The 132,516-nt window shown below is 41.6% G+C and overlaps 5 protein-coding genes and 1 long non-coding RNA gene across 17 annotated transcripts; 2 read left to right on the top strand and 4 right to left on the bottom strand.

The window, feature by feature from the left end:
- The first annotated feature begins 3,042 nt into the window (after window positions 1-3,042).
- Window positions 3,043-25,857, top strand: TGS1 (trimethylguanosine synthase 1). 2 transcript variants are annotated; one of them, XM_083517893.1, is made up of 13 exons: window positions 3,043-3,525; window positions 5,766-5,830; window positions 7,409-7,590; window positions 8,070-8,904; window positions 10,635-10,761; window positions 12,475-12,561; window positions 13,869-14,043; window positions 15,283-15,625; window positions 16,517-16,687; window positions 16,910-17,053; window positions 17,652-17,870; window positions 20,646-20,722; window positions 25,556-25,857. In XM_083517893.1, exons 1-13 carry the CDS (start codon window positions 3,407-3,409, stop codon window positions 25,670-25,672), a joined length of 2,661 nt encoding a protein of 886 aa, XP_083374019.1. In that variant the 5' UTR covers window positions 3,043-3,406; the 3' UTR covers window positions 25,673-25,857. The 2 variants fall into 2 exon arrangements, with proteins under 2 accessions (XP_083374019.1, XP_083374018.1); XM_083517892.1 differs by lacking the exon at window positions 3,043-3,525 and having other exon boundaries at window positions 5,536-5,830.
- A 14,771-nt stretch (window positions 25,858-40,628) lies between these two features.
- Window positions 40,629-83,325, top strand: LYN (LYN proto-oncogene, Src family tyrosine kinase). 7 transcript variants are annotated; one of them, XM_083517933.1, is made up of 13 exons: window positions 40,629-41,054; window positions 57,303-57,431; window positions 61,053-61,095; window positions 61,192-61,300; window positions 61,863-61,961; window positions 62,060-62,163; window positions 64,141-64,290; window positions 65,741-65,893; window positions 70,292-70,474; window positions 73,370-73,446; window positions 79,201-79,354; window positions 80,065-80,196; window positions 81,541-83,325. In XM_083517933.1, exons 2-13 carry the CDS (start codon window positions 57,309-57,311, stop codon window positions 81,741-81,743), a joined length of 1,530 nt encoding a protein of 509 aa, XP_083374059.1. In that variant the 5' UTR covers window positions 40,629-41,054; window positions 57,303-57,308; the 3' UTR covers window positions 81,744-83,325. The 7 variants fall into 7 exon arrangements, with proteins under 7 accessions (XP_083374059.1, XP_083374064.1, XP_083374061.1 ...); XM_083517938.1 differs by having other exon boundaries at window positions 40,772-41,054; window positions 57,303-57,368; window positions 61,195-61,300; XM_083517935.1 differs by having other exon boundaries at window positions 40,772-41,054; window positions 61,195-61,300.
- LOC310713631 lies at window positions 62,481-68,384 on the bottom strand. The gene is made up of 3 exons (XR_014529364.1): window positions 66,189-68,384; window positions 65,132-66,125; window positions 62,481-62,909 (listed from the first exon to the last, which is right to left on the bottom strand). It is a non-coding gene; the product is annotated as an uncharacterized lncRNA (long non-coding RNA).
- Window positions 80,282-109,057, bottom strand: LOC310713570 (kinesin-like protein KIF20A). 5 transcript variants are annotated; one of them, XM_083517896.1, is made up of 19 exons: window positions 106,252-106,556; window positions 105,549-105,626; window positions 103,369-103,488; window positions 102,075-102,213; window positions 101,809-101,993; window positions 99,854-99,950; window positions 99,002-99,175; window positions 97,079-97,190; window positions 94,798-94,869; window positions 91,592-91,738; window positions 90,190-90,355; window positions 88,242-88,412; window positions 87,351-87,490; window positions 85,904-86,069; window positions 85,242-85,347; window positions 85,105-85,160; window positions 84,644-84,763; window positions 83,920-84,179; window positions 80,282-80,367 (listed from the first exon to the last, which is right to left on the bottom strand). In XM_083517896.1, exons 1-18 carry the CDS (start codon window positions 106,360-106,362, stop codon window positions 83,937-83,939), a joined length of 2,403 nt encoding a protein of 800 aa, XP_083374022.1. In that variant the 5' UTR covers window positions 106,363-106,556; the 3' UTR covers window positions 80,282-80,367; window positions 83,920-83,936. The 5 variants fall into 5 exon arrangements, 4 of the variants coding, with proteins under 4 accessions (XP_083374022.1, XP_083374020.1, XP_083374021.1 ...); XM_083517894.1 differs by lacking the exon at window positions 80,282-80,367 and adding an exon at window positions 108,983-109,057 and having other exon boundaries at window positions 83,272-84,179; window positions 106,252-106,369; XM_083517895.1 differs by lacking the exon at window positions 80,282-80,367 and adding an exon at window positions 107,507-107,591 and having other exon boundaries at window positions 83,272-84,179; window positions 106,252-106,363.
- A 4,224-nt stretch (window positions 109,058-113,281) lies between these two features.
- Window positions 113,282-117,417, bottom strand: RPS20 (ribosomal protein S20). Its single transcript, XM_083518084.1, has 4 exons — window positions 117,258-117,417; window positions 115,751-115,850; window positions 114,437-114,510; window positions 113,282-113,506 (listed from the first exon to the last, which is right to left on the bottom strand). The coding sequence occupies exons 1-4, from the start codon at window positions 117,258-117,260 to the stop codon at window positions 113,324-113,326; spliced, it is 360 nt and encodes a 119-aa protein (XP_083374210.1). The 5' UTR covers window positions 117,261-117,417; the 3' UTR covers window positions 113,282-113,323.
- A 6,975-nt stretch (window positions 117,418-124,392) lies between these two features.
- On the bottom strand, window positions 124,393-125,873 carry MOS (MOS proto-oncogene, serine/threonine kinase). Its single transcript, XM_083518016.1, has one exon. It carries the CDS (start codon window positions 125,460-125,462, stop codon window positions 124,443-124,445), a length of 1,020 nt encoding a protein of 339 aa, XP_083374142.1. The 5' UTR covers window positions 125,463-125,873; the 3' UTR covers window positions 124,393-124,442.
- Between the last annotated feature and the right edge of the window lie 6,643 nt (window positions 125,874-132,516).

The following is a 132,516-nucleotide window of genomic DNA, read 5'->3' as shown; positions in this document are numbered from 1 at the left end:
CTGGACATGGATTTAACCTGTGCCTCCATGGACAGCTGTGAGTCCAAAATGACTCCCAGGCTGCGCACCTGGTCCTTCAGGGGCACGGTTACCCCATTCAGGACCAGGGAATCCCCCACACCTGCCTGCCTCCTGTCCCCCAGAAACAGTACTTCTGTCTTGTCAGGATTCAATCTCAATCTGTTTGCCGCCATCCATCCTCCAACCGCCTCCAGACAACCGCCTCCAAATGAAAAATTAAAAAAAAACTAGAGAAATTACTCAAGTGGAGTTAAAATTCTGCAGTTCAGATTTTGTATGTAAGGTATATGCATTTTATATGCATGCCCATTTTTGTACGCTTTCCAGTGATTTTTTTTTGTTTTTTTTGTGTGGTTTTTTTGTGGTGGTTTTTTTAAAAAAATAATAATAATACGTTACATACAGTATATTCATTTTGATCCAAAACTTCACTGTTGAATTTGGAGAAGGATGCAATACAATTGATAGCTGTGTTCAGCTCTGCAATTCAGTCTGGGACTGGCAAGTTGTTTTAAAATGCTGACCATTTAAAATGCTGACCAGATAAGGAGAGTTTGTTTAGCATAAAGAAACTAGGGGTCTGAGGGGAAGGGAAGGATTTGGGGCTTGCAGTTCCAGTGGTGAGCTAGGAGAGGTGCAGAAGAGGAAAGAGGCCACTATATTGTTATGTGTTGGGGAAGTAGGCTGTATGTCTGAACCGCCTTCTGATTCCTGGGATCAGCATAGGTTCAATTCCTGGAACAGCCTGACTAGCTTCCTGATGAAATAATGGCTCTCTAAGTAGGTGAGGTAACAAAGGGAGTGCCTCTGTGCCATAAGACAAATAGGATGGTGACAAAGTCCAAAGTTGCGCAGTTGTGTGAGCTTAAAGGTAGAAGCTGGCAGGCTGTAGGTTGGGCAGCCGGGAGACTGAGCAATAAAAAGGGCCTGTTGAAATAGGAGAAGCAGAAGTGCTCTGGTCCATAGGGTCAGGAAGAGTCAGACACGACTAAACGACTAAACAATAAGGAGAAGCAAAGCCCTCTTCGGGTCTTAATGATGTGAACCCCTTCATCATAGGTTCGGGTTGTGTGTGTGTGTGAATAAACCATATATCATAAAGACCCCACAGTCTCGACTGTCCCTCATTCTAAAGGAAACACATACACTGGATAAGCACTCATGGAATCTCAGATATTGGAGTTGTGTGCAACAGAATTATAAAAAGAGCCTATCAAACACAGTATTGAAAAGAGTACCCAACTTTTCAGAGTAATGGACTCTGCAGGAGGTAAGACACACTCTGATGATCCAGGAGACCTTGGGCGGGTACAGGTTCTCATATGTCATGAGTGTCTTTACAATTCTGAGATTCTGCTTTCTCTGTGTCTATCATAGAATCATAGAGTTGAAAGGTATTCTGAAGGTCATCTAGCCCAACCCCCTGCAATGCCAGCAATCTCAACATTCAGTCCCCCATCCAGTTTGAAAGCATACCAGATCCTGTTAGCTTTGTACATGTGCTAGCAGTTTTATTGCTGTATCACTAGGAGGTTGTTAACATCCATGTGTATGGGAGAGTGGAGCCCTATTCTCACATTCATTAAACAGAGGGTGAGGAATTGAACTGATTGGTCCCACTCAATTTCAGTGTGTTCAACAGAAGGTGTGAGCAGGGCATTAAATTCATACAGCTGTATGCGTCTTTCACTTGAACTTGTGGAGGTCAATGATGAGGTCACTTGGCACAACCCCACTCCTGTTTTCCATGCCTTCTGTGAATGCCATTCGAAGCTGAGAGCAGGGCTCAGCACATCTCTCGAAATATCCTCCTGAGCAGGCTCTCTATAAGTGCAAACTTAAATTTTTCAGATATATGTTCTAAGAATCGGAAATATTAACAGTGTTATTAGAGCAAGCGACAAACTGCGGTACTGTATAAGGATCACACTAGACATGATAGGAAACAAAGACCACTATCACTCTTTGCTTCTTTGTAACGGCCACATTCCCTTGGTGTAATCAGGTGGATGTACATGGGTGGGACTGAAGTCAGTGGTAGACAAAACTACATTTTCTCTTTTTGACACCCCAGTTCCCTCACTCAATTCCTCCCCCTCCCCACATTCTCTCTGGGCTGCTAGCGGATAGACAAGATTGGACAGATTGTTCTTCCAGAGATCTGGCCTGTTTAGACTTACTATTTCCTCCCCCAATTCCCCCCTCCTGCCCACTTTCTGTTTCACTGGGCTCCTCCAATCCGTATGAATTTGAGCCATGGGCTCCATGAAATTTGGACCCTCGTGTTCCCCATCCCTGGTCTAAAAAGAACAATGGGTAACAACTGTGCATTGCACATTCTTTCTTGACTGATCAATGTGACACAGTGTGGAGAAGAAGGGTAGTTATGTGTCTTTGCTCATGCATTAGTTTTATTAGACATGATGACAAGGATGCCCAAGTAGAGAGACAGGGGGCAACTGTGGTTCTGTCTTGGTTTTAAAGAGACCAAATGAGAGCCAACGTGTGTCTGGTATGGTAAAGAGTTATGGGGTATTTGTAAGGGGAAAATAATTTCTGATAATGCTCTTAAGCACAACAACAACAAAACCCAGAAGACACTACGACATGAAACATGTTTTACTGCACAGGGGTTAATTTGATCTTTTCTGGAGATTAGCTTTGGGACATGTGAAATAATAGCAGCGCTTTTGAGCACCAGTACAATCTCCACGAACGCCTATTTTGCATCATGGCGAAGCGCTTCCGTAACCGAGGATGTGGCTTCTAGGAAAACTAGTAGCCTGTGTGGCAGCTCACATTTTAAAAATAGAGCACTGTGGCTTTTGGAAACGGAGGGCGTGGATTTACACAGAGAGAGAGAGGGAGGGAGGGAGAGGGAAAGAGAGAGTTCCTTGTAACATGGACAACATTAGAAAATGGGAGACGGGCTGTCGTTAAGGATTGATGTTGCGCCACCCAGCGGGATAAAGTTGCATTTCTTATGACACAGCCCTTTTTTTGCCTCTGCCTTCCTGTGCCGGAGGCGGAGAGGGAGGGGTAAACCGGCCTCGAGAACACCTGGCAACAGCACAAAACAACTGCACGGTTGAAACAGCACAAAATATTTTATTGTAATTGTAGTTCAAATGTCCGCAGAACAGGGAGGGGTCCCCCCCCTCCTTCCAGCCTCGCCAAGCAAATTCGCTCTGCTCCTCAGGGGCACAAAGCCGCCCCGCGCGCCATCGCCTTCCCCCCCCCGCCGGACTCTTACAGGGTGCAACACTCGAGAAGGCGCACTTCCGCCGGAAATACCCGTCCGCGTGTGGGTCCGCCACGCTGTTTCTCCCGCGGGGTTCGGAGCCCTTGCTTGCCTCGAGTCCTTTCGAGGGGCAGAAGTGGCGGCATGTTGCGCGAGGTGCCGCAGACCCTGGTGGTGGCCGAGCTGCTGCTCACGCTGCGGGGCGAAGGAGAGGCGGAGGCAGGAAGCGACATCCTCTGCCTGTGCACGCGAGCCTTCGTGGAGTGAGTCGGGGGGGGTCGTGGAGTCGGGGGGGGGGGAGCCGGTGTGAGCGGCCACCCAGAAGGTCTCACTCGCTTTTTTTGCTTGCTTGTTTATTTCCCGCCTAGTTCTCTGACAGGGATCCGAGGCGGCTTAATTGCGGGAGAAGTGGCGCCGAGGAGTGTCCTTTTGAATTCCCGCGGCTTCTGAGTAGTAGCAACCTGGTGGTGATGATGATGATGATGACAATGGGTTAGATCCACCAGTTCACTGTTTCCCACCAAACTTAGAACGATAACATGCCGCTTTGGAGAGCGTAATCTTTACTGCTGCAAAGATCTTCACAAGTGGAGATATATAGAGGGGCAGGGGTTAATAATACTGTTTTATCCTTGAATTGTTTTCTGCAGCCCAAAAAACATCACAGTGAAGTGGGTGAGGGGGGAGTCATGCACCCATTGATACCCCCAGGGGTATGTGTACCACAACTTTGGGAAATCCTGTTCCTATGTTAGTTGAACTTCAAGTACCACTGAAATAGATGGGACATGTTAGTCACAACTAAGTCTCATGTACTTTAGTGGGGTTCGAAGTTCAGCTAATTTAGCCTGGATTTTAGTAATTATGAGGTTCTGCCACACTTTTGCTAGCTAACAGTGGGGTGAAATGCAAGGGGTGCCCCCCCCCAAGTAAAGTAAGGTAAAGCTGCTATGTGTTAGACTTCTCATGTTGTTGGCATTTGTCTGTCTCAGGATACAATGGAAGTGTGTGTCTTTGGGGGTAAAGTCAAACTTTTGGAGAGTTGCAGCACCTGCTTTGGCTGTAGAGACTGATATGGAACAGGCATGTTTTGTTGCAGATTAGGCCGTCTGGTTTTGTTGTTCCAAGTGCACCATGGTGTTTCTTCTCTCTGTGTTCTTCCCAGTGGACATTCCTCCATTGGTCACTGGTGTGGATGCACCTGACTGTCCGTCTCCAGGCACCGTGATTGTCTGGAAAGGATTCCCATACTACGGGGTTAATGTTGCCAGCCTTCATGTCACGTTTGCAGCATCTTTGTAATTTAGAGTTGGTCTGTCAACAGGCCTGTTGCCTCTCCGTAGAGCACATCCTTGGGGATTCTGCCATCTTCCATTCTGTGTACATGAGCAAGCCAGCATAGATGCCGCAGAGACAGAAGTGCAAACATGTTGGGAATGTGAGCTTGGGAGAAAACATCTTTGTTTGAGACTCTGCCCTGCCATGTGGTGCCCCAAACCTTCCTGACGCAGCACATATGGAAGGCATTGAGGTGTCACTCCTGGCGGGTGTAAGCTACCCATGATTCACTTCCATAAAACAGGATGTTGGTCTTTGTCAGGCTGATGGTGAGGCCAAACTCCATGTAGGCTTGGGGTTGATGAGTAGGCTGGGGGTTGATGAGTCTCTGCAGTTTCCTTGTGCTGTCAAGGTTGCATTATCTACAAACCACTTCTTGTGGATAAGAACCTGTTGCATTTTTTGTCTTGGCATGGAGACGTGCCAGGTTGAACAGACCCCTGCCACTTCTTGAATGGTAAAAGGTAAAGGTAAAGGTACCCCTGCCCGTATGGGCCAGTCTTGACAGACTCTAGGGTTGTGCGCTCATCTCACTCTAGAGGCCGGGAGCCAGCACTGTCCGCAGACACTTCCAGGTCACGTGGCCAGCGTGACAAAGCTGCTCTGGTGAGCCAGCGCAGCACACACGGAAACACCGTTTACCTTCCCGCTAGTAAGCGGTCCCTATTTATCTACTTGCACCCGGGGGTGCTTTCGAACTGCTAGGTTGGCAGGCGCTGGGACCGAGCAGCGGGAGCTCACCCTGTCGCGGGGATTCGAACTGCCGACCATGCGATCGGCAAGTCCTAGGCGCTGAGGTTTTACCCACAGCGCCACCCGCGTCCCTCCCTTCTTGAATGGAAATACACACTATTTTCAGTCAAGCTGAAGGCATATGAGAGTAACAGAAAGAAGAATATGCCAAAGAGAGTTGGGCTGTCTACACCTTGGGACAACATTTCATACATTTGATGAAATGGAATGTAGCCCAAGAAATAAATTCGTTAGTCTTTAAGGTGCCTCAAAACTCTTTGTTGTACATGATGACTAGTTTCAGGAAAACTAAAATTATAGCATGTTGTGTAAAGATGGCCTTTTTTGCATGCTTTCTTTGTCATCTGCTATTTTACTTCCATATTTCATTGATGGCCTTAACAGTGACATGTATTTTTATTTTATTCCCTAGGGATCGAAAACTTTACAAACTAGGCTTGAAGGGCTTTTATGTCAAAGATGAAGGTGACAGTATAGGTAAGATATGTTCACAATGTTGAATTAACATTGTGTGCATTGCAAAATAAGTTGTTTGCACACCTCTAAGGTAGAGAAACTTGAATTAACAAATTATAGTTGTATTCCTGCTATTAATTTATCAACCCAACGCTAAGATACAGATTTTTCCATATAAGAAAATGTAGGTGAAGACTTTTGGAAAAGTAAAGAGAATGTATATATGGAAAGTGTTACAACAGTAGTTTTGCTTGAGTAAATATATTGTTCCAAACCACATATGAAATCTGCTTGAGAATCGGCAAGATAGGGTGTCTTTAGGTAAGTGAACCAATGTAGTATTACTTATGAACTACATACACATCAACCTGGGAGTGAGCCTAGATTAACTTACTTCTGAGTGAACATGCACAAAATTCCACTCTTAGTGTTACACATATATGTGAATAAACATGGATTCAAATCACTGCTAAGCACTTCTACCCAAGGCTATCCAATATCTCATAGCCTGATTCTAGTGATTTTTATTAGATGGTTACATCAGTACCTGAAAACAATTTAATCTCAGAACTCCAACGTAAAAGCCCTCGGCCATAAAACAGTAGGAGACTGATCAACAACCAGTTGGTAGGGCATCTCAGCAGTGCCCCTTCCCTGCTTTCACCCCATCCCAAGAAACTGCTGTACAAACTGCTGCATGTGAATTCTGTTTAGGTTTCTTGACTGGTTCCACAAATAATTATTCATTTTAGTTAGCTTACTATACAATTCATACTCCACCCGTCAATGATTTTTTGTAGTGATTGTAGTGCTGCCCTGATAGTATTCAGGGCAGCATTGCAACCCCTACAAAAGTTAAATGATAAAAACAGCAAGTTGGTAACAAGAGCAAAGCAGCAGAAGAGAACATAGCAGCAATAAGAACAGGCTAAAAATAATTTAGCTGATATTTGTAAAAGGCATGGGAGAATAAGGAGGACATGAGAATAGGTGCCTGAGAACCTCACATGGAAATAACATTTCACAAACAGGGACATGGACTAGGGAAACATGGTATGGCTGCCAGCTGCCTGCTTTGTTACATAGTTTTGCATTAAATAGAATTTCAGGCTTGAAATGTTTTGCAGCTGGGTTCTCATATAGACAGTTGTGTGCCTTTGGTATCTAGTCTTCGTGACTGTGAGATCCTCTGGTTCTCCCCCCCCCCCCTTGTATTTGTGCCTGTAGGAAGAAAAAGTGTCTGCAGTAGGAAATCGTGCTTTTAATATTTTATTTAAATTCAAGCATTTTGGGAACTTTAGCTTTGGACTAACAGAGTTTATCTAAGCATGGAATCAATCACTGAATATACATTTGAGTCAATTGTTCACTTACATTTGGTATTTTCAAAAGAGCATCTTCTCAAACTTCAATAAACATCTAACGCAATTCGCTTTAAGGGAAATTAATCATTTTTCCTAAGGAACTTGGTGTACTCTTTTGAAATGATGCTTGTTGGAAAAAATAATTTGGTATTGTAATTCTTCTGCATCAGAAATCTACGACTGACAAAAGTAAGAATGAAAATACAACTTTGTAACTTGGTGTTGTGGTTTACAGGGGAAGATCAAGTAACCACCGAGGATGAAGAAAAAGACAAGCATAATTCCATTGGGACTGCTGATTTATCTAACAGTCATGCTTCTGGAGTGGAAGACGTTGAACTCGATTCAGAGGCTGAACTCATGAAACGCATGGGCTTACCTGTTCAATTTGGCAATGCAGCAGCCCATAAGACATTGGTAATAAAACCCAATGCACTTTCTGTTCCTTTGTGCTATTTAAAGTTATTGGAATGTAAAGTAAATTTAGTACTTTGCATTAACAAACCCCACAAAAGAATTTTCAGGAATACATTTCTTTTTCTTCCTGGCTCTAAAATTAAAAACCAAAGTTAAATGAGAGAAGGAATAGGGAAAATGGGCTTTTAAGAAGTGTGACAAAAGAAAAGTTGAGTTGGAAATAAAAGATTGGAAAGCAAATGCATTCTTGGCTGTTAATCTAAGAGCACACCAAATAAGACAGCAGTTGAAGATTATGGCGTAGAATCATAGAATTGTAGAGCTGGGTAGATGTGTCATTTGTGATTTTCTGGCTGGGTTACAACCAAGCTATACCATGAAAATTTGTGAAATAAATTAACTAGGTAACCATGTTGAATCAGAATCTGTTGAACAAAGTACATAAAATTGCATTTATGCTTTTTCATGCTGAATTTCAGGCACTTGAGAATATTAGTAAGAAAAGTAAGAAAGTGAAGAAGAAGAAGAAGATGAAGAAAAAGAAAACGCTGCAAAGAGATATTTTCACAGAAATGCAGGAATCATTGAAAGAAGATCATGATGAAGATGACCTCTCTCTTTCCGATGATCACTCTTCAATTAAAAAGGGATCCGAGAATGACAAGAGCTGTGAAAATGGAGAGCTTTTACTTGATGAGTTTCATATGAAAGAAAAATGGGAAAAGTATTGGAGTGAGTATGGAGAAGGACTTCTGTGGCAAAGTTGGCAAGAGAAAAATTTTGAACTTTTGTCTATTACTGAGCCTTGGAATAATCCTGAAGTAAAGGAAAAGTGGGAGCAGCACTATAATGAACTATACTGGTATTACTGGCAACAGTTTCACTACTGGGCAAGTCAAGGTTGGACTGTTGACACCACACATAATAGTGACCTGCAAAATAGTGCAGGGGATCTGGAAACCAAGCAGCCAGCAGAAATGCAGAACATTGGTGTAGACAGTGTTTGTGTAGAAGTGCTATGCTCCAGCTTACATTCTCAACTCGCGTCCAGTGCCAGCTGCAAGGAAAATCCTTCTCCAAATGATAATCACTGTAATAGTGACATTCTTCCTGAAATTAGTAAAATAAATCTAAACTCTGAAGAAACAGAACGGATCAAATTGGAAAATGCGGATGATTGTAATGGTCAGAGAGGACTGAGCATAACAAGCATTGAGAGGTGTTGTCCTTGTGATACTGCTCAGACTGTGAAATGTGATGAGGGAACAAGAGAAAGTAATGCGTCTTCTGAAAATGGATGTTCAGACAAGCCAGGTTGGTATACTAAGTTCACTTTCCCAGGAGGCATAAGACCCTGTGTTTGCAAAAGCTAGGAAAGAAATTCCCTTGCAGCCATCCCATATTCCGTACTGTGCATTTCTCCATTGAGTGGCACATATAAAAGCTGTATTATTTTGGATGTTTTATTCCCCATTCTTTGTAATCCTGTTTCCCTTTCCCTCCCCTTTCCCCCAATCCTTCAACTTACATTCTCAGCTGAAGGAGTGTAGATGACACATCGAAGACTTTGTGTCTAGAGCTGAACACTTTGTCTTTCAAGCATCCTAGACTGCTTTGGAACACAGGTATAAAAAGACCCTCTCCCTGTGCTCTCAGTTGACACCACACATAATAGTGACCTGGAAAATAGTGCAGGGGAGCTGGAAACAAAGCAGCCAGCAGAAATGCAGAACATTGGTGTAGACAGTGTTTGTGTAGAAGTGCTCCGCTCCAGCTTACATTCTCAACTCGCTTCCAGTGCCAGCTCAGAGATATTGTCTGTCTACTACATTCCTGCACTGAATCCAGTAGAGAATAAATAAGTGTGCATAAGCAGCTACTTCTGCAGCCTGGAATTCTACCTATCATTTCCAGGGCAGGTAGGGATTAGGCATTTCTTCTCAAAAGGGATATGTTTTGGGCCCAGAAGAGTCATTTGCAAAATGTGAATGGTCTTTAGAATATTGTTTACAAAGTGAGCCTCACATCCATATTGTGGTCTTGGGTTTCAAAGGTTATTTAGCACCCAGATGTCTCACTTTGAAAATATTAATCTAATAGAGTGATTGGTTCCATTTTGCAAGATGTACAGGTAATGGTCTGTGAGGTGGTAAAGGGGCAAAGGGTGTGTGTGTTCCATCCACATGCATTTGTCATTCTAAAGGGAAACTATTGTTCAATCTTCACTTAAGACAAAGCCCAACCTTGCTTCTCTGAAACACCCCTAATATTCTATCCACAATTCCTCTGATCTTTCCACAGAAATGTTTGGTTTTCTTGCTAGGCATTTCTACCAATTTGAGGTGCTATCAGAACATACTGCAGTGCCCAGGCACCTCCCAGCCCTGTCAGTATTTCAGAAATCCGAACATTCCTGAGATGCTGATGTTTTCAATTCAGAGCTGGCTACTTGGACTTTGTTATACTGTTGTTTGGAAAGAGGCTCTGAAAGAATGGCTTTCTGATAGTTTTGAATTTTAAATGCCTAGATCAGATACTCAATGAAGCAGAGGCTTTCAGATTGATGGTAGATTGATTTGTTTCGCCAAATGCACAGCCAACAGTTTTGTCTCAACACCAGATAGATTGATGAGTGCAGTTGGGTTCCTAATGAAAAGCAACTGGAAAATAGTATTTCCACTGTGAATTTGGTGAAAATGTAAAATTTTTGATTGAAGTTGCTTTCCTCATACAGGAAATGAATGACTGCTTGAAGATTGCTGTTTTATTGTATTTTATTATATTTTGCTGTGTTTTGTATTATTGTTGGCCATCTTGAGCACCATTGGTGGGATACAAATTAAGCAAACAAACAAATAAAATTCATTAACGCAGGGATGAGGAACTTTTGGCCTTCCAGATGTTGTTAGATTTCAAGTCCCATCATCCCTGACTATTGTCCATGAACGATGGAGCTGATGGAGTCTTCAAAACCTAGCGGCAAACAAATTCCCCACCAGTGTATCAAAGCAATGCTTTCTCTCCCCCCCCCTTTTCCTTCTTAGTTTCACAGGGGTCATCTAGATCTTGTTCAGATGCCACAGGAGGTAGGGGATCGCACAGTAACAGTGACGGTGATGATGGTGATGATGATGAGCCACCTGAACGCAAACAAGTCAGATTAAAGAGGAGGCAGGTTATCTATCATATCTTTCACTTCTCCCATTCACATTTGGGTGCCTATATGATTTAGTGTACAGTCGTACCTTGGAAGTCGAACAGAATCTGTTCCAGAAGTCCGTTCGGCTTCCAAAACATTTAGAAACCAAAGTGCAGCTTCTGATTGGCTGCAGGAAGATCCTACAGCCAATCAGAAGCTGCAGAAGCCCCTTCGGATGTTCAGCTTCCAAAAATAGTTTGCAAACCGGAACAGTCACTTCTGGGTTTGTGGCATTCGGGAACCAAAATGTTCGAGAACTAAGCTGTTCGAAAACTAAGGTATGACTGTACTTATTAACCCTTACTGGCTGCTGCCATATTGCCTTTTTTAAAATGTTGCTGCTTTCATGTTATTACTAGTGATTTGAATATTCTGTGAAATATAAGGCTGTTCTCTTGGGTCTATTTCTATTGAAGAATAACTCACTATAGTTTAGAACAGGGGTCTGCAGCCTTTTTCTGTCGGGAATCACATGTCAGTGTTGGAAGGTGCCAAAGCCAGCATGGCCAGGCATTTCCTTCTCTTCTCCGTTTTTGCTCTCACTTCTCTGTCTTTTCCCTGCCCTTCCTTGCTACTCAGCAGGCTGCTGATAGACAGACGCGTTGCTCTTGCCAGAGGTTTGAACAGATTACTTGTATGTTTGAAAATGGGCCAAAGGCCACGGACAGTGGCCTTTGGAGCAGCAAAAAAAGCTAGCGCTATTCTAGGCTGCATCAACAGAAGTATAGTGTCCAGATCCAGGGAAGTAATAGTACCACTCTATTCTGCCTTGGTCAGACCACACCTGGAATACTTGTGTCCAGTTCTGGGCACCACAATTTAAGAATGATGTTGACAAGCTGGAACGTGTATAGAGGAGGGCAACCAAGATGATCAAGGGTCTGGAAACGAAGCCTTATGAGGAGCACTTGAAGGAGCTGGGCTTGTTTAGCCTGGAAAAGAAGAGACTGAGAGGAGATATGCTAGCCATCTCCAGATATCTTAAGGGTTGTCACATGGAAGAGGGAGCATACTTGTTTTCTCCTGCACTGGAGAGTAGGACTCGAACCAATGGCTTCAAGTTACAAGAAAGGAGATTCCGACTAAACATTCAGAAAAGCTTTCTGACAGTAAGAGCTGTTCGGCAGTGGAACAGACTCCCACAAGAGGTGGTGGACTCTCCTTCCTTGGAGGTTTTTAAGCAGAGGTTGGGTGGCCATCTGTCATGGATGCTTTAGCTGAGATTCCTGCATTGCAAGGGGTTGGACTAGGTGACCCTTGGGTCCCTTCCAACTCTAAGATTCTATGAGTTCTCTGAGTCCAAGGTTGTCCCCTCCCTTCCTGGTAGAGATAGCCAGACTAATGGTTTTGTACAGTTACTTTTTACCTTTCAAGCCAAAAGCCTTTATGGCAGTCTCACTGAAGACCCTAAGTCTCAGTTTGAAACAATATTGGGCGCAAAACTTCGGGTAATGCTGAGAAGGCATTTATTAGGCATCATTGGGGAACCCGGCTTTGCGAATTTCTGACCTTGTAAACAAGTGATAAAAGTCATTATTTGAATTCAGTGAACACTTGTTTCTTTTGCTCAGTTGCTTTATAATCATTTAGAAATCAACTTACCCTTCATTTGAAGTCAAAATAGGCAGCTGTTTTGTCTCAAGTTACTGTGAACTGTAGTGACAAATATTTTTGTTTCTTTCTAGCCATGAATTGGATGCTGAAGAACATTCCCAGGCTGATTCAGAAAAGATTTGCTGTCTTTTGGGACTCAAACATGGCAGAGGACAAAAGTAATAAGTGTTCTAATGGTTTCCTTAAAGCAGGGGTGAGGAACCATTTCAGCCTGAGGACCACCTTGCCTCTTAGGCAACCTGCCAGGGGCTGCATGCCAGTGGTTGGCAAAAAGTGGGTGGAGCAAGAGGTGTGGCTCTTGCCTTTGTACAGTAGGCTACATTCAACCCATGCAAAATCTAGAGGTTTCTACACACCTGTATCCATTCAAGCAAGTAAGATGCAAAAGCACTTCAGGAGCAGGCAGAGCAGGGTCAGTGAGAGGTGTGACTTGGAAACTCCAGATAGAGAATTCTGGAGGTCCACATTTGGCCATCAGGCCAAAGGTTCCCCATCCCTTCCTAAAAGTGACGCTGCTGATGGTTGCTGGTTTTATGCGTAGAATATGTCCTTTTCCTAGGTTGCTGTTGAAATACTATGGGTGTTCACTTCCTGCATCTTCTTGATATACTAAAGTTGTCACAAATGACGGATACTTAGACTTGTTCATAATTACAAAAAACCCCACAACCTAAGACCATTTAGATCAAAGGTAGAAAACTGGATCTGGCCAGTGGGCCAGATCATGATCTCCCTTGCCCTGGGCAGGCAATGTTTGGTAGCTTACTTGTCAATCACTTGGCTTCACATTGATGTTGGGTGACATTTATGCCCTCCATATGTCTTGCAGAGTGCTTTGCAAAGTGCTACTCAGTACCCTCTGGAGAAACCCCTTTCAAAGTACTGCACAAGATAGCACTTTGGTCACTGTTGCTAAGTCCCTTTCAGTCATCTGATCAAGGTCTTCTGGAGTGATTTGAAAAGGACTCTAAGCTCCTTTCAAAGCACTTATACTTGCAGTACTTTGCATAAACTTTGCCTGCAAATCACCTTTCAGCTGAGCCGGATTTAAACCTGTCCCACCCCCAACATTATATATGACATCAGGTATAGGGCATGTGGGCATGGCTTGGCTGAAATGTCATTGCAGACCAAATGGGGAGACTTGATGGGCCGAATTAGCTAGGAGGCTTGAAGGTTCCCCAGGCCTTATTTAAATACTTGCGTGATTCAACACAAGATATATTCGTACAAAATGCATTAAAGCCTTTTAGTAAGCTATAAATGTATCACAGTATGTATAAAAGCAAAGTTTACTGCTGTGACTCCATTAATTTTTTAGGCCTATTTATGTGGCAATGTTGGCATGCTTAAAGGGGGCCTTCAGTTGAAGAAGGCACAGCTAATAAACATACTATGAAGCTGAGCAAAACTTCTCCCCCCTCACTGAAAAGGTTGTTTTTAACTTTTATTCTGTTTTCTCCAGATACGGAGACATTCCTGACTTCAGTGAAAGAAGAGTGAGTCATCTCAATAAAAATATGAAGTTTAAATCAAAATTCTTGGACATGCACAGAACAGTCAAGACCAAAAGGAAACATATATTTTTTACAGAAGAACCTGAGACAGGGGCAGTTAAAAAGAGCAGCATTTTGATTAAGGTCAGTATTGTATATGGTATATTAATAGTCTTGAACTTGGGATTCTGATGTTAAAACCTGTGTGTCTGTTGGCTCTTAAAAATAGTGCAAGATTGTGTTCATAATTTAGAATGCTCTTAGTTGCTAGTGAGAGAAAGAAAGTAGGTTTCTTACTGTATACTAGATTATATAAGTAATTAAATTCATATTAGTCTAGTAAGGACTGTATCTTAAGAAGAGACTTCAATGTTTAGGAAGGACGCAGCCCCATTATACCATCTGGGATTGTTCCCGGGGCATATACAGGAACTGAGATTTTACCATATCAGAAGCTCCCTACATATACAGTGGTACCTCGCAAGACGAATGCCTCGCAAGACAAAAAACTCGCTAGACGAAAGGTTTTTCCGTTTTCGATTTGCCTCGCAAGACGAATTTCCCCTATGGGCTTGCTTCGCAAGACGAAAACGTCTCGCGACTTTTTTTTCTTCGACTAAAAACAAAGACATGTTTTGTTTATAAAGTTAATTTATTTTCCCTTAAATTTTTGAACTGCTCTTTACAGTATGTGTGACTTTAAAGAGCAGTTAATAAACTGTTGTTGTACCAAATTTGGCTTTGTTTGGACTTTTTTTGACCATAGAAACGCATTAATTGATTTTCAATGCATTCCTATGGGATTTCGTGATTCGCAAGACGAAAAATTCGCTAGACGACAAAAATTGCGGAACGAATTAATTTCGTCTTGCGGGGCACCACTGTAGATACCCTGCAGCTGCCAAGGTCATCTGATGTGGTGGTGCGTCATGTGATGACTGCACTGCATGTCCATCCTAATATTTTCGTTGGTTTGCATATGTGCAGTGAAAGAAACTGCAACACAATGTACCCAAGGACCAGTTTACACAGATAAAACAGCTTGTTTCTCTCTGCAATGGCATTGTCCGCTTACATCAAGGTTCATTGTAGACATAACAAGAAACTATCAGGATTAAGGCTGAGCCATATTTTTTAAGCAACTTGGATATCACAGTAAGCAGTGGTGGAGTGGAGGAAGAGCCCTTCCTGGGGGTGGGGGGAGTCTACAAGCCTGTGAGGTGAATGCTCCCAAATGCCAAAACGTAGTGTTCCTTTGTAGGATTCTGTTGACGACTTTCTCCTTTTACTTAGACTGCTGAAGTAGTGATAATCTCCCTTCAGTAGCAAGTCACATTTCTGCAATTGTTTGAAATGTGGTTCTGTAATACATGGTCTTCCTAGGTAGAAAGCTTCTTGAAACAAGTGAATGAGCCTGCGGAAGAGATGTCTCAAGACAGAGTTCACCCTCCTTCTTCCAGTAGTGATTCAGAGGAACAGGAAAACATTGCTGGCTCACAAAATAATTTGGATTCTCCCAAAAGTGACCTGCCGTTCTCCAGTTCAGATTCTGGTAAGCGTGGAGGAAACAGCGCTGAGGGAAAAGGCAAAGAAAATCTGGTAGTAGCAACAAGTGACTGGAAGTTCCAGGAGCCTAAGGAAGAGGCAGGAAGAGAAGATGCACATCCTTCAGGAAGAGAGTTAGTTCCTGTGGATATTCCGGACTACTTGCAGGTGGAAGCAGAAGGTATGTGATAATTCTGAGTAAAAGCTTTAAAAAGTGTGTGTGTGTGTCTGTGTGTATGAATGGGAAACTGTTGATAAGCCCCCAAAGCCTTAAAAAACCAAAATTAATCCCCTTTTTATTTGCAAGAGGGATTGTTTGGCGATGAACAGAGTGCTACTTCACCAGCTACTCCTTTGAATAAAAATCCAGCTAGCAACAACTTCTGCTGGAAATAAATGTAGCAGGCTGATGGGGGAGCATGGAACTCTGCCTGCTTCTGTGAGTTTGCTTTACAAGAGAGCAGTTCCAACCTATAGTAGAGATCTTCTTGGTCCAATGAACAGTTTCTTTCTCAATAAATGTTATAGGATAAGCAACATAGGTGTTAGGGGGAGTTTTGCGTAAAAGGTTTTGTTGGTTGGTTTAAGAGAATTTCTGTGTTCTCTTAAATTTCTGAAATCTCTGTGGGAGAAAAGAATGTTTTGGTTTTCATTGTACTAATTTTTGTTGGAATGTGTTTGTATGTTTTCAGATGCTTCTTTTGCTACTTTATTTTTTATTTTTTTATTTCTTATTCCCAGTGAATAAATTTGTAGGGAATTTCACATTTGATTACTACAGTAGATGCAGCAATAAAGCAGATCTCTGTGGCTTTTTTGTTTCCCTGTTGCAATATCAGCAGCTGAAGTGAACAATTACACTAATATTTATTTCAGTTTAATGGATTTTATTGTATGTTATATTTTGCATGCTGTTGTCCCTGTAATCACTTTGGGACTCCTCCTGGCTCTCTGAAGCAATGCATAAATTGAACTGAAATGAGTAATAAAAGTAGTTTAGATTTTTCTTTGTGTTCCTAAATCCATTTAAGAGAAATGAGCTAATTGCACAGTATGGTTTTCTTTGGTTTAGGTGAAGTAAAAACTACAAACAAGAGGAAAATCAAGATAATACCGAAGATGACAAACAGGTGTGGGCAACCCCTGCCTCCTGAAATAGTTGCTGATCCCGAGTTGGCTAAATACTGGGCACAGCGGTATAGACTGTTCTCTCGATTTGATGAAGGAATTCAGTTAGACAGAGGTAAATAGTAATGATAGAGCTGAATATAGTGATTGGAAGCTACTTTGTTTTGAAGTGATTGGCAAGTTCTGTAATAGACCATTCTACACATGTAGATCATCACTTGATACTTCGGTTGCTAAATGATGATTGTGCATGTGTGAGCTATATACTTCACTGATTTTTATGTTCAAGCTTGTCCTTTATAAGTACAGAAATATGACTACTGCTTTCTTCCATTAGAGGGATGGTTTTCTGTTACGCCTGAGAAGATTGCAGAGCATATTGCGGATCGTGTAAGCCAGTCCTTCAACTCTGACTTAATAGCAGATGCATTCTGTGGCGTAGGAGGAAACGCTATTCAGTTTGCCTTGGCAGGGAAAAAAGGTAAACATTTCTGTTTGCTTCTTTTCTCTTCTCCACTGTGTGCGCATTAATAATGCTAGCGTTGTGGTAGGTATATAGAGAGAGAGATTGTGTATGTGTGTGTTCTAGTTAAAGCTAAAGATTCTTACTAGGGGACAGATCTAGTCTTTGCAATTGGCTAAATTCTTCCCTCCAGTTCCCAGTGTCACTTTCCACGTTGTCTTGGAAGTGTTGGATACTGCCTCCACCCTCTACTGTGTGGATGTAAGAGGAGGGAGGAATCTGCAGAAGTGCCTTTCCTGCTTTCACTAGTGAGATCCTCCAAGAGATGGAGTCTTTTTTTCCATGACGATCTGAGTTCAGCCTTACGCTTTGCTTGCTTAGAAAAATTAAACCATTATCAGATTAGTTTAGAGTTACACAATATACACCGGCCAAAAAAATTATACAAATGCAGAGAAAATATAGTGGTGTTATTCCAGCTTAGGCAATTGGTTGTTTATGTGGCACAAATACTAATTCCCACTGCTTCCTTGCTTTTCAACATACTGTACATGACTGATTGAATTTTTTTAGAAAAACCTGTGTTTTAAAAAAATACCTTGTTCGTTCTTTTTAGTAATCGCAATCGATATCGATCCTGTGAAGATCAGTCTTGCTCTCAACAACGCAGAAGTCTATGGAGTAGCAGATAAAATAGAGTTCATCTGTGGAGACTTCATGAAGCTAGCATCCAGTTTAAAAGCAGATGTTGTGTTTCTGAGCCCTCCGTGGGGTGGCCCTGAATATGCTGCTGCAGAAATCTTTGATGTTCAGAGTATGATTTCTCCCGATGGATATCCTTTTTCAAGTCACTTGTTCCACAAAAGTAAAACAAATGCTGTTTTTTCTTACAGGGCGACCGCATATCACATATTATGCTTTCTGCCATATATCATTTCATCTTATACATTAAATTAATACCCCACCCTTCCTCCCAAAGAATTATTTCCAGAGAACAGGGTCCTTCCCCCTTACTTTGTAGTTGCAAGGGGCTCAGATGATCTGAAAATTGTAGTCTTAGTTTCAAGTTGCTTATATTAAGCTTAAGTTCTATTGTGGGGGTTTTCTTTTTCATGACACAACTTGGATAGGAATTCCAGTGTCATGAGTTAAGATTTTTGTACTGTTGAATGATTGGTGATGTCCTTCTTCAAAGCAGCTGATGACAGTGTTGCAAACTGATTCTTGTAAATCAAATGTTCATTGCTGTTTCTCTCAGGAGAGATTTGGGTACTCTTGACTAACAAGAGATGTGGACAATTACATCATAAATAAGCTTCCAGACAAGCTGGGTTTTTTCACACACCCCTATGTTTATTATATGAATACTATTTATTTATTTTAAAAAGTAACTTTCTTTTCAGAATTGGTCCTAATTAGGATGTTGCCTTTATAATGCTGACAACCAGATTTCTTTTGTTGAAGAGGTTTTGTTTGAGTTGGCATAAATTCTTGCGTAATCTGGGGAATTTCTGTAGTTGCTTTAAAAAAAAAACACCACCACATTTTGACAGTTCCTTGTTCTTAGTTTTGACTGTCTGTTAGACAAAAGGTGTTAAATTGGTTCATAGACTCCTAGGGCTGTAAAGAATCAGATACTTATCAAATCTCACTCTTGGTCCTGTGGCGAGATCACCTACTAAATCTAGTAATTCCTTCCGGGTTAACATTTCTGAGTTCTTATAGGATGACATTACATGTGTCCTAGATGATTCAGTAACTAATTCCCACATTGAGGACCTAGTGTAAAGGGCAGTTTCAGGTTCCCAAATTCATCGTGATCATCCTTTCAGATCTGTTGTCCATATGGTATGAGTGAGGGTTAGAAACAGTTCTGTCTCTGGAGAAAAACCTTCTTTTTTCTTGGCAATCACTCGTAGCCGAAAATGGTCTTAGCAGTTTGTCTGTAAGTGACTGTGGAGATTGATTCTGGATTTGCACATCTTTCCACAGTGAGGACATAGGTTTCTGGGTGAGAGTTAAATCACTGTGAAGATGATTTGCCAAACGTTTCTCCCTTTCGGCCTGAGTTCATGCTTCTTCAAAGTCCATGTTGCCTTTGGTAGAGGCTATTCTCCAGTTGAACAGGGACGCGGGTGGCACTGTGGGTAAAACCTCAGCGCCTAGGGCTTGCCGATCGCATGGTCGGCGGTTTGAATCCCCGCGGCGGGGTGAGCTCCCGTCTTTCGGTCCCAGCTCCTGACCACCTAGCAGTTCGAAAGCACTCCTAAGTGCAAGTAGATAAATAGGTACCGCTTTATAGCGGGAAGGTAAACGGCGTTTCCGTGTGCTGTGCTGGTGCTGGCTCGCCAGAGCAGCTTCGTCACGCTGGCCACGTAACCCGGAAGTGTCTCCGGACAGCGCTGGCCCCCGGCCTCTTAAGTGAGATGGGCGCACAACCCTAGAGTCGAACACGACTGGCCCGTACGGGCAGGGGTACCTTTACCTTTACTCTCCAGTTGGCGGGCTCGTTGTCACCAGTTGTTGGTGTTTATACTACATTTTTAAGGATTTACCTTGAGATAATCTTTAAACCTCTTTTGCTGTCCACCAGCATTATCATTCTTAAGTTGGGAATAGAGTAGTTGCTTTGGAAGACGATCATCAGGCATCTGAACAACATCAGACAACATTAGACAAGTAGTTTGGGTATGGTCAGTACATGCAGCAGAGAAGCTGGGAATTAGGTTGGAGAGACCTAAAGTGGTTGCATGGAATATACCACTTAAACTGCAAGAGGTAGGGGGAGACACGTTTTTGAAAGTGAATAACAGCTCTAAATTGAAAATTAGCATAGCAAGAAGAAGGCTAATCTGAACAATACTTCTTGCTGATTTGTTAATGCTTTGTTTTCATTTTTATACTTGCAAATAGTTGTGTTTTGCTTTTTACTAGATATTTAAAAACTATACAGTGGTACCTCGGGTTACATACGCTTCAGGTTACAGACTCCGCTAACCCAGAAATAGTGCTTCAGGTTGAGAACTTTGCTTCAGGATGAGAACAGAAATCGTGCTCCGGCGGCGCAGCAGCAGCAGGAGGCCCCATTAGCTAAAGTGTTGCTTCAGGTTAAGAACAGTTTCAGGTTAAGAACGGACCTCCGGAACAAATAAAGTAGCGTAGATTCCGGTGTATAAGACGACTTTTTAACCCCGGAAAAGGGGTTAAAGAGTCGGGGGTCGTTTCATACGCCGGGTATGGGCGGAGCGGAGTCCGCTCCACGCCAGGCGGCTTTCTCCCAACACGGAGCTGCCCAGTGTATTAGGCGACTAGGCTTATAAGACGAACCCCCAAATTGCAGCTGCCAATTTGGGGGGTCGTCTAATACGCCAGAACCTACGGTACTTAACCCGAGGTACCACTGTACCTATCTTGCATTCTGAAGTGGTACAATCCACTCTGCTACCTCATCCTGCTGCTTGTGTAGACTAGGGCCCTGATCAGAATATCACTCATGGTCTTCTGTATATACCTGTGGAAGAATGTGTGTTACCTATGGGGACTGTCTTACTAAAAGAGCCATCCCCATTGAAAGCGTATTTGCTTTTTCTTCCTTAACACATCTGTACATTTGAAATTTTCAAGCTGTCGCAAAAGATTACCAGCAAGATTGTGTACTTTCTTCCTCGTAATGCTAACATAGATCAGGTAAGTTTTAATTTGCAGGTTCAGGGGTAGCGCTGGTACAGTTGCTATTCTAGAGACGTAGGGTGCAATTCAGTGTTGCGCATTTGCAGCTTGCCAAAAGGAATGATCCCCCCCCCACACACACACTGTTTTGAGGACTCTCCCCACACCTACTCAAGCCATTTTGGGGGGCAGAGGTGGGGAAAGCCCTGTTGCACAAGTGAAAGTCCTTATGCAAGGCTTCTGCTGACTGACTTCTGCCCCTGAGCTGCGAACAGACATTTCACCTCTGCCCAATAGGCTTAAGTCAAGTCTCTGTCTTTCACCTTCCATTTCTTCCCACCTCCATCTACAATATGGCAATAACACTGACCTACCTTACACGTTTGTTGTAAGGAGGACTGAGAGCCTATGTAGAATGTGTAAGATTGAATATTATTGTTGTCAAGCTTTCTCCCTGTATAACAAGGATGGGGAATCAGGTGGCCTCTACATCTCCAATCATTCCCGACCTTGCCCATTACAGAGTGGAGCTGACGGGAGTTGGAGTCCAACACCTAGAGGGCTACGGGTCCTAGAATGCTAAATATGTATTTTTGTTGTAAAAAAAAGTAGGCTCTTTGACATTCAATAACCTTAGAAGTTTGGGCGGAAAGGACCAAAGGGAAACATGGTAGAGGTTGAACAGCAGAGACAGTATGGATAGTGTTATCATTCTGTGCTAGAAACTGAGGTCACTCTGTGAGATTGAGTGGCAGAGCAGACAGAAAGAAAAACATAATTTAAATCAGTGAGTACACAAAAAGTTAGCAAGGACCGCTAGCTTAGATAGCATTTTTAAAGGGTTAGGCCAGTCCATAGGGGCTAGGTCTGTTAATGACTATAAAAATAGAATCTCTTTGTTCTGAGGCAATGTAACCCTAGATACTAGTTGATGCCGAGCAAAAAACTCAGAAAGCTGGACCAGGTGTATTTTTTTGGGCAAAGACCATCACTAAATGTTTTGCTGTACTGGGCTGGTGCAGCTGCAACTTTTCCAATTCTAGTAATTATTTAAAAGTTGGAAATTGGATTTTTGACATCTAAGCATTCTAATAATGGTTAAGGGTGTTCCCAAGCCCTGGTCGTTTAGCATTAAAACCTTGTTTTAGGAATGTCTACAAGCATGGCTAGCAACGAAAGGCTTGCAGGCTGCACATCAGAGATCCTGAACCATACCTGTTACACTACCTTGTACTGGGGTCTGCCATCACACTTCAAAAGTTTGGGCACCATTACTTTGCATTTTCAGTTTTCTTACAACATTTACATTGCTGTAGATGTAGCAATGTACAAACCCCCACAAAGTTTAATATAAGCAGTTAATAACCAAATCCAGCCTTAAAACGTTGAAGATATATATAAACACGGCCTGAAGGGGCAGAGGTGATCAAACTTGAATTATTGTCAGTTTCTTTCTACTTCCTCTAGAGGGAGCAGTCATACCAAAAAGATACAGATAGCATAAGTAAATTATGCATGCTGTGCTTTTAAACTGAGCAAAGAATGAACTGTTTGGTGTTTGCTGCTGGCTTTCTTTATACACTTTTCAGGACAGAGTTTTCAGGTTGTGGGATACTTGCTTGGCATGAAAGTATTTTTGTTTAAAAAGCTCAGAACCACAAAAGCAAAGTGAAGGTAAACTAGGTCAACAAATGTTGTTTTTGTGGTGTTTGTTAATTAGACATTATTATGTTTGCTCATGATGGGGACTTAATAGCAACTTGCAGTAAAAAGTACAACTTCAAAGGCAATTTATATGGATGTACACACCTACCCTGGAATAGGACAGACTTTTGTTAAAAGTTCATTGTATGTATGTTTGCACACACACATCCAGACCACTATTCCCAGTGTGCTGTCATTTCTGGAACTGATCTTTCTAGAAGCTGATCGTTTGGGCTTACAATCTAAGCCATTGTCTGTTCTTCAGTTGCAGTTCTAGGTTTGTTGCAATAACAAAGTACGTAGAGAAAAGCAGATACTTATTCTCTCAGGATCATGAGCCTTTTCCCAAGTTTACATAAAGGTCTGCTGAGATATTGCAGATTCCAAAATTTCAAAAGGTTCCAAAAATGTCAGATCTTGCTAATGTTAACAGAGATAAAAACTGGTAGCACATGAAAAAGCAAAACTTAAAAATGTCAGTAATAGCTTGTACAATCAAATAGGAAGATGGTCCCAAATGGGCAGGTGTGTCAAGTTAGCGGGATGTAATCACAGGTAAATGTGCATAGGATGGCATCTTTGTGGTGAGGGACCTGTCAAGTTTGGGATGCTCAGATATGCTTTTCCTAAGTAATCTTTGCTGCAGAGACTACACAGATCTCATCACTGATAGCATTATTTGCACAAGCATAACGGATATCCCTTTCAAATATCCACACAGCTTCCACATCCAATTCTATCCTAGGAAGCAGGAAGATTTGTGTGTGTTTGTTTTTCCTTTTTCAGATATGTTAACTCAAATTCAAACCATTGGAGATAATCGCAAACAAGTTTGACTGGGTTCAGTAGTCTATAGGCAGGCACTCTGGAACTGTACATCTCCATGTGCTGCAGATAGAGAACATGTACACTGAGAACAGAAAGAGTTGTGAAATTTATTCCATTAGGCACAGCCCAGGCCGTGCAGCAAATATGGGCATTTCACATACAGATGCTCAAATTTGTGAGAAGGTCCCATTGAGCTTTACAGGACACACATTGTCCATCTGAGGCTTTGAGATGAGGGTCTCCTCCAGACCATTTTGAAAATTGCCATGTAGCACCTAGCCATAAGCAGCTGGCAACTGGAAGCGACATATATTTGAATGACGATCCCTCCTTCTTTTAATTGATGGGGTGAACAGAAATTCATTTTCTCTAAGAATGTTTATTTTTATTTTTGAGAGTTGCATCTCTTAAATATAATCCAATCTGTTTCTCCCTAAAAGCCTGCTGTGCTGCCTACATGCACATGTGTTTTAACAAACAAGTGCGCATAGGACAGGAACTGAGTAAATGCAGTTTCCAGAAGCAGTTAAATTGTATTGAGGATCTTGTGTAATCCAGTTTTTCCCCTTAACTCTCAGGGTTCAATGAACTTTAGAGAAATCCACTTGCAGTAATATAACTAGTCCACACAAGTAGATCATGACTCCAGTCATTTGTACATAAGCAAAAATGGAAACTGCTGAGATATTTTGGGGAGTCAAGATAAGTTAGTAATTCCTTAATGAATCACTGTACCACAGACAAGATTCTCCCTTACCTAGCAAGGAGCTCAGGAAGTAGCACTGGGAAATGAGAGGATTTTAGTAAACGTAGGTTTGTCACTGGGAGGGTTTATATTCAATCAGATATGCTTCCTTCCAGTTTATTCTTTTACTACTTAACTGCTTATGCTGGCATGTCATGAATTGATATTCTATCCAAATACAGCCATGGGAGGAGGCATTACCCACATTCACATGTCACGTGGTTTGCAATGCACAAATGAATCACAGCTGCTTTCCTTCTCCCTCTGAGTGTTGGGAGAAAACAAACCATCATTCTGGTTTGTGTTTCGTTTGAAACAGTTTTTGTAGGTTTGTTTCACTCCCAAATGATCTGGTTTGTCCCTGATTTGGATGTAGCACTAGGCGAAGAATGTGATTTGCTTTCACCTAACCATACCAGGGAGCAGGGTAGTAGGCGTGATCTTTGTATGCATGATAAGCTATGGTTTGTGCTTCACAGTGACATGTGAATGTGGCCAATTGGTGATGGAATTGGCATTAATACAGGTACCACATAATACAGGTAGTCGGTTTAAAGATGCCAGTTTAAAAGACTTATCACCCTCTTTTTGCTACTAAAGGGGGCTATAGGTCACTGGTAAAGCATCTGCTTTGCATTCAGAAGCTCCCAGGCCCCATCCACAGCATCTACAGGCAGGGCTGGGAGAGAACACTCTCTGAAACCCTGAACAGCCGCTGCCAGTCAGTGTAGACAATGCTGAGCTAGATGGATCTATAGACTGACACAGTATAAGCCTGAGCTTCCTGTATTCCCAAGTGTCAGCAGACTGGGTGCATTCTAGTTTGAATGGAACATAACCTCTTTGTACAGGCCTTGCTTGCCCCAAAGTGTCCCCCACTTTTGAACAAAAAGAAACCTGTTTCCCCACACACCAAGGCCTTATCAATGAATAGAGCTCCTTAGCTATGCCTTCCTAGCTGTCCCTATGTATGGAACAGGTAGCATTTATTTCAACTTCTTATAGGCTTGATTATTTCCCCAGCAGAGGCTCATAGTCACCTATCAAGGATCCTGTGGTAGTGGGTTTTCTGAAACAGGTTGGGCTAGATAAGCCTTCCCGCTTATACTACTACTTCTACTAACAATGATAATGATAACTTGTTATTTGTATGCCACCCATCTGACTGGGTTCCCCCAGCCACTCTGGGCTGCTTCTAGCAAATTCAAACATGAAACACAGTAAGATATCAGGCATTAAAAACTTCCCTGAACAGGGATGCTTTCAGTTGTCTTCTAAAAGTCAGATAGATGTTTATCTCCTTAACATCTGATGGGAGGGTATTCTGCAGGGTGGGGGTGACTACTGAGAAGGCCCTCTGCCCAGTTCCCTGTAACCTCGCAGTGAAGGAACTGCCAGAAGACTCTCAGAGCTGGACCTCAGTGTCCAGGATAAATGATGGGGATAGAGACACCCCTTCAGGTATACAAGGCTGAGGATGTTTAGGGCTTTTAAGGTTCTGAATCTATTACCATCTTGGTGTCACATTTTGAGTTATTTAACAGTTGTTGTTTTTCTTTCTTTTTACTTTTTAGGTAGCTTCCTTAGCTGGGCCAGGAGGAAAAGTTGAAATAGAACAAAACTTTCTGAACAACAAATTGAAAACCATAACTGCATACTTTGGTGATCTAATAAAAAAACATGCACCCTGACTTATTTATGTGAGTGAACCTGCTTGTCAAGGCAAAATGTATTATCCCAAAGCTTTGAAGAATACTCCCTTTGCCTGTTATATATTTTACAATCAGTGGCTCCTCTAAAATATTGTCATTTTGTTAATTAATGAAAAATGGTTTAGAATGCCTGCTGCAGTTATCAATAAAATATTTTACAATAAGTCTGAAGGATTTTCTAAGTGATTATCAAAATAAAGTGTGAGATGGATTAATAATTAGACTTCCATTTACATACACAGAGCAGTGAGGCCATTTCCCAAACATATTAGCTAGATTAGCCTCCAAGGATAGATAGACCATCTGAACTTCCTGCCCTCTTGCAGATGGGAATAGTTGCTGCAAATACAAACTTCACCAGGAAGTAGTCAGACTATAACAGAGGGGCAATCTCTGCCCATATTTCTAGACCACCACACCTCCCTATTTGGAGCAAAGGCCAAATCAAGGGTGTATCCCACTCTTCCATGTGTCAGGCAGATAACCACTTGAGACAGCCCATGATGAAATCCTAAACTGGGCCCAGAGCATGGATTTTGGCATGGATGCCAAAATTCTCCAGCACTATGCTGGAGACCACCTCAGTTTGGGAAGCTGTTGGGAAGCAGGGTCCTTAACCTGTCTGACCCAACACCAGATACAAGCCTTCTACTCCTGCTCCAAAGGGTTTCCTGGTGATGGAAAATGAACTCTGGTGGTCCACAGCAACTCCCCCTGCCAAATCTGACTAGGTTAGCAGGCAGAGCTGCATCTGGCCCACCCAGGTCTTGATAAAATGCAGTAGGTCAGCCTGCTCATCCACAATTAAGGGATCAGCATGATCCTATGGCAAACAGACCCAGTCTTTTAACAGCACCACCCCCAGACTGTTGGTCACAGTGGTGGAGCATCCAGAGATACCAAGAACTGAGAGGACCCACCATGCAAGGACCTGTAATCCCTCCTCTGGTGCACCCTACCCTGGCCATGCTTGCCCCTCCCCCTGAACACTGAGTGTCAGGGACTGGAAGGGCTCTGTAGAGTGTGGGGGAGGTAGGGGACAAGGGCAGTGACCCAGAAGAGGGGGCCAGTGATTTATGCAAGGTGGGGTGATGCTGCCTGCAATGCAGGAGCTGGGGAGGAGGGAAAGTCGGGGCAGAGGAAGTTGTGCCAGATGTGGAGGTGGTTCAGCTGACAGTAGACTCCCACTTTTCCCCACCCCACTGTCCCCTAGAACCAGGGGGGTCTTGAAGTGGGAAGAGCAGTGGCACCTTCTGTGCAGGAGAAGCCTCAGGTTGCAGGCACGCAACCCATCAGGGTTGCAATGTAAGCTGGAGGAGAGGAGGGCCCCCACTGTTGCTGCGAGTACTCCATAGGGTCCAGACCTCTGGACAGCTGCTTAGAGGCTACAAATGTGTGGTATCTGGAGCACCCGGAAGCTGCTGTGTTTCTCTTGCCAATAAACAGTTAATTATCAGGCATGTTCCTTCTCTGGGACAGGCCTGACACTGAGATAGACTGCCCTAAGATTTACTCCCTGCAGGCACATTCCTCCTACAATCCACCTCAGAAGTAGTCACAGACAGCTATATATACACTACCCACAGATGACAACCCAACCACAGACGCACTGCAGCCAGTTCACATTAAAAGGGCATAGCATAATAATTTATAGCACCCATAATATAAATCCTGTTCACAGGCTTTCCTACTCTTTTAACCTGTAGTATTGCAAACATGCATCATCCCCTGGCTCATGCCCAGTGGGTGCTAACTTGTAAATCACAACTGTCTTCCACACTGGGTAGCCCAAGGATCACACTTAATCCTAGGGATGGTCAAACAACCCACATACTGTACATTTCTCCAATTTCCCCATCCCATACAAGAATATTGTTGTTGTTGTTCAGTCGTGTCTGACTCTTCGTGACCCCATGGACCAGAGCACACCAGGCACTCCTGTCTTCCACTGCCTCCCGCAGTTTGGTCAGACTCATGTTGGTAGCTTCGAGAACACCGTCCAACCATCTCATCCTCTGTCGTCCCCTTCTCCTTGTGCCCTCCATCTTTCCCAACATCAGGGTCTTTTCCAGGGAGTCTTCTCTTCTCATGAAGTGGCCAAAGTATTGGAGCCTCAGCTTCAGGATCTGTCCTTCCAGTGAGCACTCAGGGCTGATTTCCTTCAGAATTGAGAGGTTTGATCTTCTTGCAGTCCATGGGATTCTCAAGAGTCTCCTCCAGCAACATAATTCAAAAGCATCAATTATTTGGCGATCGGCCTTCTTTATATACTACCAGCAATATTACAGCAAAAAGAAAAGAGAACAAGGGATGAAATGAAGGACCCCCAGCCTTATTCCACACTCAAATGTAACAACCCCAAAGGAGCATCATGCTTTGGATTTGTCCTTTCCTGTTAAACGCCATACTAGCAACAATAACTTTCTAATTGCTGCCAAATTCCTTTAGATTGCTGCACTGGGGCAAAGGAGTGACCAAGCTGATCAGTACAAGATGCTCTGTTTCCAGAGAATTAATGAAAACTGACAGGGGGCAAATTGAAACTGAACCATCATTAACATGGAAAGATTCCTGGGAGTGTTGTTTGTTAATAAATCAACAAAAATTGTTGGTCCCTAATAGAGATCTCTGGTGGCAAGTGCTGCTAGGATTGTAGCCAAAACAGGGCCACTGAGAAATGAGAGAGGTAGGTACCCAAGTGTTCATGGGGATCACGTGACCTGCTACTAAAAGAGCAAGACAAACTCCGAAACAATTAAAACTGCATGCTCAGTAGCCTGGGAAAGTAGCTGGAAAAGGGAAAATCCAGTAGGGGGAGGGGAAGAAAGAAGAGTAGAACTCTTATTGGGGGGAATGACTGACCAGATTCCTAAACTTTTAGGAGGGAGGACATTCTGCAAAATTTTGTTGCAGTCCTTGTTACAGAGTTTTGAACTGAACAGAATGAGCAGCCAATTGTCATATTCCGCTGTCATTTAATTCAGGGTGGATCTATGAAAGCTGCCTACATGTCTCATGCTCTCTTGTAGTCTAAGAACCAATAGCACTTAGAAACAGCTGCTCTCCTCACACAGCCCTGTGTAAGACAGTATTTATGGTAGCTGCTCCTGCCGCTCTTCTCTCTGTGGCAGTGAAAAGAGAATTGTTACAAGTAACCAGCCGAGTGCTAAATTACTGAGCTGCATTAGATGATTATGATTTGCAGTTGAACTTAGAACCATAGAATGCATTGAGTCAGGCATCCAGCTGCTTTTTATTGCTCTATTGAAAACATTCAATCATTTGTCATGATTAGCAGCAATAAAACTAGGCTAGGCTGGCATCTTATTTGTAGAGCAGCTGAAAGCGTAAGACTATTAATGGCTCCTAGTCACAGTGTCTTACGTTCTACCTCCACCGTCAGAGGCAGTATGCTGGGGATCACAAGTGGGGAGGGTGCTGTTGTGCCCAGATCCTGCTTTTAGGCTTTCCATAGGTTGGCCACTGTGAGAAATGGGATGCTGGACTAGATGGACCATTGGCCGGAGCCAGCAGGCTCTTCTCAAGCTGCTATGTGCTCACACACGTGATCCTAGAAAAACTCACTTAAACTAAAGCAGCCAAAGCACAAGTGATCATCACAATCTGTTGTGAATTCTCCAGGCTTAATGGAAAGCGTACCTAAATGCAGTAGAATCTGCAGCACTTCCGACAGCTTCTTATGGTTATCTAGCACTGCAAGAAATAAAGATAACTATATTTGAGATATATTTGAGATGGGAAGCAGAGCCTCTATCTGCTCTGCTAGAAGACCAGCTCCAGGCCATCAGCTTCCTCCTTTCCTCCCTCAATTGTCATGTGGCAGCAGCCATTCCACCTGGCTGCAGCTGGAAGAGATGCCCCTTCTGGCTCCTCCTTCCCATGACTTGCTTCTGTTCCAGAAGGTTGTATTAAACACACACACAGAGAGGGGGGGGGAGAGGGAGAGGGAGAAATTTTAAATGAGCAGAAAGCTACCCAGTAGGGTCTGGTTATCAAACAGTTTGATGAGTCATGTATCTGACTTCGCTAGATAAACAGAGCAGGATATCCTGATATTGCTGCCCAGTTTTTTCTTTCACTTCTTTGCTCTCCCATCTGATGAGCATGGATGGAAAACAAGCAGGGGAAGGAAGGAGAGAACCTTTCATAGTTCAGACTCTCAGCACATCCCTGGAAGAAAGGAGAATATGTTCACATTTATGTCTGCATTTGGACAGCTCCCCCCCCCCAAAGAAACGTTTTAGTATAGTTTTAAAAATGAGCCGGTCCAGAATATTGCACTTTAATCTTCTACCCTCTAAGCAAAGTGTTTAGTATTGTCAAAGCTGATTGTGCTGACAATTTGTCATGATATGCCCACTCTCCCAGATTCAGAAAGGAAAGCAAATAGGACTGGGCATGACACCTGGGTCTCCATCAAAGGAGGCTTCATGTGTATGCTCTGTGTGTATGAGTCCTATACATTGGGAGGTTCCACAAACGGAACTTAGCCCAAACGCCAGCCTTGCTAAGTCATGACAACAGAAAGTGGTCTAATTTGTTTGCTTGATTCTGAGTTTTATGGTATTGCATTTAAATATTTTGAATATAGGTGGAGAGGGGGTTTCATTAGTGTGAAAGCATCATATGCCTTATACTGAGTCAGAGAATAGATCCACTGAGCGCAGTATTGTCAACACTGACTGTGTCTTTCCCCAGCCCTGCCTGGAGAGATCATGGATTGAACCTGGGACTTTTTGTATGTGAAATGTGGACTCTCCCACTGAGCTGCAGTGTAGTGTAGTGGCTAAGAGCAGTAGACTTGTAATGTGGTGAACCGGGTTTGCTTCCCCACTCCTCCACATGCAGCTGCTGGGTGACCTTGGGTTAGTCACACTTCTTTGAAGTCTCTCAGCCCCACTCACCTCACAGAGTGTTTGTTGTGGGGGAGGAAGGGAAAGGAGAATGTTAGCCGCTTTGAGACTCCTTCGGGTAGTGATAAAGCGGGATATCAAATCCAAACTCTACTTCTTCCACATACATCTCTCTTACTGTGAGAACTCAACCTATTAAAGTGCATTTTCCTCCTTGGCCCTTCTCATTTTTCTGTACATGCTGTGTGAATTGTGTCTAGAAGTTCTATATTTTTGTACAAGACGGGTATTTGAAAGGGCAGTGCTTTGCTGATGGTGCTGTTGGCAGCCTTTGAGCTCCATCCTGCGGTACTAGGTTCACAGGATCTGGCTCATTCCTCTTCTGTTAATGGCCAGGATGTGGTCGAAAACAACTATTTCACACCAAAAGCTGTGGGGTCATTTGCAAGATTACTTTGCACCATCGAATTAGAATTACAGATGAAATGATATCTAGCAACTTTTCAGCATTACAACTGTTATACAGTTTTGTCTTTAACGTTCAATTTATCAAAGAAAAATTCAAGATGATCAGATGGGGAGTAGGAGGAGGGAGAGGGCACATAGGTTTTGAAGGGTGGTATCTTTATAATTTTATTTGTTAGGGGAAACACAGACACAAAATGAGTTTTTTCAGTTTTTCTATGCTGAAACACATTGGTCATATTTAACAATCAAACACGCCATCATTTGTGGTATCTTTGAGACCTGTTTATCCTTTTGTCCTATGGCGGGGGTGGGGGGGCTGAAAGCAAAACCTAAGTGGTTTTCCAGCTGCTTTTGCTATGTGGAAGCAACTCTTCCCACTAGAGGGGGTAGTTTATGGAAGAGTGCATTGTAACTACAGTGGTACCTCGGGTTACAGACGCTTCAGGTTACAGACTCCGCTAACGGAGAAATAGTACCTCGGGTTAAGAACTTTGCTTCAGGATGAGAACAGAAATTGCGCTCTGGCGGTTTGGCGGCAGCGGGAGGCCCCATTAGCTAAAGTGGTACCTCAGGTTAAGAACAGTTTCAGGTTAAGAACGGACCTCCAGAACTAATTAAGTTCTTAACCTGAGGTACCACTTATGGGCTACGAGAGCTTCTTGGGAGATTGCCCACACATTGTACCACACATTGTAATTGGAGTGCTGTTTTGTATCATGCAGCTTTTCAGACTGATGAAGTGTGTAGCGAAACCTGTAATATATTCGGAGAACAGGTCTCCTTTTGCCAATTTGTGTTATTCTCACCAGGGTGGTGGCTTTGATTTGCCTTCCCGTGATTGATCCATGCATACGGCTTTGTGTTTCCAACTCAAGACCTATTGACGAACATCTCATCCAGTCCAGTCTTTGAAAAACAGCTTTGAAAAACTTTTTCACATTCTCCAGTGTGCTACCCTTGCCATTGTGGCGGCACGGGGTTGCCGTTCTCTGACTGGACTTATGCTACTTGTTGAACGATTAATTTATCCAGTCTGTATAACGTTTACTGCACATGTAACTTGTTAAGATACAGTTGTACATCTATCCACTCCATGTTTACATTATCTCCAGGCTTTGTCTTGCACATGGCACCTTAGTATGTTTGTTGTTTGAATGGTTACAAGTCTATCTCTTTTCTAGCTATTATTCTAGTAAATTTGGTTTTATACTTATAAGCCAGTTTGTGGTGGTGGTGTTGTTTTGTTGTATTATTATTACTGACACCACATTTGATACTTTATGTATATACTGTGCATGCAACCTCACCAGAAGAGTTGTGGTGACATTTGAAGCAGGAAAAATATGAACGGTGAGCAGTTATAATGTGTTCAATGAATCAAAGAGGAAGTTCCCTTATGAACATGTTTTAAAATACAAAATACTAGCGTAAGGTTATGATTCCTCCAAAATTAAGCACAATAAAGTCCAATTTATTTGTATTTCTTTTTTTCACACACTCACTTATTTTGGGTGTGAGTTGGTTAAGCACAGAATTTTCCTATTACAGTAAAAGTGCTGGGACTCACAAATACTTAACTTTGCCTGAGTCATTCCTTAACCACATTAGCTCATACCAAGAACTAACTTAGTTGGTCTTTAAGGTGCTACTGGAAGGAATTTTTTTATTTTCACATTAGTTCTGTAAAGGATTCTGAACAACACTACTGCTCCTTCAAAATACTGTAATCAGTATGAGCTGGTTGTGGGGGTTTTTATTAGAGGCTTTAAAAAGCTGTTTGGTTACTTAGTGAGTTGGCTTCAAATGTTTGCTTTTGCTTCCTGTGATAGTAATCTTCTATTATGCTTTCATCACTTACCGTTGTCTACTTAACTGTAACAGTCCTTTGCTTCTTTCCTTATAATAGAATTCACCTCAAGTAACCGGTTCAGGAATGTGTGATTATGAACAAAAGACTCTTGATAGCAACGCAGCTCACAAAAACAAAGTGCACTTCCTTCTTCCGTAGGAGAAAAGTATTTAAGGTTGACTTCATGGAGTATAGTTTGATTCTATAAGCTGAAAATAACCTGATTTTTAAAATGTTTTAAAACCGTAACCATCATATTATCTCTCTCTTTCAGAAAAAAATGTGTTTAGAATGTTGTAGTTCAAGAAATTGGAAGTGCTTTGTTTAAATCTCAGGTCAGCTATGCACTCACTGTAAGTTCAGGTCTATAGTCTCCTAGCTTTACCCTTCTGACCTTCTACAATATGGAGACTACACTAGTCTAGTCTCTACAACCTGCCTGCCTTACCTGGCTGTATTACTGAGATAATACATGTGAAGCCTTCTGAACATTTAGGAAAGCTCCTGTGTAAATTTGCATTACATACTACATGTACAAAGTGATGTCATACATTCCAGTCTGCGATCCAATCTACAGGATATAATGCCTGCAGGACAGAGCATGGTTTTCTAGGTCAAAGAGAGGGCATTTGTGTATACAACTGGAATATTTCAAGGCTGCCTTTTACCCTTCTTGTTCTAGGATGGTGAAGGGGAAAAGAATGAACTGATGCTCCAGCCCACAATTTGTTGCTTGCATACATTACTTTGGATCCCATCTTTCCTTCCCTGAACAAAACATATTCACAGAATGGGGCTCTCTCACCTCTCCCTTCCAATTGCATTCCCCTGAAAATCTGTTCCAGGGGCCTCTGAATGCTTTGAATATGGAATGGGGTGCAGGCTGCAGATGGAACTAAAGCTGGCAGAAATAGGGCCTCCTTATAGAAACGAAGGGCTAGCAGCCTCAAATCCAAACAATTAGCAACATGCTGGACAGAGACAGACTATATGGAGAGCATTTTTTCCAGCATCAACTACATCACTAAAGCACCCAGATTCATGCATCTTTGGCTGTGCAAATACTGCAACTGGTTAAACCTGCATTTGTTGCGTCCACCTTTATGGACAGGGGTACTTTACAGAGTTTCACTGTTGAAAGATTGCTGTCTGCCACATTATATCCTGGATTATACTCCTTTATTCTGCATTAATGAATTCAGAATTACTATTGGAGTGAGCCTGTAGCTTGATGGTAAAGCAGCTGAGGGTCCGAGGTTCAGTTCCTGATATCTCACAGGCTGGGAAAGTTCCTTGTACGAATCCCTTGGAGAACTGTTGCCGAGAAGAGAAGACATCATCAAGCTAAAATGACATATGCACTGCCCTGGTGTTAGGCAGCTTCATGCCCAGTTCCACAGTAGCATGGATTACGACATACATTCCACCAACGTGACTGAACAATGAACAGCCATAACAGAAGGAGACTCTCTTTGGATTCACCTGAACTCTAAGCAGTGCATCCATCTGCTATTCAGCTTCACAAATAAGAGCTTGGTGATAGTCAATGGGCTGCTCCATCCTAGGAGTTTGTCAGGCTCAGTGCCTAAGAGTAGCAGGTTTCCTGCCCAATCATTCGCTGGATCTGATGGGCAACACTACAAAGCACAGTGACTTTGTAGTTTCTGATCCAGCTATCTGGTCCAACAGCCAGAATGGGCACCCCAACCTTACAGGCAGCAGTGACTCCTTCTGTTCACCAGTCATATAAGAGGGAAAAGGTGTAATAATAATAATAATAATAATAATAATAATAATAATAATAATCCTATAGTAATCCTTGTGTAATCAAAGCCTGATCTGAGGCATTCCAAAGCTGAATAGCTATTTTGTTTGTCAGTTAGAGAGTTGGCTATGTAATTAGATGTTTGCCATGGCATCCTTCACAAGCAGTACAGAACTGTTTTGAACAAATGTTTGGAGTTTGTGTTTGGAAGGCAGGAGGGAGGAGGGAGGAAATGACAGCCTGGGCAGTGTGGGGATTCTGTCAGTTGATAGTTGGAGGGAGAGGGAACAGGGTGGGGAGCAAGAGGGGATTAGCCGAGTGGGAAAGGGCTTAGGAGATGGTTAGTTATAATCACATTATTTCCAGACTTCAGTTTACTGTGCATTTGTTTTCATTTTTCCTCAAATGAATGCTCTGCCCATTGATCACCCTGGGCAATTGTCAGTGGCACCCAGCCTTAAAGAATTTGAACATCTACCGGTACTCTGATCCATGCATTTTGCTCTTAGCACAGTAAATCTATGACATGTTTTTATTATTTTTCTTTACAAGGTTAGCCCACAGCAAACATTTTAACTCTGTCATTGAAAGGCATTCTTATCAGAAATCATACCTAAATTATGTATTTGAATATAAACATTTCACAGGACAGCTATATCCAAAGCTTTTTTTGTATTTCCCACCAAATTCTTACAGCTGATGTCTATAGTAGGGCATATTAGTCAAGGAGTCAAATGTTATACTAACTGAAGTGCCATATTTTGCGATATTTAAAAATTGTTGTTGTTCGTTTCTTTTTTCCTGTTGCTACTCTTTTTATCCCCCTCCCCAGTCACCTGTAGTGGGAACCCCTGATGCGGGACATTAATGAAGCACAAGTGCATTGACAAACATTCAGTAAGATGTACTCATAAATCATTGCTGGCTCTGTTATTATATATACAGATATATGTATATACATGTGATATATACATGAATAGCTGGAGGATATTTGCATTTTCAAGTCAAGCAGAAAAAAGATAATGTGTGAAATTAGCTCAGCCGAAGACAACCGCTCAAACACACAATGGCTAGTAAGGCAAATAGGCTCCAATTACTGGTACCTGCAAGCTCCTGTAACTCACAGGGGTTTTGGACAGCTGAGAAACATCTTCACCTTTTCATCTGAAAGCCTAACCATTAAGTTGTGACTTACTGTACACAGCACAACCCTAAGCATGCATACTCAGAAGCAAGTTGTTTCTCTATGTGAAATTATTATTTTTTTGTATTGCTGATGTTTTTACAGTCAAATCAATTTGAGATATCTTATGGGATGAGATTCATAAATAGAATCTAATATAAATAAATAAGCAAGTTCCATTGAATTCAGTGGAATTTATTTTTATTTGAATTCATTGGGACTTACTCTCAAGTAATGTGCACAGGTTTGCCTTTTTAGACTGCAATATTATGCAACATTACTTAAGAACAAGCACCATGGGACACAATGTGAATTATTTCAGAGTAAATATGCATGGGAGTGCCCTGTAAGGCTTACAATCTATAACCACTTATCAGAGAGAAAATCCCACAGGTCAGCAGAACTTACTTCTAAATAGGCATAGAATTCCATTGTAAATAGGCATAAATGAAAACTCTCTTATTTAGCTGTTTCCTATTGAAGTCATATCACAGAGGGAAGCATTCACCACCCCGCAGAGCCCATCGCCCAGCCCTTCCCGGCTCGCTTTTATCAGCCAGGATGGGTAAGGATCAAGGTGGTCGATTTCACTTGTACAAGCAGCCTGTCCATATCCTCGGAGGTAACAGATTGGAATTGATCCCATGTAACAGGACTAGACAGAACTCTAGCACTCTCCCGCCCTGGCCCTGCTCCCACGGTGGAGTCTACCTCCTTCTGAATCTGAGCGACTTTATCTGCAAAAAACTTTGCAAAAGCATTGCAGGAGATCTTGGGGTCCCTACCAGACCCCGGTGGTGCAGGTGGTTCCGATAGATTGTGAACCACCTGAAAAAGTCTCCTGCTGCTGTTTCCTGCAGATGCAATGGAGGCTGCAAAGAAGGCCCTCTTCGCCATCACCATTGCCACTTGGTAGGCTCGACGTTGAGCTCTAGCCCGTGTCCAGTCTGATTCAGAATGAGTTTTCCACCATCGGCGCTCTAGCCGTCTCAACGATTGTTTCATCACCCTCAGCTCCGGGCTCCATGCAATCGGAGAGGGCGCTTCAGAGCCAGATAGTCAATAGCCCTGGTTAACTCCGCATTCCAGCAGGCCACCAGGGAATCAGCTGAAAGGCCATCAGCTTGGGATAAAACATCCCCTACCACTCTCTGGAAGCCAATTGGATCCATTAAGTGGCGGGGGCGGACCATCCGAATCGGTCCCACCTCCCTGCAGAGGGGAAGGGTCGCGGAGAAGTCCAGTTGCACCAGGAAGTGATCTGACCATGGCACTTCTTTTGTTTCACTTTTAGTTAATGTCAGATCACCAACATCCGTAGAGGCTATGAGTTGGGCCAAACTTATTCAGGGACAGCCCCATGGAGGCCATGCTTTCCACGAAGTCCCGAGCGGCCCCTTGTAAGGTCGTGTCGGCATGGATGTTAAAATCCCCCAGGACAACCAAGCTAGGTGTCTCCAGGAGCATATCCACCACGACCTGAAGCAGCTCGGGCAGGGAATCCTTGGTGCAGCGGGGAGGTCGGTACACCAATAGGAATCCTGTACTGCCCCTATTGCCCAACTTCCAGAACATGCACTCAGAGAACTTGGTCTTCCCAATAGGACGCCTGGTGCAGACTAATGACTTCCTAAAAATCACTGCAACACCCCCCCCCCGCCCACATGACCTGGGTTGCTGTGCGTAAGAGGAACCTGATGGGCAAGCAGCGGCAAGGACAGGCCCATCTGCCTCATCCAACCAGGTCTCTTGTCACACATGCCAGGTCAAATCCTCCATCCACAATCAAGTCGTGTATGGCAGTGGTTTTATTCATCATTGACCTGGCATTGCACAGCAACACTTTCAGGTCATGTGGGCTTTCCTTGCTGATTCCAGTATCCTTCCGGTCAGGACCAGACCTGGGGACAGGGAAAGTCCTCAAACAACGACTAAACCTGCCTCCTTGGTAATGATATGGTCTGGTCTTAGCGTAACTCCTCCTCCAGCCCATGATCACTGAGATCGGGTGTCCCAATACATTCCCTCCTGTGGAACCTGCCCCAGCCATTCTATTGGCTGAGGCCCACTCCCAGGCAGCCCTGAGTATATATTATTGTTGAAACAAAATAATAATAAAATTATTCAGATACAGTGTATCTGAAGAAGTGTGCATGCACACGAAAGCTCATACCAATAACAAACTTAGTTGGTCTACTAAGTCTACTAAACTTAGTTGGTGCTACTGGAAGGAATTTTTTTGTTTGTTTGTTTTGACTACAGCAGACCAACACGGCTATCTACCTGTAACATTTATTTATTTATTTATTTATGGCTTATTTATCCCTCTCGATCAACAGTGTCCTCTGGGTAGTTCAAAATGAAAACTCACACACAATCAATCAAATACAATGACAATCCAAAACCCTTGTTAATGATTCCTGGCTTTTCATACAGCAAAAAACTGGGAACAAATGGGATACCAGGAGGGAAAATATTCCTGCTGGTGCTGGATGCATGACAAGCTGACACTTGTTGGTGCATTGTTTCCATAAAGGTATTTGCATGGCATGTTTAATATGGAAAGGAAAGAAGAACATGAACAGCTTTTGCAGGATCAGAAGAGCAGGCCAAAGTTCTGTTTCACGTATACAGCCTCCAATACTTGGAAAACAGATGCTTCTGTGATGCTCACAAGCAGCAGCAAAACTGAGAGAGCTTGTTCCTGACAAGTGATTATCAGGGGTACACTGTTCCTGGACATGGAGGCTCCATTTTTATCATAACGAAAGGTTTTCAGTAGACTCTGCTTCTTGTCTAATCCATTTGAAATGCCATCCCACCTAGTGACCATTTTTGCCATACATGAGCTAGATGTTGCATGAAGCAGTTTCTCTATCTTGAAATGACGGCCACTCAGCTGTATCTACACAGCGGTTAATGCCTTCAGATTAGCAAGACTTCCATTAGCAGAAGTCATGCCAATTCATCCACAGAAAGGCTCCCCCACCAGAGGTTTCACAACTCTTAACTTTACAATCTTATTGTGCTTGCCTTTCTTGTAAGGTAAGCCTTGGTTTCCCTCATTTTATAGATAGAGGGTTTACAAGCTGAAACGCTGAGAGCTATCCAAGGCCGTGCAGTGCGCACAACTGAATCAGGCTATGTACGCATTAGTGGCTTAAAACGTAGTGAAGGTATTTCCCCTCCTGCTGTGATTCAAGCCACATTTGCCCCTTGCTGTACACATCAGAGACGGGTAAGAGGGTGTCTTTACCCAATGCGTATTATCCTGTTTGATTCCCTCCCATGTACACACCCCCGAACACCTCTCCACAAAGCTGACATTTGCACATGTGCAACAGATGCCTCAAATGTACACAACTGGCTGACCCCTGCAAAGTGAATGTGGCTTGTTTTCCGGCTGAAGCAAAGCTGCTTTGATGAAAAATGCAATAGACAGCACTTCTCAAGAACTTACAGAACCGATATAGATTATGGCTAAACTGGGGTGGCGCATCCCGTTTTGCCACTTGAGGCAAAATGGGAAGCGCTGCCTTGCCCTGCTATTGCCACTTCTCTGCCTACCTTGTCACCTCTGCTGCTGGTTTTAATCTTGAGTAAGATCTTGCTGAAATCACACACAATCTGTCTTGCTGATATTGGCTCTGCTTCTGTGGCGGGGGAAAGGCACCCATAGGGCTGCTGCTTTGGGGGCTTCTGCTGCCTGAGGTACCTGCCTCAGTAAGCCTAAGGGCAGAGCCGGCTCTGGGTTAACCTCATGTGTATGTGGCTTCAAAAACTAGCAATGGGAGTGCACTGGATGCAAAATAAATGGTGATGTGTATACAGCCACAGAGCTGATTCTGTGTAGTAACTGTTATGTGTTTGGAAGGTGTCAGTCTGGATGGTACCCTGGGTCCCTTTCCAGTTCTCCGGATTCTGTATCTGTGGGGGTAGAATGTTTAAGAGCAAGCTTGCCAAACTAGTTCCTTTGTCAAGGCAATGGCTTAAATACCACAATTTAGCATAACCAAAGTTGCTCTGTGCCACAGAAGGGACAGAAGGGTCTTACCCCCACTGCCTCACCTAGCTGCTATGTAGAACAATAGGCTAGTGTGTGTGACAGTCAGTTGGGTCCAGAATGCTAGAAGCTGCTAGCATAACATGCGCTGGACTTTGGGAGCTCCCCTGGAAACCTAAAGGAGAAGCAAGATCTGTTGGGGTGTCAATGCTGCCAGCCTCTCATTTCTCCATATGCTCAGGTTGTATATGTGTGTAAATAAAACCATATCTCCAAAAGACACCACCATCTCCATTGGCCCTAAGGAAGCGGAACCCTGGGGAAGCACCAGAACCCCTTGCATTTCTCCTGGCTCCGAGACTGGGGTGGTGTAACGCAGCACTGGAGCAGGTGGCTAGAGTATGGATCTTCAGAGGCCTTCCTTATGCAACCAGGGTTTCTTTTCCCCATTTCACTAGAGGGGGCTAAAGGCCGGAAGGCCCTGATTTGCCCAGGACCAGGCGAGCCAGACTTGGGCAGGCTTCTTGGGGGCTGACTAGTCCCCGATGGAGGCTCGTGAAGGGGCAGAGCTGGGACCAGAGTCCACTTGGCTTAGCTATTTTTATCCCCTCACGCACCGGGTTGCTTCGGTCAGGATAATTACTCCCCACCCACAAGGAAGGCGCGCAGCTGCTTTCCTTGGGATGACCGAGCTCGGAGCCGCGGACCGAGTCCCCTCCCCTCCGCCCCCTCCGCGCCCTCAAGAGCCCCGGCTGCGAGAGCAAGAGCGAGCGAGTTCTCCCGCTCTCGGAGCGGGTGTGTCCGCACTGCCCCTGCCCTTGGATCGCCGCGTCGCCGTCCTGCCGGGACCCGCCTTTCGGTTTCCAAGAAAGCTTCCCCCCCCCCCCGCCATCCCGGCTCCCTCCCCCTCGCCGGCCGGCCACCTTCCCGACCTGCTATGCAAATTTCCCGGGACCAGGAAGTGAGCGGCGAAGCCTCAGCCCCCGACAGGCTGCGAAAGCCGCCCAAGTTCCTCTCTGCGAGGGAGCAGGACAGGCGCTGGGCAGGAGGAGGCGGCGGCGGCGGCTGGCTGGTTCCCCTCGGGCGCGCTCTCAGTTCCCCTGTGGCCGAGAAAACGGAGCGGCTGCCGGCGAGGCGCTCCCGCCGGGCTCGGGCTCTATCCGGGCCATTGGGCTGAAGCAGCGAGCGTGGACTTCCCAAGCTCGGGACCCCGGGGAAAGTAAGTGGGCTCCCCTGACTCTCTCGGCAAAGCCCCGGTTGGGTGGCGGGAAGGAGCGGCTGGAAGGTGGCTTGGCTTCCGAAGGACGAAGCCTGGCAATTTGAACTTATCCCGCCGCTTCCGAAGCATTTATCCTGCTTCCCCGCCGCGCTTCGGGCTAATAGCGTCGGTGCTGCTGCTGCTGCTTTTAGCCACGTAGCAAAGTCCTGCTGCCCTGCAGAGAGAAAGCTGAATCTTCGCTGGTTGGTTCCTCCGAATTTCCTCCGTGAGGTAGATGCCCCCGGTCTAAAAATCTGTGGCTTGCTTTAGTGCAAGGCTGCGGCGTGCCTACTCAAGAGTAAGCCCCATTGAGTTCAGTGGAACTTACTCGCAGGTAAGCGTGCATAGGGTTGCAGCGACACTGATGTCGCCCAGGGTAGGAGCACCTGGGCTCGTGCTTGGCCAAACCTGCGCGAACAGTGGTGCAGCTCTTCGCCTTGCATTTTGCCAGCCAAACAAAACTTTCGCACATGCAAAGACGGTCCTTTCTTTCGAGGGGGGAGAAAGGCTGCGCGAGGTATGTCCCGAACAAGGGGAAAGAAGGCGTGGCCATAGATTTTTAGTTCGATTACAGGAGTATTTCTCTATTGTGAAGTGGCGCGGGGGGTGGAGATCAGTGAGTAGAGAGCATTGCTGGAGATTGGGATTCCTATCAACCGTGAAGTTTCCTGGGAGGAGGGCTTTGATAAATCCCTTTCTCTCAGCTGCAGCCTTTCGGGCTTTTGTATCATTTTTAGATAACCACCTTGCATAATTCAGCTGCGGTAATATACCAAGGGAGCTTTTATTTTTCTCAAATAAGCCCTGAAATCTGATAAATGCTCCTTCCCTCTGTGCGCTCTCTTTTATTAAAATGAAAATTATTAAAGTTCTGCATTGTGAACCATATGCGGAGCACATTTTTTAAAAAGAGGAAGTGTGGTACTAATTGGACAGTGCGCGCGCCTGACCCCTAGAGGAGCTTCTATCTGGACCCCAGATTAAAACATGTTACAGTAGTTTAGTTAAAAGGAAGTAGCGTTATTTTCGCAGTGGCTCGCTTTTCCTTTAGCCTGCGGGAAGGGGCGTTTATCCGGCCTATTCTCTCATGTGGTGCTGATGAATTCTTAAGGTCATCTGACTGGTTGTTTTAGTCCTTTGTAAGTACCGCTCACATTTTCCTGCCTTCTTGTTACGATCGGAGTTTGTTTGCTTAAGGGAAAAAAACTTTGGGAACTCATCTGATATTGATGCATTATAATCTATTGTTCCCCACAGGCACTCTGATGACTTTTCTTTTTTGTTAAGCTCTGTTAAGTAATCAAAAGGTTTAGTAAAAGTAAAGCTTGCAATGAATCACCACAAGTGCTAGTGTTTTGTTTTGTTACCATTCATGATTAATTTGTCAGATTTAGAAATCTGGGTGGAACTAAAGTTAACAATTACATAAAAAGGAATCCTAAAGCAAACAGATATAATGCTGGGTAAATTAAAGTTTTCATTTGTTTTATTCTAAGCTTCCCCAATTGGTATTTCACAAAGTTGGTATTTTCTCCAAAACCGGAACAGCTGCAAAAATGGCTTCCTGTCTTCGTAGCCATGCAAAAGGGAACCAACCAAATATATATATATGTATTAAGCACTGGTGCCTTGGGAAGCAAAGGCAGGAAACTAAAGTGTTTGCTTTGTTTGTTTACCCCAGAGTAGAGAGCATTGTGATATTAAAGTCAATCAGTGATCAGGTCTACACATACTTAGCTGCAACAATGCTACATCATAGGTATCCACAAACTGTTCTCTGAATAGTAAGTAGTTTAGTCCTTGTCTATATAAATGCAATGACTATTGTACAATTTGGGAGTCACATCTAGTAAATGTATTTGCAGAATGATCTGAAATAAACGTTGAAGGCTGGTCTATTAGCGCAAATGTGACTCTGTCTTACCAACCACCCTCAGCCAGGCTTTACCTACCTACTTATAATCAGCTTCTTCCTCCTTAGTCTTAGTTTTCCTCCTATAAAACTCAGCTGGGAAGGAAGCAGGATGGTGAGAAAACTAGAATGAGTTGCCTCTGCCTACCATTCTCCTGCCTCACCAGTCACAGGAGGCATCAAGCCACTACTGGTTGAAGGAGAGTCATGACAAGATGGGGACTCTGTACACACACTCCATAGAAGACAAAATGATAAAGTGGACACAAAGATTGTGCCAAAAGCCCAAGCAGCATCTTGTGCTGTAGCTCCCCACGGGGTGCCCTCCATGCTACAGTGGCTGCTGTAGTACAGTGGTACCTCAGGTTACATACGCTTGAGGTTACATATGCTTCAGGTTACAGACTCCGCTAACCCAAAAATAGTGCTTCAGGTTAAGAACTTTGCTTCAGGATGAGAACAGAAATCAGGCTCTGGTGGCGCGGCAGCAACAGGAGGCCCTAGTAGCTAAAGTGGTGCTTCAGGTTAAGAACAGTTTCAGGTTAAGAACGGACCTCCAGAATGAATTAAGTACTTAACCTGAGGTACCACTGTATGCTGGTTTGAAGTAAAGTACTGAAGAAGAAATAGATCATTGCTTTTGATAAAGTTTTGAATCATGCAGAGTTAATTTAAGGAGGGGATGGCAAACGTGTGTTGCTTTTGTTGGACACAGAGTGAAAAGTTAGTTTTATTCACATTTTAATAAAGAAAGGCTTTGCATATTCATAGCTGGTAGTGACCACACACTTCACCAGAAGAACAGACATTGTCAAAAGATTTTCCACTCCAGAAGGGACAACGTACTTAAAATGACATACTCTTTTGTGGCATCGTAGAAATGTAGCAAAATATTCATAGATCTGATTATTTTTCACCTATGTCAAAATTAATTGCTTTCTTTTTCCATGGCAGTTTTTGTGGGATAAATAATGACTAGCAGCACACTGTGCTTTAGAAGAGCGATTCTTTCAGTCAGCAAAGAGTTAAGACGTTATGCATAATGGACTTCTAAATAGAAAGTGAGTGTGCTTCCTCAAAATAAAAGTCGATGCTTGTTTAAAGGGTTGCATGTAGAACTAGAGGAATGAACATGGGTTCTAGTTACCTTTGCAAGTGAAATAAGTCCTCAGGGGCTTCTGCCAGTGAACTTTTGGCTTCAAATTACTCAGCTGTACTGCAGTGACTTCCCTTTTTTTGGTATTTCTGTGGACATTTTTCGTTTCCAAATTTCAAATGATTGACACTTGAGAGGTTTCCGTGCAGCCGTGGTTTGTACAGTCACAGCTAAGGTGATTTCATCATGCTTGGAAAGAAACCCCAAGACAAGACAAGGCATCTTACAGTACTTTAAACCAGGAATTGAGAGCCTGTGGTCCTTGGGACCTGATTGAACTACAGTTCCCATAATCCCTGATCATGGAATTGCCATGCTGGCTGGGACTAACAACATCAGACTACAGTGGTACCTTGGGTTAAGTACTTAATTCGTTCCGGAGGTCCGTTCTTAACCTAAAACTGTTCTTAACCTGAAGCACCACTTTAGCTAATGGGGCCTCCTGCTGCTGCTGCTGCTGCTGTGCCGCTGGAGCACGATTTCTGTTCTCATCCTGAAGCAAAGTTCTTAACCTGAAGCACTATTTCTGGGTTAGCGGAGTCTGTAACCTGAAGCATATGTAACCTGAGGTACCACTGTATCTACTATTTAATGCATGGCAGCACTGTTGAGTCAACTTATTTTGTCAAAAGAACCTTAAGCTATCATACATTAGGGCTACCGTTGGCTCATGGGACTTGATACAAAATAAGTTTCCATGCTTTTAATAGCTGTGTAGCAGCTTTTAACAATATTTATATATAACACAGGTATAGCCAACATGGTGACCTCCATTTACCCAGGCAGCTGTTTACCATTGGTGTACCATTTGTGTACTTGCCATGCTCTAGTACTTTGAGACTGCAATCTTACACCTACTGAAGTGGAAGTAAACCCCACTGAACTCAATGTGTCTTACTTCTGAGTAGACATGTAGCAGATGACACTTCTAATCCCATTCCACAGAGTGGCTGAGGCAACCCAGCCAGATGCCTATTATTATTAAAGTCTTCTTATAAAGTCTTCTTATTATTAGATTATTATTATTATTTTATTCTACTGCTTCAAACATCTGGTCAGTTGTATCATCATCTGGTAGAGTGCATGTTCTGTTGAAGGGACCATTCCGCTACCCGGTTGCTAAAGATGGTGCCACAGTTCCTTTTGTTGAGGTTTCATTATTTCATGCAGGAAGTCTGTTTTTTTAAAAGAATTTCTTTCAACTACGTTGGCATTAGAAGGCTGAAGAATTTTGAGGGAGTGCTATGAGCTCCCTGTTCTCCAGTGGTTTCTCTTCCTCCTCCGCAGGGGATCGTTTCCCCAAAAAAAAGACAAATTGAAAGAGAAAACACAAAACACTGCTCTGCTTTTCCAAGGCAGGGGTGAGGTGGGGAGAGTCTAAATCAGAATCAATAGAATTAATAATGAAATTTATTGAATTTGCAACACGCAGTTCCAAAAATATTTATAAATGCCATTTAATTAAAGCTTACAGTGGCAGACTGTACAGGTGCTTTTTAAAATATATATATATATAAAATCACAGATCCAGTTCTTGCCAGAACTGTAGGAATGTTGATGCAAGGCATCAGTTGTCATGGGTCTTCATTTTTATTTTTATTTTTATTTTACATAGGATGATGACAGAACACTTAAGAAATGTGCTTTTCATGATAATGCACCAGGGGATGTCCTCTAGGGAACCGTTCTGCATACAGTCACTGTGTTGGTGACTGCAGCACTATAATGACTCCTCTTCCTCTCCTTACTCTCTTTCTTCACTTTTCAGTGGTGATTGTTTCAGTTTGGGAATGGAAACTAGCTAGAGCTGCATGCATGCTTACGAGCTGATCCTAACTCTGATGAGAACATGATATTATGCATGCACTTCTATTTTTATTCAGAGGATGTCTGTCCTGCCTTTCTCCAGATAGTCTCAAAACAGCTTACATTGCAAAGCACTAAAATACAATGACCAACACACATGAAACAGCACATAAAAATAGATAAAATGTAGTTGGCAATTAAAAGCCCTAATAGAGACAGCACTAAAGGCAATTAAAAGGATCTCTGATCCATAGAAATCTATTAAATGTACAAGGGAACAGAATGTGCTTTGCTTGGTGCCTAAAAGCTAGCAAGCAAGAGATGTTGTAGCTTAAACCTTCCCACTGGAGTCGATGGAGATCCCGAAATGAAAGCTTCCCTGCACATCACCTTTTATATCTCTCCATCCCCCTTTCCCCTGGGATTTCATGTCAGCTAAACATTTTCTATTAAGCTACCACTTCACATAGTGGTAGTAGTACCACCCCATCCTGGCCGATGTGACTAGAATCCCTATATTTGACCACTAGTGGATAAAGTGTGTGGGGGGGGGGAGATGCTATGTTGTAGGCCTGGCCCCCCAGAGAGGCTCTATGAGAGTTCATTCTCTGGTCTGCTCCTGTGACTGTGATTATGGTATTGTTCTCTAGTGTGGGAGGCCTGGTTTCAACTCCAAGCTTGTTTCCAGTAGGTTCCCCAAAAAGTAGGTTTTGCATTGTGGAGGCCACAAGTTTATCTCCATAGGGTACATATTGAGCCCAAACCTCTTATTACCCATTGCTTACCTTTCTCTCCTGTCTCCAGCAACCATGTTGGTGAAGACTTCATTCTTGTACAAATGGCTTCCTTCCCTTTACTTTGCAAAAAGCTAGTTCTCCTCCCACAGGCACCCAGCATGTTCCATTTAGTATTGTTAGTGTTTACTGTGTGGAATCACTGGCACCAAAACAGGAATCGAACCCTTTTCCTGAGAAGCTTCTGGGTTCTACCTGTATATGCCTTCTGCCTGCTGGGGCCTCTGGTGGAGGAAGCTGAGTTTTCTGTTCCTGGTTGGGTGGCAACTTAGAAATACTAGCTAACAGAAATAGATCTCAACACAGCGGAGACGGCTATAACCAGGCGACCTTTGTGCCTGCTCAGTCCAGGTGCTGTTGGAGGTCAACTTTGAGAATTCTGAGACAGAGAACCTATCCAGTTGACGCCAACACAAAACCCTACACGCACACTGTAAAGAAATATAAATTTCACCACCACCCCTCCCCCCATTCTTCTTGACCTTATACTTGACCTTATACTGTACTCTACACTAATGTCTCATAACAAATGTAACTGACCTTTAGAAAACCTGAACTGTACAACCTGAAAAATGAGACAAGACATGTACTTTTGTAAACCAAGAAAATCTTTAATAAAAAAAAATATTATTATTATTAAGGATTCTGCTTTCCCTTCTTAATGTTCTTTATTCTTAAACTGGACTTGGTCCTTCGCATAGAGGGCTGTGTTTTTTGCCCGCCCTTCAGATAAAGGGTTGTCACTTGTAAAGAAGGACACACGCTCACCTTTATTTCTGGGAGCATAGTTGTGCGCTGTGTGAGAGATGGGTGTGCTGCTATGGTGCTGTTGACTGGTGGCATGCATGCATAGCTAATGTGCAGACGTCCTCAGCATGCAACGTTTTTAACAAGCTGCTGTCTTGCGGGGGTGTTGTTAGTTTTTGTTTCCACAGGTTTTGAGTTGTTTGTTCTGCTGCTCAAAGTTTGTACAACACTCTTCCCCACTCCCCACCACCCCCACGTCATGTATTGATATGATAGCTTGCACACTGGAAAAAGCAAATTGGTGGTCATCAACTGCCAGTGTGCAATATTCATGGAAAGTGGGGAGAGGGAAGGCAGGCATCATCATACTGGGGACCCCAGTAGCTTCCTAAAGATGCTGTGTGCTACTGCCAGACCTGTGTTTCCTTACCAACAATTACATGCAAGGGTGGGGGACCTGTGGTTCTCCTGATGTTCCTGGATTATCACTTGCATCATTCCTGACCATTGACTTTTGTGTCTGGGGCTTATGGAATTGGAGTCCAAACGTCCAGTGGGACACCAGATTAGGTAGGGAAGGCTGATGTAGAGCAATGGAACGGACTTTCTTGAAAGATGGTGGGCTTTCCTTCATTGGAAATCTTAAAGCAGAAGTTGGTTGGTCATCTGCCATGGATGCTTTAGTTGAGATTCTTTCATTGCAGGGGATTGAACTTGATGACCCTTGGGGTCCCTTCCAACTCTATGCTTCTGTGAATGGTGTTCTGAACAACTTCAGCTTTGTCAATGTATGCTAGCTATTACAGATTATTCTTTAAAATAGCCTGCGGCCATTCTGGACTCCATCCTCCAGTAGTAGTTCAAAACATTTGGAGGGCACCAGGTTGAACATAGGAATGCCTGCTGGATCAGGCCAATGGTCCATCTAGTCCAGCAACCTGTTCTCAGTGGCCAACCAGATGCCTGTGGGGACTTGCAAGGAGGAGACCTGGGCACTGAACACTCTCCCTTTCTGTGGTATCCAGAAGCTGGTCTTCAGAAGCATCTGACAGTGGTGGTAGAACATACCTGATATAGCTAGTAGTCATTGAAAAAGACTGCTCTCTAAAACTTGAGTCTAAAATAGGGTTGGGAAATTGGGTATTACCAAATTCTTATTTCCCCAGTGCTATTTTTCTAGAAAACGCCGTGCCGGGACTCACCTTGTTCTCTTATAATGGCAATGGCCCCCACCTGAGAGATGCTGGAACGGAGTTCTGGCTTTAAAAAGCCCTGCCCCTAACCATTGTGGCTCAAATTTGAGGTGCGGGTGGGGCAGGGCTTGTAAGCTACCACATATCAGCTCAAGGGAGGTGACTTCAATCCTGTTTTATTCAGGGATTGGCTGCTTGACGAAATTACCCAAGAGGGATTCAGTTGTGCAGCTGATCCAGCACTAGCTCATAGCCAGTGACTCAAGCCTGCTTTCTGCAGGGATCAACTGTGGGGAACTCATTGGTGCAGCTGAGTCACCCATGTCCAAACTGGGACCCATGCTGGGCTAAATTTGGTCTGCAGACTGGAGTTTCCCACCCCTTTAGAATATTCTAAAAGAAAAGTGAAAGATACTATGATACATAGGGTGCTAAGGTGTGTGTGTGTGTGTGTGTTCACACAGTAGCTCTGTTACTCTAGTAAAGCTTTGATAGCTTTCATAATGTACATCTCTGGTGATCTGAAGATTTAATGTATTAGTATGTTACGTTTTTGTAAATGTCAAATCTGTGACAGTAGTTAAAGATGCTATTTCATGGGTGTAGCATCCCCCCCATCAAATAAATAAATAAAAATACTTAACTAATTGAATTGCAGACAACTTGGTGCTGCCCCTCCAAATACAAAAAGCCTGCCCCCCTAAAATAATCTTTATGTTTTAGGCTGTGTATCGTATACACTTCACATCCATCAATCCTGCTCTTATGCAGATATCCAATTCAGAATTCTCTGCTACCAGGCAAATATCTTGGCTCCCCCCACCTCCAATGACAGGCCTCAAAGCGTGACTCCAAACCACCTGACTCCACTACCTGTTTCAGAGATGGGGAATCTGTGGCTTCCACATGGGAACTGAAGTTTGTTAAGCATTCTGGTTTTGCCTGCAGAGTCTGGATTCAGAAAATCTCTCCCAGACTACCACTACACCTAAGTCCCTCTGGTTCTATGCAACTTAGACAACATTTTAAAAGAGAGTAAATGTTGAGCTTGGAAAGCTCTCTGAGTTAAATAAGAGGTGTGTAGACTTCTAGTCTGTGTACAATAAAACATATGGAAGGTGTGCATTGATTGGATCTTCTGAATGGAATCTACGTTCACATGTAACTTTTGGGCACGCAGCTTCTCATACTTATGAACCTATAGCTTTGTAGATATACAGAAGGTAGCACATCAATGTTTTCTTAGCACATAAGAATCTTATACTGGGTAGGAGCTTCAGTCGAACACAAGTCTCCTCTGCCTTGGGCTTACTTTACCTCTATTATGTTATTCTATTTTCCCCCAGGCTTGGTACCCAATATATGTATTTTTAAATTGAGATATTGGCAACTGAACCTAAACGCTTCTAGTGCTGAGCTATAGTCCCTCCTGTGTGACTATTAATCCCATAAGAATTTAAGAAGAGTTCTACAGGATCACACCCAAAGCCCATCTGTTCCATCATCCTGTGCCTCATAGAGACTTACCACATTTTATCCATACCATCCATAATTATGTTCACCTGTACCACGTCCCTTTTTACTCTGCCCCCCCCAAAAAAATTAAAAAGCCCAAAACAATGAGGATGAACCTGTAGGATGACTTGCCCCAGCCCCCTGATCATTTGGGTTGCCTTTTTATTCACGTTTTCTAGTTCTACATTATCCAGAGTTGTCATTCGTATTCCACGTGTAGTCACACTACATGTTTATGGAAAGGCCTTGGGCAGTTTTGTTTTTCATCCTTTTTATAACATGGAATTAGCCTCCCCCCCCCCATGAATCTCAGTCTGCCTTTGAGAAGTTTCTTGATCAATCTATATCAGCCCTTGACAAGATTGTACTTTTTTCTTCCTGCCTTCTCTTAGTCGCTGAGATTTATTACTGTGTGCAGACATTCGGATGTCATGTCATGTTTCCCATAACAACGTTATGTTGTTGCATTTCGCTAAAACATTTGTTTTAGAGAAATGCAACAATAAATTGTTGCCATTGAATAGAGTTTAGCAATATATAGAGCCTAGACGAATACATTTTCATCTCTGATAACTGCAGGTTACAAGAGATGCCTTTTTGCTAAGTCTCTTCCACCTCAGACTTTCTGTTTAAATGATTTATTTGCAAAACGAAGGTGGGAAGCATAGGTTGAGAGATGCTGGAGATTCAGATGAGGAGTGAAAGTTCTTTCCATGAACGGGAAGGAGGAAGTGAAAAAATCTATATTTTGAGCTCAACCAAGCTAATGGATGCAGAATTGGTAAAGCAGTAACTGCAGTTGTGACCAATTTAAATTGGTTTAAAAAGTATGCAGGCTTTAAGTAATAGAGAACATGAAGTCAGCCTTACATTACTCTATTTCATACCAAACTAAGGCCTGGGGGCCAGATCCAGTCCAATCGCCTTCTAAATCCGGCCTGCGGATGATCCGGTAATCAGCATGTTTTTACATGAGTGGAATGTGTCCTTTTATTTAAAATGTATCTCTCGGTTATTTGTGAGGCGTAGGAATTCGTTCTTTTTTCTTCTTCCCCAAAATATAGTCCACCCCTCCAAGGTCTGAGGGACAGTGGACCGGCCCCCTGCTGAAAAGGTTTGCTGACCCCTGCTCTATTTCATTGTTGAATGTCCCAGGAAGTTGTCCCCATGGACATTGACAGTTTATTGCAACGCTCAAAAGTCATCCAACTATAGATAGACAGGAAGTAGCTAACAGTTTCCACAGGCGTATCTGGTATTGCCCCAGACAGACATGTGAATCTCCTATGATGCTACTTACTTGCGTACCTCCAATGTACATTGGTTGCCTACAGTTGAACTTAGAAGCACGTAAACCTCTTTGGCTCTCATCTGGCTTGATGTGTGATGCTAGTGAGCAAAGGGTTTAGAAAACGGTAGAAACTGAATGAACAATATTTATTAAAATATTTGTATACCACTGTGTGAGGGCAGCCACATGCTCTTCAGCCAAGCAGGTTAAAGAAAAGGAGGGAGGAACAAGCTGTATTGGCGCCTGGCCCCCTCCATCATTTGATTAATGCACTTTTATCTACATCTGACTCCGGTCCAGTGTTGAAGGCAGGACGAAAGAGAAGTGTGGGGAGCAACCAACTGCTGGGATGTAATGGGTGGGACAGACATGTGAATGACAGACTCCATCATGTCTAGTTGTGACTTCCATTTAATGAATAATGAACAGTCTCATGAGCAGCCTCTTGCCCCATTGCCTGCTGCCTCTTTCTCTTTCTTCCTGTTGCTCCCATGCACACACCCAGCACATGCAGTTGTTTCTCATCTGTTTCTTTTGCTGCATTTGCAGATTCCAGTCTTTAGCAACTTTCACTTCACTCCTGTACAAGTACAAGAACAGAAAGTACACTATGATATTCAAAGGCCTCCCCCTTTCTTTGCAATAAGCAGCTCACAAGAAATATTTCTGGGAAGAGTGGGAAAGCATTTACAAAAACATGAACAACTAAGTGAGCAGGCACCTCTTTTAACCCAGGCTTCCCACCTATAAGGCTACCTGAGAAGAATTAAACAAGGAGCACCAGAGAGTGGCACTTCTCACAGTTGACCACAGGGCTGGCCCAAAACATTTTGGTACCCGAGGCAAACCACAAAATGGTGTCCCCCCTCCCCACCAAGGAATAAGGGGTGAGTGAAGATCTACATCAGGAACAAGGACAGGCTGCATTGTGATCTGTGGCCCCTATGGATTCTGCCACCTGAGGCGCTTGCCTCACCTGATGTGTGGACCGGCCCTGGTTGACCAAGTCTATCACTTTTACTCAACTGTCATGCATGCAACACTTGCAAGCCCTTCCCCTCCAAGTGATGGTTTTAAATAGGAAAGCACTAAGAAGAAAAACAAGTTGCCTTATTATTATTATTAGCATATTACTCAGATACATAGTTTGTTTCACACACTAACTTCCTGACAAAATAAATAACCTGAATGAGAGTGGGTTCTTTCATCAGGCCTGCCTTAGCCTGAATCCTCCAGACAGAAGGTGTCAGTTTCTTGTCCACCAATAGTTTTCTTCTTAAGCCTTATTTTATTTCCCTTCCCTGAACTACATTGTATAGCACCTATTTGTTGAGCTTTGCTGAGTGTTCTGCGAGGATAGGGCCCATTCAGGTGTCTTCTTTATTGTGCATTCATGATGATTTGTGCTCATGATCGTAATGTGGTGATTAGATGTTCCTGCTTTCAATACTGTTTGCCTCTTCCAGTGTTAGAAACTGAGGTATGAAAGCTAGGAGCTAAATGGCACATTAAACCTAGGTTATGGGCGCAACAATGGAATGTCTAGGCATGCTTTTTTATAACAAGAATACAAAGCTGAAAGTATATGAACTGTGGTTAAAATATTATGTTCATTTTTTACATGGTCTAGTCCTTCCCCTCCCCCCCATATTCTTAAGAAGGTCTCTTCTTCAGTCTTCAGAGAGTAGATGGAAGTGGGGGCAGAATAAGGTCCTCCTTTCCTTCCACTCTGCAGTTTAAATCTGAAATCTTTGGTGCAGTGCTGTGCCCAGAGTTCATAAATTGCTTGTGCTAATTAAAATGCGCCTAGAACAATGGGAGTTTTGAACACTGGCCCCTGCAACCACTTTGAGAAGTCACACTTCTTCATCTCCAAACAGTGCATGCCTCATAGCTTCCTGCCGAAATCCAGTTGCTTTTCTATACCACAAATGTTTCGGGGGGTTGTTTTTGTCCATATTTTGTTGTGGTATAGCACTAAGGTGCCCCTCCAGACAGCTGTTATGTAGTATTGAGAAAGCACCTTAGAACACTTAATAAAGCAGAATTATGTGTGGAGCATCTGGTATAAATTCACCCCTAGTGCACTACTGTATTATTACTTCAATGACATATTACAGAATACACTCACAAAAAACCCACCAGGCTGGAGGGGCCCATATGTGCAAAGATAGCTTCATACCCCCACCCCCACTTGAACACAGAGTACACCGTACTGTATTCCTCCACTGGAAAAAAGAAGCAGAGTGATGACAGATCTGTTGGCTTTAAGAAACAGGGGCAAATTACTCCCCTTGCCCTGGGCTAGGAGATCAGATAAGCTGAAGTGTATTGCTGAGAGGGTCAATTGGTTACGCAGGCAGTTAAGTGGTGCATGCAAGTACACCATGCATTTGTTGCAATCTTTGCTATTGCAACAGGATAATTAGTGCTCGCTAACTATGCCTTTAGGGAAGGGAGTCAGTCATAAAGGGAAATGACACAAAAAATGTTAGTTCTTGAAATAGGGAAGTATACAGCTTTTAGGAGCCTCAGGCCTTTAGAGCCTATTCCCCCACCATCTTCCATCCAGACAAAAAACGTCAGATGCCTTTTCAAGTTGTGAAACTCAAACTACAGTAGTATTAATGGGCTACAGTATTAATGGGCTGGTAAAGGACTCCTGTCTGAAATCCTGGAGAACCGTGGCTAGTCACCAGTGGTCTCAGTACCTGGTCCTACAGCTTGACTTGCTATAAGGCAGCTTCTTGTCTTCTTATGAAATGCATGATCAACTTTGGTGATAACATAACCTACAGCATAAGCCTGTTCAGTATCTGATGAGAGAACACTTGCCGTGTTGACCTACCACTTTGTGGCTTAGCACAGGAATTATATCATTTAATTACGCATATAGACGTGACAGACTCCTGAAACATCTATTTCTGGATCATGGTTGAAATATTTTTCCTATTCCACTTTCTGTTTCACTTAAAAAAACCCCCAACAGATTCCCCTTTTCACAGAATTGTTCAGTCCAATGATCTGTTAAAAATGAACAGTAAATGACGACCCTTCCTTATTAGTGCAAACTCCAATGTGAAATCATCACACTTATATACTGAGTATTTTTCCATCCTCCACACTTCATTAAGTTGTATTTAATGGCTTCCACCCCCTAAGAAACTACAAGAGAAGAGGAACAGAAATTATTGATGTTACAAATTCACACTTGTCTCTGAAACTGAGGATTAGGAAGTGGTCATTTTTACAGCTGCATACAGATCAGTGAAAGATTCAGTGGGATTCTTGTGATTTTGACAGGATATCTGAAAGACTACTTACTCCCTTTATGGGTTGCTTGTAGGCTATATTAATATTCAGAGACCTGCTTTTTAGCTAAATATGTTTGGTTGGTGGGAACATGAGGCAGGTCCTTCTCTGCAGCAGTCCCTGGTTACTGATTTCATTAGCCCCATCCCTACTGGTTTTTAGGTGAGCAGTAAAAAAAAAAATGTATTGTAAGCCCCAAAAGTAATATAAATATATTCTCATTATTAAATAAAAATGTCACTGCCCAGGGTAAGTGAAATTAATGAGAATATATTTATATTACTTTTGGGGCTTACAATACATTTTTCTGTACATTGCAAGAAAAAGGGGGATAATTCAACATGGGAATGCCATTGAAAGCATCGTTCTCTCAGACGTCTGTAGTCTTGGTTCTGACACATTGGCTCCTACCCATTGACAAAAGGGGAGTACTTTTTAGTGCAACCAACTAAAATTTCACAAATTAGTGTGTGAGCTTTTTAGTTTATAGAACTCTTCTTCATACGAAAAGGGAGACAAAGCACTCCATGATGTAGATGCCTCAAAGTCTTCCAGTTGTAAAAGTCTTGAGGGGTGAGTGAAAATGGAAATACAGCTTTGAGCTTAATTTGGGGTGGATAATTAATTTTGGTTACTCCATGTGTAGCCTCCTGCTTACAACTTCCAAGTCTTCAGCTTTCTCCTACAGCTGCTTCAGATTTGAAGTACCGTATTTTTTGCTCTATAAGACTCACATTTTCCCTCCTAAAAAGTAAGGGGAAATGTGTGTGCGTCTTATGGAGTGAATGCAGGCTGCGCAGCTATCCCAGAAGCCAGAACAGCAAGAAGGATGGCTGCTTTCACTGCGCAGTGATCCCTCTTGCTGTTCTGGCTTCTGAGATTCAGAATATTTTTTTTTATTGTTTTCCTCTTCCAAAAACTAGGTGCGTCTTGTGGTCTGGTGCGTCTTACAAAGTGAAAAATACGGTATTTCCTCCTTGAATTTCATTGGTGGGGCTCATTTATGTAAGAATAAGCAAATTTTGTGAGCAAATAAACTCTGTGCTGGAAACTGGTGCACTGTCACCACAGCCAATCACAAACAAACAACCACACCCTAGGGCAACCCCAACCTCTCTCACTCCCGCACAAAGAGAACCCGCACAAGCGATGCTGACACAAAACCCCACACAAACATTAAGTAGAATAGAAACATCCCCACCCGACCCCACCCCCAATCACCATGCCCCCCTCCACCTCTTTCGCCCTTTTCTTCCTAAGGCAACACTAATGTCTCAACAAATGAAACTGATCTGTAGAAAATGTAACCTGAAAAAAGAGACATTGCACATACTTTTGTAGACCAATAAATCTTTAATGAAAAATATGGGTTTTTAAAAAAAGAAACTGGTGTACTGTTGCTTACCACCAAGTTTTGCCAACTTGGTTCATTCCAGATCAGCATTGGAATATAATTTCTCTGGCAAACTTTGTACCTGGCAGAAATAAATGTTACACAGCAGAAATAACCCTAGCTGTATCATGTCCTCATTTGAGAATTTTAATAGACTTTACTGCAAAATGGCCTAGAAAAATTGTCAGCCAGTGCATAGGAAGGTTCCCCCCCTGTAATTTGTAGATAAACCAGCATGTCAGAGGAAATAGGAAACACTTATTGTGTTAGAGATAAGGCCATTAATAGCTCAGTTTGTATTTATGTCTGAACTGTCCAAGATGAGTCAGCATTTTAGCCTTTTTTAAAAAAAATAAAATAAAGCGAAATCCTTGCAGAAGTCTTTCTTTCTAAAATCATTTCTTTGCTTTAAAAACAACATTAAAATATATTGCTTTTCTTTTTCTTGTGAAGGAATACAATCCTATCTTAGGTAAATATGCACTTATCTATATACATCCATACACACACAGAGAGAAACTTGGCTCATGGTAAGAATTGTTTAAGTTCAGTCCTTTATCCTCCTCTTTAAATCCAGTTGGTCAAAATCAACAATCTGAAGATATGTACGCCCAATTTCTAGAAGTTGTGCAATATATCTTAGTGTGGGAACAATTTTATGTATTCATCCTATCTTGTGCTGCCCTCAAATCTGATATGATGAAGACGACATAGAACATAAGACCAATACAACGAAAAACAAAATGGCATAATATACTGCATCAAGGTTTTTAAACACTGCTGGTTTAAGAAATGCTTTTAAACAAAGAAACAAAGTGGCAGATAAACTCATTAAACAAATGTAAGATTTGTTCATACCAGATCAGTTTAAATGGTCCAGCAAATGAAAGCGTTCCTTGCCCGCCACTACAACATAGTGAACTTGTTTGGGGAGCAGATTCCGGAACCAAGGAACAGAAGAAATCCCCATCCTTTCTAGATAATCGCTGCAGCCCTGATAGAAGAGAGATTGAGAGAAAGGCCTTGGAAGATTTTTGCTACATAACCTAGACAACATAGATTTTTGCTTAATTCTTATTTATTCCAACAGGAAAATATGGGATGTATAAAATCCAAACGAAAAGACAATCTGCAGGGAGATGTGAAGACTGAACCAGTACGTAAATCTGAACGAACTATTTATGTGAGAGATCCAACGTCCAATAAACAGCAAAGGCCAGTAAGTAGATTAGTTTCAGGGAAGAATTCCCAAGAGTGAGATCACAGCACGACTGGCATAATTTAAATTTTTATTTAAAACTAGGGACTGCCTCACTGCTCGCACCATTCGCCAGCCTCCTGCCGTTTTCCCCCACATTAACCCCACAGAGCTTCCCCTTCCCACCCTATGCAAGCTTGCTTTCCACCTTCGCAACCTCATTTCTGAAGCCACTTCCATTGTACAACTCCCTATTTTCATCTTCATGCTCATGTAAATCCCTCTCCACTTCTTTTAGGCATCTCCTGTTGTACACAAAGCACCCCCATGGTAACCTCCTATGTCTTCCTCCTCCCACATATTACATCTACATACTGCACCATCTAACCACCTTTCTGCAAACCCTTTCATGCCCCTGCTTTCATCTTTAACCCCATTCCCATGCCTCATATGCCCTTTTTTGCAACTGCCTTTTTTCCTCTCCCCTTTCCTTTTCTCAACTCTCCCTTGTACACAAATCATGCCCCACATTTTCTCCTTTCTATCATATTCTTCAGCCAACTTTGTACACAAACACCATTCTCGCCTACACTCCCCTTTTCCTTGCCTCCTCCTCCTCCCTCTCTTTCTTCAACTGTCCCTTGCACACAAACCACCATTTCCACATTTCATCCTCTCTCCTATTCTACAACCCCCTTTGCGCACACACTCCATGATGGTATAAGTTACTGTATCTGTAAGATAACGAGAATCTTAAGAACAAGCCTGTCAGTTAGCTTGTTCAGTTATAGAAAGTTCAGTTCAGTTGATGGATGTTTAAAATATATAGATGTTTGCTTGTTAATAAGATACATATTCTAAATTACTGCAGTTTAATCTGAAAGTTAAGGCAACACAGAGTACCAGAAGTATTATACATTGTGTACTATGGAGTATTTGAGGGTTCATCACCCTTTATCTCTCTCAGATGAGGAATGGAAGATAGAGACATTGAGTACAGTGAGAAGGGAATAACACTGAAAGGAAAAAATATATGTTTTAAACAATGGCATAGGTGTGAACAAAGCAGAGATGGAGATGCACTGAGGGGTTGTTCTTTAAACAAACAAACAAACAAACAAACAAACAAACAAGTTTTAATAAAGAAGAATAGCAGAGATGGCTGCAGCACAGAAACTAACACCCAAAACTGCTTTGAGACCCTCTTCCCCTTGATGTATGCCATAGGGAGCCAGTGTGGTCCCTTCCAGTTGTTTTGGAATTTAACTGCCATCAATCGCAGCTAGCATGATGAATGGACAGGGATGATGGGAGCTGTAACCCAGCAGCATCACTTGAGTGCCATGCTGCCTACTCCTTTTTAAAGAAAGTCGCAAAAATGATTGAACAACATATCTTAAATGCTTCCAAGGCATCACTGTTTCAAAGGCACATTGTGCTTTATGAGCCCAGAGAACTTGTGTCTATAAAAGAGGCTCTGTGTCTGTTAAGAAGATTTTGTGCACACCCATAATCACATGGAGAAATACTAAAACATACAAGTATGAGCGCCTGGTACATTTTTCTGAAATAGCAGGAACATTTTTTTTCCAGTTGCCAGAGGCACAGGATTCTATGTGACTGGATCTATATGCATCTTGCTTCACAGTTACATCTCTGTGAGCAAGCTGTGCTCCAAGGACATGCTATAGCTGCTCATATACATCTGACTATAAACTGAATCTTGAGTGATGGAGTTACAACCATAGATCCACTGACATTAACAGAGGATTTTTCTTCCTGACAGGCCTGGAGTCAGTGCATGGTATCTTTAGGCAGCTATTGGAGCCCCACTTCCATGGCTGGACTCACTGTTGACACCTGCCCTGGTCTCTTCCTTAAAAAAATAATTAAATAAAAGTAGGTAGCTGTGTTGGTCTGACGCAGTCAAAATAAAAATATAAAAATAACAAATTGTCTAGTAGCACCTTATAGACCAACTAAGTTTGTTCTGGTATAAGCTTTTGTGTGCATGCACACTGTGTATCTGAAGAAGTGTGCATGCACACGAAAGCTTATACCAGAACAAACTTAGTTGGTCTATAAGCTGCTACTGGACAATTTTATTATTATTATTTAAATAAAAGTGTTAGTGCTTTCCAGTGAACACTGGGCAGCTTATCTGAGGACCTTGTCCCTTTTAATTTCCCACTGTTCTCCAGAATGATGGTACATCAGGGTCATTTTAGGAAATTTAAACAGTGGTTCCCCCTGACCCAGTGCCAAGTTCTTATTGGAGCACTACTGCAGCCCTCTGCTAGGTAAGCCCACAGCATCACTGACCTAGCAGAAGGCCCATCAGAAATTTATCCACCACTTTTTGTAGACCATTGGAAAATTAACTAGCAATTTTCTATCTTAAATTTATGAAGAGGGTTGTTTTAAAAGTAAAAGCAGTTTTGTGTAGCTGTTTTTTTTTTAAAGCCTCTCAAGCATTTATTAAGCATCAGCATACTTTCAAAATACAGTGTTACCTTGAGTTACAAACGCCTCAGGTTACAAACTCCGCTAACCTGGAAGAGTTACCTCGAGTTGAGAACTTTGCCCCAGGATGAGAACGGAAATTGTGTGCCGGTTGCGCAACAGCAGCAAGTGGCCCCATTAGCGAAAGCACACCTCTAGTTAAGAACAGTTTCAGGTTAAGAACAGACCTCTGAAACGAATTAAGTTCGTAACTAGAGGTACCACTGTACAGTGGTGCCTCGCAAGACGAAAAGAATCCATTCCGCGAGTCTCTTCGTCTTGCGGTTTTTTCCGTCTTGCGAAGCAAGTCCCTTAGCGGATTAGCGCTATTAGCGGCTTAGCGGGTTTAGCGGATCAGCTGATAAGCGGCTTAGCGGATCAGCTGTTAAGCGGCTTAGCGGCTTAGGATCAGCTGATATAAGCGGCTTAGCGGCTTGGGAAAAGGGGGGGAGGGGAAAAAACCCGCAGGAACTCGCAAGACATTTTTGTCTTGCGAAGCAAGCCCATAGGAAATTTGTTTTGCGAAGCACCTCCAAAACGGAAAACCCTTTCATCTAGCGGGTTTTCCGTCTTGCGAGGCATTTGTCTTGCGGGGCAACACTGTATTCAGTTTTTGTTCCATGCTTGCAAAAAGTCTTTTTCAACAGTTAATGGTCTAACTGCTGCTAGGTTGCCCAAAGGCTGGTTTCAGACAATCTAGAATCCTGTGAGCAGCTGTCTGCAAGGGAGTCCCATTCAGCACAGTGGAACTTGATTCTAAGCACAAATAGGATCAGGCTGCAAGTCACCCCTTTCAAGAAGCAACTCTGGATTAGGCATATTAATAAAGCACTTGTCCCTCGATAAACATAGAGCAGTTTCCCAATTAGCTGTATTTCAGAACATGTGCTGCTTCTCCTGTAAGCTGCAAAGGTGTTGACTGCTAAAGGCGTGTAAACCATTATACTTTGTCTTCTAAGAATCTCAGTGTAGATGCTATAAATTATATCTAAAAGCTGCCAGAGATAACAGAGTGAGTCATCATTAAAAAAATAGTATAGTTATGTTTTAAACATGTTCTAATTTTATAAGTGTGCATTTATATAAATATGATAGTGTTATAAAACAATTTTTAAACTCTTCTTCTTGTTGTTTTTCAAGGTAACTGATGAGATCCTTCTGCCAGGTCAGAGGTTTATAAAAGGTATGTTTCTAAAAGGCAGTTGGTTATTACTACAAGTTGCTGTTTTGATAGACTTGAAAAATGAGTAAGAATATCTTGCTTGAATTTCTGTAGTAGCAGAGGAAAAGGAACATCAGGACCTTGTGGTAGCCTTGTATCCTTATGATGGCATTCATGAAGATGACCTGTCCTTCAAAAAAGGAGAAAAAATGAAAATTCTGGAGGAGTAAGTATCGAAATAGTCACCGCTCTGTTTGTTGCTCCTAGATTACGTTTATGTGTGTGTTGCCACCTAATAACTAGCATTATGCTAGTTACTTATACATATGTACACAAGCTTTCTATTTTGAAGTTCCATGTTTGTCCCAAACCCCAAATGCATGCCTGGATAAAAATGTCAAACTACTTACTGGGGTTAGTCTGACTAGCAGCGGAGAGTTTTGTGGCACCCTATCTTAAGACTTGTGTTAGTTTTTGCTCCAATAGACTAATATAACTGCCTCTCCAGAAAATACTAATTGAAATGCGGACAAGTTGATGCACAGCAGAATGGGCTGAGTCTCCTTGTATTTCTCTGCTCTGAATCATCGGAAATTTATTTTTATAATTGCATGATCTAGAATTCAACTTGCAGCCTTCAGCAATATGGGCATGTTCTTGGAGGAGTTGATTCCAGAAATGTCTGGTGGAAAGCAACATATTTCTCCCTCCGGTGAAGTCTAAGCCTTTTTGGATGGCACTGAAGATGATCAGTACCTCTTTACAAAAGATTCTTTTCTTTTTCTTAGACATGGAGAATGGTGGAGAGCCAAGTCCCTTTTGACCAAGAGAGAAGGCTTTATCCCAAGCAACTATGTCGCAAAAGTTAACACCTTAGAAACAGAAGAGTAGGTTCATATATTATAAATACTTGATTTTCTACTTTGCGCTGTGCACTTGAGAAAGACAAAGAAGGTGTAACCTTTCCCCCCATGATACTTTACAGATGGTTCTTTAAAGACATAACCAGGAAAGATGCAGAAAGGCAGCTTCTAGCACCTGGGAATGCTCCTGGGTCATTCCTTATCAGAGAGAGTGAAACATTGAAAGGTGAGCTTTCTGTATTTCATTTGAATTAAAAGGAAACTCAGCCTTCTGCCTTGATGAGCTCAGATTTTTCCAGTAAGTTCTCTTTTCTGTTTATGTATGAGTGAATTTACTAATTATCTGTCACCAAAGAATAATGATAGCATTTTCAATTTACATTTAGCTTCGCCCCCATTAGTAAAAAAAATCTATTAGCCTGATAAATGTGGCTAATAGCACCAAATTATTACAGAGAAATGGACAGACAAAGAGGGAAGATAACTATAGACCAAGTATTTGCCTTAAGCCGTGTTATTCTTTTATATATATATAAATTTTATTGGTTTTTACACATATTTTCCAGCATATCATCCTTTTAAACATCATTTCAAAATCTTTGGCTATCACAGCCTAAGACTTCCTTCAACCTCAACTTATGGTTTTCTAAAATCCTTTCTAATTATGCATTTTGTTACTACATTTATTGCTATAAATTCAAATCTTAATACCTATTCTTAATTCTTTTCACAATAATTTATATATTTCTCCTTACAAAAGTTCTTTTAACCCTACAAGCGATGTCAATTGGTTACAGTTGCTTTCCAAATACGTCGAAATCTTCTTCCATTCCTTTAGGAAAGTCTGGTCCTCCTGGTTCCAAATTTTCCCGATTAATCTCGCCATCTCAGCATAGTTCATCAATTTCTCTTGCCACTCTTCTTTAGTTGGCATTTCTTCTTGCTTCCATCTTTGGGCTAACAATATCCTTGCTGCAGTTACCGCATATAAAAACATTTTTTTATCATTCATATGAATTTCTGTACCCACAATACCCAGTAGAAGGGCTTCTGGTTATTTAACAAATGTATATTTCAACATTTCCCCCCCCCCCAATTCATTATAAATCATTTCCCAGAAGTCCTTCACTTTCTTACATTCCCACAACATATGGTAAAAAGTACCCTCATTTTCTTTACATTTCCAACATTTGTTATCTGTTTTGTACATTTTAGCTAACTTCACTGGTGTTATATACTACCTGTATATCATTTTCATAATTTTTTCTTTCAATGCACTGCAAGCAGTAAATTTTATTCCCACTTTCCATAATTTTTCACAATGCTCTATTTGTATATTATGACCAATATCTTTGGCCCAATGAATCATAACCTATTTAACTTCCTCATCTTTCAAATGCCATCCCAATAGTAATTTATACATTTTAGATAATATTTTAACTTTGTTATTTAATAACTCCAATTCAAATCTTGATTTTGTATATCCAAATCCATTTTGGTTTTTGTGTTATTCTTAGATATATGCAGAAACTGGGATATGATGCCTGTGTAGCCTTTGGAAATAGAGAATAGCTATGGGAGAAACTCTTGTACAAATATTGATGAGACATTGGGCACTGGTGAAGGGATTATATACTAACATGGATCTATGTGTTTGCACGGGGGGGAATTTAGACTTTATAGCATAGTATAAAAAAGTACAAACACGGTCAAAGAGACTTGTTCTGGTCTTATCTAGACCTTGTTTTCACATCAAAACCTTGTTGAATCATTTATGGAGTGCCCAATTCAATACTCATACAGCCAGATATATTACAATGTTAATGTGACCAGTACCTGCAATATTGCAATATGGAGCAATCTGGCACTGACACAGTGACTGCATCCAGATGCCATGGTAAACAATGGTTTGTCATAACCAGTGGTTTATTGTGATGAGAATGAGGCTATCCACCCCTGTGCTTCCCCTTTCCCCTCTCCTCCAAGACATCCGCAAGGAGAAGGTCAGAATATTTCACTTTCAACTTCACTTCAACCAGTTTGAATCAGGCTTGTTTCATACAAACCATAGTTATGATTAACCACATTTTGTTGGATTCTGATAATACAGCAACATGAGAGCAAAACGCAGATTTGATGCGGCTAGTTCTAACTCCGATTTAACCTGTGGTTATGATTATTATTTTTCTTTTTTTGTATACAGGTAGCTACTCTCTGTCCATGAGGGACTATGACAGACAACATGGTGATGTCGTCAAGCACTACAAAATCAGAAGTCTAGACAATGGAGGATATTACATCTCTCCAAGAATTACTTTCCCCTGTATCAGTGACATGATCAAACATTACCAAAGTAAGCCAGTACCTTTACTGGACTATTATTAAAATGCAAGTTGTTATCAAATAATTATATAAGAAAAACTACTGCTGTATTTCAGATCACTCAAGTCAAATGCATTCTAACTTATAGTGCAGATTGTGTAAAGGTGGACATTGATGAAAGTTCTACACAACTCTCTCAAGGGTGGGAACTAAAAGTATGTCAGCTTTGATCACAGGATTTTACATCAGCCTGAAACTGAGTTGATTGTATGAGAAATATCAGCTCAGTGTAAATGGGAACACTTTGCTTGCTGAGTATAAGCAATATTTAAACACTAGTATGGACATAGTGATAAGCTGAGAAGTTATCGGCATTGTAATTATTGTGTGCCAACACTGTGGCAATCTTGTGAACATATTTGATGTGGGAAAGTAAAACCACCAGTGATATTTAAAAAGAACATGTAACTCATGCATAGTAATGCATTATACAGAAGTTTGCTGAAAAACAACAACAACCCATGAAGCTGTTTTCATCAGCTGGGAAAACCATACTCAATCTGATTGCAGATCTTAAATACTTCAGGGCAAGACTTTTAATATATGGCATTTGGCAAAATAATGATCCTTGGTTTAAAACGATGAGCCTTCACTTCATATGAGTGTATTTTCTGAGGTTAAAACAGGTGACAGCTATACTTAAGAAATTCCTTTTAATTTAGATCCCACCATTTGTCCTAAGAGTTCTGGGTGGGTTACAACAGCACATATATAAAGCAAACTCATTAAAACAAAAAGAATGACACTTAATCTATGAATTCCTGGGATCTTGGCATGCTCTATATTCAGAAGCCTAAACAATATTTACTTACCCCAGTGACCAAAATAGGTTATCATAGGACACATATCTGACTAAAATCTATCAACTGTTGATAGTTGTCAGCAATCCATGTAAGATGCAAACTGCAGCATCTACTGGTGTAGTTAAAGTTATCCTTCTGTTCATGGCAAAAGGAGGCAAATAGGCATTTAAAACTGAGAATCATGAAGGGTATGCCTCCCACCAGTTGCCATATACCAGCCTTCCTCAACATGGTGCCCTCCAGACTGCAACTCAGACCACTAGCCATGCTTTCTGTGGTTGATTGGAATTCTAGTCCAAAACATCTGGAGGACACCAGGTTGTGGAAGGCTGCCACATACCAAAGTGAGAGAATATTTTGTCCCAATTGCATGTATCTGAACTACTACACCATGTTGCGTCAAGGTCAGAGGGAAAAATCCAGTGCAGCAGAACCTATGGCACATGTTGTGTTGTTTACCAGCAACGAAGAAAATAGTTTTGTTCCTGTCGGGTTTTCAAAAAAAATTTGCAAGCAGGATTTAAAAGAAAAACTAAATCCCTGCATGTATGTTGTCCTTTGTTATGCACTTTGGTGTTGCTTAAGGTACAAATGTAAGGATGTTTGTCTCTTAAACAGAGCAGCCAGATGGATTATGCAGAAAGTTGGAGAAGGCATGCCTCAGTCCCAAACCACAGAAACCGTGGGATAAAGATGCCTGGGAGATTCCGCGGGACTCAATCAAATTAGTAAAAAAGCTTGGAGCTGGTCAATTTGGAGAAGTCTGGATGGGTATGATATTTGAATATGTGGATAATTCAGATATTTAGCAACATGTGTGACACCACAGTACTGACATGCTAGGTTGTTAACTATGTTCATGTTCAGTGATGCAACATAAGAAATGAACTAGGCTCATTCATTTGTAAAAATGCCCCATTTTGTTTGAACTCCTAGAATGGTGAAGCGCCATATGTGTGCATGCTCGTAAAGATTTACTCCCCTTCCCCACTCTGAGGAAATTCTGTGCTGAATTCAACTAAACTGCATGAGTCCCACTAGTGCATCAGGCTTTCCCCCCATGTACCCCCACAGATTGGCTCTGGGAGGTGTCAGTAGAACCCCAGAACAGCACACAAGGGAAAGGGAAATAATTCCTTCTGTCAAGCAGAAATGCTTGCCCTGGCAGAATGATGTAATCAAGGACCAGACCCTGAAGTTAGCTTATTTGTCAGAGGCAAGAGTAATACTACTTAGTGTATATATAGTGTTGCAATCAGCATTGATTTTTCAGTTTTAGCTTTAGCTGGCTGTGTTGGAGCCTACAAATGCTACAGAAGGTGATCCACATTGTGCCTTAGTTTGAAGCTCAATTCTAATGTCAAACTAACTCACTGCAACTTTCATCATCCCTGACTGTTGACCATGCAGACTTGAGTGATGGGAGTTGGAGTCCAACAACATTTGGTGTGCCATAATTTAGCCATTTCTGGTTTAAAATGTGCATTAAATTATTGTTGTTAAATGTTTTGTGAATCCCACACTGTGGGACAGAAAAAGTGGGATATCATCAGATAAACTGTGGGTAGGGATAATATCCAAATGGTCAAACATGCTTTCGATTTTGCTGTAAACCAAAATGTGAATTGACCATTTGAAGAGCAAATAATTATTTGCATGAACAATGGCATCTGCTGTTGCTCTTTCTCCAGGCTCCTGTCCACCATAGTGATGGGAGTGCTAAATGGACAGAAGCTGGAAGCAGAAAAGTAGCCTTTTCATCTGTTGTTCCCTAGGCACATATCCGATTTTGTGGGGACAGATAGAGTTGCACCAGCGAGTGCACGAATAGTAACTGCATCCCTAGCTTGATTCCCATTTGACAGCATGAAGCTGGGCTCCATGTTGTACTTGGTGGATACTGTTGGGACAGGGGCAAAATCTGTTCCCTGGCACAAGGAGTCTTGGTGCCCACTAGCATTTCACTTGAGCTGCACTGCCTGTGCTTCCTTAAGTAATGCACCTTGGTATGCTTTGGTGATCCCATCTTTATGAGTTCCTCCCTTCTCTACCCACCATATTGGTTGGCCACTTTGTTAGTGTAATAGAAAACGTGCCTTCATTTTCTGGGGATGACATCATCAGGGCATTTGCTGTTTAATGAGCCCATATGAAAACAGTTTGCCTACTGAGCTAATATGCAGGGGTTATTGAAGCACTGTCAGCTGCAGAAGAAAGAACTAATTTCAGGAAGTTATGTTCCTGCGTATGTGCTCACAAAGGGTAGAGGGGGAGTGTTTCTGGTTCAAGATGTTTCCTCTTGTTTATGTGAGCCTCTTTGACGTCTAAATTTGGCTTGGTCCTCTGTGGGTTACTTTTACGTTATGGGTAAAATTACTGCACTGTGAAGCCTGACTACATTCTTCCTTTCCCTGCTACAAGTATGAAAAGCTGATTTGCATGATGGCATACCTTTTTTGATTGGAACTAAACTGCATGCTTTGGTAGAGCTCCAGTTGCCTTTCTCCCTGGAGGGCCTAAGAGTTCCATCAGCTCCCAAGGATTGCATTTACTTAGAACTGCTTGTTTCAGAATGATTTCAGGATGGCAAAGGAATGAAAAGAAATATAATTGTAAAAAACTAGGCTGTTCTCACATTACATTACATTACATTACATTGCAGTGAAGTTACTGTTTTCCCCTCAGTGGATTTTCCAGCTCTTTCCCCTTAGCTGTTCACATTGGCATAGCTTCATTAGCGTTCTGTTTATTTCTGCTTGTGTATGGACCAGGGGGCACACCTTGGCTGGAGACGAACCAGAAATTGCTTAACAAGTCCAGTGATGTGAGCTGGTTTGAGAAACAACACATTGGACAGTAGTATTTTATAACAAACTACTGGATGTGCATATGCATTTTGGATCACATTGTGTGAACATGGATAAAAACTCAGTTCTGGAAGCACAGTGAGTGCACAGAAAATGGGAGTGTGATAAGAGAAGGTTTATGTTTGTTTTTGTTTTTGTTTTGTTTTAGGAAAACATTTTAGAATAGTGGTTGTGTTTGTACATAGTACTAAACCAGCAGTGTTGCGGGGCACTTTATTATGCTTTATTTTATTTATATCCTGGGTTTCAGGATGCAGATATTTTCATGGTGGCTTATAACTCTATCGTGTTATGAGCTTCCATGGGCAAGAGCCTGCTTCGACAGACACAGGAAATGGCAGGGATGGAACTGTTTGCAAGAGGAGATTAACAATGAAATTGGAGAGATGATTTCACCTGATCAACTGGAATCAACACCCCGCCCCGTCCCAATCTGTGTCTTCCGTCCTTTTAACAGCATAGGCAATATTCTATCCAAATTCTATCATCCACAGTATAATAGTTCATAGACCTACACTTTTTCCAGTGTAATATACACCATTAGCTTGGCATAGTTCTTGCTGTCTACCTTCAGTCTCTAATATGGCAAGATTTGTTTCTGGTCATCTGTTGCCATAATCCTAGACCAGTGTTTCCCAAACTTGGGTCTCTAGTAGCTGTTTTTAGACTACAGTTCTCATCATCCCTGACCACTGGTCTTGCTTAGCTAGGGATGATGGAAGTTGTAGTACAAAAACAGCTGGAGACCTAAGTTTGAGAAGCACTGTTTTAGACCAACCAGTTGTGCAATGTGGGTCTATTCACCATCTCTCATAGTGTGCCTGAAGCAGCAGGGGACTGAGCAAAAAGTGCTACCAGGCTCAAGTAAGCTAAGTAATATGCTCTAGAGAAAGGTACTGTCTAAACCTGTCTGATCAGCCAGATAATGCTAATTTTGTCATGTGTCCTCTGCATCTTACCATGTGGACAGGGAACTTTTATCCTGCTCTTTGGCTTAAAAAGTTCCCAGAGCAGCTTACAGGATCGGTCATAGGCCAGTATATGCTTTGGGGCTTACAGTCTGAAAGACATCATTTATACACAATGAGAAAGGGATGTGGAGGGAAAGGGGGGAAAAACAAGTTCATGCACCAGTTCCTAAAGTTACAGTTTTAGAATGACCAGCTGAGAAGGAAGCCTGATGGAATGGCTCCTGCCAGGTGACAGTTGAAGCAGCTGATCTCTCAGCAGGGGTGATGACATAGCCCTGCTTCTCTAAAAATGAAAATGCCCAGGAGAATAAAAACGTCTTTGGTGCACAGATGACATCAGACTAAGTGATAGGCAAGGCTCCCTTGGGAAAGAATCCCACTTGAAAAGGAGATACATGTTTTCGCAGGTACACGGTGAGCACTCATTGGGGAAACAGCCAACTGAGGCCTCCTGACACATGTCAACCCATATTATGTCCACCATGAAAACATTGGAATTTGAAGTCCTCTTCTTTGTAGCAGCTTTGTAGCAGCATTCTTTTGCAGTGTCAAATCATCACAGAATATTAAGCTTGCAGGAAGTTGGCAACCATCTAGTTTATATTGGTTAATGACTGTGAAAATATTTCTCCCACTTCTGCCGTGGTCTGCATTCTTCATTGACAGGATTAATATCAAAGTTTAATTCCTTCCATCAAAATGTATTTGTGTATTTATTTATGTTTTTTACAAAATATTATTGAAGTAAATGGGCGGTGGGGGAAATGGAAAAATGAGGTTATGTGTGTCAGGCTGCTATTCTGTACATACAGTATTCAGCCTTCTTCAACCTGGTGCTCAGTGGCTGGTGGGACTTGTAGTCCAAAACATCTGGAAGGCACCAGGTTGGCAAAGACTGAAGTACAGTTTTCTAGGCCAATAAAGTCGTACCTTGGATCCAGAACGGCTTGTGAGTTGAACATTTTGGCTCCCGAATGTTGCAAACCTGTAAGTGAGTGCTCCGGTTTGTGAATGTTCTTTGGAAGCTGAATGTCCAACGCGGCTTCTGCTTGAGTGCAGGAAAATTGGGGTGGAGACGCTCCTTCAGGTATATTGGGCCGAGGTCATTTAGGGCTTTAAAGGTCAGCACCAACACTTTGAATTGTGCTCGGAGACGTACTGGGAGCCAGTGTAGGTCTTTCAAGGTACGACTGTAGTAGCATTTGTTGGTGCCTGCTTGTAAATACATCATTTATAAATTTATTGTTAAAGATCTCTCATGGCAAGACATTTGACCACCACATTCAGCGCTCTGGATGTCTCTTCTCCTATAACTATCCCTTTTGTTCTAGGTTACTACAATAACAATACCAAAGTAGCAGTGAAAACTCTGAAGCCAGGCACCATGTCTGCACAGGCATTCATGGAAGAAGCCAACCTTATGAAATCACTTCAGCATGACAGGCTGGTCAGACTCTACGCTGTAGTTACCAAAGAAGAACCAATTTATATCATAACTGAATTCATGGCAAAAGGTAGGTATTACTGAATTCATTAACCAGAAGTACCATTTGCATGTAGGAAATGGTGTATGGTACAATTGCAACAGGCACTTGTAACCGTCAACTCGATAGCCATTCGTTATGGGACTGTAGTAACTTGAGTATTGGTTAGTAGTGTCTCGTACCCTGGACAAAAAATATTACACATTAAATTAAGTATCATAAGAGGAATAGACTTATAGAAAGAAATAGGTCAAAAGGAATACACTTATAGAAACAATTTGGTCAAAGTTTCGTCTGTTCTGCAAATAGCCAAAGTTGTGCCCTCCAGATGTTGTTGGATTTCAACTCCCAGCATCTCCATCCAGCATGGCCAGGAATGATGAGGGTTGTCATCCAGAAACATCCTTTCTTTGCACTAGAACTCTAAGGGGCCATGGTCTGCCGAATTGCCTTCTGCCGTCATCATGAGGAATTGGCAGGGTGAACCTGTTCTATGGATTATAATTAGAAAATCATGCAGCAGGTTACATTTGAACTTTGCAGTGTGTAGGAGATGAAAGCTCAAGGGCGGTTCATGCCAAATTTGGGATAGAATAGATAAGTGGCTTATTTTGAACCAATTAACATTTGTTTGTTTCTTTTTATTTCATAAAATTTATACACCACTTGATTGTAAAAACAACCACCACCCTCAAAGTGGTTTACAAAAGAGAAAACAAAAAAAAAATGCATACTTTAAAATGCTAAAACAGACCAAAATTAGCTTAACCTTCTAATCACCTGGGTAGGCTTGTATAGACAAGGATGTTTTTAAGCAGGCACTGAAAAGAATATAGTGAAGGTACCTGCTTGATATCAACAGGCAATGAATTCCAAAGTATAGGCCCTGCCATGCTAAATGATTGAGTTCTTACAAATACAGAACTGGCATGTGACACCTATAGCAGTACAGTGGTACCTTGGGTTAAGAACTTAATTCATTCTAGAGGTTCGTTCTTAACCTGAAATGGTTCTTAACCTGAGGCACGCTTTCGCTAATGGGGTCTCCTGCTGCCGCTGTGCCACTGGCGCGCAATTTCCGTTCTTATCCTGGGGCAAAGTTCTTAACCTGGAGCAACCACTTCCTGGTTAGTGGAGTTTGTAACCCGAAGCGTCCGTAACCCAAGGTACCACTGTACCAATTCCGCCCATTGAAGCAACTGAGTGGGCACATGCAGGGTAAATATTTGAATGGCTGGCATTTTGACAGGTGCTGCAGATTTCCCCCATCTTTCTAAGATTTTCTTGGGCTGAAGCATAGGAGAATATTTCTCTGTTCTGCATGTTGCATTAGGTCAAAGGAAACATTGGTATGTACTGTTACTTTGGCAGAAGCGGAAGTGTGTGTAGTTTTTACTGAAAATGCAGTTCCCCAACCATTTCAGCCTACGGAGAAAATTTGAAAATTCATACATGTGCTGAGTACAAGCCACTGCTGCCTAGTAATCACTTGAGAGGGAATTCGGGCCTCTATATAGCCTTTTGTTGGAATGATGCCAGGGGAAGCAGATAAGAGGTTGCCCCTCCGCTGACTGGAAAGGGCTAGAACAGGTGTTGAAGAAAATTAGAAAGAGAGAGAAACAGTCATTTAAAAGTAACAACAAATTAAAGTGAAGGAGGTATGAGAAAAAGTGGCAGTTTATGAGAAGTGGATAAGTTAGGTATGGAAGAGGGGGAGGAGAAATTACAATGAGTAAAAACAGTTCTGAGAAGTTTGGTGTGGGGAGATGAAAATATAAAATAGGAAGCCCTCTCTGCTTAGAGTCTTTGGATCAACATCTTCCTAAAGTGGAAAGCTGAGTCAGAATGCCCCCATACCTAATGTATGTATTTAACTCAAGGAAACTGAACCGTGGAGCTGCTTGCTAGAAAGAAAACAGTGTGGTAAAGACTAAAAGCAATTTCCAAAGAGTGATCATAAATCAAAAGAAAACAATGTCAGTGTCAGCTGCTCATGCTGGACACTCCTTTGATAAGTCACCATTTTGTGACTGGAGGGTCTCAATAATTTCCAGCCATCTCAAGAGGGCCCTTTGAGTTTGGGAATGCCTAGATTAAGCAGCTAAAGACATTATAGTCTTGCATATTCCTCTCACTTTTAAGTTAGGCTCCCTGAACCCACACTCTTTCAGTTTAGCAGTGGATATACAGTAGAGGGTGGATAATGTGTCCAGCAAATAATTTAGCGGTCACAACTTTTCCAACACTTAATACACACCTAATAATTTCTGCCTCATGCAACAAACTGCACTGTGCTCCCTCAGCACAGCAACTTGTAGTGAACAGCCAGGCACAAAATTCTAAAGGCACCACTTTCCCAGGCACTTGCTGCACATGCATCTGATGAATTTTTCCTGGACACCCCCCCCCCCACACACATCATGCACATTAAGCCCTATGTCAAACTGAAGGACCAATATATTTCTGTAACCTTTGAAAAGTTGCTGTGTTTTGTGAGTTCCTAGCAGGATATGGCAAGTCCTCAGCTATTTGCATTGGTAGAGTTCTCATGGCCTACTTGTTTGGCTGCTTCATTTAAAATAATAATAATGGGTGCAAAGTGAGTGCAGATTTGTCATGTGCTACTGAGATCTTTTCCACTGCACATAAGCCTGATATGTACACACTATGAATCTCTTGCCAATTTCTTAAAGCAGCTTTTAAACTAATCTCATAAAATCAATCACCCTTGGCATGGTTTTGCAGAAGGCTGAAATGTATTAGTGTTGTTAAAAGGTAAGTTTCCCCATCCATTTAAATAGAGATGATTGCTTTCAAAAATCTTATTCACTCACAAGACCCCCAGAAATATTTTTATGGCATTCACTCACATCTGAGTTTCACTTGTTTCTTACCACCTTGTCTTCCCCTTCCTTTACCACACAGGGAGCTTGCTGGATTTCCTGAAGAGTCAAGATGGTGGGAAATTACTACTTCCAAAGCTCATTGACTTCTCAGCTCAGGTATATAATTTATTTTTATTTTTTGTACTTGGCTGGCTTGGCACTGGCTATGCTTCATTTTCACTGTTGTCTGGAAACCAGGTTTACCGAGACAGGTTTTGAATGCTGAAAGTTTGGTTTAAAGTGGATTTCTCCTGCAGATGTGGCAAGAGAAAATTGCTCTCTGAATTGCTGGGGCCCCAGGCACATTGTGTTATCCCCTACCATTTGTGGCTTAGTCAAGTCACATCTGGGTCCGTTTTGAGGAGGAAGTGGCAGGTCAACTATAGGTGGAATAATAGAATGATATGCCTGGGTTGAACTATATAAATATAGCTACCCCAGTGCACAGCATGGGGAGATGTAACTGGCCTCATCCTGACCCTAGGTGTGTAAAGGTAGCCCTAACTGCAGTTTATGTACAATGCTACCTTTACTGTGTAAACTTTGCTTAGTTATGAAAGTGTAATTAATTGTATTTAGAGGGCTGCTGCCTGTTTGTCTCTCCAAATGTTGCCTGAGTTGCTGTGATGTCATGGAATATTCACAGATATTCTAATTAGCAGGGGGAATTGGCAAGAGAAGAAAGAGATTATTCTTGTGCTGTCTGGAAGAAGGCTGTCATTGTGTTTAGTAAAATAAATTGCTGCTTGCTACTGCCAAGGAGAATACAATGAATGTTGCCCAGGCTTAGTACGGTGGCAGGGGTGTCTAAGAGGCTGGTGTACAACCTCTGATAAGGATTGCTCCTAACCAGGAAGAAATGGGAGTGAATGAAATTTCCAGTGACAGATACTACTTCCTGTCAATGATGGGTAGCCCCAAAGAGTGTGCAGCAAATTCAGAAGTATTGCTCCTTATTCAGAAGTGACACGTTGCGGGGGATGGGCATCCACTGGCTCAATGCATCCTGGATCGCCTTGCTGGTGCTTGGAGCTGTGTGAAACTGTAACAGGCTCCAAAATTCCACAAACCTTGGAAGACATATCACAGAGCAGGAACCCATGCAGAATGGTGTTTGTAGTCCCTTCCGTCAGTTTAGAGAGTGCTTCCAAGTAACTTGCACCCTTATTGTCCCCAAAGCAGTAAAAGGAGCTACAAAAGTCCCTGCAGAAACAGACCCCATGACTATGGAGTGGCTTCATCTGCACCATGCAATTAAAGCACTATTATACCACTTTAAACAGTCATGGCTTCCACCACAACATCCTGAAAACCGTAGTTTGTTAAGGGATATGAGGATTGTTAGGAACCCCCTATTCCCTTTTACAGACCTACAATTCTCAGAAAGAGGAATTGATTGTTTAAGCACTCTGGGAGTTGTAGCACATGAAAGGAATAGGGGTCTCCTAACAACTCCCAGCATCCTTAACAAACTACCGTTTGTCTAAAGTAGTAGAATGGTGCTTTAAATGGCTGGTGTGGATGTGGCCAGAGACAGAGGCAGGGAAGGCAAGTCAGATGAGAGTGAGAGCAAGCACGTTGCATTCTGGTGAAGGTTGCACAATAGCTTGCTCTTGGTTTCGTCTTCCTTATTTTTGCAAATGGCTTTCATTCTCTTTAGAACAAATAGCAGCTGGTTGGAATATACTATGTTTTATTCATTGCTCATCTTCAAAACAATGGCAATGAAAAGAAAATGTGTATGTGGAAAAGGGCCCACAGTGCTTGGGTAGATTTTAAACAAAAACATTTAAATCCTGTTAAATCAATATTTACCAGAGGGCACAACACTACAGAGCAACATGTCCTGTACCAAATATCCTTTGAACATGACCTTAATTTCCTGTTGCAAAAGTTGGCCTCAGTCTGGCTGAAAATGGTTGTAATAGTAACAGACACCTCATATCAACATCTTTATCTATGTCACATGCCATACTAGCAACGTTTAATATCTATCTTCAGACTGTGTTACAGTTGCTTTCTTTTTCGTGGTGATTTCTTTACTAACACTTGTATATTCCACATTTCTGTTTTAAAACACACAAGTGGCTTCACAATAACACAGTTTTGAAACAGTGTAATATAGAACTTGAGAGTTTTAGCTTCAAGCACGGCCCAGACATGGTTTAAAATAGTATTTTTCCTCATGGAAATTTTCATTTCATATAATAGATTCAGACTGTGAATAAATATTGAGCATGCCTGGTAGTTTTAATTTTTTTAAGCTCTGATTACTAAATATAAGAAAAATAAATATGCTATATTAGATCACTCTATAGGGCACCAGGAGCATTTCCAACAGAAGTATTTTTATTTACTCTGTTGCAAGTTACCATATGCAGTTACCCAAATCTTACAGCACTGAACATCATTGGTTCAGGAGTAGTGATAGAACCATTCATTAGGATTGCAAGTTGTGTTTAGAAGTTCATTCTTGGGGAACATCTGGAATGCATTGCTAGCTATTAAACGTCTGGGGGTGGGGGGGTCATATCTGGCATGGAAGGGGAATCTTAAATATATTTTTTCCTGCACTAAATTGTAAACTATGTACCTGAACGTCTTGGACATGTGGAGTAGATAAAGTATGTGACCATGAGTCAATTGGAAAGGAGACCAGAACTCAAAGGTAGAGGGCATGCTTTGGGTGCAGAAGGTCCTAGGTTCAATCCCAGCATCTCCAGATAGGACTGAGAAAGAAACCCTGGGAAGGTCTTGCCAATCATGGTAGACAATACTAAATAGGTCAAACTTGGCAGTTTCATATGTTCATATCTCCCTTCCAGTGTACGTGCAAAAGAAGGCCTTCATACTCTCCCAATATGCCAGCCTTTACTGAATCAAATGGTATGGACTACAACTCCCATCAGCCCCAGGCAAAAGAAATGGCTTGTCTCTCTGGCCACTGGTGCTTGCCGGTGGAGCTGGCATCAGCATCTGACACCCTTAAGCAACTGTCAGGAACCTGGCACCTGGACCGAGCTGACCGATGATGCCTGCTTCAGCCCCCCTTAACTTTTTTCTGGCCTGCTACTCTGAGCTGTGCCAGGTGGCTGGGTCTAACTGCCATTTTAATTTCCACAGTGCTTTCAATGTAACAACACTCTGGGGGCATTGTGGGAAATTAAAATGGTGGCTAATCCAGCCATCTGGCTGTGTTTATAGCACTGCCACCAGCAAAAGGAGGGGACTTACCCAAGACTGCTTTGCTCAGGGACCCCACACAACCTTGGAATTAGCCTGAAACCAATCCAGCCATTCAAGCAAACTCTTCCATTGTGAAGGAGCAAGTCTGCTTCACAGTTAAAATGTGATTTTTGTGGCCAGGGGTGGGCGGCTTCCTAAAATGGACTGGAACAGGTGCTGATGACACACCTTCTCTAATCCCTCCTCACGGGTAGCAGACCACATGCTTCCCTTGAGTTTAAGTTCCAGATTTATCTGCTCAGGGTTTGCACCTGTGTGCTGCATTCTGTTGCCTATGTTAAAGAGTCATGCTCTAACTGGGATTTTGGTTAGTTGGTTGGTGAGAAGGGAAGGGACCTAGAGAGGCCTTTTAAAATAACAAGAAGTCTTTGGCCATACCTTGGAAGTTCCCACTGCTGCTTCCTCTTCTCTAGACCCACCCAAGGACTGAAATTTGGTCTAAATTTGCTGCAGTCAGCTCATCTACTTGTTCATTTTCTCTCTCTCCAGGATACAATACAATAATTGTTTCCTTGCGGGGGGAGAAATATCTGCAAGGTACAAATCCTTTGCACAAGGGCCAATCTATGCTTGGGGTCAGGAAGCATGATCCTTCATTTTTCTCCTCCTGGCATTATTTGTACCAACTTTATTGAGGTTTTCAATGCTGTTCCAATCTGTAATGGGTTTGTTTGTCCAATCCAGCCTTTTGTGCCCCCATTTCATCTCTTCTTTTTTAAAAGTGACCTGTCTTTATAAATCCCTTCAGTCAACAGGCTTCTTATCACAGGCTATCTTATCAACAACAAGAGATCCTGGGGACGGGAAATATTTGCCTCTAAGGGAGTAGCTACATCCTCTGGTTACAAGAAGCCCTACTTTCTGAGCCTTCTGCACCAGAGAGAAACTGCTGGTGCTCTTCAAGGGCTTAGCTTTTGTGCAATGTTTCTCTTCGCAAAAACTGTGTTCAGCACTTGTGACAGTGCGGTGGGAAGTACCACCATGGGTATTTTTCCATTGCCTGACCCACAAAAAGAGGAACAAAGCGAGTGTGCAGTTCCTTTTTTTAAATAGATGCTGATCTGCATATTGCAACAGGACTGGTAGCCGAGACATTTTAAAGAGTGTGCAGACATTTATGGTATCTATTAATAGTTCTGCAGTCCCTTGAACAGCCAAAACTATTTAAGCCAAATAAGTCCAACTGACTTTAAAAAGAATGAAATCTGGTTTGCGTGTGAAAACTTAAGACAAAAGTGAGTTGCTCATCAGGCTTGGTTGGGCTGCGTGTTGACAAACTTGCTCAACAAAACTAGGAACTGATACCTTTTACATGTTGCATTGTTTTAGAAAATATAAAATAAATATATAGCTGGGAACTGAGCTGAAAACTTTTAGCTAATGCAGCCCTGAAAAAGAATGATTGGTAGCTTTTCCAGTCTGCATCTGTCCTGGTCTCTCTGGATTAGGGACCCCTATGTTTGTATCATAACAAAGAGACAGGTGGTATGTTCTGGAACTGTGTTACAAAGGGACATAATTGGCTGCACCCTGACAGAAGTACTAGAAGTTGAGGAACAGAAGAGGGGCAACTATTACCTGAGCTGTGTTGTCTGTCTTCTGACATCTTTACCTTGCCAGGCAGAGACATTACATTACACCAAGAGTTGTCGACTGGGTGTCTCCATGCCCACCAGTGCCTTTGATGGTGCCCAGGATAGTTTTCAGTAACCATCACCTCAGAAATCTGCAATGCAATTGCGGGGAGGCATGCCTGAACCATTTTGTGTTCCTGCCTCTTCTCTTTTGGCTGTGGCCACCATTTTGTGTTATGTGACATGCACCATGGTAGCCATTTTGTGATTGGCACTCACGGCCATTTCTCAAAATTCCAAATGTTCTCACTGGCCTTAAAAACTTGGCAACCCCTGTCCTACACAGTCCTCTGCTCCTACCTTGAGGTGCAACAGAGAAAGAAGGGAGGCAACCTGCCATCAACTTGGGGTGTGGATGAGCTGCAGGAAAGGGAGGGGAAAGGAGCTGGAAATATTATTAATAATAATAATTTCAAGCAAAGCATATTTGTAGATGGGAGCTGATTCATAAAAAGCTAAATATTTGTGCTAGCACAAGGATTAACACAACACAAGGAATAACACAACAGAAATTGCTCCCTTTCCCCCCATTGTGTGTACATCAGAACAGATTTAAGGAACCCACAAGGGGAATGTTCCATTGCACAAGAAAAAGCCTAAATAGTTAACAAACCATATAGCAAGCCTATACCAAATGCTGTCCTTGGCTGTATGTAAAGGTACTTTATTGCACTTCTGTAAATTGAAAATGAGGAAAACCTATGAATGTTGACCAACCCACTCCCCACTTCCCTCCTTTCCCCTCCATTTGTAGATACAATCTACCATTGAGCAATGAATGATATTTAATGTAAGCAAAGGTGTATTATCAGTACTCAAGTGTGCCCATATTTTCATTTTTTTTTAATACTGGAGGCTGTGCATATCATGGCTAATGTGTAAAAATGATGTTAAAAAAGGTTTTTCGCTGTTTACAAATATTGTGTGCATATAAAAGTGCTTACAAAAAAGAACAGTACAAAAGTTAAAGATATTTTATTTGTTGTTGCAGATTGCAGAAGGGATGGCATATATAGAAAGAAAAAACTACATCCATCGTGATCTGAGAGCAGCTAATGTTCTCGTTTCAGAGTCTCTAATGTGCAAAATTGCTGATTTTGGACTTGCTAGAGTAATTGAAGATAATGAATATACAGCCAGGGAAGGTTTGTATCATATTATAATTTTAAGTCGTATAAGAATAATTCTGTTAATAGCCACTTGTTTCACTAGAAATATCTAAATGTCGACACACACTGTTCTATCTCTGCTGTCTGGCCCTGGGATTTCCTACCTTGCTACTTGGTTTGCACTTGAATTTTTACAGAGATATATAGCAGACCTCCACATTTTTCTCACTGGCTCCTGTCATAAAATCATAGAATTGGAGGAAGCCTTGTAGGCCATAGGGGCTAACCCCTTGCGTGATGCAGGAAATCCAGAGCTAGAACGTCTCCAGAAGGTGGCTTTAAGACCACCAGAACAGTGTCTGTTGCAGATGTCCAACGAGGGGCAGCCTTCTAGGCAATTAGTTCCATTGATCTTGAAACCAAGAAGGTTCTCCTAACATTAAACCAAAATCTACTCTTCAGTAACTTACACCCTCTGGGGCAGCGGAGAACAACTCTTCAGGTATTTGAAGAGTGCAAATTTGTTTTGCCCCCACCCCAGTCTTCCTTCCCAGGCTGAACACCAGTCCCTTCAACATTTTGTCAGAGTTTATTTTCCATACTATTGAACAATCTTCATTGTCACTTCCAATTTTCCAGTCACTTTTCCCTTATGAATCACCATCTGAATCACCTTACGAATAGTTTTTAATGGTTACATGAATGAAACTAGATTTAAAACACTGCTGTTGTTTTCCTCTCTGTAGGTGCAAAATTCCCTATCAAATGGACAGCACCAGAAGCCATTAATTTTGGCTCATTTACTATTAAGTCTGATGTGTGGTCCTTTGGAGTGCTTCTGTATGAAATAATTACTTATGGGAAAATTCCTTATCCAGGTATGCACTTTTTATTTACTGCTTATTTGCCCACAGTTTATACAGCTACCAGAGTTAATAGAATAGGTGATAATTAAAAATGTGTATTGTTTGCTGTACTTAAGAAAGTGTCTTCAAAGTACTCCGTTATAGGAAGAATGTGGGTTGAAACCATGCGAGTCTTTGGCCTCCCTGCAGCTTTTTTTAAAAATGAATTAATGAATGAATGCCTTGGCTTCATTCAATGTAAGAAACATATTCTGCAGCAACAGCAGCAATTTGTGCGATGAGAGTCTTTGCTACAAAAGCAGGTGTGTTTGCTGTAAAGTGGTACCTTGGTTTATGAACTTAATCCGTTCCTGAAGTCCGTTCTTAAACTGAAAACGTTATTAAACTGAGGCACGCTTTCCCTAATGAGGCCTCCCGCCGCCGGTGTCCTTCCACTGTTCGGATTCCGTTCTTTGTTGTTGTTTAGTCATTTAGTCATGTCCGACTCTTTGTGACCCCATGGACCAGAGCACGCCAGGCACTCCTGTCTTCCACTGCCTCCCGCAGTAAAGTTCTCAAACTGGGTCACTATTTCCAGATCGTTGTGAACCAAATCGTTCTTAAACCGAGGTACCACTGTATCATAACTGGAGTGGAAAGCTGAAAGCAGGCCCTGGGGTCAGAGCTGAATGTTACAGGTGATGAAACTCTGGGGATGACTACAGATCCTTAGTACCTTTGGGGGGAAATTGTGCAGATCTCAGATAAGATTGTCTGCTGCTGATGCAATGGCCCTTGCAGGTGATTACCTCTCTAGGGAAGGTCACTGAAAGGCCAAAATGCAAACATACAGTCTGTGAGAACACAGGTGACCAGTTTGGCTTTCTGCTTGGTAATCTTTGGGTCCTAGCTGCCCAGCACCCTCTTTGATACCACCCACTTTTTAACCTAGCCAACATTGGAGCTCTGGCATTGGAGGGCAAGGGCATCTTGAGGTTTTGTGGCAGCAGGTATGGAGATCCAACCTAAGGTTTTCCTCTCTGACATCAAAGAGTGGGTTCTGATGTATCCTACCAGGGTGTAGTGTAGGGAGGCTTTGGATCAGCTGACATTCAGTTTATGACAGTGCAATCAAATACATGTTTACTCAGAAGTAAGTCCCACTGCAGTACTTCATTGGAGCTGACTCCATAAATTATCTTAATTTCCTACAATTGACTTTCTCCAGTAACAAAAGCTTGACTATTCAATGAATGAATTTGATATAAGTATTAGAAATGCAGGGATGGAGGAAGGTTTAGGATTGTTTGGCTTGTTTTTTTAGACTGACATAGCCAAATTCACTAGTGGAAGAAATATATTTTTTTATTGTTTCAGGGATGAGTAATTCTGATGTCATGATAGCCCTTCAACGTGGGTATCGCATGCCACGCATGGAGGCCTGTCCAGCTGAGCTCTATGATATTATGAAAACATGCTGGAAAGATAAAGCAGAAGAGAGACCAACTTTTGAATATTTACAGAGTGTCCTTGATGACTTCTACACTGCTACAGAAGGACAATATCAGCAGCAGCCGTAACAGGAAAGAGGAGGAGCTCCTGCCTCCAAATTGGTGTGAACCTCTTAATGTGACATTGTGGTTGCGCCAGTAATGTTATGCATTAGGATATCCTAACTGCTTGTGGATCCTGAAACTGAAGCTCAAGAAAACGTTGCAGGTGACCACTATCCAGCTTAAGGCTTTAATGTCCTCTGTTGCTGGCACTTTCTTTCTATTTTTCTTAAGTACCCAGATTCTTTTGACCCACCAGAAGATCAAAATCAAACTGGAGACAGCTGCAAATATAATGAAGAGAAACAGCAACAACAACAACAGTACATGACAGCAACCAGAACTTAGCCCCACATGTTCCAGTCATGACATGCATCTAAAAAAAAAAAAGGTCTGTTTTAGGGCCCATCTATATGCTATAGTGATGCATGAGCTCTTGCCACCCGTTTATTTTAACTGAAAAGCTTTTGAGGCTGTGGGAGGGGAGGAGGGAGGACTGTAGAGCCATCATTTATTTGCTCAGAATTGCATCTTTTGGAATGGATTACCCACCTGCAGCGTAGAAAACACAGGAATGGCATCTTTCTTAAATTGGAAACTAGCTTGGAGAGACAACTTTGACGGAATTAACAGTGGCAGACGAAATGTTTAACCAGTTTGCCCACTCATCTCTTCCCTGGTCACCACTGAGGAGCTCATTCTAGTAGCCTGCTGCAATTGCTTTTTATGTGTTTTGCCTTGTAAAAGTGGATTGGATGAAGGGGCTTAAACAGTAAAAGCTGCTGTAGTTTCTATACTTATGTAAAGAGTAAGGTGGAATTGGCACAGTTGCAATGAAGTGAATGAGACATCATAAGAGAGTGGTTCCCCCCAACCCCCAGGAGCTAACCATGATTTTAAGCAAGAAACCGTCTTTCTGGCTCACATTACCTCCCTTCAAAGGACCTACCTGTAGAATCTGAAATGCAGTACATTTATACCTGATGATCTAAAGGTATATTGTATATGGCTTTATAGTTTGTTTTCAAGAAGGAATCTGATAGGGATTAAATGAAGTGTAACCTAGAGTCATGGCAGAAACCTTTCTACCAGTGTGGCTCATAAAGCTGCCCTTTTTAAAGGCAGCACTTAATGTTTAAATTTAAAAAGCACAACTAACACAACATTCCCATTAGAAAGTACAGCCAGCTACTATTATAACCAAAGTCTATACAATTTGTTGCACATATTACGTAAGTAGGATGCAGGGGTGGGGAGACACTTGAAAATCAGGTTTAAGGGCACTAGCTGAAAAAAGTCAGGATTGGACTGAAGTTATAAACAGGATGCGATCTCACTACTCTGTGCCTCAGCTTTCTCCAAAAGGGTTGTTTTTTCTCTGTCATGCTGAGACTTTTCCAAAATACTTATTCACAACTTGGTTACTATAGGAACATTGTGATTCTAACTATGTTCAGTTGCACAAACCAATATTTTTGTAGTACACATGATATTTACTCTTTTTAAATGAAGGAATCCAGTTGACAAACTGGCAACCAGGCTGTCGACCTGTAAATACTGTTTTCATTTTATTGTGATTTTAATAAATAAGCATTCTTGAAATTTCAAACCTGGCAGATTTTGAGTATTTTCTAAGTTGTTATCCCATGATAAGGAGACAATCACAGTATATGGCAGCAACTATATTAAGTCTATGCTTCCGTAGACAATTGTGTTTAGTTCAAGTATTGGTAAACATTTTTATTAGCAAATGTATAAAATGGCTGCTTTACACATTTCCATCCAATTTCTTCAGTACAAGGAAAGCAATTCAATCACAGAATTCATGTAGCTTCATTCTACAGTACACATTTTTACAATGGTTTTGAAGCTGAGATAATGGATATTGTGATCTGAACATTAAGTATATTTCTTAAAACAAGGGAACTTCCAAAATTTATCCTAGTACAAGAAAAACATAAGCAATGGTGTATTTAATGTGTTCTGGCATTCTTGATGCAGATAGTAGCACTATACAGCAACAAGATCATCTGAGGCCACATTTAAGCCATGCTTAACTTATGTTCAGCAAAGCATTTTATTTTCAAAGTAGAAATTGCCTCCAGTGCTTTTGCCTTCTTTGATTAACCACCAATTCAGTACCTGTACTAATTCAGTAGCTGCATTAAACCCTCCCCAAGAAGGATCCAAATTACTCTCTTACTTTGCGTGTTGCTGAGGTCACTTGTGAGAGCTTGTAGAAGCTGCCTCAGGTTTTTCTGAGTCTTTGTCACCGAGTGTTTTAGGAACATCTGCTAGGGTATGTTTCAGATTTGCAAAGAAGCCCTTCTTGGATTTCTGATGCTTCGAATCTGTGCTTAGGAGTTTTTTGCTTTCACGTAGCTCCTCTTGTAGAAGAGACACTGTGGCTTCAAGCTCATTGCCATGCTTAGCCCAGTTTTGAAGACCCTTGACTTCTTCTTCCTGTTAAGCCATGGAAGGATGCATTAGAGGTAGAATGAGTCCTCTACTGATTTTAATATATCTTACTGGCATCCTCTGAAGGTGAGCAGCCAAAATAAATACGTAGTTAAACGTTTTCTAATAGGTTAGAGGCCATCTTGAAATTGCCAGTTCTCAGTCAAGACAATACCTCTGTTGCTTAGCTGGTATGTACAGCAATCTACTTCAAATATAATGAAATGCATTGTAAGGCCTCATATTTTCTATATTTGCTCACCAAAAGCTTGAATAGGAAGAGAGCACAAAACTGCATTTTCAAGTTAATCTTCTTATCCTGATAAATTTGAAATATAGACAGTTGACAGTTTCAAGTCATGCAGGAGGTTAAGACTAACAGGTATAGCAGTCATAAGCAGGAGAAATAGCTGAGAGAGAGAGAGAGAGAGAGAGCAGTCAAATGCAGCTTTAGTAGCCATGTGACCAACCTTATGCATCATCACTTGCTTAAGTCTATTATTTTCTTCCATTGCTTGTCTGTAGAGTTCATTGGCGTCTTGCAACATTTCATTTAATTTCTCTATTTTTAAGTTCAAGGATCTTATTTGCTGCAAAACAATCTTATTTGTTACAATTAGTGATTAAAGGGAGAGTCATGTTGGTGTAACTCTGCTGCAACCTTTGACTGACCATGATTTTGCTCTATTGTAGGGCCAAGATTTAGGAATCCGGTAGCCCCCAACCCTGATACTGTTGGACTCCCAACTCCCATCAGCCCCATCCACTGGTCAGGAGTTGTGGGAGTTATGGTCCAGCAACAACCGAAGCACCACAGGTTCCCCATCCCCACCTTACTTATTTTACCAGCCCTTAATCAAAGAGCTCTAAGAAATATTTTGATAATGAAGCAGAGAATTGGAAGGGACCATGAAAGGAATCAGGAAGTTACCTTGTCTCTCTCATCACATTGTCCCTGCGAAGCATCTGAAGCATTGCATTTAAGATCTGTGAAGCAAAACAAGGTTAAGAATATTTGGACCACTTTTCAGGAAAAAAAACTTAAGCTGAAGAATGCAGGTTGCTTACCTGGATCAATGTTCCCTTCTGCAGAGTCTAAATTAGGACTTTCTGAAGGCAAGGTATTGAGTTTACCAAGTTTTGCTTTCAACTCTAGTATTTTCATTTCTCTGTCCTGAGCAACAAGATGAATTATAATAGTTTTGAATCATAATAATTTACTCAAATGGTACATTTTATTGTAGTAACAGCATGTGCTTTCAAAAAAAAAAAAAAAAGCTTAGCTGTTCTTCCCCCCCTGCCCCCCGCCCATAACTTTAAGCAACGATTAAGATAACTGTTAGCACCTATTTCCCTATCCAATATGATGCACTTTGGAAAACAAACATATTTGTGTCACATCCCACCTTGGTCTAATATTTTCTGCATTCAATATATTTAGGAACCCTTTCATGTCTAAAACTTTATTGGTATATCACCAGACAATGTACTTTTGGCTGACACCTGTCAAAATATTTTGGGGGCACACATTTCAAAATACATAGGCACATCCAAACTCACGAGGATTATCTAACATCACTCTCTCCCACAAAAAACCACCCAATAAAACCCCTACCTTTTCAGAGCTTTCATTTAACAACTTAACCTTTTAATAGAATTCCTGCAGATGCCTTGGAAAGAATGCCAACATGTACAATGGACAAAGATAACAAGTTTTAGAGAATAAGTACCTCGACCTTTGCTTGTTCAGCAATGAACTCCTCTATTGGCACATAGTGGTTTTCAATTTGATCCATTGCACACATGTATGCATGCTTCTTTATGGCCTCCTTGTACATTTCAAATTTACTCTCCATTTTTTCTTCATACCTTTCTTTCAGATCTTCTAAGCGTTTACTGGATAGTATTAGCAATGAGAAACAGACAAAATACTTTTAATTACTAATTATCTATACTAATGATTCAATTAACAAGCCTACATAGGGGTGGGTACAAAATGCATCCGTCTCCAATCCCAGCACCCTTTCCCTAACCTGCACCTGAGGTCAGAAGATCTTTCCTCTGAGCAGTAGCACAGAGGAATTGTCAAAATATGTCTCCTATCTCATTTCTATTATATAGAAGCCCTCATTTCATTTAATGGGAAGAACTCCAGTTCCAACCCATAGCTAGAAATCACAAATTATGTCCCATGCATGTTTCCTGGAGGTTTCCTGTACAAATAAGGACTAACCTCATAGTAACTGACATCTAGACAACCCCTCCTCCATTTACCCCTCCCCCTCCTTGCCTATGCCCTCACAGGCTGCCCAAGCCTTCCCTCACAGCTATGCCACCTCCCTTTCCTTATAGCTCACCCCCTCCCACTTTAAAGGAGGGTAGGAACACTTCAGAGAGCAGTTTGCAAAATTACTCTCTGAAGTTCCTCCGGATCTCCTTTAAACAGCTTGCCTGGGCCATCTGCCTGCTGGTCTGCCATCATGCTGGAGTTGCTGTGGTCACGTGAACTGCAGCATGAAGACAGGCTTATAATTTTATTACATAGTAAGAAGTAAAATCAATTTACTACAATATACCTTACTTCCTAGTAAACGTGCACTGGATTGAACAGTGAAACACAGATTTCCATTCAGAAAGTAACTAGAAATGTGGATGCCAACCATTTTCAACAGAATCAAACTCACAATTTATTATTGTTATTATATCCTATCGCTCTAGTAGTACAGTCCCGTTGCTGTTGGCCTGATATAAACATTGAATTAAACTGAAGGGCGGCTAATAGAATTTCTTATATTGGCCATCCACTGTATTGTGCAAGACACATTTTCTTGGTTCCATACAAGTATAGTAGTACAAAATCATTTTAGCTAAGAGGACTTGAGACAGTAGCAGATGTCTCTAACACTTGGATTTTATCACAGAATATATTTAAATGGTTGCTAGAAAGCTATTACACAAATATTTGGAAAAGCAAGGCATTTTCAAACCAACTGCTTTGAAATAGTCCAGCATGCAACACAAAACAAAAGATCATGGTACATCAGTGGTCTGTCCTAGAATAAGGCATCCGTAAATATGATGCCTTATTCTAGAACTGATGATGTGCTAAGCCATGCTTGGAGTGGTGGGTGCCTGGGGCCTTTCAGTTCCTCACAGCTACAAAATCTTAAGGCTCACCTCCAGGCTTCTTCTGTTTCCATCAGTTGCTGAAACATTGCTTCAGCCATCTCCTTGCGTATTTGCACCTCAAGGAGCAGCTTGCCTTGCCTCTCTGCAATCAGCTTGCTCTTCAAGATCTCTGTCATTTTCAAGAGATCCTGCAGGAATGAAGTCAAATTAAGAACATGGAATCAAGGAGCAGAAGACAGGATGCGGTGCCTGAGCTAACATATGCCATTCATTAGAGTAGAACTGGGAGACCATCCCCCCCCCCAATCTTGTCAAGGGCTTCCCTTCCCCAACCTTGTGCTCTCCAGATGTTTCAGACTATGCCTCCAATCAGCCCCAGCCAGCACAGACTTGTAGTCCAAGCATCTGGAGGGCACAAGGTTGGGGAACATTGCCCTAAGGGGTAATCAGCCAAGGGTCACATGCTGGTTGGTAGGGCTAAGAAACCCATTACACAACTGGGAAAATACTTAGTGTTTTCTTTCTGCTACTAGGGATGGAAGGAACTGTCAGTTATGGTTCTCTCGGTTTCTCATTTTTCCAATCTTAAATTTAATTCTCCATATTTTTGCAGAAATCTATAAAACCTTGTTTGTTTGGAGAACTGCATCAAAAAATTGAGATAAGTGGAAAAACTAAAGGACTGTGTTTTAGTTCATTTTGTTTCAGAAAGTGTGGATTTGATAAATTCAGCTTTAAATGCAAACTGAAAATTCTTCCCCGTCCCTAACTGCTACTGTCTGTTAAGGATTTAGGCCAGGTAACACAACTAAAAACAGTCCAAACAAAGTATTATATTGATTTAAGAATCACTCCATTGATTTTTAACACTATTAAGATGATTTAAATCCTACTGAGTAAGCATGCACCACATTGTCTGAAAACAGTTTTAAACATTACCTCATGGTTCATAATAGTTATATCTATTTCCTCTTCTTCAGAGGAGATACAAGAATCCTCTGGAAGCTGCTCTGCAGATATGTCATCAAAGTGCACTGTAGGCCTATCATCTCTTCCAATATATTTTTTGGGAAAATAATCAAATATTTTGTGCTGGAATGTTTGAATAACCTGAAAAATAATACTGTGTCAGTGGTTTAAATTACAAATAAGAGCACAATTTCACAATAAACTGTAGTTTTGTGTTATTTGCCCTGGAAGGCCACAAAGGGAATTTTGAGAACTTTGGGAAGGACACTGCAATAATTATAATTGAGAAGCAAGGTTGAAAAGTTCAGTTGTCTAAGGAACAAAGCTTTAAATGCATTTGTCATGGCATATCTGTTCACAGTTTACACTGCAGCTCATATACACAGATAGAACTCAATCATACTTTTGCTGAAGCCTTCTAAAATGCATGTTTTCTCCATTTACACAAAGAGGAGGTAAGGTTTAGATTTAAGAGTCAGAGAGCAGTAAGGTATGCTCTTTTGGTTCTTAAATTTGGACCCTTCTATCCTCCTTTCTGAGTCTGAAAGCTCCAACAAGTGCAAAATGCAGCAGCTAGGTGGCTGATGTGTACAGTCAGCCAACAACATAAAGCATCCCTGCTAAAATGTCTGCACTGGCTGCTCATAGGTTACTGGGCCAAGTTCTGTGTCCCTGTATTAATATGCCAAGCCCTGTACAACTCAGGTTCAGGATACCTTGAGTCATTTTATCCCAACTCGGTCTCTGGGATCATCCAGTGGAGTCCTATAGTTGCTGCCTGTGTTTTAAAAGCCTGGCCAGCTCCAACTATAAGCCAGGCATTTAGTGTCATTGGCCCCATGCTGTGGAACACACCACCAGCAGCCATTTGGCAAGCAGCCTCCCTGCTAACTTTCAGACTCCTCTTGAAGCCAAACAGGCCCATTCAATTGTTTTAACATTTTTTCCAAGATGAGCCAATTACACTTACAATTATTTTGTGATGTTTTATGGTATATTATATTTTATTGCAGTTGTATACGCTGTTGTATACAACCCTGGTATTTTATATGAGTGGGTGGTATGCCAATAATAATAATAACAACGATTTATTATTTGTACTCCGCCCACCTGGCTGGGTTTCCCCAGCCACTCTGAGCAGCTTCCAACAAAGATTAAAAAAGCCATTAAAATGTCACACATTAACAACTTCCCGAAACAGGGCTGCCTTAAAACTACAAAAACACCACGCACACATATTTGCTGCTGTGAGCTGAAGACTCAGAACATCAACAGAAGACATGAGAGTCTTGATATATATCAGGCATGTTACATTTGAGGTTGTAAGACTAGCTGCTACATTTTTTAAATGTTGTCGTGCATTACAGTTAGATGGCCCAAGCAAGTAAGTGTTCCTAGTAAAGAGGTCAGGATCCTACAGGCTACTTGGCATGGAGACACCTCAGCCAGGAAGCATTGGCTCATAAAGAAGGTAATTTCCAAACGGTTGTCTCCACCCCCATCGTTCAGCCCGGACCCTGAGGTCCAGCTCCAAGGGCCTTCTGGCGGTTCCCCCACTATGAGAAGTGAGCTTACAGAAAACCAGGCAGAGGGCCTTCTCAGTAGTGGTGCCCACCCTGTGGAACACCCTCCCTTCAGCTGTCAAGGAAATAAAGAACTATCCGACTTTTAGAAAACATCTGAAAGCAGCCCTGTTTAGGGAAGTTTTTAATGTTTGATTTTTTATTGTATTTTTAATATTCTGTTGGGAGCCACCCGGAGTAGCTGGGGAAACCCAGCCAGATGGGAGGGGTATAAATAATAAATTATTATTTATTATTATTATTATTATAAATTATCACTAGTAGTAGTATTCGCCCAGGAAAAACAAGGTAATGGTGCTTGGGGTATGTTGTGGAGGGCACAGCCTTTTACTTACTTGCTTTGCTACAGCAGAAAACTTCATGACATGCAATGTCTCATCATAGGTAGAAGCACACTGGTTAATATTGACAATCATGCAAGCTTTGCCTTTACCACAGAAGAATGGCTGGAACAGGCGGGTCAGCTTACTCTCTCTGAAGGGAATGTATGCTGGCCTTAATCTTAAGGGAAAGTTGTATTAACATTAATTTCAACATGAGTATGATTTGTAAAAGCAAGCATGGATTCAGACATGTGTGGTTGCTATCTGCCCTTTATCTGCAGAACAAGTACTTATTAGGACATAGTTGTTTTCACATTCAACAGACTGGTCCCATATTCATTCATTCATTCATTTTAATTATTGCCAACAGACTATTCCATCTACTTATCTTTTTAAAACTAAAGAGAGGAATAGTGCTATAACACTATATTGCAAAAATGCTATACAGTTGTACCTTGGTTTTTGAACAGCTTATTTCCCAAAAAGTTTTGGCTCCTGAATGTTGCAAACCTGGAAGCGACTGTTCCAGTTTGCGAACTATTTTTGGAAGCAGAACGTCCAATGGGGCTTCCGTGGCTTCTGGCTGGCTGCAGGAGCTTCCTGCAGCCAATCAGAAGCCGCGATTTGGTTTTCAAACATTTTAAAAGTCGAACAGACTTCCAGAATGGATTCTGTTCAACTTCCAAGGTATGACTGTAGTACTATAATGCTATAGCATTATGGTGTTACAGCACTATACCGCTTTCATTTAATATATAATTATAGCTATGAAAATCATTTAGCAATAACTAAAATAAAGATTAAAACAAAACAAAATGGAGTCATAAAAAAGCAAGGGTCATAGTGAATGCCTGCTGAGAAGCACTAGGCTGATTTTCCTAATATGTTTTGCCCCTGTCAAAACCCCCCAAAGACAGAAAAGGTGTGCTAACGGCATCTATACCCAGTGCTTTTTTTCCTGGGGGGACGCAGGAGTACACATGCCCCTAAACATTTTGTGAATCTAAGTTTGGCCTCATTGAGGGGCAGTATTTCAATATGAGTAGGAAAATGAGAGTGCCCCTACACATTTTTTAAAGAAAAAAAGCACTGTCTGTATCTATGAAGGCTGTGTTACTTTTCCTTTCTTCTGGAAAAAAACAAACCCACACAGATTTTTTGAAAACAGAGAAATGGCATAAGCAGCACAGAGAAAATGCAGGCTGTGAATGACTGGAGGACACCATAATGTGGCTGCCTCATAAAAAGCGTGCATACAAAAAAACGAAAAAAATAATGTTAGAATATGTTTTCAGCACTTTTACCCAATGAAACAGACACCGTGCTTCTTGGGGAACATAAATGTTGTATAACAATAGGTTAGACTAAACAGTTTTATGTGAAACTGGTGTGAAGATTTACTTTTGTCACTTACTTAGGGTTTTGATTTTGCTTTAGAGCTGCAATGCATTTTCCAAGAATAAGAAGAGAATTATTAATATTGCCTGCTTCTTTCAGTCTGTCTCCAAAGGTTTGTGCTTTATGGCATCGTTCTGATCCAGCCAAGTCACAGAGAGAGAGTCTGTACAAAAAATGCAGCTGATTTTAATATCAATCATTCTTTCTTTTGAAATTACATTTTATTCGCATTTTTACATACAGTTCAAAAAGAGTAAGTAAAGAATAAATGGAGAAAATGAAAACAAAATCAAACAAACCAAAGACACAACACAAAACATCTAAGGACTTCCTATCAATCTTTCAATCCATCAATCAATGTTTGAATTTTAGGTAGCTTGGTACAACACACTCATAGTATTTTTAACAGGTAAAATACACACTGTCAAGTAATAACTTTTATTATTGAACCTGTATTTTTACTGTGTTTTGGGGTAAGTGTTTTCCAATGGCCACCTTCAGCTGTTGATAAGCATGACACAAAATTATGGGTTACTGTGACAGTAAGAAGCTGCACTGAACTGCCCCATCCTGTCGGGAGGAGGAGTTTCTAAGCTTTTACTGTCATTTTGTTCTGGAACAATAGACTGTGATCAACAGTTACAATTAATTTGAAGCAAATCAACTTCAAACCACAGGTGATCAAATTGGCTTGGGGTTTTTTAAAAAATGAAAATCTCAGTAAAAGACATACGTATATCATTTACGAAAACAGAACAAGTAAACATGCAATGCAGACTGATAAGATATTTACAGTAAGCCTGCAACTTACACAGGGGTTACATTCTGGGGATTGTGCCTAAAGCCAAAATTGTGAATGGTCAAAATACATTGGGTTCAAAGGCAGGTGGGATTGCCAAACTCATTTCCCTCCAAATCCTGTCTCGTTTCAAATAATAATAATAATAATATTTTGCCACACACACAAAGTTGAATACACACAAGTTAATTGCATGTAAGTTGTGGGTTTACTGTATATTACCGTATTTTTTACCCTATAGGACACACTTTTCCCCTCCAAAAATTAAGGGGAAATGTGTGTGCGTCCTATGGAGCGAATGCAGGCTCCTTGGCTTCAGCGATAGCAACGAGAAGCCTCCGAAACGCAGAGGGAGAACTCCCTCCGTGCTCCAGAGGATTCGCGTTGCTATCCCTGAAGCCTGGAGAGTGAGAGGGGTCGGTGCACACCGACCCCTCTCACTCTCCAGGCTTCAGGGATAGCCGCCTGAAGCCTTTGGAGCACAGTGGGAACTCGCTCTGCGCTCCGAAAGCTTCGGGTTCCTTTTGCTGAAGCCGGGAGAGCAAGACTCTCTTGGCTTCAGCAGAGAGGGAGAGCTGCGCAGCGCCCCTTCAGCGAAGCGGGAGGAGAAATGGAAGGGGCTCCGTTTCTCCTGCTGCTTCGCTGAAGGGGCGCTGAGCAGAGAGGGAGAGATTTATTTTTTTCCTGTTCTCCCCCTCCTATGGTCCGGTGCGTCCTATAGAGCGAAAAATACGGTAATATCTCTTGACTCCTTAAAACAGTTTCCCTTTTGTAGCACTGTTAATCTGTTACTTTACTTCCAACCAAGTAGATAGGATGAAGCTAGCTACAGTTAAAGTTGATTACAATTCCAGAAAGAGAGAAAACAGCAATGTAGCTAACTAGAATTTGAAGTGAATGCTTCTGATCTCCCAGCTGCATGGAAAAGGTGGTGGGCTCAGGAACCTAGCTCACTTCAGCTTGTTCCTGGCACTAGAACCCAAGGTGGGGAACCTTTTCGGCTCAGTGGGCCAGACCCTTATAAAATTCTACGTTTGTAGACAAAACCTGATGCAGGAGGCTGCCCACCTGTCAATCAGCTGACACCACAATGATGTCGGGTGGTTGGGTTCCAAAACCAGGACTTCAAAGTAGGAGTCTCCTTAGGGTAGTGATAAAGCGGGGTATCAAATCCCCCCCCAAAGTACTACACAGCTCTTGGAAAAAAACACCCCATGTGATGCTTTAAATGCCCTAGGCTTTGACTATTCACCCATCTGTTGATGAACGGTGAAGACCAGACTGCTGATTACAGCTTTGATGAGGAATGGTGGGAAGCTCCCCCTCTTCCTGCTCCTGACCAGGATCCTGAAGCTGCCCAGGAATAGTGGAACAGTATAGATTTAGATAATTGGTTTGCAGAGGGACATAGTTCGGAAAACAACAGCTGGGCATAGCTGAATGTGGAACAGCCAGGAGAAGCAGAACAGGAAGAGAGAGAGAGATAGATAACTGACTCCACTTCGCTGGAAAGTGTCCAGCCTCTCTCTCCAAGGGCAAGGAGAACTGATAAGGTTGCTACACAGAAGGCTCCAGTGGTTGCAAGATCATGTTGCAAGAAGGGGGAAGTGATGAAGATGACTTGGGGGGAAGTACCCAAGTAATTGGGAGCACCTTTACTCCCAGAATGGTTGTGTTGTTCTTTTGCTGTGATCATTAAACACTCTTAAACTGGTAAGGTAATTGCTTTGTTCTGCTGATGCATGGATAAAGGGGGGGGGGAGCCATTTCTCTGAAGCCTGATACAAAGCTTGCTTTCTGCAAACATTGGAACTCACTAGCGCAGCCAGTTTAGCAGGCTTGACGTTTGCTTTCTCTTGCCAAAGCTTGTGCACTAGCAGGTGTGTTCTCTACCTGCCTCACACCTGACATCACATATGATGGTTTGGAGAACACAGGTGGTTTGGTGAAAAACAGCCTTGTAGGCCAAATATGAACTCATGGCAGGCCAGGCCTGCAGGCTGAAGGTTCTCCACCTGCTGTAAACCTTGGCTTATCATGACATTCACATACAATCAGTTTGTGTACAGAGTTACCCTATTCACCTTGATAGATGAAGCTACACACGCGAGGACAAAACGATCTACATACTGCAAAATCAAAACACACTGTGGCATTTGTACAAGCACATTTACAAAGAAGAAGATTTTGTCGTCACTCAACTTTCTCTACACCAGGAAAGCAGTGAGACCTACAAAGCAAAGTCTCAACATTGTTCCGGTGCCAAAGACAGGAGCTCCAACCTTAGGCCAGTAAAAAAATGCTTGCACTTTAGCATAGTCTAAAACTGAGAACACTAGTTTGTCCTCAACAACTTTGCTATAATTCCACCCAAAGGAAGATTCACTGTAGTACATATTTAGCAGAACCAAAAAACCACTTACTCAGAGACTCCAAGAACTCGTGGCACACTCTCATCACTCAAGCTGAGCAGTCGAATAGAAAATATACTGTGACTGGAGGAAAAGAGACACGAGTTCAATTTTTTAATCACGTCATTATTTAATTACTTTGTATTATGCTCTATATTGTGCTTCTTTACTTTCTCCTGTGGGGCTTAACTGATGTAGTGCTTGAATAATCAATTCACATATATATTTGTTTGACATCTGTCTGGAAGTATTAATATTATTTGGAGTTTTTTATTCCTTTTCTATTACAAAGTACATAGCTTTAAAAAAGTAGAAGATATAAGAGAAGGTATCTCAAAATGGGGTGGGGTGGGGTTTTTAAAAAAAGAGAGAGGGGAAGGGAAGGTATCTAACAATTAGTCATATTAAGATAATGCATATAAACTTTGCTTAACTGAAATTTTGGCATACAGCACACAAGCTACTTATGGACATTTAACATTACAGGCTTGGCCAAAATGTGTTATACAAAATTTTAAAAGGGTCAGAAAAGGGATGGGCATCCAGAGGTGGAAACTTTGGCAATCCCACCCACCATTGAACCCAATGTGTTTTGACTATGCACAATTTTGGCTTTAGGCGTGATCCCCAGAACATAACCCCCATGTAAGTTGTGGGCTTACTGTTTAATAATACAGCAAGCCACCCATAGAAAAATAGATTTCTTTCTATCAAAACGTCAAGACTCCATAATGTGCACTGGATAACGCATCTCCTATAATGATCAATAAAATTACGTTCATTTTTGCCTGAAAATGTCTCAACTTCAGTTTTGTCCTTTGAGTCTGATAAAGGAGGTCAATTTAGCCATTAAAGCAGAGTTCCAAATTTTACCATACCATTCTATAATTGATGATACACCTCTGCCTAGAATTATATTCATATGCCAAAGCTTAATAATACTCTTAACGTGCTGTTCTTCAATGTGCACAGTTTTTAACATGCAAAAGCATTCATCAGAAAAAGTTAGCTATGTCTAAGGTCCATGCAGATCAATGGGACAAGTTCAGAGGTCCCATCATTTCTCCTAAAATGGGAAAAGTCCCATAATTTCCAAACTTTCCCTGAGTTGGAGGAAATATTTGGAAATTAACTTGGCATGTGGGTATATCCCATATGTTTATTTTTTTAGCTAATTACAGAGAGGTTAAGGGGCTACGGTTAAGGCAATATATTACTTTTTCTTTAAATTAGATTATGTAAAAATAAAAATAAAAACCAACACACCAAATACAAAGTAACCTTGAAAATTGGCAGCTAGATTCCAGAATAAATCTAGTGCCAGTAGAAAGGATAAAGAGCAACGGTCAAGAATACAGTGTTTAGGATATCCACACACTCTCTCCAAAACCAAAAATGGCTGGACTCTGGGTGTGGATGGCCATGTTCTAGTCTTGTTTATTTATCAGGGCTAGACAGGCCCCTTCTGCAATTAAGCAGGGCTAAGTCTCCTTCTCCAAGTCTCCTAGGAAACACTGCAACACAAACTAGTTGCAGCAGAGTGATCATTAACGAACAGATAGTTCTCAACATTAATCATTGATTTTTCCACAAGCAGAGATCCTTCTAGCCAGGAAGTCCAAGATAGCATATCCTTCTCGTAACAAGAAAGGGGTATTGCTGTCACAGGATATGAACTAATTCACCCTCATTTGGGTGCTGCCAGTGACTTGCACACATCAAGCAGGTTTTAAGGTTTTGATCTAAACAGCAGTCCCTAGTGCTGTATAAAAAACGGGAAAATCCAGGTGTCCAACTTGCCACGGGCACAGAGAGCTGCTATTTGAAGAATGCTGTCATCACCCAGTAGCATCAGCTGGTGGACAGGTGTGCTTGCTGTCGGGGAAATGGCCTTATGGGCCCAAACTGGCTTGTGAGCCCATAAATCATAGAATCAGAGTTGGAAGGGACCCTGAGGATCATCTAGTCCAACCCCCTGAGGTGCAGCTGCCCCATACGGAGATCAAACCTGCAACCTTGTCATTATCAGCACTATGCTCTAATCAACAGAGCTATCCACCCCTGGTTTAAAACCCTACATAGTTAATTGTGGTCTTTGTAATGCCATTAGCCTCAATTTTATTATTATTATTTATTGAATTTATAGAGCGCCCTATACTAGGAGGTCTCAGGGCGGTTCGCAGAATAAAATCAAAATATAAAACCACAAAATACACAATCAAAACCAAAACAACAACCCAATAACCACACCACCTCCTTAAGGAACAAGAACATCTAAAATGAGGCTGCAAACCTTCTGCTTGATTGTTGGTTCATCCTGGTGCATGCCAAACTTCTGTTCTTATTTCCTACTTTAAGAATTTTGCAGGCCTCATCTGTACTCTTTATACTGATCCACTTTAAGTCTGGGGAAATAAGGTATTTTATACATAACAATCAGAAAAACAGCAGTATGTAAACATTTTGGCACATTTACAGCATACTGAACTCTTCTACTTGCTTACACAAGAAATCAGACCCACTGAATTCAAGGAGTTTTACTTATATAAATAAGTAGGTGTAAGGTTACAACCTAAGTGTGAGAACATAATGGAGATCAAGAAAGATTTGGAACAGCGGAAGCCTAAAGCAAGGGTGGCTAACCTGTGTAACCTTCCAGATGTTCTTGGACTCCAACTTCCATCAGCCCCAGCCAGGGATGATGGGAAATGTAGTCCAACAACATATGGAAGGTCACAGGATAGCCACGCCTAATGTAAAAAAGCAATAAATATTATTGTTTTTAAAATTATACTAAACTGGAATCAAACCAGAATTTGAAGGACCACAGATATAAAGTATGGGTTTTTGGATTTTTGAATAAAAACAGTAATACATAAACAAAATGGCATATTTTTAAATACATGTCTGTCTTCACGAGTTGGGGCAGCATAGAACTATTATTTTTAGATGCAAGATGAACAAGATTTTGGTGATCAATAACTGATCTCGCACCTCTCAATCTGCTTTAAAAGAAGCTGGTAGGAAATAGGGGAGGGAAGAAAATGGATGTGTGTTGGCTTTGAATTCAGAAACTCTCCCACCAGCACTACAGATGCCCCTGGGTTCTCCTTAACAGCACAAATAGCCATGTTATAAAAATGGTGGGGGAAGGTTAACCATTCTCAAGCACATGGAGCCATAACTGGTCATCTGTATTCAGTGACTATAACCAAACAGCTCAAAGCAATCCATCCGTGGAACCTTTTCAAGATAAAACATAACAAAAACATGGGTGAACTTCATTACATCTTAGATTATTTACAATGGAAATCAAGGCTGACAAGTGCATTCTGTACATTTATTTGGTCTTGCAACTACTTGCTAAATTTGGCTGAGAGTGGGAAAGCTGCGCCCCCTGGTGTCAAGAGCTTCCTCATGCAGCTGAAGCTGTCAACTGTCCAAGAAATAGTACAGTGGTACCTCAGGTTACATACGCTCCAGGTTACAGACTCCGCTAACCCAGAAATAGTACCTCGGGTTAAGAACTTTGCTTCAGGATGTGAACAGAAATCGTGCTCCGGCGGTGCAGCAGCAGCAGGAGGCCCCATTAGCTAAAGTGGTGCTTCAGGTTAAGAACAGTTTCAGGTTAAGAACGGACCTCCAGAACGAATTAAGTACTTAACCTGAGGTACCACTGTATTTGGCTAGATCAGTGGTTTTCAACCAGCATGCCATGAATGATAGTCAGGGGTGCCACAGGCAACGCTGGCCTCTGTCCCCCTTTCCTTCCCTCCCTCCTGACACCCTCTTGCATCTCTGCCTCCCAAAGGCTTGCACAGCTGTTTATTGCATCAGCCCTGGCTGTAAGCTCTGCAGGCGAATGGTGCCTCCGAGAGAGACTCTATTTGGGGCAACGGAGGAGGGGCAGCTCAGAGACCAGGGATGGCAGCAGCTGCTGCCCGGAGGACTCCCAAGAAGAGGGGAGAGGAGGCTGAGGGAACACTCCACAAGGGAGGGCGTTTGAAAAGGGTGAGAGGCTGCCAGCTCTGGAGGCAAGGGGTGACATAACTGGGCTCCTGAGGTCCACAGGGGTGCCACAGAATGAATGTAGTTGGTCAAGGGAGCCGTGGATTCAAAAAGGCTGAAAACCTCTGGGCTAGATGGATTCTTGAGATAATTAGACCCAAAGAGTAATTATTCCTTTGAAGCAGTACCACCAAAGTTGCTGCATTACCTTTTACGTAAGAGTTTCCTCCCTGATCTTCGCATATCTTTAAAACTTTGCGCTTCTGATTCTTCGATGCAGGCACTACATCCAGTAGGTCATAGATGTACTCATTGTAGATTTCAAAGAAAGAAACCCAAACAGATGCTAGGGTCCTGGGGCACTTGGTATAAACCTCAGAATCTAAACATTCAAGGATGGTGAATAAAGGGAGCAACTGTAATGCCTGTTGTTTATTGTAAGGTTAAATTTATTTAACTGCCCTTTGCCCTAAGGTCACGTTCCAACATTAAAACACAGTATCAGAAACAGTTTAAGACAACTTACAGCAGCAGAACTTACAGCTATTTTTGTTCTCATTTATGGATACTTCCTCCCAGGACAGATATTGCACCATTTTTGTTTAAGCATTTGGTGCAAGGCACATACTTTTGCATTACTACACATTATTGCACTAAAATCATTGGATGAGGTGCTCCTGGTTGCATTGTGCTTCCCGGTGATTCACTTAGCGGTGACCAGGAGGGGGGTCTTTTCAACAGCAATGCCCTTCCTGTGGTACCACCTCCCTCTCTGACGACTTTGGCACATGCTGGAAACACATTTATTCCTGGAGGCCTTTGCTAAACATCAGTACCAGCTGGGTTCTTTTAAATGCCTGCTCTGAATTTAATCATTTTATTTTGTGATAATTCATATGAAAGTCAATATACAAATATTTTAATAAATAAACATAGGGATATTCTTTCCCCAATATCCTACAAAAATCAATCCTGTTTTTATACGATTAGTAAGCAATGCTATAGCGACCATTTTACACAATTCTATATGCATTTTTAACCACAAATATTCACCCATTACCTGATTCATTCAAAACAAAACTTGGTGAGCTACAGCTACTAGAAGTTGAGCCTGATGCACTTGAAGATGTGATAGACTTTGAAGTATTTTCAGTATCCTTGATGAAATACAAAAATGTCAAGGTTATGTTGCTGCCTCTGTATTCACATCTTTTAATTTCTACAGGAGGCAAGCTATCCACCAATTAAGTTTTTTAAAAACAAAGCAACTGGTATAGGTTCTAATTAAATCAATTTTGAATGGGATATTCACAACAATTCAAGTGCATTTTTTGAGATTATGATTAATAATAATAATTAAATCTGTATACCACCCTTCACCCAAATATCCCGAGTGGTTCACAACAGGAAAATACAAAATGAGAATACAAAATATATAATAAAATGAAAACAAACCAATAACCTCCCTCCCACAAACACATTTTTAAAACTATAGAATGTTAAACAGCCAAATGCCTGGTTGAAGAGAAACACTTTCATCACCAAGAAGAATTCAAGATGAAACCCAGACTTTGGTTGAGACTGAAAAAGACAGGTAAGAAAGGGAAAGTATGTTGTGGCCCTCCAGATGTTGCTTGAACTACAACTTCCATTATTCCTGACTATGCTGACTTGGCTGATGGGTACAGGAGTCCCGGAACATCTGGAGGGCCACAGATTCCCCACCCCTGACCTAAGGGATTGAGAAGAAATCCATTTATCTTATTTCTTCCTTCCTTCTGTAAACCTCCATGCCAAACAGCAAAATGCTTCGAGAAGTTCCCTTGAATGCTCTGCTGCATTATCATAATAGCTAAAGATTCCTCCTGAAGTGAACAGCATGATTCAGCAATCAGAAATACCGCACCTTGGAAATGCATAAGACTAGGAGAATAAGGCCAACTTGTTGCACACAACATATACAGCAGTGGCATGAGTGCATAAATGCACAAGAAGCTGAAAACACCAGTCATGCATGTTTCCTGCTTTCGGAAGTGGTCTCAAATGAAAAAAAGAAAAATCAGAGTATTTATTTATAAATTACTTTCTTTCCAACCTTTCAGAAGCATCTTACAGAACAATCACTTTAAAACAAGCATGCAAGCCTTCTCTGTGAATGTTTTTTGTTGTGGAGGGAGGGGGTGATTAAAAAACACCAATCCTCCTGTCAAACTGGGAATAGCCCCTCACTCATACAGTATAGGATATTCCACCATTCTTCATCAGTTTCTTTTCTTTCAGTATAGTAAGCGGCTCATGTATACGTCAAACAAAGTTTTAATAATAAAGAAAATTGTAACACAATAACATACTGTCTGAGATAAATTAAAACAACACCCTGAGGCAAGAATGACAGTTGGTTTCTCTAACTCTGTGATGGCCAAACTTGGCCCTCCATCTAACTGAACTGAACCCCCGAAGGGATGGGCCAATTCCAGAGCACAACACTTAAGGCCCTCCCACCAGATGACAGACATTCTACTAACCAAATTAGGCCCCAGTGCCTTTCTTACAGTTATGAGAAGCAAGGCCACCACCTCATTTGCATTCGGAAGCTTGAGAACCTGCTCTCCATCAGCATAATGTGACAATGCTGGAGCCAACAGCTCCCATAAAGCCCCATAACCAGTGGTGCCAACCTCCTTTCCAAAACATTTTAATCTCGCCCACATTTTTCAAAGATGTCCCAGTGTTTCAAAGAGAAGTGCAAGGTTAGGTGGCTATCTCAGGATCCAGAGGAATTCTGGGGAATTTAAGATGGCTATAAACCAGTGCCCATCCTTGCCACTGTTTTCTGCAGTGTTTCCACCCCACATAATCTAACCCAAAGAACTACAGCAGTGCTATAGTCCAGAACCCCCTTAAACCAAGCCCCTTGAGAGGCTTATATGAATTTGTTGTTGGGGTTTCCAAGGAATGAGTAGTTCTACATGGTGTGGATTTTAAGGCAGGATCTGGAAGGGTGATGCCACTAACCTCTTTCAGAGAAGCAAGAAGGGCAGCTTTGATGGATTCTTCTTGCTTAACCTGCATATCATTTAGCCTCTTGGTAAGATTGCTGAAGCATGGTTTTATGTTCATCTTTGGATACTGTCTTCCCCTTACATGGTTAAATATGAGATCAAGAGAGCGGGGAAGGATACCACCGTCTTTTGAGCAGCCTGCAGAAACAATGAGCCTCTTTTCAATACATGCCATTGTTAGATCTTTTGTATTTGACCCCATGAAGAATAATTGGATACCTTGAACTGTGAAACTTTTGCCTGCGTTAGTCACACCATAGGTAAACACAAGTCCATTCACTCCGTTGATACAAGTTTTTACTATGTCATTCATTGTGCCTTCAAAAAATTCACTTTGAGAAGTCTCTGGTCCAAACACCTAAGTAGAGAATAGGAAAAAGTTTTACAGGGACAGTGAGGAGCAAACTGTACACATGAGGTGTGAGTGGGATCTCTGACTAACTGAAGTGTTAATAGCAGCATCTATAGGGGCCTACTTCAAGCTGGGACCATGGAGCTTAATGTTTTCTCACCACCAGTCCTTCCCTCTCCTACAGAGTTGTCATTTGCCTCATGAAGTCAAATTATACCTATATGGTTTTCCCCATGAGGCAAATAGCAACTTTGGGGAAAGGGTGATTAGAATGGGGAATGACTTGGAGGGGAAGGGTTAACCCCCAAACCCAAGTGTAATTATTCTGATCCAAATTAGAACTTTCAGCAGCTACTGACAATGTTTTAAAAAAACCCATAGAATATGTCATTTATAGATTCATGTTACATCCAGTTTGGCACAGAAAAGCAGTTTAATTGCTTTGCTTATGACAAGTCATACCATGCCACAGCCAATTTGATCCTCAGAGCAATGCACCACTGAATCCTCTTAAAAGTATTATTGATATTTTATTAGAAGAATTTCATTTATTGAAAAGTGGTGAGAAGGGGGGGGGGGGAGTGAAAATTCAAATAAAAGAAAAATACTCCATTACGTTTCCACAAATATACAAATGTGTATAGTCTTATTATCCTAACACAAATTTCTTTAACAACAACCTCATATATTCTGTATAAAGTTGTTACAAATATCATTATATTTATCCAAAGAAAGTCTGTGTCCATAGGCAGTCTGCTCATATGCTGCTAATATTGTCATGTTTGTCAAGCCACTGTTTAAGGGGAATCATATTTCTATTCTTCCAGTTCAACAGTATTGGTCTCTTAGCCACCATTAGGGCACGTAGAATCCATTTTCACTGCCCCACTGTCACTTTCCATACAATTGGTATAAAGATCAAAAGAATAATCACCTTTAAGAACTTTACTATACAGTACAGGAAAGCAGCATGCAATTAATGGAATGGTGCACTTTAAGACTGAAGTCCTGTGCATCTGTTTGGGAGTCAGCTATATTTTGCTCTGAGTTCTCACTACTTACAGAAACAGGAACAGCCTGCACCAAGTGTTCTAATGCAGTCTGCTTTATGCACATTTATTTATTTATTTTCACTGAAATTGGCCCTGGAGGAGAACTCACCTGAGTAAAAGTGAACTGATGCGCCGATTGTCCAATTCCCTTTTCACTGTTCTTCATAGCAGTAGAGTATTTAGGTGCGTGAAGAGTCACTGTTTCTTGATTTTCAATAATCAAACAGTCCTTAAGAGAACACAAGTTATTTTAACCAGCTTCCTAAAACTTTCTTTGCCTACTAAATTGCATGCTACAAACCGGTTTTACACTTACTGACGTGGTTTCATTTGTGACCTTTTGGTGCATGCGATTCTGCTGCTGTGTAAACACTGTACCTTTCAAGTGTCTTCAAAGCAGGTGACTTCTCCCAAAGAATCCTGGGACCTGGGACCTGGGACCTGTAGCTCACTGCTTACAGAGCTACAATTCTCAGCACCAGGACCAGCCCAAGAAAAACTTGGCACCAAAATGGTGTCCCCCTCCACACCAGATTAGAAGGGGCGAGGGAAAATCTACACCAAGAACAAGGGGATCTGTTACCCCATGCAGCCTGAAGCTGCTGCTACAACTTGCCTCCTGGGTGGGCCGGCCCTGCTCAGCACCCTTAAACTATAGTTCCCAGGATTATTTAGGGACAGTCATGTGCTTTAAATGTGTGGTATGCATGCAGCCTCAGTGTGCAAGCTGCACTTTGACGTAGTGTAGTTAAATGCAAAGTTTCAAACATTACTGTTTGGTCAGGGGTATGGTGTTCCCTAGATGGTATTGGGCTATAGCTCCTATCATCACTGACTATGCTGGTTGGGGCTGATGGGAGTGGGACTCCCAACAAAATCAGAAGGTAACCGCATTGCCTACCCATGCTCTGGTGCAAGAGAGCCAGTTTTCTAACAATCTCATTGGAGCATTTCAGTGGTACAGTTATCTAAGCTTCATCATCTAAAAACCTAGACTGCTACATATGTCATGCTTATCCAGCTGTTTTAGTGTCCAAATCTTGTGAAGGGTGACTCACAGCAAGTATAAGCAAACTAACTATGTGCATACTAAGGCAATGTAACCTCATTGTGAGGCATCTGATCAAGGCTTGTATTTTAAAATGAGCTTAAAAAAACATATTTGCAAATGTTTGTATGTTTCATGCCAGACATAAAGCAGCTGGCTGAGTACTCTGGCAGTTGTTTATCTTCTTGATCAAGGGCCCCCCTGATCTATAGCAGTACCTTAAAGTTGTAAAAGGAAATTACAGGCTGGGAGCAAAAGGTCATACTGACCATACAAATTACAGAATACAATCAAGCTGCAAAAACACAATTAAGAGTTGGTAAATAGTGAGATTTATTGTTTAACAGAAAATAATACTAGGTGCCTCCCATTAGACTTGAGCCATATTTTCATAAGGTTAAAGGGCAAGAGCTAATAGGAACAGCAGCTGGCTTGAAAGGAGGGTGTAAATTTAAGGGGTTGCTTTTGGAAACTGTTTTTACTAAGTTCCTTTTCTTCTAAAAAGCTATATATGTTAATGTATGAAATATATTGGCTTAAATGTAAGTATGCAAAGGATTTAGAAAGTAAGAAATGTTAGATTCTTATGTTAGATTCTTATTTCATTGATGGTGTGTGAGAAGGTGAACCCAAGATCTCTGTTACCATGAGCCATCTGTTTTAGCCATCTGTTTTGGAGTGAATAGGGCAATAGGGCAAAGATGATCTGATAATTAAGGTGCTTGTCGAGGCAAATGTAAGATATATGGCTACTTGTCTGCCATTTATGGATAGAAGGAAATATAGCTCTTTGTCTCCCATAAAAGGTAATAGGAAATGGGTGTATCTTTTATGATTGGTTCAAGCAAACAGCCAATAGGAATTTCAACCAGGCTGATTGGACAGAGGCAGCCAAAGGAGGAGCAAGGGGGCTGGGCTGAGGAAATATAAGTGCTGGCCATCAGGGCTGGAGTGGGCAGAGCTTTGGTATCCATATACCACTGTGTCTCTCATTTATTTGTCTGACAAATAAATTATTATTTTAATTTCTCTATTGCTGCGTTGAATATTTCATTCCAGCTAAGCGTTAACCACAAGCAGGGTGCTACAATTGTAATGATGGAGTTTGGAGAAGGTAAGTAAGGACCACCACAGCATATTACAGACAAAAAATAGGTAAAAGATTTCTATTTCCCAAACTGTTTTTGAATGCAATTCCCCACAAAAGATTTTTAAAAATGATGCCATATTTCACAACTAACCTGGTTTTCATTGTTTTCAAGCTCTGCCTTAGAAAAGGGCCGCACTCTCAAGTATACTTTCAGTGGCTGATACATCACCTTAAAAAAAGGAATAATAAATTAAGGCTGAAATTGTGAAAATATTGAAAATAGTTCTTCAATATCCTGTCATTTGTCTTCATGCTTTGCCGAAGCTTTGACTTCTGCTCAAAAAGATTACTTCTCCACCTTAAAACTTTCCTTCTCTTTAACACTCAGATAGTCTCCACCCCTCCCGCCCCTGAGAATACAATTATAGAACTGCATTTTTAACCAAGAGTGGCACAGTGAGGGTATTATATGTCCTGCAAATCCTATTTGAACTCAGTGAAAACGCTAATAAAATGCACATATCCAACACCCGACTGCTTCCCCTACTTAGTTCACTGGAAAGTTAAAACTGAGTGGAAGTTTTATATTTCAAAAGCTGTAAAGTTTTAATAGCTGCATCTTCATTTTATAAATTTCTAGCATTTAATATAGTGCATTTTAAATAAAACTACCCCCGTCAGCTTGTCCATGTTGGTATTGATAAGTCAATGGCTATGCCGAAGTCTATTGCAGACTGGTTTTTAGTCTTTGAAATATATGTCTAAAGGAACAGAGTTTTCATTCTAAGCATTTGCTATGCACAACCAATAGAAAACTACACAAATGCTTATGAAATTAATAGCAAGCAGCCCACCTCCTCTTCCTGCTCATCTCTGGTGTTGGATACTTCTGACGAGTCCATAGACATCAATTCTGCCATACTCTCAGCAGTGGATGTTATTCTTTGTCTTTCCTGACAATTCATTCTTTTGCTGTATAAGATGGGGAAAAGAAATAGCAGGTCTGTACACTATCCAACTTTTAAACAAGACACAAGTGTATATATACGTATTTTATGGACAATAGATCACTTCCTGGTGAAGTTAACGGGTTGTATCTACAGCAACTAAGTTCTACTTTGGCTGCACTGAAATCAGCATGAGAAGTTAGGTGTAACTAAGGGATGTCCCTTGGTGCTGGATGAGACTCTTGAGAGTCCCATGGACTGCAAGAAGATCAAACCTCTCCATTCTTAAGGAAATCAGCCCTGAGTGCTCACTGGAAGGACAGATCCTGAAGCTGAGACTCCAATACTTTGGCCACCTCATGAGAAGAGAATACTCCCTGGAAAAGACCCTGATGTTGGGAAAGATGGAGGGCACAAGGAGAAGGGGACGACAGAGGACGAGACGGTTGGATAGTGTTCTCGAAGCTACCAGCATGAGTTTGACCAAACTGCAGGAGGCAGTGGAGGACAGGAGTGCCTGGTGTGCTCTGGTCCATAGGGTCATGAAGAGTCAGACACGACTAAACAACAAAAAGGGATGTCCCATTGATATAAATAACTAATTCACTCTGGATCCAACCCAATGTTACAATTCTTGATGTTTGCTATCTGAAGGAAATCCACCCACATGGATTTTAACCAAAAAGTAATAGTAGGTGACAAGGAATTTAGTTCTCAGAGCCTTTCCAAACAAGAAAAAACCACAGCCAGCACAAGGCACTAAAGGAAGATCACTACAGTAGTACCTCGGGTTAAGAACTTAATTCATTCTGGAGGTCCGTTCTTAACCTGAAACTGTGCTTAACCTAAGGTACCACTTTAGCTAATGGGGCCTCCCGCTGCTGCCGCATGATTTCTGTTCTCATCCTGAGGTAAAGTTCTTAACCCGAGGTACTATTTCTGGGTTAGCGGAGTCTGTAATCTGAAGCATCTGTAACCCAAGGTACCACTGTATTAGCAATGACTGCTCCTTCCCCACTCATTTGTCAAGGTTTAAAAAATGAGTACAGGTATATGGCAGATCTGGAATTCAAGTCCAGTTTCCTGGTTCCACCTTCCGAACTCAACATTTGCTATCGTTCAAGAAATTAAGGGTTTTCTTGTTGGTTTTGTTTTTGCTCACCAGAACACAAACAGGCTATAAGTGACCATGTTCACAAAGCACATTGGCAGCAACCAAGTCTCAATAGGCTCACTATTAAGCCAGGCAGCACTGGAACATAGGGAAGGGCCTTTTAGTGGGTCAGATCATTGGTCTACCTAGCTCAGCATTGTCTACACACTGACTGACATCAGCTCTCCAATCGGTCTCAAAACAGATGCTCCGATCCTGAGCCCCAGCCTCTGATGCTGAGCAAGACTCTCTTAATTTTACAGATCCAGAATAACTAAAGACATATCATCGAAGCCTACGAAATGCGTACATGACGTCAGAAAATGAATCTGGACCCACCATCAATGTCTATTCAGCACGTAGAAGAGTAGTTCAGTGCATGCACAGAGTTCATGGCACCTGTACTAACAAACCTATTCTTTTCTCAAGCAGGAAGATAAAGGCATGGTAAACAGCACTCCTGAGCTGGCAAAAAACTGTATTTCAATTGCCTCCCATAAAAAAATGAAATCCCAGAATGTGAGATAAAAAGAATTAGCTCTTGGTTCTGAAAACGTACATAATTACTAACTAAACTTGCATATGCACAACACTTTACACCTATCAATACATTACTTCAAAAAGAAAATGTCTTTGTTCCATTATTGCCTCCTCTTTTCACTCATATACCTAGTTTTACTTGCAGCTTGATCCTGAAAGGAGAGCTTAGGCCCATTGATTCCAATGTTCTTAGGTTTATCTAACATTGAATAGGGTCAAGCTAAATTGCTGCAATCTTATGCACACTTACTTGGGAGAAAGCTCCATTGAACAAAACAAACTTACTTCTAAAAGAAGAGCATGCATGGAATTAGGCTGTTAGACCCTTCCTATACCTGCATTCAGACTTTTCCTTATTCTTAGTCTTTATACACATACTTGTTTTTCTTTACCAAATAACTTTTTTCTATCATGAACTTTACATTTTCATCATACATACCTGTTTTAATACTCCTACAAACACCGCTAGCTTCTTATGTCTTTGCTAACACAGACAAATTGTGCTTTCCACTACTGCTTCAGTCAGACCTACTATGCCCTTCCCCCAAGTTTTATAGAGAGGCTGTTGACCAATGAGGAACAGACAAACAAACTGCTACACAGGCCCCTCAATTAACTCATATTTCCATTTTCCAAATGACTCAAGAGCAACAGGTGGACACACCAGAGATCTGTAGCACACCTGAGAGCAGAGAATTTTGGGGGGTTTGGGTTTTAAATGGAACAAAACTGCATTGGAGGCAGGCAGAGTGACTCACCTCTCCATTGAAAACAATAACAAACACAGGGTTGTAATCCTGTGGATACTCACTTGGTTGGGAGTAAAGCCCCATTGAACTCAGAGGCACTTGCTTCTGAATAAACACTAATAGGATTGGGCTGCACAGCTGCTATATCATTCACTCTTAACTGGAAGCAACTCCCATTGAGTAAAGCAGTACTTACTTCTGAGAATCCAAATGTGAGCATGGCAATAACAGGAACACATGGAATGGGACAAGTCCACAACCCTGAGAAGTCCTATGCCTAGGAAGGAGCAAAAATGAGTCTGTGTTGGCTTGAAACCAAACAGCTGCATAAGATAAGCCATTAAGGCAGGGATGGGGAACCTGTGGTTCTTCAGATATTACTGAACTACAACTCCCATCACCCCAGAGACTACAGCCATATTGGCTGGGGTTGATGGGAATTGGAGTCCAAGAGCATTTGGTGGGTTGCAAGTTCTACATCCCTGCCTTAAGTCTTGCCACACACACAGAGAAGCTCTCAGATTTGAGCAAACAGGATTTCATAAAGCAGGAGGGTTGGAGAAACACTAGATAGAATAAAATAAAGATGAGCTCTGGCCCGCAGAGCAGGGGTAAAGGTAAAGGTAAAGGGACCCCTGACCATTAGGTCCAGTCGTGACTGACTCTGGGGCTGCGGCGCTCATCTCGCTTTATTGGCTGAGGGAGCCGGCGTACAGCTTCCGGGTCATGTGGCCAGCATGACTAAGCTGCTTCTGGCGAACCAGAGCAGCGCACGAAAATGCCATTTACCTTCCCGCCGGAGCAGTACCTATTTATCTACTTGCACTTGGACGTGCTTTCGAACTGCTAGGTTGGCAGGCGCTGAGACCGAGCAACGGGAGCTCACCCCGTTGCGGGGATTCGAACCGCTGACCTTCTGATCGGCAAGTCCTAGGCTCTGTGGTTTAACCCACAGCGCCACCCGTGTCCCACCAGAGCAGGGGTAGCCTCCATATTTTCCCATCAGCCCCAGCCAGCATGGCCAATGGTCAGGGATGATAGGAGTTGTACTCCAACAGTATCTGGAGAGCACCAGCTACTTCTGTCATAGGGGAACCAATGAACAAGCTCTGCTGTCTGCTGCTCACCTCTGTTCAGATGAACAGTGCTGGGAGGGCAGACTGTATAATAATATAAAAGGAAATGTGGTGTACACATCCAGGATGATGGAGGCTGGCTTGAAGGGTGAGGCAGCAGCAAATAAAGCAGCTTTGCCACTCCTCCTGCCCTCACCAGATCTAAGGAATCCAGCTCAGCATTTCTACTTATGCCCACTTTACTGACTTTCCAAAGGCATTTCAGAACACCTCTAGCTGTCTGTGCAAACCTATGCCAGCCTCACATGAAGAGAGAAACACTCTCCCTGATTCACTCAGGACTTGGCGTGGCACACACATGTGAAGCATGAAGACTCCGGTGTAGTCTGTGGCAGGCAGCATGCTTGCTCTCAACAACCTTTCTCAGTTTGTTTTGTAACTTGAGAAAATCTTTAATAAAAACTAATAAAAAATAAAAACAACCTTTCTCAAATTTCCGTTGGCAGATGGTGGGGTTCAGGACAGGGGAACCATAGTGAGTCATTGAAGAATGGAACTGTATTTATTATTTAATTTTTTAAAAAATTATATACCACTTGACTGGGGGGGGGGGCTCAAAGCAGTTTACATGCTACCCTGCACCCCCTAAGCTAGCCAGTGGTCACCATCATGTCAGTCATGAATTAAGGTTCAGCTGTATGTGGAACGGAGGAGACACCTTTTTGACCTTTGACTCAGGAAGGAAAATGTCCTGGGCTGTCCATACCAGACTACAGTTCAAGAATGCAGTGGTGAAATTATGTTTCTTCTCCATCCTCACTGCCAGAGAGTAAGCTTGATAATGGTTGTATTCAGTTTTCTGGCACCTGTGTTTGAGCCAGGAGTCGGCAACCTCATTAGGCCTATTGGGTTTTTGATCAAGTGATGGGGCTGCCACCCACTCTGGTCTAGATGTTATTGGACTCCAGTTCCCATCAGCTGTGTCTGCTAGAATCTTATTACTATTATATTTACAAAATATCTCAAGATCAGGTACAGTCAATGTGCCCTTCAGATGCTATAGGTCTGCCATCAACTAAGCCCCAACTAGCATTTCCAATAGTAAGCAATAAGGGTAGTTGCAGTCCAGCAACATCTGGAAGGCCACAGATTTTTTTCCCATTTAAAGTTATGCAGGGCACTCCCATATGCCAAGCAGATTATATCCACACAGGAACCTCAACAACCTTGAACAGGCATTAGAAGCACACATCCCCATTTACTACTGGGAAACCTTTGTCCTGGCCTTCAATATTGCCTCTCAGGGCTTCAATCTGTACCCCACCCACCCACTCTTTGAATAGAAAGTACGGTAATAGTGAAACAGGTCTTTGTACTTCAAATACTCACTGGGAATCAGAATAGAATCTTAGATTTGAAAGGGAACCTGAGGATTATCTAGTCCAACACCTGCAATGCAGGAATATGCAGCTTTCCCTTACGGGGGTTTGGCGTTACCACCATGCTCTTAACCAACTGAGCTATGCAGCTGCCTAGATATAGAACTATGAGTTACAGTTTTTATCAGTTTGACTTGCAGGGGGCAGGTGATGCAGATAATCTTGACATCACGATTTCCCTATCAACCATGAACTATAGGGATTTCAAAGTTCATCTTGGTTCAAAGCTGCATCCCTTTGTTGGAAACCAATGAATGTGTATCTACAGAAAGCATAATCCATGCTGAAAAGCCCTATCTCAATGTTTTAAAATTGAGGAACCAGACGCCTGCAGAGATGCAACAGATCAGAAAGCAGACGCCTGAGGAATGGCATGGCAGAGAGAACTCTATTGTGCAATGCTGCAAACTCTTTAGGATTCAGCTCTCACCATTAGCTGTAGACTAACGTCCAACAAGCTTTCCTGGAAAAAACAATTCCCCATCCATAATACTTAACCCATCTACATGCATCAATTCTTGACCTGTCCAGGAGCTGCAGGACCATTCATCAGAGTGCTTAATGTATACACAATGCCCAAGTTTTAAAAGAACCACAAAGGATGCTTTTCAGTAGCTTCCACCAGGAAACTATCTTGATAAGTTTTTTCAGAAGTGCTTAATGCTACATTTTGTGTGTTTCCAATGGTGCATAACTTCTTACAAATAAGCAAGAGTAAAATATATATTCCAATGTGGAGGGAAACCCTAAAGGATCACCTTTAAATAAATAAGTTATACTTCAGGATAGCAAAATAGCCTTTTGAACTTTTATCCACAAACTAGGTGCATGTTTTGCATCTTAAGTGCAGGCTAACCAAGGTATGTATTCAGTGTGGATTACTGGAGGTTAAAAATCACCCTAATTGTAGCTAGCTGACTTACCTGGATTTGAGTCTTTCATTGCTACCATCTGAAGTGTTCTTGTATAAAATAAAAAACTTATTTAGAACTTCTCTTGTTGGATAAAAAACACAAATGCTACTTCTAAACTGAATGCACACCCTTGCATTGGTGTTTCACCTTATACTTACAAATACACACAAAAATACTGTGCTTTTACAATTGCAGCTGTTCTCCAGCAGAGGGCATTAGCAAATGCCTTCTCCCTCATTCTCAATCAAACGTTAAGTTAAATGTAGCCCTCTAATTTTCAGCCTCCTACATAGCCATGATTTATTATAACTCCTTACAAGCTGTGGTCCAGACCTAAAATTCCATTTAGCATTCTTGTATATTTTGAATAAAAAGACTTCAGTGACTTTTTACGCCCAATGTGCTATGTCAAACTGTGGACACTGTGTATTGAAGGATGTTTAATTTCATGTTAATGTTACTGATTTCCACTTCCTTGTCACATGTAATGAAGTCCAATAAACAAACACTAGATTTGGGAAAGATGGAGAGCACAAGGAGAAGGGGACGGCAGAGGACGAGATGGTTGGACAGTGTTCTCGAAGGTACCAACCTGAGTTTGACCAAACTGCAGGAGGCAGTGGAAGACAGGAGTGCCTGGCGTGCTCTGGCCCATGGGGTCACGAAGAGTCGGACACGACAAAACAACAGCAGATTTGGCTCCTGGAGGCAAGAATGCAACTCCCAAACTAGCCAGATATACCAACAAACTTCTTGTGATACAAGACTTTGGTTCAAGTGCTACATAGTTAACGCTGACTATATACATGATCAACAGGAACCTAGCACATAATTACATACTAAAAACAAGAACAAACCAATAACCCCCTCCCTTAACCCCACCTAGTCTACTCACACTGGTATGCTTCATTTGTTGAATGAGTTCTAAAAATCAGTTTAAACGGGAGATCTCTTACCTACCTAATAATTACATACTTTGTAGGCTTTTTAATTGTGGACAAGTAGAGGCTTTTGATACTAATCATAATTAAAGCAGGAACACTGCCATAAAGCACACAACAAAAAGTAAAAGTTGATATTAACTTTTATTGAAGCAGATGACAATCATTTAGGCATCAGCAATGGTAACCTCAACTTCTACTCCAGGCTCAATACTGATAGAAGTTATCTGCTTGACAATCTCTGAAGGACTGTGCAAGTCAATGAGACGCTTGTGAATGCGCATCTGGAAACGATCCCAGGTCTTGGAACCTTCACCACATGGTGTTTTCCTTGTGGTGATTCGCAGAGTCTAAAATGTGAGTAAAATGTTTATTTTATATATTTAGCAAGATTAAAAAAATGAGGTATTTACATAAAATATTCATTCAAAATAGAGATAAACAGACATTAAAACATTAGGTGTAATAAAATTATCAAAATATACATAAAACCAAGTTATAAAAACAAATATACATATTAAAGGCCTGCCTTTGAGAAAAATGGGGTGGGGTGGGGTTGCAAGAATAAAAAACAATACAACCAAGTACCTTCCCTAATATCAATAGACAAGGCATTTCAGAGATTAGTTGCTGTCACACCAAAATATTCCTTGAACTCAAGGAATGAACATGATGTGACACTTGCTTAATGCTATGTTAGATGTCTATAGAGCTTTGCAGAAACTTGCATCCCTGGGGAAATCAAGGAGATAATAGAGCAGTTGATCGACATTACCTCAGCAAATAGCCTCATTATGAAGGACTGAAGAGTTTACAAGGATCATATTGCTATGTTGACTTACCAGTAACTACAGACTCACATATACCACACTACCGTAGCATCTTTAAAGACAGGTACCAGAGGTGCTTACCAGATAGTTCCCAGTTCAGGTACTATGTACTATGTTGCAGCCTGTTTGGTGCGTTTTAAACCTTTACAGCATTGGGGGGGGGGGGGTGCGCGCAAGGAGTTGTATGTACCTTTTAATGTTTATACACCTCTAACTTATTTTAAAAAACATCTATTCAGTACTATACCACACATTACTATACTAGTTCTAGCTCCTTCTCCATCCCTAACCAATGTATTCACTACAAAGCAAGTAAAATATGATGCAATGATAGGCCTTATTAAGAGGATCTTCCATCTGTAAAAGCTATGAAGCAAAGGAAGAAGTGATGTCAAGAAAGAATTTAAACTTAAAAACATTCAGGATAATAACGTGCATGCAATTACGTACCTTGGTGGGCATGCGGACAGGTCCTTTCACTTTTAGGTTCTTTTCCTTAGCACCTCTGATCAGATCTGCACAGACTATAAAAATGAAAAATGAGTTTTTAAAAAGTTGTGTGTTCATCAGTAAAAAAAAAAAAAACACTATAAAAAAGAATTACAAGTGTTGGCTCAGAATAGCGTATAAATTAATCAAAGTAGTTCAGTGCACTTTTGTCCTCATAGCCAACAAATGTAGATAAAAATTTCCTCCTGTGAAATTGCCAATGCAACAACTGACTAGAAGAGACGACAATTTAGGATAACTAATTTCATTGCTCTCTTTTCTATGTATCTTAAGGGGCAACATTCTCAAATTTCATAGACATGCCCACTGCAAACATTTTAACTTATGCAACATAAAAATTACCTCAATCAACATAGACTTTATCCCCACCCCTGCACTTAAAATATGGAAGCAAACCGGATGGTACAAACATGCAACTCTACCTCAATAACAAAGATAGCAAATTTCAACAGACCACAACTAATGAGTCTATAGAAGAGTCCTTAATCCCCCAATTTCAACTGAAATCGTCATTTAATCAAGTATGTCCTCACCATTTTTAAACATTAACAGTTCAATACGATGTCATAAGGCCCAATGAAATCAATGGGCTTAGAAGAACCAAACTGTATAGGATGAAACTGCCAAAACAGAAAATTGGGTGGGAAAGTGCACAGACTCCTGCCAGCCATTTAGAATTTAAATACAAATCTATGCTGTGACCACATTTGGAATACTAAAGACAGATTTGGTCGCTTCACCTTAGAAATGATATGGGAGAGTAGGAAAAGGTGCAGAAAAGGACAACCAATATGATCAAGGAGAGGAGAAATTTCCCCAAAGAAAGGTTACAGCAACTATGGCTTTTTAGTTTACAAAAAAAGGAGAGTATGAGGCGACATGACAGAAGCGTTTAAAATCATGCATGGCATAGAAAAGTTTTTCTTCATGCTCTGATAACACTAGAATCCACAGGCATTCAATGAAACTGAATGGTGGAAGATTCAGGACAGGCAGAAGAAAGTATTTCTTCATACAGCGCATAGTTAAAACTATGGAATTTGTTCCCACAGGAGGTGGTGATGGCCACCTATTTAGATGCCTCTGAAAGAGGATTAGACAAAGAAGATAAGGCTATCGATGGCTGAACTATGCCTCTGAATATGCACCCAGGTCCTGCCTGTGGGTTTCCAATGTGAGACCAGGATGCTGAACCAGATGGGTCACTGGACTGATCTATCAGGGTTAGATCCTATCAGCTATTTTGCTACTTACCTTTTTCAAGCGACTTCACATTGCGACTTGTCAAGGTGATTCTGATTCGATGAATTGCTACCTCCTGTTCTACAGGTGCTTTCCCAGTATCTTTAAATGCCTGAAAGAAATGGGTTGTAATGATAAGTTCTGGCATTCATTTGATGCTAGTTTTGCAACCTCAAAAACTAATTCAAATCAATCTTTAAAATCATAAATAAGATCTACCGCACATATTAGACTCTTTCCCTCCATTACTGTACCAAGCAGAAATGAAGCATTTAGCACTCTGCACATCATCAAACAGTAAACACACATGGGAAGGCAATTTCTGTATCACCTTTACAACAGCAACTCAAACTCAAGCATTAATTGATGTATCTTGGCCTTTTGTGAATAGGAATAACTATATTTACACTTTCAGTGCCAAAGAACAAAATCCCCAGGATACTCAGTAAAGAGTAACTTCGTAGGCGTACAAGTATTTGTCATGAAAGGCGTCCCATAACCGACATCTCAATATAGGACTGCACAAAAAGCTTTTACTGACCACTTGGGCTCTTTTAAAAGACCCATGCAATACACCATGTGCCCCTTGCATTTTAAATTGGGATCTAGCAAACCTTATTCACTGACTACAAAACTGCAAGTTTGGTGACTGAGATGAAGAGCTATTTATTTTCATAATGCATGTCCTGCTCTTTTAACAAAATGTTCCATGTAGTAAGAAACAAAAAAAGTAAAACAGCAGCAAAAACATATATAACAAGAGCCCCAGTGGACAATGAAATCGAAAGTGTTCAAAGTTAAGAATCTTTGAAAACATCTCTCCACCCCGCGAGTTAACAGCGAAGAAAGAGGCCTTTTCTCTGTAGCACGTGGGCACAGCCGTCCTACTTGGTTATAAACCTCGGTATAACCAAGCATCCGCAAATCGCTATTTTGCGCAGCCCGATCCTATCTATGCACAAGTATTTACTCGTAAATGCGACTTTGTTCCGCGGGGTTTACTTCCCGAGAGATGCAGCTAAAACGGCATTAAAGGTTGACCTGGTAAAGATACCGGGGAACATCAAAATGGGATCTTACGCGTGCCTCTTAACAGCAGAAGCCCCATCTTTCTTGAGGCGCGGGAATGGTAACGTATCATCCCCGCCTATTACCATTATTTATCCAAGTTGTATACCGCCCTTTTTCGTAAGATCGCAGGGCGGTGCACAACATAAAAACTACAAAACAGAAACAGAAAAATACGTAATAAAAACAAGAACGAACCAATAACCCCCTCCCCGAAAGAGGGCCCGCCTCTACCCACGGTGGGCTTTTAATGAGGCATAAAGGAAAGAAGAACCGAGGAGAGCCACGACCTCGGAGCAGCTCGTGAGAGCGCACGCGCGAGAAGGTGGGGTGGGGGTTGGGGAGGGGGCCTTAGGCGCAACCGTTAAATTCGAACGTCTCCCACATCCATGGCAACCCGTCGGCGCGAGGGCTCTTTCCCGCGCGACCCCTGAGGCCCAGTCTCCCTCACCATGGCCGCCGCGGAGCCTTCCTGACCGACTTATTCCTGGCCGAAGCGCGCGAGGCCCGGGGAACAGCGGTGAGTCAGGAAACAAACGCCTCGCCGAGACACGGACGCAAAGAGGGCGGGTGGCGAGGCGGCGCGGGCTTTATAGGCTCGCCGAGCCACACACGCCCCGCCCCTTTCTCCCCCCACTTCGCCCCGGAACCGATTCGGGTGGATGGATGGGGAGGAGAAGCGGCGAGGGCGAGGGCTGGGCCTGCGAAGCGAGGCAGGGGCGGAAGTAGTTCTTCAGGGCGGCGGGTCGGGGTAGGGAGGGTAGCCGCCATGGCTGTGCGATGGGCTTTAGGCTTATGCCGGTAGCTGGGTCCTTTTCCCCGAGGGAAAGCGTAGGATCTCCCTTCTGTCATTTCCCCCTTTATTCCGGCAAGAAGGAAAGGAAACTCTAAAACCTTCCTTCTGAAATGTGGAATTTCCGATTGATCCAGAATAAGACACTCCCGCCCCCCTCCATCGAAGGGTAAACTTATACAGTAGTAGTGTACTCACAAGGCGTCTTCTGCTGTGGCTTTTGCTGCTCTGAGTTTGCTGCTCTGCAGTTTACCCAGGATGCCAAGCCTCGTCTGTCAAATTAGAATTTGGCCCCGGAACCTCCCTCGCCCCTTTTTAAACTATTTATATCTCTAGCTCCAGGCTGCCTTCCATTTCAGCAGTGATTGACTCCGATTAGCCTCGCTCATAGAATCAATATACTGTAATTGTAGAGATGGGAGGCACCTGTGTTAACCACGTTGCTGGAGTTAGGGGGAAGGCCCACTGAAGCCGATGATGCTGAAAGCCCAAACAAGCATGCGTGGAATTACTCCATTGAGCGCTGGTTTTACTCCCACAAATGCTCAGAGACCAAAGCTTTGTTTCAAAGATACTCTGGGTCAACCAATCTGTTTTAGAGTGATTGAACCCACAGCATTCTTAGACTTGCAGTCTTAAGACTTCCACTTACTTAGATGTAATCTGCATTGAACTCAAGGGTATTTCTGAGCAACTATACACATTTGGGTGCAAAGCATGGGGAGGCAATCTGCAGTGGCAAAATGGTGCTGGGAGGGGGGAGAAATAGGATCACTCCCCACTTGCTGCAAACTGACTTCTATTTCCAGACAAAGACAAATACGTATGGGATAGATAGTGATGTATTCAACTTTTTGTCCTTAGGGAGACCTATTATGAAGTATTGGAAAGAATGAATCACTTTTCAGTCTTATAATTGACTAGTGCGACAGTATATGAATATTTGCATTTTAAACAGGATGGTTCAAAGGCAGGACACAACCAAGAACACCAATGTTCTGAACATATGCAACTAGGGCAGAATAATTTATCTTTGCGGTATTCCTTGTGTTACAGATCTGCCAACTTTTAACTTTATTCTTCCTCACAATCAGACACATTTTGGAATTAGGTTATGCTTTCTTTGGAACAACTTCACCCTTACATGTATTAACCCCTTAGTCCTCACCCAAGTTCATTTATGGTGAGCCTGTTTTTAAGCAACAGGCTTAATGGAACATTTTACATAATAATGAACCGAATGCTTTTAATAAGATACTATAAAATCCTAGTATGAACACATGTTCTAACAAGAAATAAAGCAAGAAAAAAATAAAAGTACCGGTAGTAGGTGACTATACAACTGTCTAATCATGTTGTTCTCCAATATGATTTCTCCAAAATGGTCAGATGACCATTTTACCACAATTTTGTACCTGTTGGACAGCAAAAAACCTCTCTTCTGCTTTGTACAATGATATATCCAACCAACAGTGCAATCCTAACTCTGTTTACTCCCAGGTAAATGGGAATGAGATTGTTGGGGTGTGGGGAGGTGACAGCTCACCTTGGAACAATTTGGTCATTATTTTGAACAAAAGTCAGAATGCCTTCAGGAATACAAATGCAAAATAGGCATATCTTACATCGTAGCAATATAGGATTTAATTCCTTGCTTCCATTAGCAGGGCTTCAGTAATCATGTTACTACTCTTACCCATCTAGTAGGATAAAACAGCAATGGAACCATTTTTATCAGGTATTTGTTCTTATCTCTTATATAAAAGGTTTTGCCTTATTTTAAAAGACGAAGGTTGTAGATAAATTGAAATGGATAAGCCTATTTCATTTCCACACTCACATTTTTGTTAAGAAGGTTGGGTAAGTGGCTGCAGCTAATATGTATACAAAACAGATTTGATGGATGACAAAGGAGATTAAATATCATTGGCGGTAGTTTTGCAATAAGACGTGTGGAGAATAGGGAGGAAAAAAAGATGCCATCCATATTGAGCTTAAGAAAATTCATTTTTAGTAGGATCTTAGTATAATAATTATAAAGAATTATTTATGCACAGCAGTGTCAACAGTTGACATTGGTAATATACATTAGCCTAGCAAAGCTAGGAAAACAATGCTGGCAGTGGGAGATAGATCCTTGACCTAAATTTAAAATCTAAATAAATAGAATGAAAATTGCTGGAGTTAAATTCTAGTTCAGTGATGTAACACTTTGCAGCAGATTTGAGATGGGCGTCCCATAAAATTTTTTAATGTGGTGGCAAAAAAGGTGAAATAAAGGTGGAATATTTCCCCAAACATGATTTAGGTCTTAAACAAGAAAAGGGCATTCTGTCTCACTACAGGTGTAAAAAGCAACTCAGCAAAGCTAACATGATAACATTGATTCCTGCTGTTGTAAATAATCATTGCACTTCTATTGTATTGTACTGTTGTTTGGAAATGTTACTTATCTCTTCCATTCTACAACTTTTTGTGTGCCCCCCCCCCATTTCCCACACTGTAACCATACATCTGTTTACTGAGAATAACACTCGATGTGTGAAACCTTTTGTCACAGTAATTTTCTCGGCGTTTAGAGTTCTGCAGCACTCATTTTTTATCCTTTCTTTCTCAACAGAAGGTGATTATTATATATACCCATTCACTTCTTCTTCATTGTAGATAATAATTTTCTATCTTTTCCCATCTAGAGAGATGCTAGGGAGTTCACATTATAGCAAAAAGGAATAACTTTTTATTGACATTGATTCTGTTATGAACCAGGTATAGCTTTCCTCTAGCATCTCTTATAAAGTATACTAACTGAACATGTGAACTTCAGTTCAGATCAAAGTTTGGTTACATTCTTAAAACAAAACAAAACTGAAACATAAAACTAAGTCTGTAAGATAAGATACATCCAACTGTTACATCAGCCCATCTCCAACCGTAATAGGACACTGCACACCAACACAGATGTTTAGGACTAAATCCAGGGGTCTAAGATGCAATAGAAGGAGAGTTGACAAAAAGCATGATATATACATTTATATTAATGTGAGCATCTAATGTGAAAGTTAGTTATTATTGTTTAAAAAATATGATACATAGCAACCCATTTATGTTGACACACAAGCGACTTCTTTGTAAATAATACATTAAAGTATGTTATGTGTGAACTACCCAGCCTATTTCTGTTCCATGATGGTTTCTCATACGTGCAAAAATGCATCTGAATACATTCTTAAAAATCCATGGGGTTTTGCTAAAATAAAAGTAATGTATTTATAAAGTGGTCCGAGGACTGCTTATGGAAGCAGCTATCTTTTTCTCTGGACAATTCCCCATGAAGGGACCACATGCTTTGTTCCCTAGCTGCATTAAACTTTTTTTTTTTTTTACTTGCATGTCTACAGTGGAGTTATTAGCTGCTCTAAGCTAGCTAGAACAAGGATACCTAAAATATAATATCACTCCTTATATGCCTAACCAACAATTAGAGTATGCAGCATAAGGCATTTTGCAGATACCATATTGCCAGGAAGTCTGTCTGCATGATACTACAATGGGCCCTCTAGTGTGCCAGCACCTCCCTGTTAGACAGGTGCCATATCTCGTCTTTTCAGCAAAAAATCGTTTCCTCTTTCAACAAGCCTTCTAAATGGCTATGTATTGTGAAACTGCTTTGAAATACTTCACAGAAAGCAGTTCATAAATTAACTAATAATTAGTATTATATGGATGCACATATTGGTTCACAAATTGTGGAGACTAATCCACATACCTATGTCCTGATTTGCACATTGTTGCAGGGGACATGGTAAAATAATTTGTCTCATCTCAAAATGTGGAGAGAACAAAATTTCTCCCGCATCCCTATTGCAGTCTTAGTTCTTAAAAGTGAGTTTGTGTGGACAGGTAGCTCAGTCTCCTAATTAGCGCTTATTTAAAGTCTCAAGACAGCAATCTGCATATGAGAGGGAAATTTCATCTAATAACAGCTATGAATCCTTGTGTTTTGATACCTTCTGGAATTTTTGTTTTATTATAATTGATAGACACTATTCTGGAAAAGCTGTTTCTGGGGTCTAATAGCTAGATACCGTGTTTTACGATTTTGGAAACTAGTTTCACAGTGGCAACACAACTGCATAGAGAAATTCTCAGGCCCATGTTTTTGTTCACATACACAGGTTTATAATGAGTGAACCTGAAGGAAACATGTTAATGTGGGAGATAAAACTTCTTACTTCTGCAACTGTAGCCATATCCAAGTAAAAGAGTATTTCTGGACCATATGCTATTTCTTCCGTACAAATACAAGCAGGTTTGATCCCAATAATGTTCACTTTCACAGTGGTGAGCATTCAGTTATACTATATTAAAAACACCACTTCTGTATGTTTGTAATGTATGACACATATCCAGTTGTCAAGTTATAGATGCCTCAGACTTTACCATATATATATATATATATATATATATATATATATATATATATATATATATATATAGTTTTAGATGTCGTAACAGTGTCGTTCTGTCAGCCAAACAAGAAAGCTAGAGAGTTCTAGGCATGAAGTCAGGAAGCATCAGCAGCTGTTCTGTGTTTTTAAAAATACTCTGCTTATTTTGGATTATTGTTTAAATAGATACAATTGAGAGTGCTATTTTAAACTTCCTTATATCTTAATCAAAACAGACTAACTTGGCAAAACTTGATTCTGCTGGAAACAAGATTTTCTTATTGTGAATTGCATTTGCTCCCAGCTGTGTTCCTAAAACAGCCTATCCTATAAGCTTATGTAACTTAAGCCACAGTCTATTCATATCAACAAATACCGCCATAGTCATAATACAGAAATCAATATGATTTACCCCCCACAAACAGCAGCATATTGTAGCACAGGGTAAGTCTCTTGGAAGTTTGAATGACTGTTTGAAGCAGTTTGCAATACTTGAGGGGAGGAGAAGAGGACGTCCCCACCATCACCATAAGCCAAAGTCCATAGTGCATACGTGACCTAAAAGAGCTCTCTGAACTGTGACCAGAGTATTGGGATGGTAGGGAAACTGTTTTCAGAAGTAGCTTTGATTTATAATAAACTTCAACTTGCACTTCTTAACATAAAAGAAAATTGAAGTTTTGTGTGTGTGTTTTATAAAGAAAATCTGGATATGAGAGCAAGGCTTAAATGTTAAACACAAACATTTAAGAACAAGGTAGGAGAAGACTTGCAACAACCAAAATGGGAACATTGACATTTGCATGGAAGTAAAATTAAACAAATCATTATCCATAATTCAAAGGTCATCTGAGAGGGTGTTGCAATAAAATAGCAAGGATTTCACCATATCTTTAGAGTCAGTTAGAAAACTATCACAGTCCTCCAGTCTCCTGCTTCATTATCAATGGGGCATCTGAAAGCAGCCCTGTTTAGGGAAGCTTTTAATGTTTGATGCATTACTGTATTTTAATATTTTGTTGGAAGCCGCCCAGAGTGGCTGGGGAAGCCCAGCCAGATGGGCGGGGTATAAATAATAAATTATTATTATTTAATTAATATACCACGCTTCACCCAAAGATCAGAGGATTGCTTGCAGCATAACTCACACACCACATATTAAAAGTACATTGTTATGAATACATATCCAAATCTTTTTGCAGTACCATTGTTAGAACTTAACTATTTTGTGTTGCTCTTGGTTTCCCCAAGACCACAAATAAGGTTTTATTATTTTCAGAATGCTTGTAATTCACATAGGGGCACAAAGCATGGAAACAATCCAAGATCATTCTTTTTCTTTTCCAAACAATACTAATCTGGGAGAATAATGCTTGAGTATTCACTCTGGAATAATGCTTGAGTATTCATTCTAGGGTGGCTAGATTCAGGACAAGCTACACCTGCTGAAATTCCGACTTCTACACTACTGTTAAAGGTGCAGGGTCCTGTTCTCTATTGTGTCTGGACACACTTTAAAAGCAATCACTAGATAGTTAAACTTAACATACTCTTACATTTATGACCTTTAAATGACTGCTTGTGAACTACAGTTGTATTTGCCCATCAAGGATCAGTCTCTCTTTTGTCAAGCCTTTTGCTATCTAGGTATAGTTAAGAAAGTATCTTCATAAACTGTACCACCTGGTGATGGACAGCTGGATGGTTTATCTGAACTGGAGACAAAATAGCAGGCCAATCTATTATTCATCATTCTTATCAGTTCCCCAAAAAATGCATGGATATGTTACACATACTGATACCTTGTTTGTGAGCCTATTTTGACCATTGAAATCATGTCTCTGTGGCTTAGCAAATATTTAAAACAAGGAAAGAAATTATATAACTTATTTGTAGCTCAATGCACAGATATATCACTATTTTCAAAGAGAATAAAATAAAAATCACAGTTACCCCCCCCCCTTTGTGCAATACTAGTTTGATATATGACACTGGGAGTATGACAATTGTTACATTTTTCTTGGTATGCATTCCTATTAGGAAGCTCCATTATCTTCAATGGACCCAATTCCCACCAAAGTGTGCCTAGGATAGCAACCAAGTCTCAGATTTTGGGCATATTTAACCTATTCAGATGCTTAGGACAAAATAATAAACTGAATACAGCTAATAGCAGTCTCTGAGCACCGTCAAATACAGCTAATAGCATTCTCTGAACACCATCAAACCTACTAGTAATTTCCTGTAATGAACTTTATTTATAGAAAATTGACCACCAGCAACATATATATTTTTAAACTTCTTTTGCATGCAGAGAAGAATCAGAGCAATAAGATACACAAACTTAGCAAGAGATGATCAACAATAAAAATGAAGAGGGACAAGACAAGGTCTTTTATACTATTAGAGACAGGGACTGAAGATTGTGAAGGAGAAGTTCTGCACTAGGACGCTCTGCTACATCAGCTCTCCAACAGCTTCCAATTATATTTTCAAGCTTTTGGCCAGTGGTTGATTCTCTAAACACAGCTGCAGTCAGAGAAGGGCGCAGGTTATAAGCTACAACAGAGTAGAGTACATACTGGCGCTCACCCGAATAAGGCTCTTGCTGTGTAACCATTTGCCAGAGGGTGATGGCAAAAGAGTAGATGTCTGCCTTGGGGTTGACTCGCTCACCTTTAAGGAGTTCAGGAGCACGGTGGGTGTATGTTCCCCCTTGTTGACAAAGTTGTGGGTCAGATGCAGCATTCTGTAGCTTTTGGGAACATCCAAAGTCTCCAATCTTGCAAACATTGTGTTCAGTGATGAATATGTTGGCAGGTTTCAAATCCAGATGCACAATCAAATGTGAATGGAGAAACACTAAGCCTGCCATAATGTCACAGGAGTAGCCCAGACACTGAGCTATACTCAGCTGATCATCTTTCTTTTTAGCTGTTATACAGCCAGTCCCATAGATAACATGGTCCAGAGTCCTATTTCCTACATACTCCATTATTATGGTGCCCAAACTATCCTGATTGCCAGGGGCACATGTGCTAGCAGCTACTATACGCACCACATTTTTGTGATCAAGGCGTGCTGCATTTAGTTCTGCCCAGAAGCTCTGCCGTGATGCCAAACGGTTCTTACTGCATTTTTTTACCTGCTTTACAGCCACTGTAGCTCCATGGTATGTAGCCTTGTAGACAGAACCAAAGCCACCAGAGCCTAGGGGGTGCAGCAGGCACAACTGATCCCAGTCTATAGAACACCAAGCTACACGAGAGGGTAGCCGACGAGCCCTAGGCAACGGACCTTCCCCCAACTTTTCACGTTTGGCAGGAAACACCAAGGGACTACTACAGGGTCGTGTTTCCACAGATGGAGAAAATTCCAGATGGAGAAGACGACTATGTGGAAGAGGGGATGGCATAATTATTTCAAAAGGAGGTTAGGCAACACAGTTTCTTCCAAGAGAAAGGATTAAGTAGGTTTTCTTGACTTTGTTCTCCTTTTGCCTCCAAGTTCATGTTTCCTTCTCATAAATAGCTGCATTTAATCTCACATGACAAACTCCAATCAGCTTCAGATGATTCCAATTTTAATAATTACTCTAGTAACTTTAGCCTGTAAAGGGAATTGATATTGCAGTCCTAATCCTAAACATACTTACAGCACAATGCTAAACATCCTAAACATGTTTACTTAGCAGTAAGTCTCACTGAGTTCAGTACAAATTATTCCTACTAAGTGATTTTAGTGACAAGCCTTCCATTCATGGAAATCATGAAAGGCTTATTCCTAAGTACACTTGCTAGAAATATTTAATTTGGATTTTATGTCAGGTTCTAATGCTGTTCTGGTCCTTTGTATTGCATTTGAAGGCTGTAGCTAAATAGAGCAACTTCTAGTGGAGTTTAACAACTGAATGACAGGTAGAAATTCAATAGGCACTGTACTCTTGATGCTAGGAAGAGTCATAACTTAAATTTCTGCCCGTTGTTCAGCACATTCAAGACAGAAGGGCTTTCTCAGAGAAAAGTTGCAACCTTGCGAAGCTATATGGCTCTGAGCATAAAAACCTAAGAGCCTGCTGAATCAGCTAATGGCCCATCTAATCTAGCATCCTGTTCTCGCAGTGGCCAGCCAGATGCCTGCAAGCCAGAAATGAGTGCAACAGCATTTTGCTCACCTGTGGTTTCCAGCAACTGGTACCCAGTAGCAATCAATATTGATTCAGTCCCAAAATTGTGCCTGAAACCAGATTGAGGTGGATCTAAATAATCTGTATCCCCCAGGAACTTCTGCAACTGCTCAGCCATTATTCTCTCCACCACCTTGTCCCCAAAAGGGGTACAGTGGTCCCTCTGGTTATGTACTTAATTTGTTCCGGAGGTCCGTTCTTAATCTGAAACTGTTTTTAACCTGAAGCACCACTTCAGCTAATGGGGCCTCCCGCTGCCGCCGCACGATTTCTGTTCTCATCCTGAAGCAAAGTTCTTAACCCGAGGTACAATTTCTGGGTTAGCGGAGTCTGTAACCTGAAGCGTCTGTAACCCGAGGTACAACTGTAATTGCAGCTGGGTGGTTGTTATTATAAATTATAGGAACTGGAATGGGCTTCTTTAGGAGTGAACACACTGCCATTTGTTTAAGAGAAGCAGGCATCATTCCATCACATAAAGATGCACTCACCACAGCCTGGTTGTGCACACGGTTCATGAGAGCAAGAAGCACATCTTTGTAAGAGTCTTGTCCAAATCATTGGGCCACGTAAATTGAAACTGATCCCGCAGAGCATGGGAATTGTATATAACACCTCAAGTGGAACTGCAATGACGGTGACACCCAAGGCACTATGGAGCTGAGTTACTTTATCCTCAAAGTGCTGTGAAAACTGATCACAGCATGCTGCTGAGTGCTCCAGAGGTCCGTCTACCACTTCTGGTAATGATCAGTCTTTGGACTATCCAAAACAACTCTGCCAGACAGCTCTTTGAGGATGCAATAGAGGCGGCAAAGTACCATATTTTTTGCTCTATAAGACTCACCTTTTCTCTCCTAAAAAGTAAGGGGAAATATGTGTGCGTCTTATGGAGCGAATGCAGGCTGTGCAGCTATCACAGAAGCCAGAACAGCAAGAGGGATTGCTGCTTTCACTGTGAGATTCAGAATCTTTTTTTTTCTTGTTTTCCTCCTCCAAAAACTAGGTGCGTCTTGTGGTCTGGTGCGTCTTATAGAGCGAAAAAATACGGTAATTCTCTTTTGTCGCCTTCACTGCTGCTTTACAGGTAGCATTCTGTGACTGAATAAGCATTCAGTCAGCTTTGGAGTGAGTTTTCCACCACCTGCGCTCTAGTTGTCTCCCATTGTGGGTCTTCAGCATGATCCAGTAGGGCTGATCTTAGGTTTGTAAGTGTATTCAGGATTAGATTAAGTCATTTGCCCTAGATCTTAAATTAGCTTTTTAAACTTGCCATAGTATTACTATGAACTTGTTAAGATTCATTCCTACAAGGAGCCCTCATTTTCAACCCCCCGCGTCTTTAAAAAATTCTTTTTCTTAAGCTGCTTCACTGAAAGTACTTCTCTGCTTTTCAGCAATTGCTTGCAATTATATCAGAATGAGAGGTTATGAAATGCCACAGAGAATTCATTATCAATCAGAAATTTTACCTTGCTATCACACTGCACCCAAGGAAGTACATTCATATTGGGCTCTTTCACAAAGTGTTGCTCCATGCAGATTTCACCACACCATGAGCAACAAATATAATTGTGGGATGATGACACAATTTAGGTGTCATTTTGTGATTTTCTAGATCAACTGCTACAAAGCTGTGTATATTCAAAATGCTTACTTGGGACTTTCAGATGAGCATGAGCACAAGTTAAACTTGTGTGTGATATGACACAGGCATAAGTAAATGCCTGGTCTTTATAGATGAATATAAGTTTCAGTTTCTGATGTTACTTTTGAAATGACAAGAGATTGTGTGTACTGTACTTTTCAAATTGCTTTCAACTTTGCTAAGTAACAATTTGTTTTATTTTTTCTTAATCACACGAGGCTTCTCTAAGGCCAAAGCAGAATTAGAGCTAGAGAAATGTGTGGCAAAAATTAGACAAAAGATTGCAGCATTTTAAAGACAATATGCAATTTCAGTAGATCTCCCAGAGTGTTGCACAGGATTCAGTTGTTCTTTTACCAGAGCCGATCTGTGTAGTAGCTAAGCGTGTGAGCTGTGTGCTGTGAAGTCTTTAGGTCATTCTCACTTCTGCAATATGTGGTCTTGGGTGAGTCACATTTCCTCAGTGTCACCCTTCTTCCCTTACACCTGTCATTATAGGATAACAGGGCTGACCTATCTTACAGGGTTCTTGTAAGGATGCTGCAGTCTTGTGCGCACTTAGTTGTGAGTGAGTTCCTTTGAAATAAGCGGAGTAAACAAAAATCCAACCCGGCTGTGGGATAATGCACCTGAATCTCTTCACCCACCATATATACGTATGGTAAGCAAAATGCATGCATATTAGAAATGTACACATAAATTAGTATTTTGCTGCTTCAAAACCTGCCTTGTTGAATTGTATAAAGGAGGCTGCCTTACCTGGGAATGACACCACACACCTGATCAGGTCCTTTTTCTGTGTGTTGCCCCATCTTTCTCTCTTTCTCTGCCAATCTTTCTCTATGGGCATATGAAATTAAGGCTAATGGGCTTAATACTGAAAGCACTGGGGTTTGGGTGCTCACACTATGCTGCTGAAACCCACCTCTCCCCTTTCCAGCTAATGTCAAGAAGGCAGTGAAGGTTCCAAAGTTTATGTCTAGGTACAATGATTGACTAGATATGGCAATACAGAGGTGTTATTAGGCGTTAGGAAAGCTATTCTGGGATGAGTTGTACACTGGCTAGAACTGTATTCTCTTTGAGACATCCTTTTGGCAGTTCAAGGGTACCCCTGGAAAAAGTAAAATTGGCTACTATCATGTATGGTTGAGTTTATCAAAAAGTTCTCAAGCCAACCTCACCTTTTTATTTTTTGACAGTTACTAGTTGCCCAGATCATGGCAATGCCATAGACCAGGATTAGCCAATTTGTTGCCCTCCAGAAGTTCTTGGACTAAAATTCCAAAAACATTTGCCAGTAGTTGACAAAGTTATGATTTCCTCATTGACAAGCTGGTAAAATATGGACTGGACACAACTACTGTTGGGTGGATCTGCAGCTGGTTGAAAAACTGACCGCCCCTTAAATTTATTTAATATTCTGTAGCAGCCTGGAGTTCCACAGGGCTTTCTTAGGCTCTGTGCTATTCAGTATTTTTTATAAAGACATATAAAAGACTTCAAAGGTGTTGAGGAGATGCTTTTAAAATTTGTAGACACAAAGCTGGGAGGGGTGGCCAACACCATAAAATCAGAATCAAGATTTAATAATACGTTGACAGGTAGGAACATTGTGCCAAAACCAGCAAGATGAAATTCAACAGAAAGAAAAGCCCTGCATTTAAAGCATCAAGAATTTATGACACAAATATAAGTTGGGGGACAATTTGCTTTAAAAATATGTGTGTCTTCACCTTAAATTTTCAATATTATTTTAAAAACTCTGAATGCTTTTTTTGAGCACTGTATTTGAGGATTGCCTCCTACCATGTGAACATGCCTGTCCAGTACGTTCATAATCTGAGGCCTTACAACACATCCTCTAACTTTCAGACGTTTGGCTAGGTGGGTTGCAGCAGAGGGTCTTTATCGTTAAGTCATGGAGTTTGCAGAACTCCCTTTCTGAAGAGGTTTGGTTGGTCTCTTGTGGTTTTTTAGGCAGGCTGAAAAAAAATTCTTCCAATGTATATTGATAGCTTTAAAAAAATGCTATTTTTGATGTATTTGTAAATATATATTATAGCCAGGGGCACTTTTTATGGATAAAAGGAGAAATATAAATATACACACAGTGCTGGTGTTAACCTTTAAACCTTTAAATGGCTTGTGGTCAGGTTCCGAAAAGCCAATCTCCTCACATATGTATCTGCCCTGACCCTGAGATTATTTTCTGAGGCTGAGGCCCTCCTCTGTGTACTCCCCCCCCCCCCATATAAGGCAAAATGAGTTGCTAGTAAGCAGCAGATACTTTTGAAGGGATACCTCAGTTGCGGAATGTTCTCCCCAGAAAGACTCACCAGACCCTTTCAGTGCCAGGTTTTATTTTCCAGGCTTTCCAGTTAAAACAAGCATGTGCTCTTTGTTTCTGGTGCTTTTATACTTATATATGCTTTTTCTGTGCACCAGAGAACTTATTTAATGGGTAGTATTAAAATGTTGTTCATAATATATAAATGTATATAATGAGACTGGATATTTGCTTCCTGAGTCTTCTGAGATCTTGCTGTCATAGTCAAAAGTTAGCTAGGACAAATTATATAGTTACATTTAATTTCACTTATTAGTGGCAGAAAATGTGTTAGAAAGTAGCTACGAGTTCAGATGTCAAAGATGGCTAATAAAGAATTGGGACTTTAGTTATAGAAACGGATAAATTTTTTAGGAAGTAACACTTTATACAAAAAGTGGCATTAACTAATTTGGACTTATTATAAATAAGCTTAAATTACTGAAAAAAATGTGGCCTATACAGATAATATGTAGCATACTGAAAGCATTGTTTGTTAAAAAATGGTATTGAGCAAGTCACTTTAAGACTTCTTATTGTGTGCTTAGTAATGTTAACAAAAAAGACTGATACAATGTATCTACACAAGGGGGCAACCTTGTATTTTGTCTGGCTTGAATTTTTGATGAAACCGATTGATGAAATCAACCATTTAAAAGAACTATACGATTCCCCAGTATTTTAGTACTCTTTTCATCAGACATGAAAAAATCATGTATAAATTTGTATTCTAGGAATGATAGAATACAACCCCACCCCATCTCGATATGGTTACATCCAAGCATTGGATAGTTCTGAGGTTTTATTCAGAAATATTTTAAATGGACTGCTCTGTACAACAGGTGATGTGAGAACCACCAAAACAAAAACAAAAGAGAACAAAGTTTATAAGTACTATATTAAACATTTGCTATGGTGAAATACAATATAGTTTACTCTGTCTATTAAAACATGTTTTCAAGTCATTTGCAAACAGCAAAAGGGCTTTGAAACTGCTGCAAGTTCCCAAACATCTGACCACTAGCACTTCGAAACCCCTTGCAAGGGATTTTGATTGGTGGGCAGTGGTGCCCACCTGCCAATCATCTGGTGTCATGTAATTAACAGGTGGACAGCAGCACTCACCTTTCCAGTCTCACCTGCGAAACTGATCTTTTAAGGATTGTTATATCCATTTGTCAACATAAATTGCTATATACCATGTCAGACCATTGGTCCATCTGGCTCAATATTTTCTATACTCACTGGCAGCAGCTCTCTTTCACTCCATCCAAAGATGCTAGGAACTGAATATGGGACCTTCTGCATACGGCGTATTTGTTATACTACTAAGCTCCCATCTTCCCTGTATCTTCAGCATGCAGCTTTTGCAGACATTAACAGATTTGAGCAAATGGTTTTCAGGCTGTGTCCTGGGGAACTGTTTCTTAAAATGAGATGATCAGTTGCTGAAGTAGTCTACCACTACTTCTCTTCCTGTATAATGCATGGCTATACGAGTGTAGAAAGTAAGTTACACAGCAAGCCTCCGCAGACCTGACTTAGTACTACATTATGTATGGAGTGGGTGTTCTACCATAATCTTTGCAAAGAGAAAGTCAATATGATTTCAATTCAAAAAGTCCATGCTTTCTATAGGGAATTAAAATGCTGCAAGCCAACACGAACAGTATCTGTGATAGTTAGTTGGAGAAATGCAGTACTGCAAATGGTGGCTACTGTTGTTTCTGCTAGGAGGCAGTGGCATATATATTCCAGTGATAAGGAAAGAAAGTTGAGAAATGGTACCAAGCATTACAAGGAACTTTGTAATGAACTTTGCTGGGTTTCCTCATTCAGCACACCAGATGGATGTTGCTATTAGCAAAAAATAAGGTAGACAGGCCTAAATGTTAACTGTTGTCCCATGCTTACTAACTGCAAGAGTAGGTATCTGTAAGCACTATACAGAAAACCTGTGTTTAGGAAGCATTTCTGGCAATGCACTCAGGAAGGTAGCTGTGACTTTGTCACCCAAGGAAACCTATGAGCTACACTACTGTTATGGCTTTGAAGATTACTATGCACAGCATGGTTCCATTGCTATAAAATGATTCATAATCTATTTAAAAGGGTAATGTTTTGTAGCATAATTCAAATGCTGTAAAGTATGGGTGATTAATTTGCAACCCTCCAGATTTTTTGGACTCAGTTCTCATCAACCTCAGTCATCAAGGCCAATGGTCAGGGATTATGGAAGTTGTAGTATAACAGCATCTGAGAGGGCCACAGTTTAGTTACTCATATTATAAAGAATTACTTAAAGC

This window comes from Podarcis liolepis, assembly GCF_965112155.1.
Source record: "Podarcis liolepis genome assembly, chromosome: 8".
Taxonomy (NCBI): domain Eukaryota; kingdom Metazoa; phylum Chordata; class Lepidosauria; order Squamata; family Lacertidae; genus Podarcis; species Podarcis liolepis.
Note: the sequence above shows the minus strand (reverse complement) of the source record. Positions and strands in the feature narration are given on the sequence as shown.

Excerpts from the sequence above, each read along its gene's own strand:
- RPS20 (XM_083518084.1), bottom strand. Across the intron at positions 114,511-115,750 it reads TGTGAAGTCGCTTGAAAAAG|TCTGTGCAGATCTGATCAGA; the intron begins GTAAGTAGCAAA and ends TCATTTTTATAG. Across the intron at positions 113,507-114,436 it reads CTGTCCGCATGCCCACCAAG|ACTCTGCGAATCACCACAAG; the intron begins GTACGTAATTGC and ends CTCACATTTTAG.
- MOS (XM_083518016.1), bottom strand. The coding sequence starts at position 125,462 with ATGCCATCCCCTCTTCCACATAGTCGTCTTCTCCATCTGGAATTTTCT.
- TGS1 (XM_083517892.1), top strand. The coding sequence starts at position 5,551 with ATGAAATGGAATGTAGCCCAAGAAATAAATTCGTTAGTCTTTAAGGTG. Across the intron at positions 15,626-16,516 it reads CTTGCAGGTGGAAGCAGAAG|GTGAAGTAAAAACTACAAAC; the intron begins GTATGTGATAAT and ends TCTTTGGTTTAG. Across the intron at positions 17,054-17,651 it reads TGCCTTGGCAGGGAAAAAAG|TAATCGCAATCGATATCGAT; the intron begins GTAAACATTTCT and ends CGTTCTTTTTAG.
- LYN (XM_083517933.1), top strand. The coding sequence starts at position 57,309 with ATGGGATGTATAAAATCCAAACGAAAAGACAATCTGCAGGGAGATGTG. Across the intron at positions 61,096-61,191 it reads AGGTCAGAGGTTTATAAAAG|CAGAGGAAAAGGAACATCAG; the intron begins GTATGTTTCTAA and ends TTTCTGTAGTAG. Across the intron at positions 65,894-70,291 it reads ATTTGGAGAAGTCTGGATGG|GTTACTACAATAACAATACC; the intron begins GTATGATATTTG and ends CTTTTGTTCTAG.
- LOC310713570 (XM_083517894.1), bottom strand. The coding sequence starts at position 106,362 with ATGAATTGTCAGGAAAGACAAAGAATAACATCCACTGCTGAGAGTATG. Across the intron at positions 97,191-99,001 it reads AGGAAACTCTTACGTAAAAG|ACTTAAAGTGGATCAGTATA; the intron begins GTAATGCAGCAA and ends TTATTTCCCCAG. Across the intron at positions 86,070-87,350 it reads GAAACAGAAGAAGCCTGGAG|TAAACGCTTAGAAGATCTGA; the intron begins GTGAGCCTTAAG and ends AATACTATCCAG.